Source organism: Dermacentor silvarum, chromosome 11 (genome assembly GCF_013339745.2).
Source record: "Dermacentor silvarum isolate Dsil-2018 chromosome 11, BIME_Dsil_1.4, whole genome shotgun sequence".
Taxonomy (NCBI): domain Eukaryota; kingdom Metazoa; phylum Arthropoda; class Arachnida; order Ixodida; family Ixodidae; genus Dermacentor; species Dermacentor silvarum.
In genome coordinates, this window is record NC_051164.1 from 24193287 (window position 1) to 24336744 (window position 143458).

A 143458-nucleotide genomic window follows, 5' to 3' on the forward strand; every position below is an offset into this window, starting at 1 on the left:
AACTCTTCTTTTGGCATCACAAACACAGATGGAGAATCTATAGTCGGAGAATGAGCGACATGCATGCGCATTTATAATGTTGTTTGGTATGATTTTTGCCTGCTGTAGTTCAATGTTAAGGAGATACTAAACATAAAAATGATTTAAGTTTGTTTAAATTACACGTGGTTTACACAATATACCAATAATACCACTCTTACCGCGAGACAACGCTGGGGTGTTTCAAGCGTCGCGGCCCATTGTTGCATTGATTGCTGATATTGTGCGGCAATAAATTTAGTAGTCGCTAGGAGCACCACAATGGCCGCAGCCTCAAGCTGAAGCTAAGAGCGACGCAGTCGTCGCATGGCGTCAAGTCCCGCCTTCGCGCCCACGCCAGGGCCTCGTAACACTGCAGTTCTGTCGCCACCACCAGCCCGTCCACCTGTCATCCCCCGCAATACCTCGAGGAAGACAGACGTGTAGCGCGCTTCAGACCACCACCCGCTCTTCTATGTGGGGTCTTAGGGTCTCACAGCAGTACCGACCACCGCGGGTTCGAGCTTAGCGAGCCACAGAGCCGCGTCAGCCGTCGCCTCCAGCACCGCTCCGCGCGAGCTTAGGCCGCAAGGGGCTACCGACCGACGCACGCAAGAACACAATGTTGCCCTGAGTTAACTGAAACATTTTATTGTCTCCGGCGGCACCAGCACTGCACAAACGCCCGGGCGGCGGAGAACCAATGGGGTCCCGCACCAACGGCGAAAATAAAGACACGGGCGCCTATAGCACGTCGCAGCGAGAGCACAGGCTCAAGCTGGGACACGCCGCTACGAAAACTCCCCGCGGCTATGCTACTTGCTCTGGCGATCACCAATGGGCCAACTCGCCAGAGCTTGGGCAACCTCCTTCGGCTTGGGCCTTCGCCAAGTGCGGCTCGGCGTGGTACGACCTCGCCTTAGCACTAGGCACCGCTCTTCGGCTTAGCGTCAGGAAAGGATCAGCACAAAGTACGCACTCACCGCAAGGGCAAAGTCACTGCCCACGAGCTCAAGTCCTAGTTACAAAGATGTCCGGCGGACGAGAGAAAAGCGTGTACGTACCTTGCGCTGTACCGGAGATAAGAGAGTTACGCTCTGCCGTCAGCAGCCGAACGCGGCCGCATCATGACGTCAGCGCCCCGGCCCCACCGCAAACTGTCGCGAGTGGAGCGCCACCGCTGAAACCGGCTGCGAGTAGGACCGGGGGGGCAGAAAGAAGTATTGATAGCTTTCACGCGACGTCACGCACCCACCTTATCACTGTGTCGGGGCACCAACATGGCGACTACGAGCACTTCAGTCCAATCCATCTTATTGGAAGCTTTCACGTGACGTTACGGACCCAGCTTATCACCGTGTCGGTGCACCAACATGGCAGCTACAATGACTTCAGTGCAAGCCATCTATATGGGACGACCTAACAGGTGAAGCCCGCGCAATGGCGCCGCTGCATACATCAATCACCAAAGCTATCACTGTGGAGATGCTGGCCATGTCTACCGCCAATTCCCATACCGCGACTTGGAGCTACGAGGGTTTGCCGTGAACGCGCCGCGCCCGAAGCAAGGTGAACAACAGCCTCATGATATCGCCGACTACATCGCGGCCACTCAGTGGAGCCCTCAACGACCATCCCACTCGCCGTCTCCAGGTCGCTACCTCTTGCCGCAAAACCGACAGTACACTGGCCCAATCCGAGGCCGGTCAGTTAGCCCCCCTCCGGAAAATAAAAAAATTTAAAAAATGTCACAGTTTCGCCCTAAGGGCGAAGCAATCAATGCGATAGCAACACAGCAATGTCATACGAAGTAAGGTGAGTGGCTTTGGTAGCAATATGAATTGTAGTAAACATGAGCTGATTAAGTAAGCAGGTGTCCTGCGGCGTAAGTAGACCGACATGAAGAGAGACTCGATGACCACGAGAAGGCGCTTGTGAAACGGTGGTGTTGATGAGAAGCGCTTCCCGAGGGCAGCGCGCGTGCGAAGGGACACACCTGTCGCTGCACTGCCGATCCGGGCAGCATTACATGTGTAGCGTGCGTTGGAAAATGTGGCCCGACTATTACTAACTGAGTGAACAAGCGTGGTGTGAGCGCGCACAAACAAACATAAATCGATCACACTGAATGACTGCAGATAACGACTGTCAAAATGCTGGCAGCAAGCCCATACGCTGCAGCGGGCGAAGGTACGTGCGGTCTATCGCTTCAACAGAAACTGAGCGGCGAATGCACAGTGCATAAAGGTCAGAGCCGTGTGGAGATAAAGAGACGGTGCGACGAGCGACGAGCGCGGTTGTTGGCAGAGGAGAAGTGCACCCCCCCCCCCCCCCCGCTCCCTCCGGCGCTGGCTTCCCGCTGCCTTGCTTGCGCGTGGGAGAGATAAGAGACGCTGCGGCGAGCGACGAGCGCGGTTGTTGGCAAAGAAGTGCGCCCCCCCTCCCCCCCCCCCCCCGCTCCCTCCGGCGCTGGCTTCCCGCTTCGTTGCTTGCGCGTGGGAGATTGAGTGCGTTCGCTCTCCGTGATAGCGCGCGTCCCCGCACGCTTCCGCTCGGGCATACGGCGCGCGGTGAAGATTTTATCTATACGGAACCTCACGGCGACGGCGACGGCGACGCCGACGGCAGAAATCCGGTTGAAGTGTCCATATATAGTTGCTATCGCAATAAAAAAACAATGAGTGCAGCTTGCAATAGTGGCGCAAGGCTGGAGCAAACAGCGGAGCTTGTGATCGACCTAGCTTATTCAGGCGTTAGTCAGGTGTTGTCAGGCGTTAGACGCGCACATTCTCGCTTGACCGCACGACGCGTTTCAATATGAGCGGCTTCTTCTTCGGGTGTCCGGTTCTTCTTTGGTCGTCCCATTGTCAAGGCTACATGTACTCGGCACAGAGCCGACGAGAGTTCTGCCGCCGTCACGGCGGCTCCGAGCTTTATCTCCCCGGTGACGTGACGACTAAGCTCTGCCTCCACACGATCGTCCAAGTGTCAACGCGGCTGGGCAAAGCATGTAACTAGGCGGTAGCAAAGTTTGGCGGAGTGACGACGCCGCCTGGCGAAGCGTTGACATGTCTAGGTGAAGCGAGGCACATGCGGTTGCTAGGCGACGCGAATGACGTCATGGCTAAACGGAGCAGGTACGCGGTCGTAGCAGCTCGGCGCGGCGATGCCGAGCGGCAGGGAAGCGAGGCGCAGCTGGGCCAAGTGGTTGCTATAGCAAAGCGCGGTGACGTCATCGCCAAGCGCAGTTTCTGATCTACGCTATAGACTAGAATTCAGAGCCGTTCTCATGACGGTGGCGCCGCGGTGCGAGCATCGGCTGTGTACTGCGGGCACCGCGAATCGCTGCACTGGCGGAAGCAGGAGCGTTGGCAATGAATTGTTCTTCAAGGGGACCGCTGACGCTTAAAACTGCTAAGTGCATGCTCATTTCACTTCTGCTTTATGTACGCAAGACGAACGCAGCAGAACACGCGTCGGATCGAGGGCACGCTTGACTTTTCTAAAGTTTCGCGGTATCATGGTCGCAATGAGGGCGACGTATTCTCGTTTGCGTAAAACGTATGCATTGGTTTCCGCGCTTCGTAAAGCGAGATATTCTCTTAGATTAAGTATTCTGGCCAAGTGCCAGCCATGGTGCAAGATAATTAGTACCAATAAGCATGCTACAGCTGCATGTAACGTCGCTGTGCGCTGTCATAGAGCCTTTGCAGTGACTTGACAGTGTGTTGTGGCGAAGCTTTAGTTGTTGACGAAAGTAAAACTCACAAGGTATAAAACTAGGTTTCAATTCGTACCTCGACATACTTATCCAAACAGGGTAGCGGTTTTCGAAATGCGTTTTACACCTCGTGTAAAGTTACTGAGTGAAAGATGCGATGACAGTAACAATATTGCCGCGAAGCACTGTTTGTTTTCTTTTGAACCACCTCTGAAAGCCTCTCTAATAGCCTCGTTGGCTACGCGATACGTGCCCAAAGCGCGCTTGCTTAAACACTCTCAGAAAAAAAAAAGAAAAAAATAGCGTAGCTTGCATGGATGCGCAATGCTAAAGAGACAGCGGAGCTGATGGGCACCTAGCTAGTCTTGGCTTTTGGGCTAGACTAAGCACTACCAAGTCATCCCCAGAATTGCCAGAATTTATTGATTATTGACCGATTATCGATTAGCTATTGATTGGCTAATCAATTGGCTATCGTAAGGTATGGGCCACGTATTTGGGCTAGACTAAGTACTATCAAGTCATCTTCAGCATTCCCAGAATTTATTGGTTATTTGTCGATTATCGATTAGCTATTGATTGCTATAGATTGGCTATCGTTGGATGACTAAGCTTAAGTAGTCCCAACCATGCTTAGCTAGACTTAGCCAGGTTCGCTAGTTCACAGGGGTATTTGCCATTGCGCTTGGACCATTTCTGCCCTACCGCTAGGATCGGCCCACATTTTCTGTTCGCACGTTACGGACTAATGCTCGGCTTAAAAAGGTCCTCTGTCAAAAAAAAAACGGATACCTGGGGAGCCCGTCTGTCATGCAACAATAATCATAATCTGATTTCCTAGCGTTTCATTTCTTGAAAACTCATCGCTCGGCGCCGCCGCGTTGGTGCAGTGCATGGTTACGGACGCGACCGACGCGAACTCGATCCCGGCCGCGGCAGTCGCATTTCAATGGAGGCGAAATGCTAGATTCCCGTGCACTGTGCGATGTCAGTGCAAGGAACCACAGGTGGTCGAAATTTCCGGAACCGTCCACTACAGCGTGCATCATAATCACGTCGTGGTTTTGGCACGTAAAACCCCAGTAGTTATTAAGACGAAACATTTATGTGTCTCATGCGGAGGTGTCCTTTAAATAGTTGGCAGTGGCCTTGTCGAAAAACCGGCGTCGCCACGGATGGCAATAAAACGTCATGTGGCCTTATGGAAATGCATATACCCGATCACGTGTGGCGCATACCTCGCTCTATACCCAAGTCCATTATATGCGGATATGCGCCACACGGGGTTTTACATGTAGCGAAAGCCTATCACTCGGTAATGTGTAACCTAATGTGTAGCTTAATGTATAACTCAATGCATGTCTAAATTTGCACCAGGCTTTCGCCTTCAAGTGTTACGAAGAGTGTAACGCCGAGCAGAACTTTTAAATATTGGCGCTCGCCACATTCCTATCAAGAATGCCGACGACGGCACAATGCCGCCCTGACGAGTAGCTTTTGTACAGTACATCGTTGCTACTCACTCAAACCGTGAGTAGCAACGACACAAACAAGCGCCACGCACAAATAAACACACGCTAGTCCGCCGATTCCCGCAGCCCACGCCGAGAGATGGCGCCTGGTGTCGAGAGTATTGGAGCACGCCCGCAGCCTGCGTGCGAGGGTAAAATAATCTGGTCTATACGGACCAACCTCCGGCCTAAAAAGCTCCGCTGTTAAAACAGCAACCGGTGAAGGTGCGGTTGCTGTTCGTCGAAATCCCGAAGGACCTCCGCCGCCGATGACGACGCTTCAACACCCTGCTCGACGACGTAGCAATGACACGCCGCCATCAAGACTAAGCATCGAAGCCGAGGCTATGCCACCTCGCGATGATATGTAACAAGTGACAATGCGACGTAGCCATGATCCAACACCGCGACCTTACCGTAACGCAAGACAAAGAACCACTGACCTCGTTGTGCTGCACGGCGGCCACGCAGTCATAGTTTAGTGGCCACAGTAGCCGAGTACTGCGTCATGAGTGGATCCTTCGCCTCCAAGTTAAAGAAAGTCAAGACTGCATGGAAAGGATCTCAAATCCGGACAGAAAGGGGACACCTATTAACGCCGACTGGAATCTGCACGGCAAAAGTTACCGTTCATGACTGCACCTACCCTGCAGCCTTCGTTATCATCCAACAGTGCTCATGAGACGTAATTCTCAGCATGGACTTCCTAAGCCAACACGACGCAATCGTGGACTTATGATCGAAGTCGCTAACGCCGTCCACGAACCCAGTTATACCATACCACCTAATATGAGCCTGAGTTGCCGTGTCGTGAACGTGCTCGAACAGGAAGTCACTATTCCGCCTCGCACTAGCATGGGGATTTCCATCGGTACAGAAGACATGGGAGACATGGAAGGCATCCTTGATGGTGACGAACAGCTGCTCGACCGTTAAATGGGCGTCGCAAGGGGAATCGTAGAATGGCGCGGAGGAAAAGCGCGCGTAATAGTGACAAACTTCAGTCATGTATTGAAGCACCTGAACAAGAGCACGAATGTTGCATACAGTGAGCGATACGTTGGTCTTCTAGGATTCAGGCGAACCAACCACGATGGAACATGTTATTTAACTAGCCTTTGATAATAATCCGTTTCTTAAAAGGAATAAGCAAGCACAACTAAAGGTCTCCTACAGCAATAAAAAGACTGCTTCTCGTCATTATTTTACCATTACTGCTTCGAAATATCGAACAACTCATATCTAACCGTTGTCAGTACGTTTCAACAAGTGACACTGCTGCCTTTGAAGCAACAGAACGCTCAGGCGTGCGGCAAGGTTCACTCTCAGCTCCCCTATTGCTCATTTCCCTAAATGATTCACCCATTGTTATTTCGAGTTCTGGCAAATTTTTTTTGTCGATTATTGCGTTATTTACTGCAAAATTACTAATATTTCTGATACCAGAACTCTTCAAGTACAGCTTCATACTACGTGTTATTTTTGTTACTTATTACTGCAACCTTTGCTGTTTTATGATGTACTAAAGTGTCGTATTTTATACAGATACCATCGCTACTGTTCTATTGCCTTTTTACCATGTAAGTTATTCATAATACTATGTTAGCCCAACCCCTCTATAATGCTTCCTGTAAGCCTTGAGTGGTAATAATTTGTTTAATGCGTAAGCATTTCTATGAACGAGAAGTAGGGGAACAGAGGGGCCCGATTTTCAATAATCGTATCATAAGCAGCCAACAAACAACGACACCAAGGACAACATAGGGTAAATTACTTGTACTTACTAAGTGAATTAAAGAAATGATAAATTAATGGAAATGAAAATGGATGAAAGAACAACTGGCCGCAGGTGGGGAACAAACCCACGTATTCGCATTACGCGTGCGATGCTCTTACGAATGAAAGTACCGAGCTACCGCGGCGCCGTTTTCCCATGCACTTTCTTGCGTATTTATGTTTTACTACTAGAACTAACCGTGGAAGTGTTAGCCAGCGACACCACGCTACGGTTACGCAATGATAAAACTGCCCGAGCGTCCGTCCGTCCTCCGCTTACGACGATCGCTTTCAAGTTCCCCAGCTGTGGAAGACGACGACGACTAACGCGCGAGCAGTGGCACGAGCGCGTCTCTCTGACCACGTGACGTGTGCAATCAGGCACGCACTAGGCACACCTTTAGTAAGGCAGAACAGTGGAGCAGCCGTGGCTTCGGGTCGGAACGTCATCAGCGCACCTGGCGACACCACCTGCAGTAGTTTGCCTCATCAGTTCACGTTGCGCCGCCTTCCGCAGCAGCTCGTGTCACGGCAGCGCTGTCGCATTTACCGTAATGGCGCCAAGACGACCGCAGCCCCTGATCAGTATAAGATTACCAACTGTGTTGAGTGTGAGCACTGAACACCACGTCCTTACTACGAAATGCTTACGCATCATTCAGATAACTCCCTGAGGAGATTCTACGTAATTTTATTGCGATAGCAATTATATGGACACTCAACGCGGATTTCTACCGTTGGCGTCACCGTCGCCGTGAGGTTTCGTATAACGTCAACGGCGATGAAATCGTCGCCGCGCGCCGTGTGCTGTATGTGCGAGTGAGAGCGCGCGACGGACGCGCGCTTTCACGGGCAGCAAACGCACGGCGGAGAACAAACACGCGTTCTGCGCCGTGCTCCCTGAAGGGCTGCAGAATTAAGCGTCTCTTTACTCCTTTACAATCACCATATATATATATATATATATATATATATATATATATATATATATAGAGAGAGAGAGAGAGAGAGAGAGAGAGAGAGAGAGCTAGCACGACTTCTTCCGTCACGTGAAAGGCCGTGGGGAGACGGGAGAAAGGGAGAGGTGGCGACGTTTAGCTGCGGCACAAAATGCATAATTATACAAAAAGTTGCGAGGCGAGAAGGTGGTAAAGACTTCCTACGCTGCTCGACGAGTGTCCCGTTCTGATCTCGTCGAAAACCTCCGAGCCGCCCCCAGAGGCACCGGCAACAGTCACCAACGCCGCGCACGTTCGGTGCGAACGCGGGCAAAACATCGACGGCGTCGACAACAATTCTGCGCGTTGCTGGTGCTGCTGCATGTCCAAGCTTATACAGCTAATAAAACTACTATCCTTACTCCGTATAGCTCTCTACTAATTTGCTATTGCAATTGATGCTTCACCTTTCGGGTGAAACTGCGACATTTTCTTTTAAAAGGTGCGGCAAGTGCTAACACACCATAAGAATTTTAGTTTATACATGCATTTAAATTATGACCGGTAGGCTGCACTGCGTATACAAGGTCGATCCACATAGGTCGAGAAGCTTCGGGCGAAAAGCCGTTCAGAACGAATTGTCACCGACATCAGCAAGGGTGGTTATGGGAGCAGCGATTGAAGCACGACTATGTTTGGAGGGAACAAGCATTGGGAAAGAAAAAAGCGTTTTTTTTTAATTAAAGCGAGACACAGTTACATTCAGTCAACAAAAATAAAATTCCTAGTCAATTTTATATACGCATGGCGAGAACAGAACAACTCCATTTTACTTGATCATTATCAATAAATACCTTGTTTCGGCGCCCACCGTAAGAGCGCCTACCGATAGCAGCGGGCGTTGACGCCGCTATCACTTGCAATGCAATGTAACTGTTGAAGTGGGCAGAAAGGCGCGCTCGTAATGTTCACTGTTACAATACGCCCCCACCCTCGTGTTGCTTTGATTGTCGACGTTTTTCTGAATTTGGTGACGCCAACAGTTTCATTGTTTCTTAACCTGTTGGGTCAAAAGTAGTGAGTTGCGACCGCCAGATAATTGTTTACTTTAGTTGTTTTCGTGGGACAGCGCTGGCCGACGGGCTTGGCGTCCGACGAAAGGACGAACACTCTACGCTCAAAGCGTCCATCGGCCTCCAAGGAAAGTATCTTCTGTGCAGCGATGCGATTTCGACACCCGTACGGCTGATCTTTTCCTGCATCGCTTTCCGCGCTGAAATCTCGAAACGCCCATCAAGCCGAATGGCGGGGCATTTGAATATACAGCTACAATGGCAGACCTCCGAAACAGCTACAATGGCAGACCTCCGAAAACAAATTTCGCGCCTTTGAGAACAAAATGACGTCGCTTCTGTTTTTAACGGATATGACGTCAAATTAATTTTTCTTCCGCGGGAAGTGTTCCCTCCTCACACAGATGGCACTAAGCCCCATGAACCACCGATGAACAGCCATGTTTTGAACGTGTGGGCTTCTATGGAAGCTTCGCTACCAGGTATATTTACCTTGGCACATACTCCAAATGACAATGGTTTAAGCTATGATAATTGTAAGCCAATTCAATCAGGCAAGTCAAGCGTTTGGGAGAACTATTATGCGCTACCTTTGATGACCGTAGACTGCAACGAAGGAGTGCATTGTGTAAAGCCTTCGACTAACTTTCCATTCTAATCTTCTATATTTTGTGCTGCGCGAAGAACTATTTATTTAACACAGTGCTACAGAATCCACGTTAGGCCATTCACCGGCTTCCATGGTTGGAATGCCTCTCTCTCGCAACACCGACACCCGAGCTACACGGTTGCGCCGTTTCGCTTAGGGAGCCCACATGCAACGCCTTCACTTGTAATGTGGCGCCATCTCGCTGGAGCGCTAGTAATAAAACAGAACTAGGGAGCCTACATAGAAATCGCGGCGCATTCGTGCTATTTTCACGTACTGATGCACCCATGTTGGCACGCGATCTACTAATATCTTTAATTTAGTTTGGCACCAATGCGCACACCAAACCTGCATACATGTTTAATATTGTTACGCCAACAAAAGACGTTTATTAATAAGCCAGGTAGAGTGAGTCGCGACGGCCTGGATCAGCTGAGTGTTGTTGTTGCTGTTGTTGTTGCCTCAAAACATGGCTCGTATCTGCCGATTGAGATTGAGCTAGCTAGCCGCACGTCGTCTTCTTTCTTCACCCCTCTTGGATGCCCCAAATCCTTTTGAGGTGTAAACCCAGAACGCACGTAAGAGTGTCACATTGCCCTCCGCGCAGACGAAGCCCACCGGGCAGATCAAACAGGTTGTCTAGAGATAAAGGGCTTTAAACGGGCGACATGCGAAAGTTCAGTCTTTGCTAACCGACGGCCATTTGATGTGAGGCGTGCTATGCGGTAGGTCGATTCATTGATACGATCAGTAATAACATAGGGTCCAACATAGTGGGCCAGCAGTTTTTCACATAAACCACGTTTTCTTGTTGGTTTCCACAGCCACACTAAGTCACCGGGGTCACGTGTCAGCGTCGGCGGTCGTAGCGTTCCTTCGAGGGTTCTTGGGAAACAAGAGTGCGTAAAGAAGCAAGTCGTCGGGCCTCTTCAGCAAGAGAGACGGTCTCGGATACACAAAGATTATCGTGGCTTGAAAATGGCAAGATAGTGTCTAGCGTGTAACGAGGCGGACGAGCATATAGAAGAAAGAAGGGACTGTAGCCCGTAGTTTCATGCTGTGAGGTATTAAATGCGTAAGTAATGAAAGGGAGCATGCTGCCCCAGTTCTTATGATCTGACTCAACATACATGGACAGCATGTTAGTAAGCGTTGTGTTGGTGCGTTCCGTCAGGCCATTTGTTTGGGGATGATACGGCGTGGAATGTCGAAAATCTGAAGCACATAGACGAAGCATCTCTTCGACCACGTCTGCAGTGAACTGCCGTCCACGATCGCTAATGATGACTCTGGGAGGTCCGTGTCGGATAATGACGAAACGCAGCAGAAAAATACACACTTCGGTTGCAGTAGCCGATGGTATAGCAGTTGTCTCACAGTAGCGCGTCAAGTGATCGGTACACAGGACAATCCAGCGATTCCCATCAGATGACCGCGGGAAAGGACCGAGAAGGTCGATGCCGACTTGCTCGAACGGAGTGCTTGGGGGTGGCACTGGATGTAGTCGGCCAGGAGGAGCGCTCGTCGGACGCTTGTGACGTTGACACTCGTTGCAGCTGGATGCGTCAGGCGACTGGTCGGTCGTCTGACGCATTTTAGGCCAGTAGAACCTTTCTTGGACTCGGTAGAGCGTTCGCGCAGATCCCAAATGACCAGACGTAGGGTCGTCATGCATAGCGCGCAAGATGGATACGAGGAGGCTTTCCGGGACCACCAGGAGATATCGTGGGCCTGTAGTAGAATAGTTCTTTTTGTACAGAACCCCATCCCGAAAGCAGAAACGAGAGGATGGTGCTGATTTCCTTGCGGTAATGAGCAGTGGCTCTAAAGTTCTGTCCTTTCGCTGCTCGATCTTGAAGGTATTAATATCAGGAAATCCTGGCTCCAACGATGCGATATAACGATCGAAGTTGTCCGCGTCACAGTCCGTTGTCGGAAGCGGCAGACGCGAGAGGCAGTCAGCGTCGGCGTGCCGTAGGCCGCTTTTATAAGAAACGGTAAAATCATACTCCTGTAAGCGAAGTGTCCAACGCGCAAGCCGGCCTGATGGATCACGGAGGTTAACTAGCCAGCATAGAGAATGATGGTCTGTCACCACCGTGAAGGGGCGCCCGTACAGGTAAGACCGGAAGCGTTGTACCGCGAAAATCACTGCAAGATATTCTTGCTCTGTGACTGTGTAGTTGTGCTCAGACTTGCTTAAGGAGCGACTCGCATAGGCGACGACGTGTTCTTTGGTGTCGACGCGTTGAACAAGGACTGCGCCGATGCCAATACCGCTAGCGTCCGTATGAACTTCCGTGGGAGCCGCATGATCGAAGTGTCGGAGAATGGAATGGGACGTCAGAAGAAACTTCAGCTCACGAAAACGGGCTTCACATTCAGGGGTCCATTCGAAGGGAATGCCCTTCTGGAGGAGTCACGTCAGTGGATACGCGATGTTGGCAAACCCACGAAAAAACCGGCGGAAGTAGGAGCAAAGGCCCAGGAAGCTGCGTAGCTTTTTTACAGAGCGAGGTTGCTTGAAGGCTTCAACAGCAGCAGTCTTTGCTGGATTGGGTCGTATGCCGTCCTTGTCCACTAGAGTGCCCAGAACCAGCGTTTGGCGCTCTCCAAAATGGCATTTCTTCAAATTGAGCACCAAGCCTGCTTTTTCCAAGCAGTCTAACACAAGGTCGAGACGTGCGTTGTGCTCACTGAACGTGCGCCCGAAAATCACTACATCGTCTAGATAGCACATGCACACTTCCCACTTCAGACCACGCAGGATGTTGTCCATGAAGCGCTCGAAAGTCGCAGGCGCATTACACAGCCCGAACGGCATCACATTAAATTCAAAAAGTCCGTCTGGTGTCACAAATGACGTTTTCTCCTTGTCTGCCTTGTGCATATAGAATCTGCCAGTACCCCGACCTCAAGTCGACAGACGAAAAGTAAGATGCTTATGAAAGGCAGTCGATGGCATCATCAATACATGGAAGTGGATATACGTCCTTTTTGGTGATGGTGTTTAGGCGACGGTAGTCAACACAAAATCACCATGTACCATCTTTCTTTTTAACCAGGATAACTGGCGCTGCCCACGGACAACAGGATTCTTGGATAACATTCTTATTTAGCATTTCGCGGACTTGATCGTTGATCACCTTGCGTTCCGATGGTGAGACTCTGTAAGGTTTCTGGCGCAATGGTTGGGCAGATCCCGTATCTATGCGATGGTGTATTCGAGAAGGGGGAAACGATGGTGGCCCCTGTTGCTGTGAAAAGTCAAACAGACCGGCGTGTTTTACCAAAATATTCGCCACTTCCTGACGCTGGTTAGTGCTGAGTGACTTGTTCACCATAGTTAGAATGGAGAAGTCCGCTGGAGGGCATGCATTACTGAAATGGCGTTCATCCGAAGAATCAGGGGCTTCTGTAAGAATGGCTAGTGACTGCACTTGATCTTCATGGTAGGCGGCAAGTTTCAGACCCTGTGGTACTATTGTAGGTTCACTGGAACAGTTTGCGGTCCATAAGCCTATGCGTCCGTGAACAACTAACAGCATGCAATACGGTATCAGCACATTCCTCTTGATGCAGCTCAGATGAATGGGCTCCACGGTAGCGTCAAACGTTACGTCGGTGGTAGGGAAACAGGTGACTGAAACACACGCAGCACACAACGGAGGCACTACTGTATCACTGGATACACAAAGCACACTTTCGTGATTTGGTGGGCCTTCCGTAAACACGGCCGAAAATCTCGTATCTACACTAATTTCTCCTGTTCTGCAGTCGACAGTGGCACCACACAGTTTCAAAAAATCAAGGCCCAGAATTATGTCATGCGTAGAATGAGACAGAACTGCGAACTCCGCGTTAAATATTTGACCGCCCAAGATAACGTCCACATTGCAAACCCCGACAGGATGTAACAACTCCCCAGTCACTCCACGAAACGTATCAGCCCGGTCCCAGCGAAACGTCACTTTTCGTTCTAGGAGGCTTTTAAATGCAAGACTCATCACTGAAACTGTTGCTCCCGTGTCCACTAAGGCCATTGTTGAAACTCAGTCAATCAGTACAGGCACCTTATTCTTAAGCATACAAATCGGTGGAGGTATCTCTGTCGACATCGAAGATTGTCCAGCGACCTCACCTCCAACGGCCGCGCTGACTAGTTTTCCGGAGGTGGTGACGGGTAGCGACGCCGCGGAGACGGCGACCGGCTTACGCGAGGAGCGGGTGGTGGTGTCAGGCTGCGATCGGATGCTGGAGAACGGTTCCGCAGCGTCTCCGGGTGCTGGCGAGGGTTGCTTCCTGGATCTGTGTACGAGGGTGAGTACGTTTCATCAAGTGGATCGCGGTACCGCCTTGACATCGTAGATCGGTCGAACCTCGGTGGTTGGCGGCGATTGCAGTACCTGGCAATGTGGCCCAAGTCGCCGCAGCTGTAGCACACAGGTAAACGACGATCGATGAACGGCTCCTCGAAGCGCTCAGCCGTGGGGGGTCGTGTGACCGAGTGAAGTGGCTGAACCTGCTGAACAGGAGGAACAGTCGGTCTGCGTGGAAACCTGCCGGGGCGAGGGTGTTCTCGTCGTTGTTCGGGCGTAAATGTGCCTTCACGAGGCCATGGAGCTCCTCTGTGGGTGATGTCCGTGACACATACCGACGGTTGCCACGGAGCGCACGATGCTGCAGGCGCCGTGTGTTGCGGGGAATAGGACAGCAGGTTGTTGCATGACGCTGCACGCAAGTACCTCGTGTCGCCGCAGTTCTTCACGCACGATCTGCCGTATAGTGGATGAAAGATCGGCGGACGGGCTCTCATCGACGCTGGCAACGGTTGTCACATTCACCAGTCTTCCAAATTTTGGCGCAATGCGACGAGTCTTCAATGTCTCAAACGTACGGCAGTGACGTACGACATCTGAGACGGAATCAACGTGTTCCCTGCCTATAAGGAAATTGTAGACATCTTCAGCAATTCCTTTAAGATGTCCGACTCCGTCTTCCTCCGACATCTGTGAATTCACTATTTTGCACAGCTTGAGGATCTCTTCGATGTACGTAGTGCACGTTTCTCCAGGAGTCTGAGCTCTTTGAGCTAGGGTTCGCTCCGCGCGTTTCTGTTTGGCGTAGGAGTCTCCAAAACACTTCTTAATTTCTTCAACGAAGCGCTCCCACGTTGTCAGGGAGTCTTCGTGATTTTCAAACCACATCAGCGCTGTTTCACTCAGAAACAGTACGACATACTCAAGCTGAGTGACAGAGTCCCAACGGTTGTAGCGGCTCACCCGTGCGTAGTGTGTCAGCCACTCGTCGACATCTTCGCCCGCTTTTCCCGCGAACGAGCGTGGTTCCATGTAGTGCTGCAACGGTCGAACTGGCGTTGACCTTTGAGCTGGTACACCTGGCGCTGGCGTTTGTCCACTTCCGTCCTGAGACATGATGAACGTCGTTGGCGAGAGACCGGCAAGACGGCGGCTCCGGCGAAGTTCGAGATGTTGCGGCTCCGTGGTACGTAGTGTCGTACCCAGCACACTCCACCACTCTGTTACGCCAACAAAAGGCGTTTATTAATAAGCCAAGTAGAGTGAGTCGCGACGGCCTGCATCAGCTGAGTGCCGATTGAGATTCAGCTAGCTAGCCGCACGTCGTCTTCTTTCTCCACCCTTCTTGGATGCCCCAAATCCTTTTGAGGTGTAAACCCAGAACGCACGTAAGAGTGTCACAATATACTAATGCCTTTTCCTTTTGTTTTAACACATCACACTTTTTTTCTACTGCATGTCGTGCGACACGTGTAAAGCAACAAGTTACAACGCATGATGGAGTGCTCGTGGTAGTGTTATCTCATGCCAAGATTGTAAACTGCATTAAAGGGCAGCTGAAGCACTTTAAAAAACTAAAGGTGAGCTTTCAGCGAATTTGTATATTTTTTCACGCCCTGAATACGAAAATTATAGTTTAAGATGCCGGAAGTCACCGCTTTAATTTAGCAGAAAAAAGCCGCACCGTATGCGGGAGGAGCCGCGGGTCGTTTAACGGGCTCTGATGGCAAAGACGATCGTGACGTCATCCTTGGTATCGGCGAGGAGCGTGTCATGCTATTCAATAGCACAGACTGCACATCTATTTCCTATCACATCTATTTCATCTATTTCCTATCACATCTATTTCATCTATTTCCTGGCACATCTATTTCATCTATATTACCAAAGGCTCCGATTTAATAATCAAGAGGCAGAACATCTCATTTTTTTAATACGGAAGTGAATTGCATTTGCATTATTATATAACCTAATGTTTCTAATGATGTTTATATAACCTAACCTAATGATGTATTATATAACCTAACGAACGATGTTTCAGGAGAGTCACCGAGAGTTCTGAGAACTCCAACTTGGACTTCTTGCAGTAGTCGACAGACAGACGCTCCACGAGTAGCGAGGTGAAGCCTGAGCCAGTGCATCTTCCGAAGCTGTGGAAAACTAGGAAGCCTTGCAGCCCAGAGCACTGATCAGCCAACTTCGGTAAAAAACAAGGTCTAGAATGTCCTTTCCGATGGTGTAGTTACCCCGGGCGTAGTTGGTTACAACATCCTCCTTCCCAGAGATGTGCTGCTCTGGGTGGTAAAGTCGGCGTTGCGTGTCAGTGCGCACTTCAGCAAGCACGGTCGGCTCCAGGTCCACAAAGACAGCACGGGGAACATGCTTTCCGGCACGAGTTTCAGCGAAAAATGTGTCGAAAGAGTCGTCAATTTTCCCAGACGCTTTGTCGCTGGGTATCTTGCCATCTGGTTGGATACCATCTTCCAGACAGTAAAGCTCCCAACAAGCATTCCCCATCTGGACGCCCGCCTGGCCTTTGTGAATACTGAGGCACTCCCTCATTTCTGAATGGATTCGCGATGCAGCTCAACGAGGCCTTTGCGAGCAAAGTCTGCATCCGCCTCTTTCCTGCATCATTATCATGTTGGTATTAGTGTCTTTTAAGTGCTATACTTTTACCACGGGCTGATGACGTCGCTGATGGCATCTCATGGTCTACAAACTCCAACATACGTTGATGAGTGCAGGAACAGTGAAGGCTTTATGTTGTAAATAACGACAGCTTATATATAAGATACATAACGAGCATTAGGGTTCGGTACAGGCGCAATAGGAAATACACAAAATAACAAAATCACGTTCGATGCGGTAGCTCATCGGGAGCGCGCTCTAACGACGACAAACGCCGGGCAGCGCTTAGAGAAGCGCCGATGGGTGCCGGGCCGCGCGCGACCGCGTGCGCGCAGCACTGAAGATCCTTGATGATTTGTGTCCGACGCACTGAATGCCAGGCCTCACTGGTGCCCCGATGTCGCAGGCGCCTGTGCCTCCAGCCGGTGCCGCAGAGCTGGTGGCGGCGACTGGACCTTCCAGATGAGATACGCCTTGCGATACAACCTGCGGGCGAGTGGCCGAGCTGTTGGCAGACCACATAACAGAGCAGAGGAAGCGAGAGCTGGGCCAGTTGGTAGTGTTATGTGGAAGACTAGAAGCGACTCGCAACGGACGAAGGACAGTGCAAACACAACTGGGGCGCTGACTCGCAACTGAATTTTTATAGCGGTAAGCATCAAGTATATATACATTATATGCATCAACAATACGCATGCGCCAGGCAATATACTATTTTCCAATAAATATTCGGTTGCGAGTCAGCACTCCTGCTGTGTCTTCACTGTCATTCGTTCTTTGTGCACTGTTTCTAGTATTCCACATAAAAGAGGGTGGATTGACTGATTTATGGAGTTTAACCGAAATATAGCTTATTCATAGAAAAGGTACATCAGTCTTAGCAGCCGCGCGGTGGGTAGAGACTATATTCACTTGAGAAATGGGGATATAGTCAGATAAATGAAAGCGAAAATTGGCATCCACCCGAACGTAATATGAAGCTACAAAGGAAAACAATACGGGTTTCTGAGAAAGGGTTGAGAAAGAATTCGTCGTGGTTCGAAATTTGAACCCGGGACCAACGCCTTCCCGCGGTGGTCATCCTACCAACTCAGTTAACCAGGAGGCTAGCAGATCGCAGCGCGAGGGCGCATTTATTGACAACTCGAAGCACAGGGTCACTGAATATGGCAAATCAATTCTGCATAATCCCAAAATTAACGTGAAGGAAGTGTCATGAAAGGGAAAAATTGGCATCAAGGCGTCCGTTCCGCGTTGAAATCCCGGACCAGGACAAAGTTTTCCTGAACGGCGAGGCTTTCTTTCTGAGAAACCCGTATGGGTTTACTTCGTAGCTTCGATTTACATTTGAGTGGATCACAATTTTTCCTTTCAGGACAATTCCTCCAACCTTTCGGGGTTCCGCATAACTGATTTTCCATTGTCGGATAAAGTGGGTGAAGTAGAACTCACACAGTGTGTTTCACACACAATATGTCAGTGGAAAAACTTACCTAATACTGTTGTTACACGTCTAGTAAGTCGTTTGACGCCTTACTGAAGCGACATTTGCTTGAAACATGGTCATGATGCAGAGGTGTTAACGTACGCCCACTCCACCTCTTGTGTATCTTTAGATTGACTGGCGCGTGTCGTGTGGCTATTACAGACACTGGTCTTCCATTTTTGTTTATAGCGTTCATTGTATATTTTTTTCATTCATCTTGTAATGCACTCCCGATACAATATTGCACTCTGGGTGCATATACTGATTTTAATAAATAAATAAGAGCAAAATTAGTTATAAATGTCTATGATACGGAAGCAATGATGATATGAAGAAGAATAAGCGGCATTATGATGAATTATAATGGTAAGGATACGTGAACGAACGGCCATCTATGGAAAGTAAGGTCACTGCTGAGGGTAACATGTGAATGCCAAGCCCATGTGGGTCTCTCCCTCTCTCGGGTGTGCAATTTATTCGGCAAGCTATGCTGCAGATCGCTTCGTATTTCTGGCCTCGGCGTGTTTCTACACATCTTTGCAGGGAACTTACACAATGTCGACGCTACTTGCAGCTGGAGTGCTAATGGAGAGAGATGTGGCCGTTAATTTCATTTACTAGTGGACCGCACTATAAAGAACACAGCGATCCTACTAAATCCACATGTTTAGTCCCACGGTAGGTAGGAATTCCTAGACGGCTCTGGTTGTCTGCCTCGCTGTTATAATGTTAAACCAGTTGCCAGGCACAGTGACCTCCGACAGTTGTTGCCTACAGGCGATGAACCATGCAGTGTCCGTCGTTCCGGAACACATGCTAGCCGATCATGAAATAAGTGCTCTGACGCTTTCAGGCGGCTGGCAGTGGTACAGTATGGTCAGAGTTGTTCGCCCGACCGATAAGATAAAATCAGCGACTGATCAAAGCAGCGCCCAAAGGAATGTTTTCTTTTTAAACCACTAATACAGGAATACACAAGCTTCTCAACCCAATTGATTCAGGAACGTTGCGTACCGTGATTACATAAACTTTTCAAACCATGTATCCATAAACTTGTCAACCCACCTACACAAAAACTTTTCAAACTGTTGACTCTAAATACTTTCCATGCCATGAATCCATATAAACTTATCAATCCATGAATCGATGAACTTTTCAAGCTAGCTATGCATAAACTTTTCGATGCATAAACTGGATCATCCCATCGTTGTTTTACGTGCGCATTGCCTGATCGTTCGGTGGGTAAGACGGAGACCATTTTAACACGAAAGTGTTTTATGCCGGGGTCCACCAAGACTTCACTGACGTATTTCCGTCACGGAAATACGTCAGCTTACAATGTACACGAACATAATACAAAGAAAGAAACCAGAAGAAAAAGTTCCACAAACATGCAAAATTTGGAAATCGAACCCACGACCTCTCGGTCCGCGACGATAGATCGCCGAGCGTTTAACCCATTGCGCCACAAACGCACTTGCAGAGAGCTACACAGACGCGCCTTATATATCTAACACTCCTCCGTGTACCCGCGCTCTTGCTCGGGGCGGTGCCGCCGCCTACGAGCAGAAAAGAGAAGTACTGCATTATGACACTAACGCGCACCGACAGTGAACGCTTCGGTGGTCTCAGCACTACGACGCCTCGATGCCAGCATTCGAAGGGACGCTGGCATCAAGAAGCACTACCAACGCCACATAGGTGGCGTTCACCGTACTCAGCACAGCGGAGCGTGGCCTCCGCAATTAGCTCTGAAAATGTTTCTGAAGTTGATCGCGGAGGCTGCAATTACGACGCGCTGTACGCGCTGATTTGACTCGGTGACGATTCAGTTACGTGCTTTGTCTTGCGCGTTGTATTAGTGTGTCAGTTACGTGCTTCGTCTTTCGCGTTGTGCTAGCGTGTGCAGCGTAGTGCAGCTTCCATATGCACGACGGTTGCTCATGGTCATCGACGTTGGTAGTCGTGATGGAGGAGACGTGCCACCAGGCGTCAGCGTGGGTGCATCAACGCCTAAGGGCGCTTTAGCCACAAAACACCAATAGACATTATATATCAATGTGCAATAAACATTACACTACTTCTGTGAAGACACGTTTCACTTTCGTGTTCTATACCGATTCCTATATAAGAGGGATCAACCACATTTTTTGTGTTACTCCTCGTCCCGACCTTGCGACCTTCTTGCTTACTTTTTGAGACTTTGACACCGCCCTTTGATTTACTCCTGTGAACCAGGAAGTTTTAGAAAAACCTCTATGGTTCTCCCCCGTCCTGCTGCGAGCGGCTGCGAACCGAAGCATGCATGGCCGGCGAGATCGACCGATCTGGGAGGCCCTCCGAAGTGTCAGTTACTCCCCACCCTTGACTGCAGATGGCGCTAGCTGTCTGTAGTAGTTGTCGGCGGTAGCTGTCTGCTGGTTGACCAACGAAAACGGCGAGACCACATACAAAATACTGGCTTGACTCGGAGAAGAGTGCTTCAAATTAAAGGAGCCACACCAACTTAGTCCTGCACCTAATGCATTGATTACGCAAGTCGGCGCTCCTATCTCTATCTCGGTCTCTCAAGGCGCACTCACCATAGGCTGTAGAAAGCGAAGCCCATCCACGTGAAGCTCTGCAGCAGCAGCAGAAGGGCGAGCGGCATGGCCAGCAACCAGGAGAGACGCGCCAGCGTGTGCGTCGCCTGGAGCCAGGCGAACGTCAGCACCAGCACCAGGCTGAGCGTGAAGAGCACGCTGAGCGCGAACAGCACGTGGTCGGCCAGGTTGTCGCTGTCCAGCAGCCAGTCGACGAAGCTCTGCGCGCCCACACAACACGAACAGTTGCGCTTGGCTCGCAGAACTTGCCGGCTCTATCGATCTTCCCCCATACTCACAGAAAACGTTCTTTTGCAAGACTGTTCGTTACGACAGATTCCAGTCAGTTGTGATCAGAGTCGAGTTCTAAGTAAAAGCGCTTAGCTTCCTTTGCGAACCCTCCCGAATTTTCTTGACTGTGGCTGCTGGTCAAGCACAGCAGTCTGATGCTTTAACAATTAGGTCACAATCGCAGGTCCACTTCTCTCATTGCCAAGGCCATCTAGCTGTTTGCGAAGATCACCGCATGTGTGACATTGCGTAGCCCGACTGTGTGACAGTGCATGCGCGCTTGTCAGTTTCCATTTCGCCAAAGATGCCCGAATGAACTGGGCATATTTATCGCATTTGATCAGCCACTCCACGAAAAACTTCGCTTCACATTAATTCCAAGATCTGCGTTGAATCTGCATAATTGCTTTAATGTCCTAGTAGAAAACAACGTATAAAAGATTACAGAGGAGACTCAGGAGCAAGGCGGTGCAGGGGGGCCCAACTTTAGAATGTCACACAGCAATTTACTAAAACAGCAAGAGAACGGCAGTGTAGGCTTTGATTTGTGAAAACGAGAAAATTAACACACGAATAGACAAATATAAGAAATACATTAACAGGTGACATCATTGTAAAGACACAAATGTGATACTCAATTCAAGAAATAGGAAAAAGAGGGCATCTTTCACAAAAACGACTTACGCTAGGAGTTTTCTAGGAGCAAATTCCAGCTAATCCTGGTGTTCGGCTTAAATATTAGCGAAGGTGACTAGCCAGTGGCGAAGAGCAGTTACGAATGAAAATCTCTGTGAATTTGGTTCCAGTTCTCAGAAGATACGAAGTGATGAGCGGTGTCTATAACAAAATTAGCACAGTAAAATAATTTAGACCCTTAAAAGGGAATAATGGCGGATATCGCTCTACAACACACCGTTTTTGGGTGCAACTTTTTGCGTGCAACTGTGTGAGGTATAGACCAATTCAAACATTTATTCACTTTTAAGGGCATAAATTAATTTAGCCTAATAGAGCGTTCCAAATTTAGATAAAACCGTAAAATATCCTATATGTCCAGCAAACTTATTCGTGAATAAATGGAATAAAAACTCTCTGTTCGACGAAAATATAGCAGGATTAGTATTCCCAAGAACACTGCAAAAGGCACTTGATGGTATAAGATGATTAACTGACATGACAGGGAAAGTGGCAAGACGATATTTCAGCAACCGTATGTCGGACGTATTAGAAAACGCTCCCGACAAACAGCACTTCCGAAGAAAATGCTGTGTGGATTTCTCCTAAGAATCCAATGCAGGGCAAGGTGCATCGTTTGAACCAAAGCATGTACAGGAAACACTATAACTGACGCAGCTGGGCCCCGTCTCGACGTATACCTTCTGATTGTCCCAGCGGATGTTGAAGTCATAATGGCAGATGTGGCAGGCGTACACTCGATTCTGGTATATCTGGATTGCAACGCAGTTGGCGTGGGCGTGGCTGAAGTTGCCTGCGTCACGAGAACGAGCGGGAGTCCTTCGTAAGAAGGAAAAAACGTTGCTCGCGGAACACTTGGCAGAGGCATAATCCAACTCACATGCAGTAACATTTGGCCATACATTCTCATTCAGTTTTCAGGGACGCACCAAATCGCTTTGGTTTTGGAGTCATCGTCTACTTCTACACCTCTAGGTAAGTTCTTGTCTCGAGATAAACTTTCAGATATGGTAAAGCTACCAACCGCTACCCATAACCCCGATCGTGTCCTCGTTGGAAAAAAAAAATATTGCTGAAAATATGGAGTACAATGTAAAAGCAGGCACCGACAGCAGTGGATTCTGCGTCAATACTTACGTGATTTTTTTATGCACCCGGACTGTAGTGCAATGCTTTAATACATTTCTCAGACACAACTGTGCATATAAGTTCAAAACAGAAAGCCATAAATTATTCGTACCGGCAGAATGCCGGTAGTAGCTTGACGGGGGCTGTCACCCCGTCAAGCTACTCATTGCAGTAGCTTTTTGTGACTGCTCCTTTCTTTCTTGGAAAGACAAATAAAGAAAATCAAATCAAAATCAAATCAAGTACACCTATTATACACGGTAGAATGCACCTAATGATATTTAAGGTAAAAAATTGAATCAGTCAGGTACATGTTTTCTGCAATGTTTTTTTTTTCAGAGTTTTAGAATATGCACATAAAATAACGTTGAACATCATTCTATATGGGTATTATTCAGTCATGGTACCGGAGGGTGTGAGAGGTGGTCTGTTAGAGTTACAGACTGCGTGCCAAGAGAAGGGAAAACTTTGGGGAGGTGATGAAATTGAGAAATTCGCAGGTACAACTTGGAATCAGCCAGCGCAAGACAGGGATAATTGGAGATCGCTAGGAGGTGCCTTCTGCTTTCAGTGGACATAAACTACTGGTGATATATACAGGGTGTTTCAGCGAACACTTTCAAAATTTATTTAAGATTACCTGTGGCACACAGCCCAATTCTAGTTAATTAGCTGGTCTTCTCGAAGAGGCGGACATTATTTGCACAAAAAATTGAAATGCATAATCAAGTAACCAACAAAAATGCACTAATTAAGTTTTTACCTAATTACAGGATGGCCCATATTGCAATTTACAAATGGTAGCCGTGGAGTTCGCAAGGCGGATCCACTCGGAATTATTCCTCAGGATGACACCAGTTTCGACATATTAATTCCCGAACTTCGCGGAGAAATGCATCGGCGTTCCAGTTAATTTTGTGCTTCAATGCATCAAGCGACGTTTTGTTAAGAAACTAACTGGAACGCCAATGCATTTCCCTGAAAGGTTCGGGAATTAATATCTCGAAACTGGTGTCATCCCGAGAATTCGTTCCAAGTGGATCCGCCTCGCGAACTCCACGGCTACAATTGTCTACAATACACGCAGGATTGCCGCGCGACTGGCCGCTCGAGGCACTTTGCGTGTATTCGCGGGCTTCTTTCACAGTCGGAAAAACACTTCTATGTAGCACCTATTGAACAACAGAAAGCTGTATCGGGAGTTTAAATGCGAAGAATTTCTCGGCGAACATTTGCTACTTTGACAGTATCTATCTATCTATCTATCTATCTATCTATCTATCTATCTATCTATCTATCTATCTATCTATCTATCTATCTATCTAGCCGCTTACGACTTTGTAATCTCATGGTCGTTTCGTTAACTTGGTATGTACCAAAATTGGCATACTATGACAAGAGTATATGACGAACATAAATAATATGTCATCACATGAATATCATGACATGCATGTCATGTAGGTCATGAAACAGCCGCCTACGTCTTGGTGCTCTCATGGTCGTTTCGTTAACTTGGTAGGTACCAAAATTGCTTTAGTATGACAGGAGTGCATGACGAACATAAGTTATAGGTGATGACAATGACCCAGCGAAAAAGATTAACACCCAAAAATCATTGAAATGGGTTCGGATATGGGTACTAAGTGAAGGAAACACAACAGGATGCTGGTAGAAGTCATAGTCATGAGCATGATTCAGCAAAAATGACAATGACTCAGCGAAAAAAGATTAACACTGATAAGCCACTGAAATGGGTTGTGTCGTGGGTACTAAGTGAAGGAAACACTAAAGAATGCTGGTCGAAGTCATAGTCAGAGCATGGCTCATCAAAATGACAATGACTCAGCGAAAAAAAGATTAACACTCAAAAACCACTGGAATGGGTTCGGACGGGGGCACTAAGTGAAGGAAACACTAAAGGATGATGGTAGAAATCATAGTCATTAGCATGACTTAGCAAATGTGCCAATGACTCAGCGAAAAAATATTAACACTGAAGCACCACTGTAATGGGTTCGGATGGGGTACTAGGTGAAGGAAAAGGCTAAAGTTGTTGGTCGAAGTCATAGTCATGACCATGATTGAGCAAAAAAGATAATGACGCAGCGAAAAGACATTAACACTCAAAAACCACTGAAATGGGTTCGGACGTCGGTACTAAGTGAAGGAAACACTAAAGGATGGTGGTAGAAGTAATAGTCATGACCATGACTGAGCAAAAATGATAATGACTCAGCGAAAAGACATTAACACTCAAAAACCACTGAAATGGGTTCGGACGTCGGTACTAAATGAAGGAAACACTAAAGGATGGTGGTAGAAGTAATAGTCATGACCATGACTGAGCAAAAATGATAATGACTCAGCGAAAAAACATTAACACTCAAAAACACTGAAATGGGTTCGGACGTGGGTACTAAGTGAAGGAAACACTAAAGTATGGTGGTAGAAGTCATACTCACGAGTATGACTAAGGTTTTTGCCCTAAGGTCTCTTAGGTGTAGCTAAAGGGACTCCTGAGGGCTCATGACATGATTGTCATTACATGCGTGTCATGTAGGTCATGAAAGATCGGCCTACGTCTTGGTGCTCTCGTGGTCATTTCGTTAACTTGGTAGGCTCCCCGCACACTGCTTCGCATAACATCGATTCCCACAGGGCGCGGGATCTGCCGGCTTTTTATTGCGATAGCAATTATATGGACACTCCAAAGCATATTTCTGCCGTCGGCGTCGCCGTCGTCGTCGCCGTCGCCGTGAGGTTCCGTATGACGTCAATGGAGATGAAATCGTCGCCGCGCGCCGCCGAACGCTGTATGTGCGAGTGCAAGGGCGCGAGGGACGCGCGATTTCATGGGGAGTGAACCCACGGCGGAGAACAAACGCGCGTTCGGCGCCGTGCTCCCTTAAGGGCTGCAGAAGTAGGCGTCTCTTTCCTCCTCTACAATCACCATATATGTGGAGCAAACGCGCCTTCTTCCGACGCGCGAAAGGCACGGGAGGGAAGGGAGGCGACGTTTAGCTGCGCCACCAAGTGCCTATTTATATCAGAGGCTCCGGCAACAGTTCACCAACGCTGCACTCATTTTGTGCGAGCGCGGGCAAAACGCTGACGGCGTCGACAAGTTTTGCGTGTGGCCGGTGCTGCTGCAAGTCCAAGTTTATACAGCTGATAAAGCTACTATCATTACTCCGTATAGCTCTCTACAAATTTGCTATCGCAAGTGATGCTTCGCCTTTCAGGTGAAACTGCGACATTTTTCATGTTGCTCTACAATTTTCACATTAACACTTTGATAATTAGGACAGTACTTCTCGAGTAAGATAATTAATTACAATTACCTAATTAAATCTCAGTAACGAAAAAGTACTGGCGGCTACTCTACCGTTACTGGCACTGTACCGGAAACAATACGCACTAGGTTTGCTTCGCCGTAACACCATTCCTTTTTTTTTAATTGTGCAGCGTGATAACTGGGACACCCTGTCTATAGGATACAAACGTCGCATGCAAGGGCTGTAACCGTTCGTTGCAGAGCCACCTATGATTCATAACAACCGTTTTCTACCTAAACAAGCATCCTTCGCATTACGTAAATGTCATCTGCTTAATTTTATTTTTCAGCGCGTACACGGCAACCTTGCCATCACTTGGGCGCCATCACATGTTGCATCACTTTACGAACTCTTCCTGAGACGGCGGGTAGAAGCGGATATATAGCAAGAACAGTGTTTAGATTAGCGTTTTCTAAGAGAGTAATATAATTGTTGGCATAAAGGCTTAAGCTGTTGACATTTTCGATACAACACTTCTGCTCGCTGTTCGCGCGTGCATTTAAGCCCGATGAATATTAGACAAGAATATGAGGCGATGCCAGAGAGCTTACGGAGGTCGTGAGATATAACGGGAACGCATTTTGTTAATGATTTGCGTTTACTTTAGAACTGCAGATGGGTTTTGGTTCTCTATAATTAGTACAAAACAAAGTTGGAATTTGCGTGAGAAGGGCGAAGCATTGTAAGTGACTGGAAGGTATAGCGTTACGTTGAAGCTACTCACACGGCGTTCTAAGAAAACACAGGGGGGACATTCTAGTGTGACAAAGCACGCGGGGAAACTTCTGCTGCGCGGAAGAAACAGCACCCTGGAAGCTAATAGGGGAAGGTGGGGCAAAATGAGACACGGCGCACAACGCGACATTTTGACTTTGCTGCCATGTATGCCTAAGACAAACGGTCTTTGAGGAGGTTATTTATTTCATCAATAGGTGGGGTAGTTGTCCATTCCTTTTATTGGTGAAAAAGTTCGCGATTGTTCGAAGAGTTCGTGAGGGAACAAATGCACAGTTCTTGTCAGCGAGCTTGTGACGTACCCGCCATAAAGGGGTGAAATTCTGTGCTCGCTGGAATTTTAGGAGCCGTGCATGAAGTGCACGTCAGTTCAGCAACGTAAGTATTTATATTGTTGCTTTTTAACACTAGCTACATGCTGCCAGAAGCTTATTTCTGTAAGTTCGTTGGTTAAAGGGAATAATTTTTTTTTAATTCGAGCATTTCAAGGGGGCAAACCCGACAAAAAGGCATTGAATCGGCATAAATGATTTCTTACTCGGCGAATCATTTATTCACGCACATTATATATAGTATTTTCTTGTTTAGCATGGTGTGGACGTACAAGAGAATATCATCTGGATTTCGAAAGTGTAGTGTGTGGCCATGTTTCCGCACTGTTCTAGATGACCCCGAGTTTGACGAGCCGCCGCCCACCAGCGTAACAGGAGAGAATGTGGAAAAATATGAAGATACAAACGCTGACTCAGCCTCGTCGAGTAACACCCTGAACAACGACAAAATTATTCTGACAGGCGTCACTTTGCATGAGATTTCTCCAGTGCCGAAATTACGAAAGACCAAGGCAAGGAACCATGAAGCTAGCACAGTTCTACCATCAACGCCTCACAAAGCCAAGCTGGGCATGATGAACGTCCGTAAAAGGCCTGTGCAGCTCGGAATCATGAGGAGAAGAAGAGCCGAAGAACACTTGTGAGGACAGATCTCGCTTTCATTCGTTGAATGAGCCAGTAAAGCGCAAACGTCCAAGAAAGTGCAATGACACAAAGAAAGCACGGCGGTGCTTCATCTGCAAGCACTTGTGTAGCACCACAGCGCCAGCCTCTGTTTGCTTCAGAGGTTGTAGTGTACAGGGTGGGTTCATGGATACTGCATGGGCGCTCACTGAGGGAATTTCAAGTGCTTCTCCTGCAAGAACTCAACTACCTAAATTTTTTGAGATGGTCTTGTTTTGCCTCACGCCGCGTCTCATTTTTCGCCGCAGGTTGGGGCAAAATAAGACATTTGTGACATTTATTTTTTCTTAAACTTTTGAAGAGAAGGAACATAGCCATGTTTTTGCACCACATACCTTGTACCCAAAAGAATGTTGATGTTTTGTTGTTTTATGGTATTGAATCAATTTTTTTATATACACTATTTGCACATTTCTGTCGCATTTTGCCCCGCCTTACCCTACTCGTTTCATAACGCTCGCATGATGAGGCGCGCAGCCCCAACCGTTGCACGCGTCGGACCTCAGTAGTGCACGAGATGAAACCGAAGGGAGACCGTGAGCTTTTGTAGCCTGAAGTTTACTCTCCGTACCACTGTATGGCACCGTGGCTTGGAACAATACACACACAACTGTACAACCCGAACGCTGGTATTTGCATGCGCAACGCAAGGCTCATGGGCCAGAAGTTCGCGTAAAAATTTAAGTATTCTTTCTTTCTCTCTCACGCCAGCAGCAGGAGGCAGAACGCTGCAGAACCAATTGAATGGGGCGTATACCGGTTAGTTTACTTGGCACTGTCGTCCTTGCAGGCAAACAGTGCGGGTCTATCGCGTCCCCTGGTAATCTAACCAAGACCTCTTGCCACCTAACCCTCCTGCACGTGGGCCGCGCTTGCACTATCGATACCGGCACAGTTAGGCAGCGGCACACAGGGCAAAAAGTAACACTTTCGCTTGAAGGCCAAAGCATACATCAATGTCTAGCGTTGTTAGTGAATTCCTCAGGCGGTGTTCTAACCAACCTCCTTGATTGTAACTATACGCGCGTGCGACATGTTGGCACGACGCAGATGGAACAGCACCCTTGTAGCTAACAGGCATCTCACACCGCTGACCTAAGGTCCGTAGATAAAACAAGTATGAAAACTTGTTTCATCTAGGGACCTTACGCTGACCTGCTTAGTAGCGCAGCCAACACCCCGATGGTGCTCGAGATGGTACTGTCGAGGAACCGTCGGCGTTAGTCACCCCACCAATGAAATATTAGATAACGCTGACTTTACGTTTGCTATTCGGTAAACTTCTAGGGCAGTGCATTTTCTCATAAGATCAACATGAACGCTAGTGTCGTTATGGTCTGCGTGCGTACAGTGTTCATGCCAGCAGTAGAAGGCAGAACCCTGTCCCCTGCTCCACCACCAAGCGAACTTCGCTTCTTTCATTTTGCAGCCAGACGCACTCCACGTGTCTGCACACAACCCTCAGCTCGCGGGAGCTGAGGGTTGTCGATACCAGGATACATTGTCGCTACGCTACGGATACATTGTCGATACGCTGTCGATACCAGGATACAGTCACGTGGCGGCGTGAAAGTTCCTGAAGCGTACCTATAATTGTTATTGAAACAACAGGTGGGGCCGACATATGGACGCTACGTATACCACGCGAGGCAACTGCTGCTACGCGCAAGAAACAGCCTTGGCAGCTATACCAGGCGTCTCGCAACGTTGGCGTGATGAGAAACACCGCCAGCAGCGTTGCAGCTGTCGCACGTCGATTATGCACGGGACGAGACAGAAGGAGAGCCGTCGGCGGTACTAGCTGGAAGTTCCCTGCACAGTTCCACTCAGACCACTTAATGCACCACGAAACGGTGTACACAAGGCTACTGTGCAATAACGCTAGAAGGATGTAGGAACGAAGGACAACAATGAAAAAAAGTTTGCGGACAAATTCAAGACCACGGTGGAATGGTTCCTAGAACTTCTGGAATTCTAATAAAATCAATACTCATAGCTAGGAAGGTGAACCTTTTATTCAAAAAATTGGAAGTATGCATTTGGTCAAAGGTAACGCCCGTTCTTAGCGATATTTCTTTTGGGCCAAGTAGACCTGTCCATTCAGCAAGAGACTCGTGGTGTTGTGAGGCTCATTTTCTGCTAAGTTGACAATTGTTTAGCATTAAATGATACTGTACAGATAGCTAGAAGTATGATTTACATGCCACAAATCTTCAGAGAAAGGGGCATTGGCCTGAAATGTACTTACATGTGAATTGCGGTAGTCCGATCTAAAAGCTAAAGCTGCTAGGCAATCAAGTCTGTTGGATGAACAGTCGCAAGTCTATCTTACATTGTTGAAATTCTCCCTAGGGTCATTCAAAAGTGGTGGCAAATGTCATGCGTTAATATTCAAATCGTGTTGTCATAATATGAACGAAAGCTTAGGGAACCAAATTTCAAGATTAAACGAAGCGGGGTATCCTAAGGACGTAGTTTTGTTTGCTCGCAACAAGGACGAGAAAAAAGCAAAATAATTTAAGGAAGTTGTACCGAGAAGAAAAAAAAATTGAGAGAATACGTATGCTGTGCTGCCATACGTGCATCGTGAGTTCCTTGGTTTGAAGACTGTAGGCAGAAAGCTTGGTGTTGACATAGCATTTCCTGCTCCTCAAAACATAGCATATACATGTGTCCTTTGCTGAGCAGACGGATGAAAAATCCAGAAAGGAGTAGCAGGCCTGGAAGCGCAAACAAGCACAAGGACCCATTTGCGTAAAGTGCAGAGGGAGTGGTGTATCAGTTTCCCATCACTTGCGCAAGACACTACACGGGACAAACGGAACGCCGAGCCAAAATGCAGATTGAATGAAGACAAGAGGTACGTGCCCAAAAACCTGCCTAATCGTTTCATGGCAATGCACTGCGGACAATGTCATTGGAACCCTTTGTTCGAAAAAACAAATATTCTCTATCGACACAAAGTTAATAGAGCAGGCCTTGTCATGGAGATATATCACATAAAGAATGGCCCCGACTGTCTTACTGAATGTTTAATTGCCTTCCGTCAAAATTAAGTTATCTTTCATGATTGGCGATAGCGTGATTCCCGCCTTGTATGTCGTGTTCCCTTTTCATTGGTATTTTCGCTTGGATGTGCTTTTTTTTTTTTCTTTGCTCATCGCACGAATACGTGATTTGCAGTGTTCTGCAACCACTCTTCTTACAAAATAAACCTTAGTTGCGAGTCATGGCTTGTCTACTTCCTCCATCCCTTGTCTTTCGCGCTGTTGCCTTTCATGTAAAAGTGTAACAAGTTGCCCAACTATAGCTCATGTACTGCAGAAGCGCTAGCTTTTGTTTGCAAAAAGCTAGCGATCTGCCTACTGCCTTTCGCGGTAAGCAGATCGCACTGCCGCGGCTTCTCTGCAGAGCGGATTCAGCGGAGCGTGACGGTGCGTTCGCGTTCGCTTGACTTTACCGCCTTTGCAGCCAAGCGCGCTGCGTGTCTCCGCGTTTATGAACGCTTCCAACGCCCTGCGTACGGGCTGCGCATGCGTCGGATACCGTAAAAGTACGACGGCGGTGGCTACAAAGGCACTAACTCGCCTCCATTGTCCCTACAAATGCCATCACAACCAAAGAGTTTTCGCAGATGAACAGCCGGCCAAATCTTTAGCTAGCTTATGTAAATGCTGGTTTTTTTTTTCTGCTTTACAGCGCGTTGCAATAGAACGAACTTGCGAAACGGTCAAGGTTAACTCATGGTCACAAAGCTCGTGAATATCGTATCGTCATTTGTTAGGTCGTTCCTAATGTAAGGTGCTGGCGCACAGCAAATTGGTACTAGTGCGAATTGGTTATAGATTTGGCCGGCCATACGCCAGTCTGAGCTTATTCCTACATCAACAACAGCAGAGCCGTACAAGGGTTTTCTGACACCCTCCCGAAGTTGTTGGGGTATATTTTGCTGTTGGCCAAAAATCTACCAAAGACTTTGTGAACACTTCATTGAAATTGGTGTCATTCTGGAAATTCATCCCAAGTGGATACGCCTGACAAGATCACCGGCTACAATTCGTGAATTGCAATATGTGTCGTAAGGTAATTAACTGAGACGTTCATTACTTAATTTTCTTTAATTAGTTGAATATGTGTTTCGATTTCTCGTGCTTCTAATATCCGCCTCTTCGAATAACCCAACTCAACGATAAAACTATGCTACCTGCCACAGGCGATTTTTGAAAATTCCGTAAAGCTAAATTTTAAACACCCTGTATGTCTAGCCACTATAGTCAAAGTTCCGTGTGGTAACTTTTTGTAGGGAACTCTTTGGCTCGACGTACCCTTGCAGTTGCAGGGCGTCACCATGCTCAGTTGGTTGTCGGTGCCCAAGCAGAACCGGCATGAGTACACGGGTTGCTGCTGCTGCTGCTGTTGATGCTGCCGCTGGCTCGACCTCGGTTCGCCCCCTGTGTCCGCCGCCGGGGGCAGTTCTAGACGCTGGCGACTCATCTGTTACGGAACGCATTGAGGGATTTCGCTTCCGTTTCAAGCGAACGCATGCTGTGTCACTTGACATCGGTATAAATACACCTCAAACGGCGTATGCTCGTACGTTCACCAGTTCTTTTTGGATGGATCGGGGCGGTCGGTTGGTGAACACGTCAGAGATGTGAGCTTTTCCCAGTGGCAAATAGTGGCTAATTTACCCTCATTTTTTCGTACGTGCAGGCACAATAATCACACGATCATTTCTTTCCGGCTGCTTCACAACAGAACAAAAACAGTGTTTGACAAGGCCTATGGACACTCACAGCACACTTTAGCCTGCAAATTGGAAATTTCTTGACATTTGTCTCCTATGCCACGGTTGACACGGAGTGTCGATGGTACAGGAACTCGTAATCTGCGTATCTGTAGTACTTACAAAACATTGAATCAGCGTCATGCACAATATCTCGTGTCGGATAATTATCCGGTCCTGACGACGACCTCTAAGCAGTCATGGTGTACTTTCATCACGCAAATGTATTAACGTAAAACGTTGTTATGGGACCAACCACATTTAAGCAGTGTAAACGGATACGCTGATTCCATTTAATGCGCATAACGAAGCGTGCGCCTATATATTATTCATAAAGAGATCATAAGCACGGCAAAAATTCAATTGTCACCAGCACGTGTTTTGCATTGAAAGCAAAGTTTGGTTGCCCACAACGGTTGCGTAGAAATGAAAAAAAAAACTATGACATGGATAATAGCAAATGCTCTATTGGTGTGATCCTTGCATTCCTGTCTGACAGCAGTTTTGTCAAAAGAAGCATGGCCGGAAAGAAACGCGGTAACGTACCGGTACGTCAGTGAAGCTGAAAGGGCTATGAACGGCGTTCTTACTGGGTGCTTCCGGTATGTCCAATGAAATGCTAAAAAGAAACGTTCATAAGCGATTTTCTGGTAATAGGCATCAGAAGTAGTCATCGCTACTGAGCCACAGCAGCATCGGTTCAATTTGTCGGCCACCATTTGGTGGGTCATTAAGACGACGAAACAAATACAAAGCTCCCAGGTTTGCTGGGCGCTTAGGTTTGCTGGGCATGACCACTGGCATTCAACTCTAGTTCTCGCCAAACACAAATGCTCAAAGCTTCGTCGCATGACACAGCTTGCCTCGTCAATAAAGTATGTGGTTCTATGTAATTCTGGGGAAAATAATTGAATCGCTGTGAGCGTTAACAAATCAAAAAGTGGTTGATCTCTCTTTGATGGGAATCAGTCATAACACGAACGTGAATCAACATTCCCAGGAGAAACTGCACCAAAGCAATGCGCAAGTCCGCCAGGAACCGCAGGCATTCGCGAACTGTTATATACGAGGGGCACCGTTCGTATTGCGTGCCCGGTACGCGCGCATGCGTTGTTCTTCCTGCTCGCGTGTCTCTCGAAGGTCCAACGCGGTCAGTTTCATGACATTCGCCCGTCGACGTCGCTGCCTTTCTGCTGCGCTTAACGAAGCGGCATTGTTATTTGGCGCCATCGTAAGCGAAGCAGTAGGCGGAAACCAGGCGTCATAGGCTAATCGGACGCGGAAGCGATACCATGTGACGAAACTGCGTCGTTACCAGAAGCCGTCAGAGCACAAAGCTCAGAAAATGGCAAAGTGGCGCCATCTCGCGGGATGCTCGAAAGCAAGCCTGCTCTTTCGTGGCGTCCTTTCCGTGATGTTCGTACACGCGAGAATTCTTGGCGGAGCTCGGCATAAGGAACTTTCGTGTTCAAAAAATAATCAACCTATCACAAAACAACCAAAAATGTCATTGAGTGAAAGTAAATAATTACATGCCATTACTCTACCGAGACGAAGACTGAAGTATGGAACATACAGCAGATCAGGACATGCAGGACATGCAACACATGTCCTGTCGTCTTCATCTTAGTGGCGCTACCACTATACAATAAAGTGATACAATAATTGACGTTTCGCAACAAATTCGGGTTGCTTGTTCACAATTATGGAGTCACTTGAATCATTCACTATAACTGAATCGATTGTGAATAAGGAACCCGGGTGTGTTCTGAGATCATAAATAAAGTTCTTCAGTTACCATAAACCGCGGTGTTGTTTATACGCGTAACATGCCACCTGAACAGACGAGTCTTTATCGAACTCTTCACTACAGCACGGAGTCATGAAAGGGAATTCGTAAGGTTGACTTTATTGAACTTCCTTTCATTTGCCCAAAAAAAGAAGGACCTTCTTGCAGAAGGTGTTGCCACTGAAGACGAGTGCTGTTTTAGAAAAAAATGTCACAGTTTCGCCCTAAGGGCGAAGCAATGAATGCGATAGCAACACAGCAATGTCATACGAAGTAAGGTGAGCGGCTTTGGTAGCAATATGAATTGTAGTAAACATGAGCTGATTAAGTAAGCAGGTGTGCTGTGGCGTAAGTATACCGATATGAAGAGAGACTCGATGACCACGAGAAGGCGCGTGTGAAACCGTGATGTTGATGAGAAGCGATTCCCGTGGGCAGCGCGTGCGAAGGGACACACCTGTAGTGCTGCACTGCCGATCTGGGCAGCATTGCATGTGTAGCGTGCGTTGGAAAATGTGGCCCGACTATTACTAACTGAATGAACAAGCGTGGTGTGAGCGCGCACAAACAAACAGGAATAGATCACACTGAACGACTGCAGACAACGACTGTCAAAACGCTGGCAGCGAGCGTATATACGCCGCAGCGGGCGAAGGTACGTGCGGTCTATCGCTTCAACGGAAACTGAGCGGCGAATGCACGCACGGCGCATAAAGGTCAGAGCCGTGTGGAGATAAGAGACGGTGCGGACGAGCGACGAGCGCGGTTGTTGGCAGCGTAAAAGTGCGCCCCCCCCCCCCCCCCCCCCCCCCCCCCCGCGCTCCCTCCGGCGCTGGCTTCCCGCTTCCTTGCTTGCGCGTGGGTGATTGAGTGCGTTCGCTCTCCGTGAAGCGCGCGTCCCCGCACGCTTCCGCTCGGGCATACGGCGCGCGGCGAAGATTTTATCTATAGGGAACCTCACGGCGACGGCGAGGACGACGGCAGAAATCCGGTAGAAGTGCCCATATAATTGCTATCGCAATAAAATATTCAGCAAATACAAATACTTTTATGAAGTGCTTAATTTCTCGACACTTCATCCTTGTGCCTCCTAAATGCATTCACTATACAGTATAACAATGTAACTGCAAGGAACACTTGCCTTTCTTTTGTTATATTATATTCCCTAAAACGGCTGAAACAACCAACCAATCAATCAATCAATAAAAAATACATATTGAGCAAAATACGTGCTAAGGTGACGCTGTCTTGTCGAAAACTGTGTACCAGAACTTCTGCGGGCATCAAAATGAAGCGCTCCTTGTGGGGCAGTTCTGCCATAATGCGAATTACTTAGGCCTACCACCTAATTGCACGGAAGTTGTGACGCAGCTAAGTATCGTCAGGGGGCGGTACTTGTCTGCTGGAAACGATGGACATATACTGATTTATCCCTTACCATTACTGCTGACGCTATTCCACCGGCATCATTGCCACTGATAGTGCCAACAAACGCATTTCATCCCGTCTTTACCAATGGTGTTTCTAGAATAACTTACAATAGAGAGTTTTTCCAAGTGGCATTGCCGATCCAAAAACTCAAGCCCCTTTGTACGCCTTTAGCGCTCCCTTGTACAGTCTTCCGACTATTCTCTACGCCTGGCCTATGGCCTCCACTAAACCTGGGCCACATGTTTCTAAAGCTCTCTAATCTGAGCATTGTTGATAGGCTTGACTGCATGGTTCATGATTAGATGAAAACAGCACTATACAAGGAGGGACGAAAGATAAAAGAAAAGGTTGTTGTGCGTCATTACTTATACAATCTGTCGCACAATCTCACGAGGATTCGTGAACAAGCAGGTTTTAAGGTAGTATTTCTGATACCCCGAAAGCTAGTTAGTCCTTGCACAAAAAAAATCTGACGCGCGGACACGGCAAGGGAGCACGGCTAAGCACAAGAACTAGTATGTTGCGTGTGCGCAGTGCATTATTTACTCGATAGCCTTGACTTGTGAAAACAATACATTGGTTACCCAGGCAGATCTATCAACAACAGACTAAGAAGGCATAACAATAATGTAGCCAAGCTCACCGTCTCGGGAAATCCTGCGCACATTGTCGGCGGGGCGCATGAAACCATCAATTTTCGAGTGTAAAACGCTGTTTAATCAACCAGATTCTTAAGATTGCGAGAGGAATATTAGGCCTGTTTAAGATGGAATGCTTCTAATATGCATGGAAATATAGCTGGGTCAGCAATCCTTTCCATCAGTCTCACATAAGCAAAAATGAAAACCTTGTGATGGTTGTGTAACCACTCAGATGTGTGCTTGATTAAAATGCCTCAGCCGCCTTTCATTTCCAGTGGCCGTCTTACGATGTTAGCCAGATTCTTAAGATCCGTTATTTATATGCGTATTTAAAATAAAAGGTCTGTCATTGAGAGCGTACATTTGTTATCTAGCGCCGTGTCAGTGTGCTTCTTCTAGGTTCGTCCATCTGATAGCTCTGTTTTTATCTAATCTCTAATCCGACCTCACATTCAGTGCCTTGCCGACATTACGATGATCAAAAATAACACTGCTGAAGCAAATGTACTGGTGCCCACAAAATAACTCGGAACGCGGGACCGGTGGCCTTTCGCCGGCGGAGCGCGCCGGTGAAAAAGTAGTGCCAGAGTCTGCGCATGCGCCGTCTCCATAGCAAGCTCGCCTCGCTCCCTAGTGCAACTAAATAGGTGTTGCTTTGCTCCACAAGAATAGCGTTGGGTGCCTTTTAGCGTTGTCACAGGGGGGAAGGGAGGGGGGGTAACTTTTATTACTGCACGCGGTCATCGTTTTTAAAGGAGCCATCGTGTTACAGTCAAAGTTCTGATCTTATTCCCAAGTAGTAAATGCGGCTCGGAATATAATTGCACAATGACGAAAATACATCGCGCTACATGATAATCCGGTTGTAAAGTGCGCTACAGTGCTATTATAGGCGAGCCGTGGCGCTCGCCCTCATGAAGGATAAGCTATAAATTCATAGTTTCTTTAGGCGAAATAATTAACTCGGATATACAAGACATTAGGTACAATTAAAAGTAGAGCATGGTGAACTCACTGGTCACCACTCAGTTATAAACGCTCATGGACTTGACCCATGCAAGCTATCCAGAAAGCATGACTATCTCTTAGAATGAATACAGATTTCGACGAGAACACGCCACAAGAATCACGCGTGCGTTTAGAGATTACTCTGCATAGCGCGCGAGCACGCTGTCGTCTACAGGCCCCGATCCCCCCCTCTCCCCAGATCTGTTGTCGCGGCGCTAAGAGGGACAAACCGCAAGTTTTTTGACGCAAGGCAACTCTTATCTAGATGCGCTAGGGAGCGAGGTTTGCTTGCCAGGGATGCCGCGCACGCGCAGACCAAGGCTGTATTTTTCCGCGGGTGGGCTCTGCCGATGAGCGGCCACCGGTCTGGCGTTCCGAGTTATTTTGAGGGCACCTGTAATACCCGTTTCTACTGTGTTTTCGGGTGTAAGCGTAGCACCTCACTCTTGTAGAACTAATTACTGTAGTATTGCTCAAAGAGCCAATAAGCAGTCGCACAATAGAATAAAAATTCAACGCACCTCTTTTGCCGCGTCACCCTTCCTTGCAAATCAACTTCTTCTTCCTTCAAACAATATGTAATTTCCATTGCGATCCAAAACCATCCCCCCTCGTGGGTACGTGCCATAAGTTGAAGGAAGAAGAATTGCCCGCGTGATCATGAGAGCTTCATAAAAAAAACAGAATTCTGCATCCACTTGTGCTACAATACACGCATACAAGTGTTCGCCACAGACGGGTGCAAAGCCAGTGGCACATACTCAATGCACAAACCACACAAAATCAAGTACATTTAAGAAACCATTGAATGCGATGCACTACTGCGTACTTTTGAGATGCCTTTAAGGCGACATTACATTGTCTTAATTTATTGTTTTATTTGATGAAATAAAGGGGACGCATCCGTCCTCCTCAATTTCACGATTTATTTATTTCGTGTCAACAAATCTTTATCCAATGAAAAACAACCGTAGAAACGTCGTCTTCGACTAGATTTGACTATGCTTAATTTGCAATCTTTGGGTACATCGACTCTCGTGCACAGTGAATGAAATGTTTGTTCTGCCATCCAGGACTTTCGTTGAGGTTCAGTGCGAGTTAATTACTAAATTGGAAGTTTTGTTATTTCTTTCTTCTCAATTTTGGTAAATTTATTTTATTTTTTCCTTCATTTGCATTAAGTATGCTATTCAATATCTATATATTTGGATTCTAGCGTGCATATTCTGAAATTTCTTTTATTTCTCTTTTCCATTCCTTTTTTTTCTCATTTTATCTTGAGCTAACTGCTTCTTCGCTAAACTTTAAGAGTGCATGGATGAGCCCCTGTGACCACAAGGATATATCTCAACATGCATACCTGCACTGTGTCTCTGCATTCCACCAGTATTAACTTATTTGGAGCTGTGTACATTCCGTGTGACTTCCTTAGTAATTAGGGGTGTAGCGCGCAACAAGACAAAAGGACAAGCAAATGCTAGGACAATCAATTAGTGCCAGCTGGAATGTTGATTAAAAAAGGGAATTATATACTGACAGAAGTGACGGAAATGTGACATCAGCAGAAAAAAATAAACAACAACGCCATAAACGCTTGTTCTCCTATTTAGTCACCCTCCTGTATCCTTTCGCCCTATATCACTAATTACTGTGTAAAGACAACTAGCCGAATTCATAGTGTTTTTCTAAATTTCGTTACAACTTTCTATACCGCTCATGCGTGCACGCTCCGTTCAAGCGCTGCAGAATAGAAATGTTAGGTTCTACGCGGCATCAATTTACAGCGAAGCTGGCAAAAGGACTACTCACAGGACATTTTCAACTTTTTTTTCATTTGTTTGTGTTAAAAGAACGTTCTGGATTACTTAGTGCGTGGTGCGGTGTAGCAGTATAACAGACCACCGAACTAGCCGGAGCAAGTGCCAAAACATCGCATGGTCTGCTTTCACGTGACGGCCTTCTGTGCCATGACTTCAAGACACATATTAACGTCATGGCAAACGAAACGAAAACTGGTTCAAAGAAGTTTGTTATAGTAAATTAAGGCATTACCGGGCTTTCCAGTATATTAGGGACTTCGGTTAAGCTTCCGGATCTTAACCTTATGCAGAAAATGAAAAGCCGAGAACGTCATGTCAGGAGTTTATTCAACATAAGATCCACAATGGTTTCCATTCGGCAGGAGAACATTGTGGAAGCATGACACTCAAATGCCGTTCTTGGTGAGCATAGAATGTGCTGACTTGGAATTGAGAAGTGATTTGGCACTTGTTGGCAGGTAGGCCCAACAAAGAGGGCTTCTTGAAAATCGCATGTTCAAATCCAGGAACAGAATATGTTATAATTCTCTTCGGTTAGGACAGTATACGTGGTTCTTGAGCAGTTAAGACAGCGGAAACACGTCACATGGTTTACGGCCTCCTAGAGAGCTGTCATAGACGACATTCGTGACATGTAGCGCTACGTAGGTCCATAATACAGTCGGCTGTCTAAATGCGTGCATATGGCTACACAGGAATTACTTGAAGGGAATCCCTACTTCCAATTTGGTCGCTATTCTGGCACCCTATGACGTAAAAGTATTCCAATCTGTTCTTATTCTAGTCTCCTGATGTCAAAGTGATGTAACCGCCGACACTAGCATCGGGCGGCGACCTGCAGCGTTGTTTGCAGAGTCAAATCAAACTCTTTCCTTGTTTATAGGAGGCCACTTTTGTTTGTTTTCAAAGCGAATAGCATTGTCTACCTTGACTGATTTTCTTTTTATCTAATTGGCTGCTAGAGGCGAGGGGTACGCAGGAGTGGAGAGGATGGTGCATAGAGTGGAGAGGGTTTCGGTGGGGTCGAGCTAGAGCACTAGAAGTACATAACCGTATCAGGATGGCGGTGCCGGCATCTGCGATTTGTCCGCTTCCCGTTGCTTAGCTAGATGTGGCTGGTCGAAAATGGTGGTGGCATGCTACTGAAGGTTAAATATGCCGCTAAAACAGATCCTCAGCGAATAAGAGCTGGCAGAGCGATATTATATACTTGTCGAAATGGCTATACAACGTTACATGGACGCCCATTTTTTTTTTTTTTTTCATTTTACAAAAGTCTATTTTCCATATCAGCTCCGAGTAGCCAGTGCCAGAGCGTTGGGTGGGCAGCCATCTTGTATTCCTTTCGGAACGGGGCAGTTTCCAGCTATATGCGATAGTGTAGCTGGCAACTGTGCGGCGGCGGTAGTCGATCACCAGGCCAAATGCACCAATTGCGCAAACTTGAAGTCGCTGAACAAGTTGCCATTGCATTGGCACTAACAGACGATAGATACACAGAAATATACAGTGACTCGAAAACGGCTATCAGAGCTTTCAGCAGTGGCACGATTGCTCCACAGGCTGCGAGGATAATTAACACAACACAAGCAAATGATACACATTTATTGGTTCCTGGCGCTCCTTGGTTTAATTGGTGACCTTCTCCTCAATCCAAATGAATGGGCCAACGGCGGCGCCCGCGAACTTAATGACCGGGCCGCTTTTACATACGGCTGTGGTTCTGCTGGATTGGAGAACCTACAGAGAGATACGCTCATGACATACATACAATGAAATTACAAAACATTACTACATGGGAAGGAGGGAATTTGCACGCCCTCACATTAGCTTAAATAGAACACAAGCTGTTACACTTGGGCAATTACAAACACAGTCATATTATTCACCAGCACAAATGAAGGCATAGTATAGAATTAAAGACATGAATATTGTATGCAAAGCATGCAAAAAGAAGATATGCACACTTGAACATATGCTCTGGGAGTGCAGGTCGCTCGGCCCTGGCATTTCCCGGGATCAGTTTTCAGGAATGATTAAATCCCACAATCATATCCCTCAAGTCCTGGCTGTCCAGTACGCCCGTGATAGGGCTAGGAGGCATGACCTATCGGTCCCAACATGGGACTAGCCAGGCAGGCTGGCAACACCCTGTACAGGACCTGAATAAAGTTTTTTTTCCTTCCAACCATCTTGAAAGGGCTGACCACACGCAAGGCGTGGTAACGCCATTATATCTTTGGGGCGTGCTCTTCGAGCTCGTAGTTTCGGTGTTGAAGTGCCTGAAAGGGATTACTTGTCAAAGAAATCTTAACAACCGATGGCGTTTTTAAAGCCGCACAAATTGTATTCGAGCCCTGCCGCATCCTCTTCCTCCGATACCTACATTTCAACGTTGCTGTTGAAATCAATGAGTAAGAATTTGATTAACGAATACTTGTTAATTAGCGAACGGACTGCGACGGTAAGTCGCTCATCACGTACAAGTGAATAGTAAACAGAGCATAAACGTATCTTTAAAATCTGATTTTTGAAATCTATTTCCACTAAAATGGACTCGGTATACGTAAGTCTCTCATAAAATATTTTCATTAGAGAATAAGCGCTCATGTTATACCAATCGTTTGTCTTTGCTCCTTCGCCCACTTTTCTGAACGAACCTTAACTTTTCTTAACTCACCCAGTTATTAATTTTGCTGAAATAAATCTTTTTCTGGATATATACAGGGTGTCATCTTAAAGTATCTGATCCTGAACATGAATCTCTCCTTTAAATGAATCTCCCCTTTAAAAGAACCCTGCCTATATATACTTTGCCGAGAGAGCATATGTCGCCTTAAAGAAGACAAGTCCACTTGTCGAAACGTTGGCTGCTGCTCTCACCTTGTTCTTGTGTTGCTCATCGTCTTGAATTTCCATCTCCCGCATTCCCCATGTGTTCCCTGATCATGAACATAAAATTTAAAATGTCCTGTGATAGTTAACACACTATTACTGCTTGAGCTGGATTACCGGGAAAATGTGGACATTACTCTCGCAAGAAAAGGATCATGATGACGACCATCCCCTTGAATACTGGGTTGTGCACTTGCCACGAAGCTCACTCTTTAACACTGGACGCTGCATATAAATCATTCAATATTGCTAAACTATAGAACTCATAAAATGTGAACGGAACCTGCCCAACACTTATCGTAGATTTGTACCATGTCTATTAAAAAAAACAATACCAACACCAACACAACCGGAACTACCACAGAGGAAGGAAAAAACTGGGAAGGAGCGTAACGCGATGAAATTAAAGCCCAAAGAGCTCGGCGCAACACATGGCTACATCAAGGTAAGCTTTAGCGTTTGTCAGGGTCACGTGTTAGACCGACTTTTCGAAGACTTGCGAAGGTTCACTTCATGACGTTTACTCCCTCCATGGCAACAAAAATCAGCAAAGTCCAGTTGAGGGCGAGAAGCCAGGGGTCCAGCGCTGCTTTCGAAGAAAATTAATTCATTTCTTGCTTTATTCTGTTTTAGAGATTCACAGATGGATTGCTGAAAATGATGCGAAAGGTGCGGCGCTCACGTTCCTCGTTATGCTACTGAGCGAATTCTATCGGCCGTAGCCGTTTTTCACAGCCCTATCCAGAAATCGGCACGCCCCCACACCTGCCGTAACCTTGCGCCGTATTGATCTGGTCGTTTCCTTCCTCGCGGTAGCGCCGAAAGTGATTAATAGCTTCATTGTTTTCAGCAACGGTTTCGTGACCAGATGCTCGCCTAATTTTAAAGAAGTATTGGCACGATAGTTTCGCGCCTGCTTCTTTTACGTTTAGCTCGCTGCTGACTCCACAACTGCGGTGCAAAATGTCAGTTGCTCGAGAAGGCAAATAAATAAATTATAACAGCACGTTTCATGCGATCCATTCAAAACACGCGCGAAGTAGAACGTGGATCTGCGCCTGAGAAAGGAGAATATTCAAGTCACCGAAAATAGAGTTGGCCGTCACGTGGTAGCACAATCTACTCAAGTGCACGCCAATCAGCACGGTGCGGTAGTTTGAGATCAATAAGCAATTGCGTCGCAGATATCTGCCAAATTTGGCCTCTCCAATTGAGCGCTGCTATTGGAAACGCAGAGTAACCCATTCTCCTTTCTTCTCCCGCCGAATGCAGAGTGGACTCGGCTTTTTTCAGTATGACCATAGTTTGTGTATACGCGTTAATGAGGTCTGGCAGCACGAGATCACCACATAAGGTTTTTGTGACGTCCGAAGCCGCTCTACACTTGGCAAGAGTTTTGAACAGGTCGCATTTGAAGGTAACGTACTCTCCAGGAAAATTCCATGGCGTAGTTACTCGGTCGACAGCTGTCTAGTCAAGAAATAAAACCAAGACAGGAATGTTCTGTCTGTTCTGAAACTTCTCGATGTTCGGTCGTGTGGGATGTATGGGTGCCGGCTTTCCATAACCGAGCTGGATTATAGCACCTCCGCGTAAGCTAATCCTTGTGAGTGTGCGTCAGACGCACAGATCTTATTTTCCCTTCATTTCCGCCACCATTCAGCATAGTTTTTTTTTTTGGGAAGTCGAGGCAACGTCAAGACTGTTCACTATTCATCGGGTATGATAGACGCGAATATGATCAACTTCCATAATTGGCAACGCTCTGCAACACTTTGAAATAGCTGTCCTGTATAGAAGCGATTGTTGAAGACAACAACGGCAGCACCCGCCACCAGCTGCAGCAACATCCACGGTCAAAAAGTCCGGAAACATTCAACTAAACTAGAAAGCTTCAATTGAAAAAAAAATAAGACAAAAAATGTCCGAAGAATTTCGATATAAAACATCCACAGCGCTCCTGGAAGGGTTGGCAGTAGAATCGTCTCAAGGCTATGTTTTACATATTTTCCCATGAACTTTACATTTTTAAAGCGTGTATATTTGATTTTTCGTGAATTTCTACTTAAGCAGGTGCACATTGCACTTCACTTTCTTCGCGCGTCGCGGGCAACGAAAGTTCGCCTTCCGGCTCCGTGCTGAACGTCGTGCATCATCAGCTCTGCCGTTTTGTGCATAAAACACTTCGGCCATTCTCCTGTCGGAACGTCTTCCGTTACGCAGGCTCGTAGCTGGATCAAGCGCTTGGTCAGACCGTCGTAAACAACGCTCGATGTAAGAAAGGCTGTCGGTCTTGGCCGCTTTCATGGCGCCCCCTTCCCCTTGCTGGTTAGTAAAATCTGCAGCATTATCGTTATCGCGCAGCTGCTGGCGCAGCCCTCCCCGGGTGACGTACAAATCGTGAGCGCTCTATACCGTGAATGTTCCTTCGAGCCCACGCTACCGTGTGGCCACCCCTGAAAGCGTATTTTTAGCCGTAGAACAGTATAGCACGCGTTTATTCAACCGATACTCGGCGATCTTCATGGCGAGCCAACTTAAGCGCCGAATCCCAACTAATGATGGATACGATTACGCCGCCTGTTCCAGCAGTGGCAGCGGCAGCGGCTGTCATAGCGCCCCGAATCAAAGCGAAGAATGGGCCTACCATCAGAGCGTGCCAGGCGAGCACTATTCATTTTTGGGATATCACAATTACGCCAAGCGACTGTGCCACACCGGAACGCAGGAGGCGGCTGTCGTCGAGGAAACGAGGGCCAGCTCTTTCAATAGCGCACCAACTGGCGCCCCCGAGAGAACCACCGGTGTCGAAAGCGTACCGGGAACCACTGTGGATGACTTCCGACCGGACGCCAACGTCGCCTGTTTTTCCGCGGACGACTCAGCAGGCAGCGAACCCAGGACGTGGATCCCAGCGGGCGAACTCGGGAACCCCGCAAGCCAAGACGCGGTGGCACCCAGCCGCACCCTCAGAAGTGTCTCGCAACCTTGGATTCCTCTGCTGATCAGTTTGGAAGACGAGACCATCACGGCCTGGGACTTGGATCCCAAGGCTGTCGAAGAGGCCGTCCGCAGCGTCGGTGGTAACGAGGGCGTCATCACGGTCAAGATCACGGCCACCGGCTGCTTCGTCGTGCACGTGCGCGACAGCGCGACGACCCTCAAGCTGCAACGCATGAAGACCCTGCTCGGCGCCGCCGTCGACGTGCGGCTGTCCACTTGGTACACGCGCAACATGGCCAAGATCCGGACCGTACCGCTTTACGTGACCGACGGCGAGATGCTGGAGGAGCTGGAACCGGCGGGCGTGATGTCGGCGCGGCGTGCCGTCTCGTACACGCGTCTCGACAACGGCACCTGCCTCGAGTCCCCCAAGAGCACCGTCATCCTGGTCTTCGCGCCGGAGGTCACCGAGCTACCTACCACCGTCACCATCGACGGAGACCGCTACAAGGTGGAGGCCTGCCAGCGGACGGCGATGCAGTGCATGAACTGCTTCGGATTCGGCCACCAGGCGCGACGCTGCCAGTCCGCGGTGCGGTGCAAGCTGTGCGCGGGATTCCACCACCACCACCATTGTCGCTACCTCGAGGGATACGTGTGCGTCAACTGCGGTGGCGGCCACGCGGCCACCTACTCGTTCTGTCCCGCAAAGGAGCGGGCTGTTGCCGAACGCAACGGCTTTTACTGCTGTAAATAAATGACCGTCACTTTTCACCTTAGCGATGTCAGTGATTCCTTATATATGTGTGTGAGCATTCGGCTTTAAACTTTGACGCTTAAATTCAGTGACGTTTAGTGACATCTTAATAAAAGTACCACCGGTCTTTCCTTCTTTATTGAACCTGAGCCGTAGGGGCTATACAGGTTCAAAAAAATCCCGTGCAACTATTCTCTGCGGCCGCTACGGTCAGTGCGGATCGAGCGCCTAACGAAAGCATGCCGCGGTGTCTCAAGAGCTATTTCATTAGCTTACGGGGCACAAAGTCACGGGTTACGTATTCACTACTCAGCCGTCGCACCTATATTCCAGAGGATACGAAACCAAGAGTGTTTACTGTGCTTTGCGTGCATCTTAAAAAAAGAAAAAAAAAGAAAACAGGTGCATCAGAACCTCAATCTATAAATTGACTCTCAGACTCACTGTGATGCTTGAGGAGGTCAAATCCCAGGTGGTGTGAAAGAAAGTCAAGCTGGCAACCTTTTCGTTGGCATTATTTTCGTGTCGCGCAGATAGCGGTGACAGAATCGACATCGATCCATCTTGTAATACTTGTCCCCAATTCAAGGAATAACGCTAAACGCGGCGTCACAAAAGTGTGCAGGTATTGCCTGTGTAGGCCTCTAAGGCGAATCATACCTGATACTTAAACTTCACCGCCACTACTACAAATCCGTATTAATGCATGCTGCTGTGTGTGTGTTTTTTTGTTTGTACCATTACATTGAAGAACGATCCTAATGATGACTTCTAATAAAACCCATTTTGTGAAGGAACGGCGGCAAATAGTGACCTTGTCTGCTCAGTTAATCAGTTTTCACTACACATACTGCAGTCTGGTACCATGGGTATCTCAACGTTAAATTATTTCTCCTCATTAAAAACTCTAACTCTATATTGTATCCTTATATATATGCCGGTAAGCACCTGGGTTCCATATCTTCCTTTCTTCTTTTCCAACCAATCTCTACCGTCTCTTGTTTATCTTGACTGCTGACCAGTTAGTGCTTCCATCAACTATAAATACCAGCGTTTCCGGAAAACAGAATGTGCCTACGGTTCTTGCCTGGTGAATGTCTTGGCATTGCATAGTGATGTGCTTACTCGTCTCCGGACATTTACTGTAGCAGACCAACGCTCACCATCTTGTCCTCTTCTTCTTTCTGGGGTTTTACGTGCCAAAAGCAGTTCTGATTATGAGGCATGCCGTAGTGGAGGCCTCCGGATTAATTTTTGACCACCTGGGGTTCTTTAACGTGCACTACAACGCAAGCACACGGGCGTTTTTGCATTTCGCCTCCATCGAAATGCGGCTGCGATTCGATTCCGCGACCTCGTGCTTAGCAGCGCAATGCCTTAGCTGACTGAGCCACCGCGGTGGGTCGTTCTTGTCCTCAGTCAGCAAGATCGTCCCTCCAGTAGCAAAGCACTGCCCCTGCTTATTGGACCGGTTTTAATGTGAATCATTCGTTGTCTACTTTAGGCAATTTAAATCTATCTATCTATCTATCTATCTATCTATCTATCTATCTATCTATGCTCTCCCGTTGTGATGCCGTCGTGGTCATTTCTCTACCTGGATATTTCTCAGAATATGCATGGCATGAGTTACATGACACGCTAGTCATCCCACAAATGACATGATGCCATCGTGGTCGTTCCTATAGATCGACAAATACCAGGATATGGACGACATGAATGCGTGATACCACATAAAGGACGTGATATGCATGTCCCGGCAAGAATGGCATGAATGACGTAAACGACCCTATAGGCATGCCGTCACATGACATGCGTATCGTGACAAGTAATGTGTTTCATTTTACCGCATCAATGACATGCATGGCATAACATCTATCCATCCATCCAATCGTTCGTTCGGCCGTCCGACAATCTGTGTGTCCAATAGATGACCATGTACTAAGCAGGAATGTTGGTATAGCCAGCTGTTTGAAATGGAATGCTCATGAAGTACACCCATTCATCCATGCAATCCACACACACAGTCATTTAATCCCTTCATCTAGCCACGATTCCTGCGTTTTGAAACAAATTTAGCTTATACGACACGAGAGACTGTACGTCTCTCCCGCCTACTGGCTCTGCTTTGTATTACTGGCGCTCTGCGAATTGTACTATCTCACGCAACCAAAACTCGCGAAGAAAAACTGAATACAGAGAAGCAAAACTGAAACATAGCGTACTGATATGAACGACACATGACTGTTCTGAAATATACCATCGATGTAAGACCCACCTTTCTAACAAGGAGGATGGGTGTACTTACATGAAATTCATTGGAAAAAGCTCTTCAGTAGTTTTATGCTGGTGTATGAACATTCATCGCGTACCACTTTGCAAGAAGAAGAAGTTAATTTTCTTTTGAAATATAAATCAGTAACAAGAATATACAGGAGGAGTTGCCCTAGTCAACGACAGTATTGGGACCTGCTGTCAAAACTAACTCAAATAAAGCGATAAAGTGTTGCAGTTGCACAGCATAAAAACATACACATAATAATCGAAAAGAACACATTCCTGCATATTCCCGCCCCGGCTGACGGCGACGGAGATTTCGAGATATCCGAGTTTATACTGTCATCGTCTTCGTCACGTGGCTGTCATCAGACGCCACGACGACCAGCGTGTGGTGTTTTAACTGACTTTTTTCGAATCGTGATTCAGAATCGTGATTCAGGATGGCTCCGTTCTGAGCAGGCTCTCCAGCTGACAGCCGCTACTGCTCTCTGAACGAGAGTAATTTTCGGAAGCATGGCCATTCTATCAAACTGTTTCATTGAAGCCAGCATTTCTTCGGCGGCACTGTTTTTCATAAAACGTCGGTACATAATTCTCTGGGGGCATTTAGTGCAGGATTGATATCATGGAATGAAAAATGGGGCTTACTTAGTATAAATCATACCTGCGGCTTCCTCGTGTTTTGTATCATTTATTTTAAATTCATTCGGCAATAGTTAGAAACCTATTTTTGTTTTTGTTTTAAGAAACTGATATAGGCGGGCACTTCGAACACTGAATTGCGCAGAAAACATAGCAAGAGCGTATAACTTGAGTGTTAACGCGACGTGGGCGGACAATGCAGTAATTTATCAAAATTGCCTAATCGAATCGAATGGAGATATTCGAGGGAAAAAAGGTGTGTCAAGATGAAAATTTTCTAATAGAACAACACACAATTACTTCTCTTCAAAATTTTATTAAGATGGCCGAAACGAACATCTCATGAAGCAACGCGAAACGAGGAACTTCAGCTTCTGGAGGCAAAGCTGCAATGTCGACCTTGCCCTCAAATCTTCTGCTTACTTCACCGATGAACCAGAACCTTCTTGAAGTTAACGTTGAAGGCGCTGCTGTCACTGCGCTGATCGACACAGATGCGCACCTCGCCATTATGAACGCTGCCTTCCAACGACGAATTAAAAAGCACCTTAAGGCTCATTCACACCGGCGACTGACAGTGGTCGCGCGACCAAGTTGGTCGCAAAGCGACCAGTCGCAAATGGTCGCAAATGGTCGCTTTTCTCGAAAAGCGACCATTTTGGGTCAGTCGCTCACTGCGCGATTTTTCAGTCGCGCGACAGTGGTCGCAAAGCTGCTCAACCAATCAGCGTCGCGCCGAAAGTGATGTGTCGTCGTCCACGCCAAATGCAATGTCCGCGTCACGATATGCAGGCTACAGGCCGGTAATTGGTGTCTTGTCTTGTTATTCTGGGACGCAGCAGTTGCAGCAACGTGTCGAATGTACGCGGTCGCATTCGCTGGAAGCTAAACAGCAGGAAAAGAAAGCACAACACAAACCCTTTTTCCAGCTGCCGTTCGTTGGATGAGCACGCCACCCAAAGGTGAACAGCGGGTGAACAGCTTTGCTTTATTATGCACCGAATAACACGCAATGCGAACTAGAAATTACAACTTGCTCTCGATAATACTCGTTGTCATGCGCACAAAGTTCGGGCAGGAGGCGGCTTGCGTGGCCGGTCATTTCACGCGAGCGGAAGCACGGGCGCACCCACGAGCGTCGCGTTTTCTTCGGAGGCTTCCGCGCTGCCACAGCTGACACCCCGGCGGAGCACATCAGCACAGGGACGACGTCTTCCTGTTCGCTCGAATCAAAATCCAGCCATCGCTCGAATCAAAATCCATGGCTGTTGCCGGAACGCGAAACCAATTTACACAGTGCCAGCGAAATGCGCGCTAACTGCGTAGATCCCTAGAATTCTCGCTGAAGAACGAGAATGTCCGGGATTGCGACTTGCAGGTCGCGCTCAGCCGGGCTTGCCGGTGTGAACATCAGTCGCCTTCGGTCGCTTTTTGTTCGCGAGTCGCAAATGGTCGCGCGACCTCCTCAAGTCGCCGGTGTGAATGAGCCTTCACTCCTGCAACCACACGCGTCGTCCGCTTTGCGGACGACGGTACAGTTCCTGTCATTGGTATGTCTACAGCACGTGTAAGTATCGCCGGCCTCCACACTGCTGTCCCTTTTTACCATGATTGCCCATTGTCCTCAGGACCTCATTCTCGGCCTCGATTTTCTCTCAGTGCATTCAGTTCTTATTGGCTGCTCCGCCAGCACCCTCCGCTTTGAACTGCCTATTTTTTTCTGATACTTGTGATGCAAACCATATCCGCTTAAATCCAACCAGCTACGTTCGACTGCCACCCGAACCATTATCATATATGGACGTGTAGTCTTCCCCGCCCGTTTCTGATGGAGAGTATATCGAAACTACGCTGCCCCTCATTCCACTGCAGTATAATGTCACCGTACCCCAAACTGTTCTATCACGGCCTACCGGGCACACATTCCTGTCGTAAAAATCGGTCGAAACAAACAAATTGTAACTCAAGAAATTTGGCTCGCCCAACTTGAGCCTTTGTACTCCGTTTCGTACATCAGCTGCAGCGCTCTGGAAGTTACGCGAGAAGTTCGGTCGCCAAAATGTATCACTCCGCGCGTCCCTTCTATACTTCGCTGCGTGCCAGCGGCGTATGCTCCCGCGAGCATGCATGTGCGGCTGCTTATCGGCTGCAATTAGTAAGCACGAAAAGAAAAACAAGGAAAAGCAAACTGATCTTAAGAAACCGTGTTTTTCCGCCGTATAAGTTTGTTTGTTTCCAATAATTGAGTTTTTTTCATTCAGAACTGAGTCTATATATAGAGCAGTTTCACAAAAATCGGTCAGAAAACCCCGAACTATTTCTAAGCGCGAACGTAGCCATCGCAAAAAGTATCTCTAGCCTCCACGGCGTTGCACCTGATGTATGAAACGGAGTATATATAGATGACCATCCCGTGGCGGCTTTCAAGTTTTCAAAGTCTGCTTCTTGTGCTGATCGCAAGATTCACAAAATGATCGCGACGGACTTCTTACCTGCACAAGCCGAAGACCGCTACCGTGTTTTGACTTCCTACAGGGATGTTCTCGAATTTGACAATCTCCCCTTAGGCCAGACGCTTGCTGTCAAGCATGGTATTAATAATGGCGATGCTGCTCCTATACCAGGTTATTCAAACTGGTAGGCAAGAAGGTAGGGGAGACGACGGACGCTCGTTTAACCACATCTTCCAGGATCCTGACGAAGCCGTGCAGTGTGGCTTCGTCATCTCATACGAAGCCGAGCTCATACGCTAGTTTGTGACGATGGGGCGGACTTGGCGCAGCAAACGCACTATATGGCCATCGCACCGAGCGAAAACAAGACGCCGGTGTTCATGCTCTTTGACGAACATGCCGAATACGCTCAATATAGTTAATGATGATAATGTATAAATTCACTATAGGAATATTCAGTATAGCAGACCCACCATAGTCAAAGCATCGCTGGCTTCTATCTTCACAGTAGTGGAAGGGCTCTGAATTTTTTTATGTTGCTGTGGAATTACGGCGTCCTGCAGGTATTCTGAAATAATGTAATCGTCGTCACCAATATTACTGGTGTGAAGTTTTAACAATGCAGAATAACGCGTTGAATAATTTGCAAAAATAAATGGAGGGTTTTGGCGACTCGAATATCCAAGCGTTGCCTCTGTTTCTTTTGATTTCGTGACTCCTTTAACACCTTGAGTGCAACAACATGCATGAAATAATGGCTGCATCATATTTTACTGCGTCATCACCGCATTTCCTACTACGTGATTCTTTGTATCGCACGGATGTTCTCAGTTAGCTTAGGTCAATTACTGCACTGACATAAACTTCATCTCACTGTAGATGTACTTAGTACAATCTTATCACACATCCGCGCCATGCTCTGTGGTCTGTGTTCAATGTATGTTAATTAGGCAGTAGGGAAGAAGGTGAAAGCGATGCTCAACGTTTAGCGAAGAAAGAACATATTTATTCAAAATGATCATCCGTACTACCGCAAGGGACGTCGCTGGACCCAACGTTTCTACAAAGCAACGTGTCTTCGCCCTGACGAAGACCCCGTGTCGAAGCGTTGGTTACAGCAACATCCCTTGCTCGACTTTTCTTGGTCACTTCAACTGTCCGTCTTCCAATGAAACTGTTTTCTTTGGATATGTTTTAGAATATACTTGAAAAATTTCGAAATTCGGGTTCCTCCGCTTTGATCAAGTATTAGCGGCGAATGTAGCCTATTTTATGTTAAGTACCGTTCGGGCGGGTAGCTGAGGTAGCAGATGAGGGAGATATCAGCTAAATGGCAGCGAAGCATACGAAATGAGGCATAGCGCGCTATGTAAGCTGCCGCAGAAACATGCGCTCAAAGTCCTATTGCTGTAAACGAGCTTTTGTTTTTTAGTGCTTTCACACCCTAGTTTTGAGCAAAAATGCTTAACCTTGACCCCTAGTCGCCATCTGCCGGCACGGCCATCCAAGGGGTGGTGGTTTCGATAACGGGGCATCCAACTAAATATGACAAGCGAGCTAGCACCGTCTGCTAGCACACTAGAAGGACAGGATGAGCGCTGTTGTGACAATTCGTTGCGCGAGTTCCCACTATCCCCGATAAATAATGCCTGCCACTTACCTCAAAGCGCTACAAATTCTGTTCTGTAGGCACTATTGAATTATCTTGCGAAGTCGGTGAATAGCCGTGGTACAGATTTACAGCGCTGACCCGCTTCAGTTCCACAGCAGAGTTCAGTAGCGCACTTTACAAGCGACGCGATACGGATAGTGTGGCTTATTCGGCCCCATCGCTGGCATGGTTCGGAAATTTGGAGACTATCATGTGTAAGTCGACTGACGCAAGAAAGCTGTAATTGCCCGCTTTCGACTGCATGTTAATTTCACACTGAAATTATTCGTAACGGTTGCGTCAAATCCCACGGGGTTATCGCTGATGTAGAAATTAATCCCGATGCGTGCCACACGTTCACAATTTCTGCACAATTTCGGCCCGTTATGCGCCGCGAGCATCCGCCAGCGCGGCTGTATCTGGAAAGCCATATGCGGCGGGGGCAGATTCCGCCCTCCCTGTGTCTTCGCGGCTAAGATGGCGTTGATGCGATCGTCTATACGAAGCCCAATTCGCTCGCTGGGGCCGCGCTGACTCACTCCAGCGTTTTGACAGCGAGTTTCCGCGGTCATATAGTGAGATGCGTTCGTGTTTGCTTGTGCGTGCGTGACACCATCATTGGTAATTTAGCTTGTGTGGCTATGTGTACAAGTTTATACAGCCGATAAAACTACTACCCTTACTTTGTGCAGCTGTCCACTAATTTGCTATCGCAATCGATGCTTCGCCTTTCGGGCGAAACTGACACTTTTTTGACAAAACGCTCGTTTATGCATTGTAGCGCAAAAGTAACTGGAACGTGACTGCCTTTCGTTCCACACTTTGGGAAATGATATCGCGAAACTGGTGTCATTCTGGAAATTCAATTCAAGTGGATTCTTTTTGCAAGCTTAGCGGTTACAATTCGTAAATTGCAATACTTGCCGTAATTATCTACCAAGTTAATTAGTCACTTTTCCCCAATTCATTGAATATTTGTTTCGATTTCTGGCATTAATGTCCGCCTCTTCGAGTAATCCAGCTCAAGGACAACAATTATGCTATCTGCCAAAGGCGATTTTTTTAAATTCCGTAAAACTTAAAAGTGTCAGCCACAAGTACGCCAAATCACGAATGCTCCTGTCGGAAAAGCGCTTCAGTCCCACTACAGCTATATTTCTCTTTTACAACGAAGCCACAGCGACTCGGTGCCTGCGCGCGTTCCTCGTCGCCAGCTGCTGTTTTGCCTTAACCACAAAGATTACAGGTTGACAGTGCACAGTATTACAAGGAACGACACTGTGCGCTTCCTGATCATCGACCACCTGATATATTCTAGTCTAAACGGAAATTATGCCAATTGCACAAATCTGATAGCACTGTCTGATCGCGCGTCTGATAAGCAGACCACATGTACTGCGCATGTAAGTACTCAAAATGTCGCGGTCGGCGCTCTGTCGGCCTCGGGATCGAGCAGAGTCGCTGCCTGGTGGGCGCTGACTGAACCATAGATTGTGTGAGTTGCGTTGCGCTTCGTCTGCTAGGTCTACGGCGTGCATACCTTTATATACGGACCATTTTTTTCGTGGTCGTATCACAGCTGTAAATGCTGGGCTACATCTTTTGGCGATGTACAGAAGACAGAAGCATTTAGCCTTGCGCTGTCGTCTTTGCTCCCTAGTAAGATCGCTCACTTCCATGTCGAACGCCCGATGTGTAACCATAGCGCCTCCCGTTCTCCACAATCATACCAATTTTATTGTCACTTTTTTTACAGAGAAGCTGTTGAGGACTCAGTCTTCGATGGTCGTGTCCGGATGCAGAAAAAAACTCTCATTGGCCGTATGCTGTATGTGCGAGTGAAAGCGCGCGAGGGACGCGCGCTTTCACGGCGAGCGAATGCACGGCGGAAAGCAAACGCCACTTCTTCCGTCGCGCGAAAGGTCGTGGAGTTACGGGAGGGAGGGGAGGCGATGTTTAGCTGCGGCACCAAATGCGTATCTTGCGACCGGACGCAAAGGGAACTGGCGACTCAATCTCCCACGCGAAAGAAGGACAGCGGGAAGGCAGCGCGGGAGGGAGGGGTTGCGGCTTCTGCTTTGCGAGCAACTTGTACTTTACCGTATCTTGTACCAGTTTGTACCGTATCTTGAAAGCGATCTGCAACACGGCTCTTACCTTAGTATGCGCTGTGCTTTCGCCACTCAGTTTCTGTTGAAGTTGCCACTCAGTTTCTGTTTCTGTTGTTTCACTCAGTTTCTGTTGAAGCGATAGACCGCATGAACCTTCGATCGCTGCTTCTGGCGCGCTTACTCACGCCAGCGTTTTGACAGCGGTCGTGTGCAGTCACACAAACTAGCGCGCACAACTGTTGTCGACGGCGGGGGCGTTTTGCCCGCGTTCGCACCGAACGCACGCGGCGTTGGTGACGTGTTTATGAAGAACGTGCCAACCGTTGCCGTACACCCTATGGCAGTGTACCGCAGCGACCATAAGGCCATGGTCCCTATGGTAATTAAATAAATGAAAACCACCGGATCATATATATTTCTCATTCTTTATTAGTTCGAATAACCGATTACACCATCACATCTTAACAGTCATAATTGAGTGAGTGACATAACTTTATTTGAAATCCGGCGATTGGGAGGCCGGGCCTGGGGCCGCCTAGATGACCACTGGGAGCTGTTGCTCCCGCACGGCATCCATGGCTAGCTGGACGGCCCAAAGTTGGTCTAGGAGTTCTGAGCTGAGTAGCGTGGCCGACCACCGCGCCCGCAGATTTTCCGGGGAGACTGCCATTTTTTCTTGATATATTTTACATCCCCACAACATGTGTTGAAAGGCGGCTCTAGCAGACTTGCATAGCTTGCATATATCGCTGGCGTATATCTCGGGGTAGAGTCTTTAACTGCACGGGACTCACATAGGTTTCTGTTTGTAATCGCCTCCAAGCAACGGAGTTTCTAATGGCCGCCTGAGAATCGCTAATTATGTATTGAACATTTGTGGAGACCAATGTCAGTGCAATGGCTACCTCCTCTGCTGTCTCGGAATGTTTGGTATTAACTGACACGCTTGTAAGGGGCTTTTGGGTGTGATCTACGACTACTGCCACGTAGCTATTTCTGTGTGGGTATTTAGCCGAGTCTACGAAGGCTGCTCTGTCGTCTGAGCCATAGCTTCGGATCATTTTTTCTCCTCTACTGGTGCGTCTGCCCTTGTAAACTGGATGCATGTTCTTGGGTATATTTGTTACAAGGAGTTTGTCGCGAATTTCTCTCGTTATCGTCCTCTTTTCCCCGTATTGATTGTAGTAATTCATTCCTAGCTTGCGTAGTATATGCCGTCCTGTTTTGGTTTTGGACAGTCATAATTGGAAATACATAATTCCCACCCTAGCACAGCTTCGCTGGTCTTCCACCTCCATTCCAGTGGAAGGGCTGACAGTTTTTTTTTTTTTTTTTTTTTTTTTTTTTTTTTGTCGACGCCACGGGAGAAAGCATTCTACCCCGGTTTATCGAAATTAAGTGGTTGCAACAATACCTGAATGCCACACTTTAGCGAGTGGTCGCAAAGTGTTGGTGACTCCACAATTTCTGTGATACCAGGCAACATAAATGAGGTGGCGTGAATATTAGTTCAAAAAACAATCACGATCACTCACACCTAATGGTTAAGTGGCGGCCCGAGGTTTTCCTTTAATATTCGGTTCTGATGCCACGAGAGGTGAAATTATTTTGCCTAGCAAGAAAATCGTGGGCTTTTAAGTTTTGAATTGCTGCTTCAAAAGGAACGCTAAAACAGGGTGTTAGTGACGATCATGTGTGACAGCTGCCTCTAGACGCAGGATGTCATAGTACTGAATTGAAACGCGGTTACTATAATTTCCTTTCCATCTTCAGTGTGGAGTTGTTAGCTTGACAGAAAGCAGCGGCCATTAGTACATGAAATAAAATCTAATGATTTCAGTCTCTCAAACAGATACAACTTCGTGCGTAACCGTCCAAGGGCGCCTTTGTGCTTAAATGACGCGTTTTTAGAGTGTTCCTGCGATACATAATTCACAGAACGCCAGCGAAACATGCTGAAAAATCCCGAAGAAGTGCTGAAACACAGGTATTTTTGTCCGAGTTCCAGTTACCCGTTGAATGACAGTTCGCGCTGCTTTCAAGTAAAAAGCAACTTTCAGTCCATTTCGTGCTAAAATGTGGCATTATAGGACCAAATGTGACAATTGCGCAGCAGTCAGCCGCTTTATTACCATAAAACAGTGCCAAATTGTCCACATCGAAACGTCACCATGTACATTTCAATCCGTTCCGTCGACCGCCCATCCACACTAACGCAGCGACGGTGTTGCCACCTCTACCTCGATCTCGTGGCGAATAGTGCTGATTACTGATTGGACCTTGCGTCAGTTTGTGCCGGGCAATAAACGCTGTTATCCGGCGGAAATTTGCGTGCACCGTACACGGCCTACAGACTACACTTTCCCTCGGTAAAATGGTCGCCAACAAGGTTAAAGTTTTGGTTTATCCCATACGATATCTTCAAAAATATATTGTTGTTGATAGTAAGAAAATATACTTTTAGCCTATGTAAGATTATCATTAAAATACACTATGCTCGCCTGAGGACAGGACCATCGTAGAAAAGAGGAATAAGGAATATAACGTTTAAGATAACTCGAATGTTTATCGCAGTGCTGTACGTCTATTATTCGAAAATGTAATTAGAAAAGAAAACTGAGCTACAAAGCGAATCGAGCACACACGTTAACGTTCCTGCTGAGGTGCTGTGGACATACCAAACCCGGGTGTATGCACTGGTGGGGAAATGTCAAGCTAAATCTATTTAATTCTTTCACTGGACGCTGAGAAACGCCAACGATTTTCTGTCTTGCTCGCCTTCGATGAGTGACGACAGAGGCGGCCTCTGGCGGCACTCCTCGTTACGCCCACGTTTTGAGACGCCTGGCCACTGCCTGGGGGCTGTTTCTTCTGCGGCCTGGCCGTCGCCCCGTGCGCTGCGTCACGCTAGGTACGCGTATTGGGATGACGTCATGACAGCAGCTCGAGCGGAACATTCAACCTTAGTACTACATTCAATGCTTCGCTTCCGGGCGAAATTCCCGTACTTTTGTGTTTAATGGTTGTTTAATAATTCTAGAATAAGCTGCTACGCAACCTTGTGTTGCACAATGAGCTACCAGTGTCGGCTATTGGTCCAACCTTTTCGTTTGCACAGTTGAGCTGAATTTAAAAATAACAACGATATTGAATATCACCGCTGAGGTTAGGAATAGCAGATTTTTTTTTTCATTAAAGGTCGTGCCTCTGCAATTGTACAATAAAATATATAACGCGAGTCGATGCATTCTCCGCTTATAAAGTTATAGGTTTCTATAACAAGCGATTTTTCTTTTGTTTTCCAGACACGGACTTTGAAACTCGCCGCGATGGCTTAGTCAGCTAAGGCGTTGCGCTGCTAAGCATGCAGGAGATCGCGGGATCGAATCCCGGCCGCGGCGAACGCATTTCGATAGAGGCGAAATGCAAAAACGCCCGTGTGCTTGCGTTGTAGGGCACGTAAAGAACCCCAGGTGGTCGAAATTATTCCGGAGCCCTCCACTACGGCGTGCCTCATAATCAGAACTGGTTTTGGCACGTAAAACCCCATGGGAAGAACGCGGACTTTGAAGGGCTTTCAACGGTTGCCCCTACCGCTTCCAGTGATACTACAACTATATTGCCACTAACACCACTGATAGTGACACTGGTATGCCAGTAAGATTGCCGCTGACATGACTGGTATTGTAAAATGGTACTGTCACTGGCACAAATATATGGCACAAGTATATCGCAGGCAAACAATGGGTGGTCTCCGTCAAATGTTCGATCAAAGGTCTTTCAATAAAATTCTAGTGGCAGCGACCTATAGGCGTTGCATGATTCCCGGCGTGGTAGCCATCACAGTTTTGTGGAAGTACTAGTGGCCGTCGAATATTCCACCACACAGTGACATTCTTCATCTTAGTTGTCCAGTATCATTTACCGAAAACGGAATATAATCGCTGATACACTTACATTTTAGAATGTTTCATGTACCAAACAGTTTCGGACGGTGGACCGGCCTTTTTCATCGGTCCACCTACCGAAATTGTTGGGCAAATAAACCTAAGATAACCGCAAAGTTGTGCTTCTCATCTTTCTAAATACGCTTGGCCCATTGAAAAAGCCAGTAGATGATAGTGTGATCCCTCCAGCTGGTGGAAATGCGCGTAAACGCACAGGAAAACACTGGTGCTCACATCTCTCCCTGCTCAACCATCCCACTGTGATCATGCACCAACTGGCCCAGAAAACAACCCTACTGAATTACTTAATCTGTAAATCTCATGTCTTCCGAAAACGCTGAGTCTGGTCAAAACGTCAACATAATGAACTGTTGTTTTATTGCGATAGCAATTATATGGACTCTCCAAGCGCGTTTCTACCATCGCCGTGGTCGTCACTGTGAGCTTCCGTATAAAGTCAAAACACGGTAACATCGTCGCCACGCGCCGTACGCTGTATGTGCGAGTAAAAGCTTGCGAGGGTCAGCCGACCATTACGGCTCAATCACGCGCGCGCGAGGGATAAATGCGGTACGGAAGCGTGCTTTTTCTGTCGCACGCGAGGCACGGGGAGGAGGCGAGAAAGGGGGGGGGGGGGAACTATTCCGGCGGCGCCCGCGCGGGCGCCGTATCTCGAAAAAATTTGAGACGTGGAAAAAATGCGCGCCCGCGTGGGCCGCATCTTCAAGGCGATCTGCGATGTGGACAGAGGGCAACTAGTTCCGGTAGTTTCGTATGCGCTGTGCTTTCGACGTTTAGTTCGCGTTGAAGCGAGAGACAGCACGAAGGTCAATTCACCCGCTGCTGCTGCCGCGCCTCCTCACTACAGCGTTCTGATAGCGAGTCTCCGCGGTCATCGAGCGAGATGTGTTCATGTTTACCTGTGCACGCGTTACACCGTGCTTGTTATTTAGTTAGTAAGCGAATGTTTACAAGTATACACGGCCGATAAGACTACTCTCCTTAGTTCATATAGTTGTCTACTAATTTGCTAAAAACTCTAACAGTAAAGTTAGAGTTTTAATGAAGAGAAATAACTTAAATTTGAGATAACAATGGTACCAGACTGCAGCATACGTAGTAAAGACTGAAACCTAAGCAGCCAAGGCGACTATTTGCCGTCATCCCTTTGCGGAGGGGGTTTTATTAGAAGCCATCATTAGGATCGTTCTTCCATGTAATGGTACAAATCAGTCTTGGTGATTGGCATACAATGGGGCGGTGGGAAGGCAACTAATAAGAATTATCACACGACAAATGTTCACAGGAAGGGCTGTGTTTCTGGTGAAAACTAAGCCCACCGGATTGATAACGCCTGCTGACTAACGGAAAATTTTTGCACTATTGGTTCCCTCTACTTCATGAAAAAAGTGCTAGCCCCACCGGCGGTTGTACATCAGGGAACTTAGGTGAACGGACTCTCATTCAGAGCCGCGAATCCAAACCAAGCAGAGGAGGTTGCTGTCGCCTTGGCGGCTGCACACCCTCAATCCAAATGAATACTCACAGACTCTCGAAGGGCTTGTGAAAACTACTTGGCAGGGGAAATCTCTCCACTAGCCAACAAAGTTCCGAGACTCTGCATCAGGGATGGGGATCCCGCTCCAAAACGAACAATCTGGACTTCAGGCCATCAGGGACTTCGAGGTAATGAAGCTGCAGACGCGGCAGCCCGCGCACTTATTCCCCGGGAACCTCCCGGTTTCCCTAAACAGTCTGAATGTCCTACTCCCCTACTACGGTTCAGTGGAATTTGACATTACTTCTGCGAGCAGCGCCGGGTGTATCCCCCTCCGGCGAAAGGCCTATCCAAAACTGAAGAACGCGTCCTACGGCGCCTCCAAACTAATACGTTGCTCTGCCCAGCTATAGTAAGGCATTTCGATCCCAAAATCAATGGGCAATGCCAGCACTGTGGTAATTTGGCAGATCTGTACCACATGGTCTGGGCCTGCCAACAGAATCCCAAACGGTCTGTCCCCTATTCCCCAACCAGCTCGAGAGGACTGGGAGGCAACCGTGCTCAACAGCTCCGGACTAGAGGAACAACGAGCTCTGGTCCAATGGGCTCGAGTGGCGGCTTCGACCAATGACGTCCCGGACTAAGGACGACACCTAGTTTCATGGAGCTCACGGGCTTCACCCTCTCTCTTTGTTCAATAAAAGTTTTCACCACCACCACCACCCCTCCCACCACATTCTCCGCGATATCAGATCAGATAAGTGGCACGATACGACGCAACTCCTACACGGCGTGCCACCTGGTGCAATATTATGCAACTGCAATACAAAGTGTGCACGTATCGACGCTACGCGGCACGCATCTCACATCGCGTGACCCCTTGCGTGCTAGGACGCCTGCATAGGGCATATGTTTCCGCGGCAGCTAGCAAGCGCTGGTGTGGCGCAGTGGTATAGAGTAGCTGACTCCCGCGCAGAGGGCCAGAGTTCGATCCCGGTGGGAACTAGGTATTTTTCTCGCATTCCTTGGAATAGCTACGACGGTCACCGGTGGCGGCGGTAGACAACAACGGCGATTGGATTGAGCCCGTAACAGCTCAAATTGTAAAAATTTGGCGCTCACAATTGTAGTTGACATTTACGTAGTGCGAAGCATTCATTACAAGCATCTCAGCGCGGTGTCTCGCACGCCGTAAATTATTCAGGATTTCTATTCCGCCTGTGAAGGCGGAATATAAATCGAATGGGCCCACCGCAAGTTGTAGAACAACCGTCTTGGCTGCGGGAGATGGTGGGTTCGATTCCCACCGACGCAGGGCACCCACTGGTTCAAATGGGCACAAGTGTACCCGGCGGGCCTGGCGTGCGGCTTCCTTCAGGGGTTGTACACTTGGGAAAGGAGCCTGCGCCCTAAATTCCCGTCGAAACCCTCGTGAGCACAAAAAATCACCGCCCAAGCCCTCCGTACAGATGTTTAACCAGCGAAGCTGAAGAGTGCGGCCCCGGTGTTTATCACTGGGTTAATCCCTGCGGATCATTAAAGTATTTCTCAATTATCACGTTACACACACGTTCGGCTGCGACGGAGAGAACGACGTCACTGACGGCATGCCCGCTGTCCGTCGTTGTCGCTTGAGTTCGATGTCCCGCGTTCGTCGTCTGCTTCCACAGCTGGCTGCGTTGCCACTAATCATTCCAGTGCATAATTTCGCTTCTCTTCCGTCGTCGTAATGGGGAGGCCGCGTTTAAGGGGGTATGAGCCATTCATTGTCTTACGCAACGGACAGATTTAATTTTGAAGCAATTTAATTTTGAAGAACCGCAAGCGGCAATGGCGAGCGAATGCTGCTAACCACACCGCCTAGCAAACTCGAGACATCGAACGCAAGCGACAACGGAAGACTGCGGGCATACAGTCAGTGACGTCGTTCTCTCCGTCGCAGCCATCGCATCATGCATGGTTAGTTTAGGTCACCCAGGACAAGCTTTGCCTACCCCCACTTTCCGGTAGGGGAAGGATTGGTTATTTTAACAGCGGAGCTATTTAAGCTCTTGGTTGCGCAGCGTAGTGCGAAAAACTGCTCCTGGCGATGACGTGAGCCGCGCGTTGCCTTGCAACCACCTCGCGGAGCGGCATGTGCTTCACCTCCTCTCCGTGCCGTGCACATGTTGCCTTGACACGAGACGTTAAGGAGAGGGAAAGAGAGTATGCGCGCGACGCGCGCTGTGTGCGGGAGAGAGAAAGAGAAAATGAGAGCGAGAGAAAGAGAGAGTAAGAAATTGTAGCAGCCCCAACGAGGCAACGCGCAGAGCTGCTGCCGACGCCGTCCGCGTTTCCCCGCGTTCGCGCCGAACACTCGCGATGTCCGTGACTGCAGCAGGCGCCTCTGGCGGCGGCTCGGCAGGTTTCGACCAGTCACGCCCCGGAAAATGTGGAGGCGCAGCTTGGCCGTGACGTCACCGGGGAGATAAAGCTCTGAGCCGCCGGGACGGCGGGAGAACTTTCGTTGACTCTGTGGTGAGTTCATGTAACTTTGACATGGGACGACCAAAGAAGATCCGGACACCCGAAAAAGAAGTCGCTCATCTTGAAGCGCGTCGCGCGGCCAAGCGAGAATCTGCGCGTCGGCGGTGAGCCGATTCGGAATACCGTACCTAGCAGCCACTTCATATTTCCTAGCAAAACTTAGCCAAGCCTAGTAAAACCTGGAAGAAGCTAGGTCGATAACCAGCTCCGCTCTTTACTCCAACCTTGCACCACTAGTGCAAGCTGCCCACATTGGCTTTCTTTGCCAATTTAAAATTATATTTTCCCCTTAAATCGCTAACAGCGTGCTGGATTATATCACTATAAATCATGATCATTTTATTTTCATCGGTGTCTCACAAACATTCTGGCCAGCTGTCAGTTAAGTTTGCAGATTAAGTAGCAAAAAAATCGCTGTTCTGCCCAACGGGAAAGCAATGATAGTGATAGCAAAATATTAGACAACTACACGAAGTGTTCGGAGTTCATCAACCATATAAATTGCGGTAAACATTCGTTTACTAATTAAATTAACAAGCATGGTGTCACGCGCTTGCAGGCAAACCAGAATACATCTACCTCGATGATCGCTAACACTCGCTGTCATAACGCTCAAGTGATGTAGAGCCCAAACAGAGGGGGGCACGAACGTTTCGTGCCACGTGTCGCTTCAACGAGTCTCCGAAACTTGAGACTACGCGAAATCCATTCACTAAGCGCCCATGAAACCACCAGCCATCTCTACTCGCTAAATATGTGCACCCGCCGGAGCATACCTCCAAGGCGCGCAAAACACATATGCGCTCAGCTGCACGAAAATTAAGCCATGCTCAGCCACGGCTGGGCTAGATGAAGAGATGTGCTCACCTACTCCTGGCCCCTCCCCTCGTCCTGCGCATGCTTGATCACGTGACCTCCAACATCGGACGTGCAGGAAGATCGCATATGCATCAAGCCCCCATCCTTCTCGGCTCACCCTCGCACGCTTTCCCCGCATCCGCAGCACATTACAGACTCTTACCGCACTTGACTTCATACGGAACACCATGGTGACGGCAAAAGGAATATCCTTAAATTACTATCGCAATGAAAGAAAAAATCGCAGTTTAGGGTACATAATGCGAAGCGATGCGACAGCTGCCACAATATACGGTGCATTATGTCTCGCACTGTTTGGTGTGGTGCCGGTTAAAGTAAATATTCGCAGAAGCACGCAACAATCTCTTTTCGAAAGGAAAACTTCAATCGAGACGTCTTTTTTCGCAACTGGGGCGACGGCGAGCTAGAAGACTGAGTAGGTGCCGATGGCAGCGTCATCCAGTAGAGAAGCCGGGCAGGCGTAAGGAAGCCAATTAATCAGCAGCTAGCAGTGCGAGCGTGCTCACTAGGCACAGTAATCTCTACTGCTCCATCGGCAGAGTAACTAAAAGGCAAAATCTTCCAAGTGGCAATTTCTTTTTTTCTTCGTCCCATATATTTTTGCAAAGCACATCGAGATTCTTACGACAGTCACCGGCAGACATCACAAAGGGTAGGGAAGGGAGCGAGCATTTAGCAGCTACAACTGGGGAATAAATGTTGTGTTAGGTGGAGGGTGAGCTACAGAGTGAACCGGTCAATGCAAAATCTGCTTCACATTGCAACGTCCCCTTCACTTCCTGGCCGAGTCACACTTTCGTCCTCTCGAAGTTTATTTTAAGAATGAAATGCTTTTAGCTCCCGTTGTCGGCGACCTTCAAATGACCTTGAGCGAAAATCCAGAGCGGCTATCCGGGAACTCAAGACGAGAATGGGCGCAAGAACGAAACGAGAACCTGGAAGAACATCCCGGCATCGTTGCGAGAACAAAACGAGATCATCCGGGCAACCAGCCAAAACTTAAGAAAATGTGGTCTCTGGCCCCTAACCCATTGTACGGACCGCATTACATGCGCTGCTTACTGCCCAAGCAAGATACAAAAAAATCGGGGTAGCTTGCACTAAAGCCAGAGGCTTTAGCTTGCACTAGTGGCGTAAGGCTAAAGACACAGCGGAGCTGATCGGTTCCTAGTTGGTCATGGCTATACGAAGTGTATAAGCATTTCCTCGGGGTCCATGGCATCGGGGAACGCCTCGCGAAGCACTTGCAGTCCGAGCACACGTAGGGGAAGTGCAGCGAAAGCTATGCAGAGGGTACGGGCGGCGCGCAGCAGACGAAACGCAAAGCTGATGTCACGGCGCATGCGCAGTAGCGCACAGCTGGTGGGAGCTTGGCCGAGCCGCCGCCAGAGGTGCCTGCTGCAGTCTCGGACACCGCGAGCGTTCGAGGCTAATACGGGGAAACAGAGAAGCGCGGTTAGCGTCGGCAGCACCTCTGCGCGTTGCCTCATTGGTACTGCCACAATTTGTTTCTCTTTCTCTCTCGCGAGCATAGCGCGCAATACGCGCACTCTCTCTCGCCCTCACTTTCTCTCTCCGCGAGGTGGTGGTTAGGCAAGGCAGTAGCAGTATAGTGCCTAGAATATACTTATAAGTATATATACTTATAAGTATATTCTAGGCACTATAGTAGCAGGCTGCTACGGCGCAGCTGGCTCTTCGTAAAACGCGCACGTTTAACGGCTGGCTTGAACAGCTTCGCTGTTAAAAAATATTGCTTCCGATTTCTCCCAATGTGTGTTCACAATATCACTCAAGCTGTTACCTCTAGTAGTACGCTGAAGGCTTATTTGTCATTTCCTAATAGCGGCGTTCAAAAGGCAGATACAGTGCACCATACACTTGAGTGTCATCTTTTGGCGCCGAGACAGGGTTGCCTGTGCTCTTTTCAACGACAGCAGTCCGTGAGTGCCGCGCCGCGGGTATTATGCCGTCTCGATCCTTAGAGATGGCGCCACACTGTATGACCAAGCTGGCAGCGTCCGGCGCGCCGTGGATGGTTGTTTGGCCGATACGAGACTTGCAACGAGGTTCAGTTAAAACAGGTTCCATTTCGGCTCATTAAGCTTTCAGGCCTGCGTCACGGTATCACTCTGCTTTGCCGGTAGCCCCATTTCATGCTTACGTCTACTCTCAATAATGGGAGAGCCAGCATTTTTAGATGCGAAGCAGCTTATGCCCGCGGCTTTGTCCGTCCCTCCGTCCCACACCCACACACCGCATGCGCGTCCCCTCCCCCTCTCTCTCCTACGCCCCCCCCCCTTTCTCTCCTCTAGAAATCCGGAGCGGCGCGCACAACAGGTGGTGCAACAGCTGCATACTCCGCTGTGGGCGCCACAGTAGTTTCGCGGTATGAAAATGATGGAGCGTGCGCGCCTCATTTTCTCTCCTGTGCAGCGCCGCGATGAGCGCTCGGGCCGCTGCCGTGAAACCATCTCCCGCTCAAGCTAACCATCTCCCCGCTGCTTCGCATCCACACATAGTTCCCTTTAGCGGGAGATGGAGTAATTTTTTTTATTCTTACTTAATGATGCAAGCGCTCTAAAACAAACACAATGCTTTCCCACCACGTTGCTGCTATTACTGGCATCCCCACATTGGTTGCAAATGTTCCCTCAGTGTCGGCAAATAATTTATCTGTTATTTTCTTAATAGGTCTTCTGACATGTGCATTTACTTTTTGTAATCATATTCTTGAAAGTGTACATTGTTTTGTTTTATTAACCTGTTTTATGTTCAGTGTTGACTATTTGTACACGCATTCATTTACGTAACGCTACTGGTAGGGGCCTCTACAGAAATAAACTCGTCTAAACTTTTCTTGCATTGGTTTGCCATGCAGCTTGTGCATCTTTTCCTTGTACTTTGCAGTTTTACACACATTTCGCCACCTCATATACTAAAGGTTAACCAGTCACAGTAATGCATATCTTGCCACCTCAGATACTAACGGTCACCACTGCATGTTGCTTACTACACAGTCGGCAAAGAATACGTCATTTTCCCAGGGCAGATTAAAATACCCCACATGCTCATGTCAACTTCATCATGCAGCTGAGGCATTGCCAAGACCCACATTTGTTAAACTAACAGCGAATAAGATGCTGAATCTGCATCACAGAGCCCCTTTTAAAAAGAAATTAGGTACCAGAAGCAGTTTCTCGCACATCTGAAACACTGCAAATGATGCCAAAATGTTTCAGCCCATCCTATACTTTTACCTTCCATTTTCACATCTTTGTGCACGCCATCCTCTGTTTTAATTGTTACTTCATGTCAGTGCTTGGTGCACTGACACGGTCGCTCCAGCCAATCCGAGCATTCTTCTTTCTGGGGTTTTACGTGCCAAAACCAGTTCGATTATGAGACGCACCGTAGTGGAGGGCTCCGGATAAATGTTGACCACCTGGGGTTCTTTAACGTGCACTACAACGCAAGCACATGGGCGTTTTTGCATTTCGCCTCCATCGAAATGCGGCCGCTGCGGCCGGGATTCGATCCCGCGATCTCGTGCTCAGCAGCGCAACGCCTTAGCTGACTGAGCCACCGCGGCGGGTAGTCAATTCGAGCAGACTGTGCAGTTTGGATACATCCCGACAAAAATGTTGTGATCTTTGCATTGTGCAACAGCTAGTGAATGTGAGCAACTTGATGGTGTAACTACTTGTGAATGTGAGGCTACATAAAACTGCGCCCCAGCCACTTGCACAAAGTGCAGTGAACTTGCAGCTTACAGCAACGTTAGCATTTGCATTTGCTTCTAATGTGCAGAGTGGGCACTTTAAATGAAACCACAGAGAGGACACCACACTGGTAAAACTGCAGAATCGTGCCGAAACGAACTTTTAAACAACTCACACCCATGCATATTCTTCAGCAATGACTTTAATGCTGACAATGACAGCATCGAGTACAGTACAACAAGCTGGCGGGCGAACAAAGCACACAACATCTTAAGCCAGCTCTGGCCCAGTGCTGTCATTTAAAAATGATTCAATAGAGAAGCAATTCTGTACAGACACTGCAAAGCAATCAAATGACACCATCCAGATTTGTAATCACTTTGAGCATGGTCGAAACATGGCAATTCCAACTCAGCTAATTTAATGTCCCAGTTAATTAAACAAATCTGAAGACTCGCTTCCCATTATGCCTTCAATGCATTTTCAAGCTCCCAAATTCAGACAAGACTTTCAGAAAATTCAAGCTTTTTTACTGCTATGATGTGTTAACAGGAATGAAACCTATGACTCCTGTGTGTATTTGCTGCTTTCACGACTGCACAGGCACACTTTTCCCAGTTCTCTATGGAACCTGACAATGACTACACAGTACAGAAATAAAAAGGTTTTGTGCCTATTCATAGAGTGGAACCCCAATGATACGCTCCTCGCTGTTTTTTCCTGGCTGCTACATCGCATTTTCACAATCCCAACATAAAGCCCAATGACTCCCATGTATTATGTTATCATTTCATGCATCGCTATTGTATAATGTTCCCGCATTTTACGTTGCATTTGAATGTGTCAGTCAGGCAAATTCAGTAACGCAGAGGCAAATTTGGTCTTGCACGTTGATACAAAGACGATAAATGTATACTCGCGGTTAAGACTGCCCCGAAATGCAGAAAGTATGCGATCGTCAGTCCTGATAAGTCTCAGCACTGCAGTTATCGTTTTCGCAGGTTTCCTAGAGTCAGCTTCGCCGCGTACAGCAGTGCGAAGCGGTGAAGCATATTGGGAGTGAAAAGGGGCCACTGTCATTGAACATAGTACGTGACCTACGTGTGCAAGCACCATCTCTGGTCCCAGTACGAGTGCCGAGGCATTTAATCACTGTACTGGCAGCCATTCAGGACTGTTTCTGACATTGCTGTGGCGATTTGGGCTTTTCTCACTGTTATGTTTTCCTGGCTGTTACGTTTATTTCCTGCGGTCCCTTCAAAAACGTATCAATAGGGTTGAGTAACCATACCTTATTAAAATTCAACCAATTCAATGTTCAGGCATAGTCTAAACTAAAATCTTGACTGCCTGGGAGTTTGAATAAACGCAAGTCACCTGTGAGAATTGACAGATTTGAGAAGTACACTTCTTAGGATCGTCAGGCTATGATTAATGATGGACTGCAAGACATCATTTCTAATGCACAGTGTAGGTGAACATAATGGTAAAAGTAAGCAAGCACAACTATAAAAACAATGTGTAATATTTATATAAAGAAATACACTATATAACAATGTAAAGGCCAAGCTACAGAAACGTCGTTTGCATTTAACTACGTCTGTCATCTCTAGTACTTCGCATGGACACAAATTATATACTGATCAGCAAAAATATGCCTAAAATCATAACAAACAACAAAGCAAAAAAAATTGCACAGTCATCTACCTACCATTACACACATTCCTCCTTACCTTTCGTGCAAAGTTATAAAAACCTTAACTTCTCAAGTCTGTATTGAAACTGCATCCCCAAGCAACCAGCATAGCCAAGAATAAAAACAAAGAATTCAAGAATCACATAAAAATTTGAAATTTTCACATGACACATGATCCACACTATGAAATAAGCAATAAAAGTGTTTGCATCTGCAAAACAATCTTTCTTAAATGGACAAAAAAGATAAAATATATTAAATTACACTGCAATGAAAGATGAAAAGTAAATCTGGCAAGTTTCGTGCACTTCTTCTGTGCATATATAATTGTCATGTCTGCATGGACAAAATATGCGATAACATACAGAAATCGATGACACCAGATCATCTTTGCGATGAGGTGGGCACCAAATGCAATGGGGAAAGTTGAGCTTTTGCTTTCTTTAGTAATAAGCAATATTTCCCCACCAAAATGATGTTGAGACAATATTGGAAGAGTAATCTACAACCAAGACGGAATCAGTGCATCCTTTTGGTGTCCCTTTAATTGGGAAACATGCTCTGTCATTGCAATGAATTTCATTGTTGCCAGTAGTAAAAGGCCTCAAGCTGTAAAAGAGCTCAGTTCATAATGCACACTGTCGGAAAAGTGATGAGTGATATAAAAGTGATATACTATAAAAGTGATAAAAACTGCACCCTAAGTGCATGGTAAGTGACTAATGTTAAACCTGTCTAGGCGTAAAGTTTTGCAAGTGTACCATTAACGGTAATCAGGTAGCCCCATTTCCATAGAGACAACTGACTAAATTTGTCTAACAGCAGTGCTTTCAGTGCTAAAAGCAAGCATTCCCTTTAAAACCAAAGAGAAATTTGCTACAGGGGATCTTACCTGACTGCAAGAAATGTGCATTCTAGGTTGACATTAGAGTGAAGACAGCCAGATACACAGAAGAAAACACAGAGCATCATGTCACAACAGAGCCACAGTTAATGCACTTATTTTTCCACAGAGACTAAAGTCTGCTAGATAACCAGCAGCAGCTGACGATAACAAAAGAAATTACTCAAAAACCTCGTTTAGGCATGCAGTCAACGATTTTGAAAATAAGACTTGAGGCTTTAGGAGAAACCCCCCCTCCAACCTTTTTTTTTTCTTTACTCTTTCCGTTTATTGCATGACCCCAACGAAAGAGCTCTGGTTTTTTGTAAGTGCGCAGCTTCGACCTTGCCTCATTTGTGAACAGTATGCTATTTCTCTTTCTTGACTCTGTAATGACTAGCCTGATAAAACTCCCTTTGCCAACAAACAAAAGTTTGACACGAAATTGTGCAAGCATCACGTTAGCCTACTTATTACATGACACCCAGCAACATAGTATTCTTCCTTTACCAAAGATAGAACAGTGATGGAAACATCCAATTGCATCACCTTGCTTTACCTAATTACCACATGAAAACTGCATTATTGAAACTGAGCCACAAGCCTTCGCTGTGCCAATTTTCATTAATTAAGTCATAATGGCAATGCTCAGTTCCTTCAGTGCTAAATAAGCTTGCACTGCGTGCATAAAAGCTGTGCACCACATTTTTCTAACAACTACAGTGAATGTTGAGAATGTCTGCAACGCACTGAACCAGCTTATGCAGGCGTCACGACGGCAACATTGAGCACTTTAGGTGCTGAATGGGTTTGCAGAGTCAACACGAAAGTTGTGCACCACGTTTTTGCCATGACTACACCGCATGCAGTGATCAACGCATGCACGGTGCGCAAACTCGCTTCAAGCGAATCACCTGAACCAAACAAAGCAGGTCATGATGACAGCACGGAGCACTGTACATGTTTGCAGCGCCTGCACAAAAGCTGTACACCACTTTTTTGTTATGATTATGAGCAAATGTTATGAATGATGTCTTTTCAATGCATGCACTAAATTGAAGTGAACACTGTGAGTGAAACTAAAGAGGTGTCATGATTGAAACACTGAGTACTTTAAGTGCTGAATAAGTTTTCAGTGTGTACACAAAAGCTGTACACCATATTTTTTCCGTGGCTACACACAACATTGTGAATGACATACTATGAACAATGTGTGCAGTCGCACACCCTGACCCAAACAAATGAGTCATGATGGCAACACTAAGCACTAACAGTGCTAATTGAGTTCGCACTTCCAGCTCAATAGCTGTGAGCCATGTTTTTCTGGTGACTACAGCGAATGTTGTGAACAATGTCTAGGTAATGCCTGCACATGTTTGAAGTGAACGGTGCAGTACAACTACTGTGTGCAAAAAAGGGCAATAAACACTCCACAAAAGTCCATGGAGAACAAGTTTACGAAGTGCAGGTGAAAGATTAAAATTTGATGCTAGTATTGCATACGATTTTTTTTTTCAGAGCTTACAAGAAAGGAGAAAATGCACCAACCTCCCACAAAACAAGCAGCATTCATTACACACATCTGCTGAAGTTAGCGCATGCAACTCAACCCATCACACATTTTAGCATTTCACCTCTATTATTCCAATGTAATTGAATTTGCAAAGCAATGTCCTTACAAGTGACTTTAGTATGTGACAAAGCAACAGCAATAACATCACAATGCACCACTTGCTCAAAAAAAATCTGTGGTTTTTGACATCCACGCTCACGAAATCCAAACAAATGTGCGCTTTGAAGGCAGGTGCAAAACCACTTTTTCAGAAATGGCTGGCAGTGTGGCAACACCTATGGTGATTCCCATGGAGCGGCAGCACTGAAAAATGGTACAAGGAAACGATGCAGACGACATGAGTGCTCATGTCGGCTGCATCTTTTACTCGTCCTATCTTTCGGCACTACTGTCCCACGAAATTTAAAAACAACTAGGCCTAATTGGCACCTTCATCTATGGTGCTCTTGACTGTTCTCACAAACTAGCCCATCTAGCTGTTAATAGCTTTGAGATGCGCACTTGGCAGCAAGTGTCAGGACGAGGTGGTTTCAGCTAATCTAACAGGTGGGTTGCGCAATAAAGGACGCCGATGACCACACGGGCCTTTTTGAAGCAGTCAGCAGCCAGCCGCGTGCCGCCCATTGGCGCTCGAGGTAAGCAGAGAGGGACTCAGGGGGTCGGCAAAACTCGGTCCTGCCGTTTCGCACCCTCGTCCAGCGCTTGCCCTCCATGTCGTAGCCTGCGACCATCGCATGTGAGGCATGTTAGTTGAAAACATTTAACAGTGACAGCTGTTACAGGATCTTCCATGGTTTACATTGATATAAAACATTGAGCATCATCCTTACGAGGTGCGAGCCTGAATAGAGAAAGCTACAAAACCCCTTCATTTCTGAATGCAAACAAGATGTCGTGGCAATAGAAACCCCTTTTTTCTGGCGCATGAATTTAAACGAGCATTAGCAATGCACTTGTCATTTACTATCTGTTGACACCAAGCTACCATCTGTAGAAACAGCTCATCCACTTACATTCACTCTGATGAATGTTCCAGGTTTATTATTCATCACGTGAGAAATATTGCAGTACATACAAAGAAATTAGCCTTTTCAATCACACATAGTGCTTTCAGCAGACTATAGTTTTTAGTGAAGTGCATGCAAAATGGTGCGCCTTGTCGCAGTCGCCTTTTCACTGCTTTTCAATGCATGTGCAAAGGAATATGTTCAATTGCCTAGTCACATGTGCATCCAGCTGCCAAATCATACTCTCACTATTCATCACTTCACTAGAAGTGCCCAGGTATAGTGATTAATACACCGGGCTTACAGCTGAGATGTTATGAGATTGAATCCCCCACAGAGACAAAATTTGATAATTTCAGATGGCATTTTTGATTAAAGACAAACGAACATGCCACATTGCCTGAAGATCCATCCGAGATCCATAGGATAGGCAGCCCCACTAAAAAGCACGGCACACCACAGCATATGCCCTAAATCTGCTCCGTGCCATCTGAACACACTAAACTCTAGGCCTTACCACCAAGGTCATATAACCCATATTACTAATACTAGGGCATTGCATGCAACATAATGAAATTAGCAGCAGTGCCTTGTAAAAGTTATTGGTTATTGCAACACTGTCACTAAGAACACCACTTTCACAAATGAGAAAAATGTTTCGACATTAGGAAGAAGTGGCACCACAACATTGGAAACGCACAACCAGATTATGAAAGTCACACTAACTGAGAGTCGGTAAAAATCAGTAATTGATAATATACAGCAAAATTTGCTTCATTTGAACATATTGTGACAAGTGGATAGGGAAATTTGATATCATTTGCCTACGAAGAACTCACAGATGCCATCTCTTCACATCGCTCCGTTCACTTCACTTGCAGCAAATGTGGCACCCTCTACTGGCAGACTGCTACTCCCCGCACAGATGACAGGGACTCCATGCGGGCTGGTTAGAACATACATAATTTTCTAGCATTGCAAGAATATGAACATACTAAGTGCTAATTTTATTTCATGATGCCACAATTAATATATGGCCACGAAGGAAGGCAAACAGAAGTATGTGAATTACGTGTTGCAGTTTAGTGCCTTTTCGTGTTCTTTATTAGGTCTAGCTTCTTTTCATGTATAGTATTGTTTCCCCTTCTGTCATGGGCTTATGTTAAACGTGACATGATCAAATAAAATCAGCTGCTAGAAGCACTTTTGTCTGTCCCTGTCCTTTTTGTTTGCATAGTTCTCAAGTACTACATGATTAATTGATTGATTGATTGATTGATTGATAGGGTTTAACCCAAAGCAATACCATGGCTATGAGAGAAGCCATAGTGGAGGGCTTCGGATGAAATTCGTCCACCTGAGGTTTTTTAATTTGCACTTAAATCTAAGTACGTTAGCCTTATTGCATTTTACCTCCATCAAAATGCAGCTTTCATGGCCAGGAATGGAACATGTGACCAGCAGGACACCATGGCCACTCAGCCACAGGAGCAGGTTAAGTTCCATGCCACAGTGCAAGAAAATCGTTCAAATACTGATGCAGTGCTTCCCCTCCAACATTTTTTTCGTATAGGCATCCAGAATTGCCTTCACGAAGCTCGGAGCACCTGCAGGTGGCTCCCCGTGCAAGAGCTCTGAGGACGCACGGTCAAGTAACCAAAGAAGGACTCACTGTGTGCGAGCAGGCTCATGTACTGGCAGAGCGCATGTAGCAGAAGGCGATCGAAGCTGCTGGCCAGCTGGTAGCGCTGCTCCCCAAGGGGCTCGCGCTCAAAGCTCAGGCACAGCTCAGACTCCAGCAGGCACAGTGTGCCCTGCGCACGCAGACAGGGTCGGCCGCTCAACACCAGTGGCCCCGGCAAGGTGTCTACCGCACACAATCTTGAAAAACTGTACACTCTTCGCGGTGCAATTCTGCCACACGAGGATAACGGTCATCAAATTGCATATTAAGGAGTAACCGGACAGGTTTTAGTGCTGCAGTGGTTCGACTTGGGAGAGGGGTATTGTGGAGACGATTCTGGGGAGGAGTATTCAAGAGGCGCAGGTGTGAGAAGACCGTGCTGCCAATAGACTGGTTACGCTGGTGATGGCATCGTCTGCAGCACTGCAGATGTGCCACTGCAGTCAGTGAAGGAGGGCCGTGTCTCAGTTTAGTGCGATACCATGGTGCTCTGAATCGGTGCATTGTGTAATTACTATAGAGATGGCTTCAAATGGAGTGGCCGATCAATCAGTGAAGAGTGATGCAGCATGTAAGCTGAAGGTGGTTGCGCGCAGGGAAACACGAGGACAAAAGAAAGACACATTAGACGGCTTTTGGTGTCGTGTTTCAATGTGCACAACCCCCTTTACTCAAGATGTACCAAGAAGCCAACATCGCCACCCTTGTCAGCATGTAAAGTTGCTTAAGCCAAAAGACACGAAGCACAGTGGTGGCCAAGACAGTCAAACGACAAGAAGCTTCACTTATATCAACAATCATCTTCGATGGTTTCTGTACAATTTTTTTTTCTTGAATGCTCTCCGTGTCTTGTATACTTTACTGTCAGGAACACTAGAAAAAACTAAGTGTGGAGATTCAGGAGAACGGAGGGACTTGATTTTTAGTATGAACCGTACAAAGCCAACAAACAATGAGTACTCATCCGCACTGAACTTGAATATGCCGCGCCCATTTGGGATCCATATCAAACGAAGTTGATACAGTCTTTAGAAATGGTAGAAAATAGCTTGGTTCGTTTGATACCGTCGAACTACAATCAAACTGCAAGCATCACATTATTGAAAGCTAACCTTAAACTACCTTTCCTTGCTTCACCCCGCATGATGCTCCGCCTAAGCCTCTTTCACAAACTCAACATCCTTGCCTATGCAATCTTTTTGTCCTTTATCCCCATTATATTTCACGTCGTGCAGATCATGCTCGTAAGGCAGGCATTCCAGTATACAAGAGCAATTAATTTCTGCACTCTTACATGCCATGAACATCTAATGACTGGAACTGTCTACCCGCAAGCATTAGTAACAATACTAAGCCATCACAAATTTGTGAATGTGTTAACCAAGATTTTGTAGCATTGCTTTGTCGTGCTGCAGTTTCGTTTATAACTGATACTGTATTGGTAGTAAATATTTTGTACGTTTTCTGTTGCACTCTTGTTCTAGCTGATATAGTATAATTAGGAACACTCTTTTGCTTTTTTAATTTCATTATACTGTTCTGTATCATTATTAACCACTACCCTCTGCAATGTCTGTTGACCCTGAAGGTAAAATAAATAAATGAAGCCAAGGAAAGCGTATAAGAACAGCTTTTTTAATTGAAGTGTAGACTCAGAACCTCTGCATGACAAAGGCATTAGCATATCTACAACTTGAGCTAGAGCGGTAGCCATCCTTTCATCCGTTTCTTGGGTATTTGTGAACCCAAAGATATGGCTTGTTGCAGGAGGTTGTGGGCTTGGCTACCACCAAACGCGAGATTATTTTCTTCTGCAATCATTTAGCTTTTTCATTTATTAAGAATATGAAGCTTATCACAAATTCACCCCTTATTTGTAATAATAATTCTACATTTCAATCAAAGAAACTGGTAATTTTCTCTATGTGCTTTCCTTGGATTCATAGTCTGTTGTTTTTCTATGGTAGTGAGACGCCAGGTGAACATGGTAAAGAAGGGGAATAAAAAAAATGTCGACACATATTATTATGTGGCAAAACTGCACTCTAAAGGGTGTACAAAGTCCTTACAAACGTAGTGTTTTAACTGAGCGCTTTTAATGGCATGCTCTTTTCAACACCCAAGTGATAATGCCAATGTACATTTGCAAAATCAACTGGGAGCAACCCACAAAACTGAAATTTCCACTCCACTCCACAGATACCTAAGCAGAACTCTGAGCTACATGCTAAGAGCCTCTTCACATTTCGGGTTGGGCAAATTACATTTGAAACTTGAATCCTGCACAGTGTTGAACGGAGAGAAGCGTGTCAATGGCCAAGAGAGCAAGCTGATTGCTTGGCTGGGGCAGTTTAATGTTACAGAGCGACACATGGGGCTTCGAATGAGTGGAGTGGCATAACGGAGTGGAAACCTGCGGTTAATGTGAATGCAGAATGGAGTAGGCTCTAAGAGCACCCAGTTAAAACACTTTCATTTTTATGCAGCTGTGTGAGAAAGGTTGGGATGGGACAACCACAAAGTGATCAGTACCCGCAGGAAGGGGTAAGAGCTGACAAGAAACACCCATACAGACACATGATAGTAACGGCAGCTTGAATCCAGCTGAGGCAGAAGGGCTGGAATGCTGATTTCTAATGAATGTCTGACACACCCCTCAGAGGAGGTGCAGTTCCTTCATCATTGCAGTGATTTTTCATCGTCTCTCGGATCATTGTTACTGCACTGGCAGCACAGTTGATGCAGTGGCCCTGTACACCTTGCACAATGCCCACAGTAGTCAGGCGGTCACCCATCACCAGGCTGCACCTTTTCTTTCCCTCTTTGCTGACATGCTCGTGACATGGCGTCTTCTGCTTTCACGAAATGAAGCAGCTGGTCACCTGGTGACATTCCATCTTCTGTGATGCAACTGAAGAAACTGAACGAGGAAGGGGAGTGAAAGAAATGTACAGGAAAGAGATGACGAGAGTGCTTGGGGTCCCCTGTAACCAAGAACTGCAGTAACAGGAGTCTCATCACAGTTAGCTTAAGGAGCGGTGTAATAATGGACACAACTGATTGATGATTGATTATTTGACTGATTGACTGAGTGATTCGTTTGGCATAGCATACACTGCAAAAAGGCATCGAATCTCCTCGCCTTGACTTAACTTCAGAATGACTTGAGTGACTCACTTGAGATTGACCTCTGCTACCATAACACCAAGCTTCATTTGAAGGGAACCAGACAACTAATACAGGCAATGTTTTCATTTCTGCCCCCATGTGACGAGCTCAGGGCAACCTATTTGGATACATGAATGCTATATTCGCTGTGCACATACGCTGAGGGGCAAGTGTACAGAACTGTTTCAGCTGTTCTTTCAGTTGAAAGCTGGTGAGATCGCCGAAAATGAAAACATTTGAGAACTGCAACACAAATTGCCAATAGGCAGCAACTTCGCTGTCTTGTGCCTGTTACACTCAATGCTGCTGTAAGCACTCACTAGGGGGACACGCTGCTTCCGCAACAGGCTCCGCAGTGCTGCGTCTAGCCTCTGGAAGCAGCCGCCAGATGTGGGAAGGCTGCTGGTTTCTTCGTCGGCAATTTCGTCGGGCTCTTGTTCCTCAACCAGAGGCGGCGCCTGTCCTTTGCAGTTGAGCACTTCATCCCAGACCTGCATGACATAAGTGTGATTCTATCAATACCTTGAACAACGAAAAAAAAGCAAGGGTGAATAGCGCTGAAGAAATACAGGAGAACCTCTTTGATACATTACATTCATATCTGCAACACTTTCCCGGATTTTACGTTCTGAACCACCAATACTATACTGTTCCCATAGGGCCATGTGTATTAGCTCCCCATTTCTTACAATTCTCTCCCTGGTTGTTATGTCCAAAAGCTGCCACAGCACACCACTAAAGCTGCATCATCCGGCAGCGGCACCTACCACCGCATCTCATCGTTGAAAACGGTCACTTCACAGAACCTGCCATGTAGCAGAGAAAGAGCACAAAACCCATGTTCAGATCATCACATCGGTAATCTAACCACGGCTCACGAAGTTGAAAGCCAAGAGAAGGTGGCTGAAGGCACAAAGGGTCGCCCCACATCCATGTTTGCAGAAGCTGTCTCGTGACAATCACTACCATGTGCAGTTACTTCGATATGCAAAGCTGTTCCAGTAAAACACGTTGTGGGGCTAGTTGGTGCATAGCTTTCAAAAGATGAAGCGCCAACAGTGACAGCACATTAGAAAGGAACAAAGACAGGACAGGCGCTTCCTGTGCCTGTCCTGTCTTTGTTCCTTCCTAATGTGCTGTCACTGTTGGCGCTTCATCTTTTGAATGCAAAGCTGCATTGAAACTGAAAAGGGGATGCCAGTGCTCAAAAAAGGCTGATGTTATCTCAAACACTCGACCTAAGCCCCAGATGAAAATTGCAAGCTTCATTTAGTGTGATTCACGGTTATGAGTGCTCCAAAAAATATTTAACTGGCAGGCAATGATAAAAATCATTACTAAGCAGGGTTTAAATAGCTTCGTTTTTTGGCTTCCTAATCAACTTTAAAAAATGTTTTGTATGAGAGTACCTTTTTGTGTTGACAATAGAGCTGCCGCAAGTGTCAATGGGTATTGTGTTTTCCCATATCTAAACTTCATATGAAGTGGCAGTTTCTCTTTGCAGGAGTGCATGCCTGCACAATAGCATCTTTCAGCATATACCAGCTACTAGCACAGACACACAGTACTGCAATAACAGAAAATGTAGTAAAAATGTATGCCTTCAATGCACTAATGCCTCTGCAGAATTAAGGTATTGAATGCTAGCACATAAAAAGCATTAATGCATCAAGCACAGCTGCGATGAATGCATTAATACATTCTTGCTTTTAAACTTGCACAGACATGGTCACGAGAACATAGATGTAGCCGAACAACAACTAGACAAATTGGAAATGTTGAATTACATTAAGTCAAAAAAATATCACCTACAATTTTTTTTTCTCGCTCACTTCACTTGGCATAATGCAGAATCCAGCTTCATGAATACATCTGGGCCACCTGTACCATACCTAGCCAAAGCTGAAAACAAGTTTCTTTAAAGTACATTAAAAAAAAATACTTTCTGCTATAATAGTGAATTATCATTCTACAATACCAGAACAGTCACTCCTACTGTGAGAAGAAGCCCAGTAAGCCAGATAAGACGTAAGAACAAGAGACAGGTGTCAATACTACTTTGAAGTTTACGCAGCAGCTCACCACGAGTTAAATTTTTATCGGTAAAGATGGTCTACATTGTATTCTAAAAGAGCCAAAGACTAAGCTTAACTTTTACTAAGCTCCAGCAGCCTGAATATGAAAAAGTACCTTGGAATCAGCAACATCACACCAACATACCAGCGCAGGTGTTATGCCGCAAAATTCAAACAATACAACTTTGAACCTCACTTTCTATTCAAATCTTTCTAATAATTGTTCCTTGAAGTTGCGAGTCTCCTTTACAAGTGATAATGCATTGTGTGAAAATTGTAATTTATTACTACTGTTCGTTTGATTTTTCTTTCTCTACTTTTTCTACAAACGGCAGCATGTGGCTTGTCACCCAACGCATTTTCACTGCTCGCCCATGCGATGGCCCAGGTATCTCTGGGCTTTCCTCAGTGCTTCCAAGTGCATCATATTCACTGGCCTACTCTGCAAGCATTGCACTCGACCTTAGTTAGCGCATTGCGTCTTCCTAATGCTTATTATATAGGACAGCTTGCGGTACTTGAACACAGAGGGACTAATTCTAGGCATCAAATCTACCAAAATATGCCTATCCTGTTGCTACATTTCAAATTCAGTGAAACACACGAACCAGCTAACCTAAACAAGGATTCTCATCTTACCCCTTGAAACTTGAACAGAGTGCTTTTTCTTAGTTTGAAAGCTTGCCCTGTGGCATAAGACGTGTCAGGCACGTTATGTGCATATGCATAACTGGTATTGTACGATGAAGTTCAGCAGCAATATATGGTGTGGACCATAGATCCTTAAATGGCAGTCAGATGGGTGGTTTGGGTGTAGCCCCACTTTTGACATGAAGTCTATGCCTTGATGAGTACAGTTCGGGACAACTCCACAAGAGGATCGCGCCTTTCATGATGTCGCTGCACTGCAATAATGTGCAAGATTGAGAATTCCCACATCCACTCGCGACAGACCCACACTGTGAGCAGCCTGCCCATATTGCGGCAGAAATGTGGATGAGACAAACTAATAAAATTCTGGGGGTTAACAGCCCGAAGTCAGACAGCAAAAAAAAAAAAGAGACGACTTACCAGAGGGTTCCAGAATAATTTTGACCAAATGAGGTTCTTAATCGTGTACCTAAAGTATGCTGCATGAGCATTTTTGCATTCTGCCCCCAAAAAACGTGGTCGCTGCAGTCGGGAATTGAACCCATGACTTCAAGCTCAGCATCAACAGACTGCAGCTACAGAGCGACCACGGCAGGTAATGCGTACAAAACGCCACAAGCATTTGAACCAAATCACCGTGATCCCATTCACTCGCTAGATTAATGGCTTTTGCAGAGTGCCAGGTTCGGAGGCTCAGAATCTAGTTCATCCTAGATTCTGAATCTAGTCATCAGAAGCTAGGATGAATGCTAGTTATGAGCAAACAGGATAAAGTACTGGCCAAACAATTAGTATGCTGGACGACACACTTGTGTCACAATCAGTATCAAACACACGTAGCACAGGAACTGGGCACATGAGTACCAATTGGTTTTCCCACTGCAAATATATTCCTAACAATGCAGTAAGTGCTCTGCACATATCGACTTGCGTGCCAAATCACTGCCTTCTGCCCAAACACTGTTTGCAGCTGCGGAACAATGCAGGCAAATGAGAAGAGCTGCAGTGACAGGTGACTGCACGCACCTCATGGTTGTCCAGGTCAGCGAGCAACCGGGAGAAGGCGGAGACCGACTGGTGCACGAAGTCATCGATGCTCAACTGTCCCGCGGCATCCTCATCTTCTTCGGCAAGGGTGTGCAGGAAGCGCTCTGCATTCACACGAGCGCTCATTTCATCTCATCACGACGAGCCCCTGCAACTGCCTTTGACACAAATTTAAGCATTCAGTGCCTAGCAGAAACGCTTTCAAACATCTACTGGTGCAAGGTGTTGTTCCAGTCACAGTGACCCAACTAAAGGAACACAGAAATTATGAAGGCCTTCGCACAGGCATAGATGGAGAGATCAAAAGTAAAAAATTGTCTGTTCGTGGATGGGGACAGTACAAGAAAAGGTGACAAGCAAGGCACACGACAAACACAGAACAAATTTGTTTGTCATGTTGTGTTTGTCATAATGTGCCATGTTCGTTACCTCACTTTGTGTTCATTTCCATGATGCCGCACGACAAACACGACACACAGACAAACAAGTTTGTGCTGTGTTTGTTGTATTGCCTTTCTATCTGTTTTTTGCATAGCCATCAACCGTGAATTTAAAAAACTTGCCAAATTTCCTGCTCTTCTCAGGAATCTTTTGCCCCTCTATGAACCGCGACCACATTCTGGACTGACCACTTTTGGAGGTTTCACTTTCAGGGGACAGCGACTGGATAAATGACTGGGCAGCATGCCCATGACTCCAGAGAGCCATAGCTCCAGAGGCAGTTTCTCGTAAGAAATGAAAGTATACCAAAACTATTACAGTCGAGCTTTGCTATAATAAAGGTGCATCCAACACAAAAATACCTTCGTTACATCCAATATTCAATTAATCATTATTCATTATATTCTGATAATTACAAGAAGCAGTTTAGATTTGCTTCATTCTATGCGACAGTACGCTATATCAAGTTTTAACTGTACTATTAGTATTTGGTTTGATAACATATTACAAAAAATACATTTCTTAATCCCACATTTACTCTTAATTTTAGGCATAGTCAGTCAGAATGATGATATATACTCTGTTTCATTAGTTCCGCGCATAACTGTGGAAGCTACAGACTTCTACGATGAATCAGGGGGCGAACACATCTTAAAGGTGACCTTCCGTGCACTGTTGTCTGCCAGCGGCGAGCGCTGAAGCGCAGGGGGCGGCAGCGACCACCAAGACTACAACTGTGCAGCGAGATCAGCTTTTGTGGTAGCAGTGCTAAAGAATTTGTTCCGTATTTTCCCCGACACCAGAAAGGCCTGCGTTTTCATGATATCTTGAGATAGAGAGGAGAAGGAGGGTTGCACAGGTGGTGGAAGAGGAGGGTTCAGAAGGAGAACTCAGCCAGCGTGTCGCACGGGACGATTGTACGATCTCTTGATTCCTCTTGTAACATCCACTTTTACACAGTGCGCTCGCTGACATTCTAAGTGCAGCCGTTTTCTTAATTAGAATTCTTGCACGTTACCGCACTCCTTCCACACTGTTCCAAGCATTTCCAATGCCAACTTATTCGCTCCTTTCGTGTAAGAGAGCAGCTTAGAATGATGCCACACAAGCAAGTCTGCAGATGCCATTTTTGCGAACGACGAAGCACTACACAGGAGACAGCCCTCCATGGTTTTGTGGGTGTGCCCTACATATACGAATTAAGCCAATGTCAAATCAATTAATTGTTTGTACTTTCTAAATGCAAATTATTGTCTGTATGGCAGCGTTGCATCAATTTTTTTGTTCTCTGCCCATTTTAATTCAAACAAGTGAAGAACTCTATTTTCAGTATCACAGAGCCTCAATAAATATTTTATTAAAGAACGAAACAAAATCGCGCAATAAACTTGCCTGGTGACCTGCAGAGAGGCTTCCAAGTTAACACCTGCCAACAAAACCACTCGTGAAGGCTATTTAGTCGTCCCCAACGGGTTTTAAACTGTAGCACTACATCTCGCTGAGCAAGGATCTGCGCTCGCGGGTCGCGCAGCCTTGGCTCTGCTGCACGGAACTACTTAAACAGGGTACAGTTTGTGTAGGGTAGAAGGTGATTTGACCCATAGAGATTGCTACAAAAATTACTAGAGGGCACTCTGGTGCTGCAATCGTTCAGCTAGCATGGAAATGATGGCCCTTACTTGGATTTGTCTAATTCTTCCCTGTGGCTTCAAACGTTCTTGCGACATTATTTATTATGCTATACTTTTCCCAAGTTTCCAAGCACTCACATTTTCAAACGCAGTGTCTCCGCCCACATGCCCAATCATTGCGAATTGTAGCGTTTATAATGCAATATTTTGTTAAACATGATCAACTTGCAAGATCACAAAGCTGTTTGAAGCCAAAAGGTCAAAGTTTAGGCAAATCCATCTAGTGCTGCCCATCATTCCCAAGCTGGCTGAAGCACCATGTTTGAAGCTTCCATAGCACACTATATAGCCAGAGTTCCCCCTAGTATTTTTTGCACAAAACTGCACGATTTGACAAGACAGCTTTGACAATGGTTACACAGCAGCACTGCAAACCACTTTCTGAATTGAGCATACCGTTGTCGAGGCGCCGTACTTTTCTTGTAGAACGGTGCTTCCCGCGAGAGCTCAGCCCTAAGACGTCGCCACAGGCGGGCATTGACCGGCGCGCGGCGCGCCGTCGCGGCTCCAGAAGTGATGAGTGGTGAACGTGGACAACCAGTTGCACGGGCTCCTCGCCTTCATCATGGCTATTAAACCTGCAGGAAGGTTTTTCAACACAATTGTCATTGGCAACAGCCATCACACCCGGTCATGGCGGAAGGAAGGTTCACAAGAGGCACAACATGGTAATCTCGAAGGTTGACTGACTGGTTGTTTTTTTAAAGGCACATGACATAAAAGACGAATATTGGGTTTTATAGTAAATTATGGTCCTGTAAAAGCGAAGCAGCTATCCTTACGATAAGAAGAAGCTCAGTAATCCAGAAAAGATGGAAAAGCTAAAGCCATATGCTAACACCAGTCTGACGCTTCTGCAATCTGCTTGCTGTGACGTCCTAGATTTCAACAGTGTCTACTTGGGGTCTCGGTAAAGGACTAAATTGCATTGTAAAAGAACCAATGACTCAACTTGGAAAACTTCAAGAACTATGACAAAACGCACAGAAATATGAGAAGATGCTTTGAACTCAGTGACGTCACACTAACGTACTAAAGGTCGAACGGCAGAATTTGAATCAGTCTTAAATTACTTCCCTTTAAACACTCTGCGACATTTGTTTTATGCAAGGAGATCACCACTTGCGGAGTAAATAGCAAGTGAAAAAGACAGACAATTCTAGAACAATTCGAATTCTCTGCAAGAAACAGGGTCGCCCTATGTAGAGGCCCCAACAATCTCAGAGGTCATACACTGAAGGGCACCACTGTGTGAAGCGAGTTGCAGGCCTGCGTATAGAGGGCTCCACACACACACAGAAAGTGCTTACAGAGCAGCGAGAAATAACAGCAGCGGTGAGTTCTGCGACATTGTAGGATAATTGAACCAAACAAACAGGAGAAAGCTGAAGTGGACTCAGACTAACAGCAAGAGTTTATTGGCATAGGCAGGCTTACATACACCGGTATGCAAGCGCCATCTATGCACATTATGTCGATAGACAATGCCTAGAATGAAACAGAATGAGTAGAAACTAAAACTGCCAGTACAACAAAGTTCTTATGTGGGAAAGTATAAAGAAAGGAGCTAAACTTTATTTTCTTTCCCATTAAAATATGACCTAATAAGCACTGTTCTTTTTTGTTACTATTCTCTGCTTACAAAATGTTTGTTCTCAGTAAGTAACACTCTGTAAATCTTAGAGCTAATCTGTCACTTTGGCTTTACTTAATATTTCCTTCAATACCCTAAAGCTACAAGTTCACAACAAAGAACTCCGTCCTTGAGTGCTGCAGCTGAATTCGACCACTAGGGGTTGTTTGACATGCATCGAAAGACAATACAGCCAATACATACAATACAGTCGTTTTTGCTTTCTGCCCTTATCAAAATGATGGCCGCATGCTAAGCAGCTTGCTACAGCCAGTGAGTAATGTGGCGACTTCTCAACTTTAGTTATGAAAGGACTGAGAAATAACTTTTACAAAAAAAACTCAAAAGGTGAAGACAGCCATCTGAAGCAAAAAAACCTTAATTGAGAAACAGAAATGCCAGTTAAAAAAAAAGAAAAAAAAGATTCATGCACAAATCGAATGCTGACATTGATTGTAACAAGATAAATCATTTTTGCAATGTGCAAGGTGAAGGCAGTTATCTGAAACAAACAGCTCCGCCCCGACATGGCAGTCAAACAGCCACATGATCCATCAACTCATCAGCTCAGAAACAGAAATGCAAAGCTGACAAGAAATTACTTTAATACAGGACTCGAATGCAGAATTTATGCAGAGACACAGAAAAAGTCACAGCCAGTTCTCCTATGGTCGTTCTTCATGAGAGCAAATATTGCTACAGCATTTGTTGAAAAAAGAAACAAAGAAAAAGTTGTTTATGTTTCGAGCTAAAACTTGCGTGATACAAGCGTTCCTATCAGTTCGCAAGTACTGGGTGGGCGGAGGCCAACATGATATGTAAACAAGGAAACAGAAACCTCAGAGTTGCATTGCTTTATCTGGATGCTGACTGCTAAGAGCTTCAAGCACACAGCAGCAGTGGACGGTATCCCCCTGCCAACTCCACTCTTCAGCTAATGATAAGAATGTGGTCCCCACTTGAGTCTTACTTTCGCACACATCAGCGCTGTCCATTCAGTGTAACACGTGCTTCGAACATCAGGCAGCAAACAGACAAGTGGGATGACCCTTTGTTGCATGTGCGCTACCTGCTTACCTTAAGGTGGCGGTCCCACTCTGGCGGCACCGAGCCCCCCCCCCCCGTTTTCAGTACTTTTGGAGCAACTGTGGTGGCTCTTCTACTTAGGATATAAGGTTGTCGTATATAACATAAAAAAGCTTATTTCTTGTAGATTCCAACTATATATAATATAAAGAAATGGATTATTGTTACTTAGAAATAAATGTTCAAGGACAAGGATGAGATACCACATGGTTTATGCAAACTGTGTCTCAGCTGTGACCATATTTAGAAGAAACTACCGCATTTACTGCATTGCTGCTTGCTCTGTAGCTTTAGGACATATTTATCTATTTCCTAGACGCAGCAAAATAATGTTGAATTTTCACTTTTTGGATAATTTGCTTTTGAAGATTGCCAAATATCGCAACTTCTGTTGTAAACAGCCCAGCAACTACACGCTCAAGGAAGCTAAATTTTTGATAAATTAGAGTTCAAAGAATTTCCATTTAGGACGCAAAATTTCATTCATGTACCTTTATTAGTTTTAAACCGCAGCTTCGTAGCTTTCGTACCTTCCCGCAAAAATGGGGAAAAGTAGGACCAGAACTCTAAATATTGCTTAATTTCGGTCGCATTATTAGGGAAACTAATAATGCAACTGCATCTGTTCATCAACAGATGCAGTTTATAAAACTGCAATATCTGTCTTCAGTGAATGGCTACAAAATTCATGCTCCACTTTTTTTTTTAACTGCCCATTTTTGTAAAAGCTATATGGGCCGAAATCAAAATTCTGCTTCGAACAACTGTTGGAGTTGAGACGTGCTCACACATGATATTCAGATTGCTGTGCACGTTGACAAGCATTACCCACACAGCTGTTCATTCGCAGAATGATGGTGAATCGGGTAAGTTAGAAATGATCCACTGTAAGCAGCGCACAAATATTGTGCTTAAGGTCACACAAACAATATAATCATGAGTATCAACAATAGCATTTTTTTTTTCTTGTTAGAGCAATACCAATGCCTGGCAGATGCCTTCTAGTTTGACAATTGGAATGGCTTCAGCTATTTCATGCATGCGCTGATCGTGATGCCTAACAATCGCAGTTTTGCTGACAAAGGACAGCATGCAACCACACTGGCGACAATGACGTGAAAAACGAGAACCTGGTACATTTTTTAGAGAATTAGCATGTTCTCTTAAACAAACGTTAACATAGCGATTAAGTATTGTTATTGGTTGGTATTGCTATTGTGGGAATAGCTTTTATTATTGGCATCATGATTTTGTTGTTCATGAGACTTTTAAGTATTATATATCAAGGCTATCACATTTTAACATGTTTTTCTGAATAAACCTTCAGTTTATAGACAGCATTCGTCCTGTGTTGCTTCTTTAGTCCTTGCACGCTGCTTACAATGTTCATTCATGGCTCAGGATGTGCATGTGAAGAGACACTTCCACATTATATTGTACACACTGTGTGCACACATTGTCACCTGTATAGAGTTGTTCACATGAAGTCTCACAATGCTACTTTGGCCCCCGGTTTATTCAGCATAGGATAATTCACACTTTGCATATCTCAAATGAAGATCTCAGATATCCTAAAGTTCGAGTTAATGCAAGCTGACAATACTCGGGGTTCGTACAGAATATTGAATGCAAACTTCCAAGGACAATCCAAGGATATCCAGGTTGCTGGAGGCCAAAAATTCAAGGAGGTTGAAACAAACTTTGGTCATACACATAAACTAAAAACATTCAAATCTCCTTCTTCCTAGCCGCAATTCTTTACAGCTAAGCGGCCACAACTAGACACATGCTTCAAACTCTTCACCTGGATTTTCAAGGTCGACTTTCCCATTTCAACGATGTCACTCGCATTGTGGAACATCACACACTTCACTCGATGAAGATTAGTAGTGTTCGTGGCTTCATGCAAGGATACTCGTCACATTAAGGCCAAATGGCTGGAACTTACTTTCGTCCATGCATTTCTAGAGCGCAGAGGCAGAATTCACAGGCAATCACTTTAAGATTGATACTTTCACTTTTGCGAGACTAGCGCCGAAGCGCCGGCGTCTACAGGTGACTGTGTTCCTGGCACTGTACTGCGGCATCGCATGGCCAAGTCTGGAGCGTGCATCTGGTATTTAAATACCAGACACACACTCTAGACCGGTCATGACTTGTCATTGAGCCAAGAATGCTGCTGCCTATAGATGCTGACACGTCCAGCAATAGTGTTGCAAAATCTCTGGAAAGTGAAAGTATCGTCGAAAGTGAGTGCCTGCGAACATCCCTGGCCTCAAAGATGGAGCCATAATGGCTGCAGTGTAAACAAACAAAAATGGTAGTATGGCTGTATGGCTGGGTCACTGATCTCGGCTTTTCTAGCACCACGATGGCAACTGCGATTTAAACAAGCCTGTAATCAGTGGCTGTGGAGGAGCCAGACAGCAATCGCGTAGCAAAACTCTCAAAATAGAAAATATAAGATTCTTTCCGGATAGACAGTCTCCATGGCATAGCACCAATGCCGAGTTTGTTACTCTGAACATTCAGAAGCCATAGCTTTCAAAGAAATTTACTTTCAAGGAGTTTTAAGGGACCTTGAATCTCTTTTCTCAACTTCATAGGATTCATGGGTTTTCAAGGACTTCAAGGAGGTGTACGAACCCCGAGTACCGTGTTTTATTGGCTGAGCCTTGTACCACATAGGCTTTCTCAGCTGAAAATATTTCAGCTGCACCGAATTGTGTCTGTATGTGTGGCTAGAACATCCAACATCACTTTTACAAAACTGGCTACTACAGGGTGAAATTTGTGAGCTTGTTATGAGAAACTGGCTTCTGGCACAAAACAGTGCCTTTACGTCGTCCCCCATCTTTATATCATCATCTCACACCCTACCAAATATTGTAAAATGGCTGATAATGTAAGCATAATAGCAGTGGCGCACCGACGGGGGGGGGGGGGGGGGGGTTCGGGGGTTGTAACCCCCCCCTGAGGCCGACTTAACCCCCCTCTTTTGTTTAACCCCTTTTCTTTCCTTGCGCATTTGAGTACTGCAACTAAAATATAAGACGCGCAATCGTCTGCACACTCACAAAAAGCGCATTTTTTGTCAATTTCCCGTGAAGAAATTGAAATTAGTGCTATTTAGATGGTATTGGCAAACTATCAAACCCCCCCCCCCCCCCCCTGGCAGAGATCCTGGGTACGCTACTGCATAATAGTTGTAATTAGTGGACCTGGCTGAATGAACTGATGCAAACAAGTGCTAAATCTAGTTGGGAATGTGCACGGACGGCCTTCATTTTCCGAGTTGATAGTGATGTTAGGAAACTGAAAGAAACACCAGTATTTAGATACCTCTTGCTTAAGCTTTTAGTTACAATTTACAAATTCAAATTTTATACATAGCGAAACCATAACGACCAGCTATAGATGAGAATACAAATACAAAGACTGGGAAATACTTATAATTTCACACTAAAGTTGGTCTCGAAATGCTGCACCTGGAGTGATTGACCTTACCGTAACGTCATAACAAGGAGCAAACTTTCCCGACTCATGTAGCAATAAGGCTAGGCATGATTTTGTTGTTCAAAGAAAATAAAAATGCACTGCATGGATTTCCTACAGCTGTGCTTGTGCGCGGAAACCGCAGCCATTAAAAAGCAAAGCCAGCAACTGCACACCGACGTCATGACATAACCATCTCCTCGATGTCAATTGCGGAGACAAGTATAATAAATTATGAAAGGTATTCCTTGCCAGTATTCTTTATAGGGTTTAGTTTGTTTGTATGTTCATTCTATGCATAAAAGAAAAACAAAAGATAAGTTGAACATATTATGACAATCAGAAGCAGCCAAATCTCGGAAACCCTTTGGAAGGGAGTGACAGATGTATGTACATTTAAAGTGCCCCCCCCCCCCCCCCTCCCAAAGCCTGTACGCAACATGCTTTTACTTATTGAATCAATAATTGTGATGCAATTGCCAGGACTGCGACGCAGCTGTTGCAATAAGGCTCCTGCTTATGGGGACATGCTCGAGTCACCTTGTTTAAAAGATGCGACACAAATACAAGACAGTGAAGGACAGCATACATAAACAGCAGCTATGAGTTCCCAACCAAGAGCTATATGTTACAAAGAGTAGCCATTCTACAAACTTAGCAACCCAATCAGTGAATAGTGATTCTAGAGTAGTGCAGTCTCTGCTTTAGCTGTGCTTACTAATTAGCACAATCAATGGCGCGAGCCAGTTCCCCCCCCCCCCCCCCCCCCCCCCGATATTCTTTTTTTTTTTTTTTTTTTTCCAGAAGAACCCAGTCATCTCCATTAGACGCTCCCTCGGCAACAGTGATAATTAACTTTGCAATACTGAGCAGCAACCAGGGCCGAAAAATTGGTATTCTTGTGAGCCAATCTGATGGAAACTTTTATTCCAATAATAACCCTGTCGTTACCAGGGGGACGTATTCTCGGACGGTCACTTTCGGATATCAGTTGCAGCGCGCGCTGATTGGCTGGTTGAGCAAAACCGGTTGGGCTGATTGAGCAAAACCGCTTGAATCATACGACGCGCCGTGTACTATGTCCAGCAAAAGTGATAATATCGCCGAATATGATCGTTCGAGAATACGTCCCCAGTACATGTTCCCTAGACAACACATCATAAAACCAGCAGTGCAGCGGAAAATATATCACACGAACGTACAGCAACTCAGATGCAGTACCTTCACAGCTTCACTGCACTGCAGAGTCCTTCTGACTTTAATAAACATTCGATGTTAGTAGATTAACGCTTCTTCAGTGTGCGCCAATTGCATTCTGCACAGTCAGGCTCCCCTGACCTTTACCTTCTTAGCAGGTAAACGATCGGCTGAAAACGAGCGCATGTGTCGCAAGCGGTAGGAAGGTGCCTCAGGACGTAATCACTTTCCAGTCGCGCACCCTGCGAGCCCTTAGTAACAGCTGTAGCAAAGCGATCGCCGCGGGACAAGAGGTATCCGCGCGGTCAGCGACGCTACTCACCCGTCAAGGACATCGTAACTGGCCGCCGTCCCGTTGAAGGGGTCCTTCCCGTTGGCTCCGTTTCGAATAACTCCCATGATGTTTCAAAGGCGCGCGTACGGTGCTTACTAGTCGCGGATATATAACCGAGCGCGGCGTCTACACCCCCAAGCGCAGCGCAAACTGACCACCGAACAGCAACAAAATTTTGTCAGACAAGCCCCCTCTCACCGCGACGTCGCGCCGTGTAAACAGTGGGTGTGTTCTTTTCACGGGCGGTGTGGCAAATTACGTCAGGAGTTTACAAAAATTGTAGTTGGCCAACTTGCTGTAAAAAGCTCTTAAAATAGTGTAGATATTTAGAGTTTGTGTTTGGTAACAAGCGATCGTTGCGCCATCTTTACCTTTTTTATTAAACAAATTTTTATTTTGGACAATAATATACATTTTAGAAGGTAATTTAAATTTGTAACATAAGTAGAATCGTAACTACAGCAAACCTTTATTTACTTAACTAATAATTAGTAATGGTTAATTCGGCAAATAGTTTTGCGAGCGCTCGGTAGACAGTCCCGGTAGAATGTACTAGAGCCCCGGTAATTGGCGCTACGGTCGCGTTCTTTCTTTCTTAAACCATGCACCTTTAGTTATAATTAGCATTAAACAGCGTAACTTGACACAAAGACAGAGAAGACACGCACACTGCGTTGACAAAAAAATTGATTTATTTAGAAAAGTGATTCAAAGAAACATAAGTTTTAAAAGTTCACAGAAGCGAAAGTGATGGCTGCAGCCATGACAAATTCCTAAATTCAGTCCTTTTCCTGCAGGTTTTTTCCGGCATTTATTGGCAAATCCGACAGTAAAAGATATCAGTAAAAGATATTGTATTACCGCAGCATTCATAAATATAAGCTCAAAATACGCGCAGCTGTAGTCGACGGCTGGAAGTTCTTGGCGGCGCTCATCATACCACTTCGATTGCAGCGCCGCCACAGCATTTTTCGATGTGCGCCACATCCGAAAGCGTGCTCCGCGCTTGTCGTTCGACCCACTAGACTAAAATTTACACTTTAGTGTTCGCGGGCAGCTGCGGGGAAAAGCGCTGGCGAATGCTCGCGCCCGTTGTGCCGACGACCAACTACACCACCCGCCGTTGACTCGTCGCTTCTCCTCGTTTTGTGGCTTGGGGTGCGCACGCTGTGACAACGTGGCGGAGTGAGCGGGTGATTCTGCAACGTGGATCACTGGTGTATGTGTGTCTTTCGTTGTGATCGTGACCGTGCTCAGCGAGCGCGTAGCGTCGCCCATGGCGACTCGGCATCTCTCGTCGTCTGTGCCGCCGGGTTCGACCGCCGTGTTGCCAGGCAGTGCCGTGGCACGTCCCCCCTACGATGAGCCCCGTCGCCGACCGCCGGTCGCCTGTTGAAGTACGCTACGCGTCTTCCCGCTGCACCACGGCACACGTCGACACCCGCCTGCGGCTCTTTCGTTCCGCCAAGCTGCTGCTGTGATCCGTTGGCCCAGCGAAGGCGTGCTGAACACGGAACTTGGTGGCGAAACGTGAGGTTTGGCCGGTAGGTACTCCGCGGTTTGGCTGGCAACGAGTCTCGCACTTGCAGAGAACCACTGAACGAAACCGTCTTCGCGATTCGACTTCGTTGCGATCATCGACATTCGAAGAGTCGTTGAACGCAGTGGGCATAATGTAGACTTTCTCACATACAGTTGTTGCGAACAGTCCTTTTAAAAAACACCATTCGGCGTACGGGCATATCGTAAAGTTGGCATGCTTTCAGGACGCGGCTTTCAAGTTATCGCAGCCTTTTGCGCCTAGCCGCAGCTTAGTGTAATCAGACCTGTGTTTTCTTTACCTTAGCATAATTCGACTGATCGTAGTTTGCTGAAACATTGTTCATTCCTAATGACGTGTAAAGCGGTAACATCATTGCACGTTGCAAGGTTGCCCTACGGGACGGTGTGGTCAGCTTTATGTTTTTCGCGATATTAGAGCTTGCACTGATAAGTCGAAGTGGTAATTAACCGACCTCAACGACCTGAACTGGCGATCACCATGTAGCATATCACATGATACTGATACTTTAGCATGGCGTAAAGTCTGGAAATGAAGGAAAGAGCATCCATGAAAGTTATGCAGTGACGAGCTAATCCATGAGGAGCGGATTGTCGAAATTTTCAGCTGACATGACAGTAGTTAGGTGCAGTACTAGTGGCATTTTCAGCTACAAGGCAAAGTTATACTCTAACCTTGTTATAAAGAAGAACGAATATATCTTCGTTATATTTAATATTTGCTATAAGCATATATTCGTTACATGTTGATATGGCACTCATGGCTTCGTTATTGCTTAGTGGAATCGACTCATCAAGCTGGCAGTCATAACACAATATCTCAGTTTTACATAGGTCCCGAAATGTTAATGCTGATCGTTAATTTTTTTTTACCTAGAATTTGCTTATCTGAAAAGCAATGGGTTGCCATGGGTGCTTAGACACTTGGGGCCTATGAAGATTGTAGAGTTTACTAAGCTATTGGACCTAGTGAAGCTTTTGTTTAAAGGGGCCCTGAACCACTTTTTATCGAAGTCGAGGTATGCATATGAAGTTAAATTAGACCATTTCAGAAATACCTTGCCGCAGCAACTTCTTCAATGCATTCAGCAGAAGCAGAGTTATTGGCAATCAAGCATACCATTCACTGTGGTGCTCTTTCTTCAATGATTTGCTCTGCAAAGGCTACGGCAGAGCTGGGTAGGCCCACAACTCTCCGCCTACTGAACGTCACCATGGCGCACAGTTCAAATTTGATTTTGGACACCACTATTTCCGATTTTGGCGCCTACGAACCGCCAAACATGCCAAATGTGGTTGTCCTCAGCGAGCCACAATGCGCTCAGCCAGTGGATTCGTTTCAGTGGCCGCGTTATCCATACTACGTAGCAGGCCGCAAGCTACATGCAACTGCAGTGTTTGTTTTGAGCACAACAGGGCTAAAGGGCACGCTTGCGCTCATATGCTCCTGTCTGGCAGTGCTACATGGTGCATAGCACTGTGTGTGGCTTTGTCCTGCACCAGTTTGACTGAGAGATAGTAGCCAAATTCAACTTGCACATTTTGAAGCACTATCCATAGCTCGATCATTACAAAGCGAAGTCTGGCAAGGCATCTAACCCTGACCGGCCAGGAGTGACTACGTGCTGGTAAGCGTGCTTGGTGGTCCGACCTTAAGTTTCGCTTGGTTTGAGGTTAGTTGAGTGTTCAAAACTAGTTGAAATTAGAGAGACCCGACGGCTACGACGTTGATAAGCAGGGTGGTCAAAGTTTATTCTCACGTGAGCGACCGCGCCCGAGCGGGAGCAGACTATGGTCGGCTTCTTCCGGAAGTACGTAATTATTATGAAAATTTGAAAGCAGTCCAGAAAAGAGTGAGGAGCAGGCTTCTGTTGAAAAGAGGGCATTTGAGAGAAAGGTAGCTTCGCACTCCGCTTGCGAGATCTACGCGTCACGCACAACTGCAAAATTTGGCTGAGATATTCACAGCAGCGTATGCTCTCCGTGGACTGGGTCTTCTCACCAAGCCTGAGGGGTGGTTCAGGTCCCCTTTAATGACTTAGTTACAAGGACAGAGTTACATGTTGTCAGCACATGATTTTATTTCATGCAAATGATGGTGCTTTCAAATTTGCTAAGTCGAGTGTGCTGTTGTGGCAGGAGTATGTGCTAGAACAACTAACTGATGCGAGCGTTCCTAGATTGTTCCTTTGTGTGTTTAAGTATATGACGCAGTAATGAATAGCCACAACTCGTGTAATCGTCGTCCGAAACTTGTAGCAGCGCTTCTTCTTTTACCGGCGCACATACACGTCTCAATGCATTCATGCTTTATGATAGTGATGTAGCAGCAAAACATGATAGCTTGTTTAAATATTGTGATGGGACATGATTTCAACATTCATTGTGTTTTGTACTGTACTGCCACTGTCAAAGGTATCCAAGTTGGCTATTATTCATTCACAGCTTAGAGCCACTGGCACAGTCCATTCAGAAAGTTCTGATTCATGAAGATGGAGTAGTGTTCTTGCTATAGTGGCTCCTGCCATATATTTTTGCTCCTGCCAGCAGCATTTCGTAGCCGTAAGAACCAGCCACTGACTATGTGACGGACATTTCAAGTTGAAGGAAAGGTGCTATGTGATCCTCCAAGCTAAATTGCACATCTTTTTATGCTTGTACAATTGGCCACAGAAGTTTACAGGACATAGAATTTACTATAAAGCAGTTCTCGCAAAGCCTGAACACATGGCCTTGCATCTGAAGTTACAATCTGTAATAGTTTTCGAAATTTACACAGTTGTGTGTTAGATTAGAAGCAGTATGCCTTGACAGAGCAAACAAAAATTCACATTTGTGTTGGAACAAGTTTCTCATAATCTTTTGTGGCCTTCTGTACAGGAAAGGCATTTGGCTCATGTTCTGATAGGAAAATTGTCTAGTGAATAGGCAAGCTTGCTATCGATGTTCACAAAATGCTGTGGGCCCTTGAAGGCCAACTACAACAAAATTTTAGACCACGTAAAAAGCCTAGTTTCAGGTAGCATAAATATAGAACAGCCTTCATGCAATACCTTGCTTTTGAAATATAAGTGGATACATCACAAAAAGAGCTTCTTAAAATAACATTTTCCTACCAATGCTGCAAAAAAAAAAAAAAAAAATGCCATCATTAATGCTTGCCAGAAAGGGCACACTACCCAGATTCTTGAGAATTGACACAGCTCCTTAACACAACCTCTGAGATTAGGTGGCATCCACAGCACACTGAGAAACTGAGATAGTGTGCTGGAATTTACTTCATTACCTCCAAGTGTGTGCATTGTCTGCTTATGTCCTATTTCAAGGCTGTTAACAAGAAAACAAATACTAGCCCTGCAGCCTTGCGGGCATTACTTCAAAATATACATACTACGCATTTATAAACAATTTAAGGCCAAAGTGGCATTTTAAGAAGAAGAATTTTATTTATTCACTCACGAAAATAAAAGCACAGTAACAAGTTATACAGAAGGAGGTCCCAAAGCTCAAGGCTGTAAAGGGACCTCCTGTTCTAATTAATAAGAACAAAACAAATTAGGTTAGCGAAAATGCAGCAAAGTTGTAAAGTTGTCTAGAAATAATTACACACGACAGCAAAATTGAAACATTATATAATAGTATACAGAATTACGTTTTGAACAAATAAAAAGTAACAAAACAATTCAGGTTAATGCAAATGCAACAAAGAGGTAGAATTGTTAACATGTATTAATGCAAGAAAACAAGTAAACTGAAAACATGGCATAACGCTGTACAGAGTTACATCTTGTACTGAATTAAAAACAAAAATCAGGGGAAGTGAAATGTAGCCAAAAGGCAGAGTTTTAACAAATACTGACACAAGGCAACAAGTGGACTGAGATATGGTAAAATGTTAAACAGATATGATGGTTTACACATAAATGAAGCAAACAGAACATGTTAAATTACATCACAGCATTCACAAGTTAAGTAAATATGAGAATAAATGCTTTTTAAAGCTGCCCTATACTAGGAGACAGCTTTATGTCCTGTTGGAATACAGTTCCAGAAAGGCATCCCTGTGAACGCAGAAGTGAATTTATGATAATTAGTTCTGGGGGGGGATTTTAGGTAATAAGAAGTTCTTAGCTTATGCAAATCGAGTTTTATTATGATTAGCAGAAGTGAATTTATGATAATTAGTTCTGGGGGGGGGATTTTAGGTAATAAGAAGTTGTTAGCTTATGCAAATCGAGTTTTATTATGATTAGCAAGTTGTTCAGTATTAAAAATTATTTTGGGAATGTTTGTGTGAAGGGAATTGTAGACAAGGATTGCCATGTTTGATTGAAATAGTTTATGAATTGTGGCCACATGCATTTCATTGCATTTGGCCTTTAAGCTCAATCTGGTCATGAAACTGCTAAAACAAGACACTTACTGAGAAAACACTTCCACTATCTCTCCAGGAGTATTGCAGGTGCCCACTGACCTAGAGAAAGAGCCAAGATGGCGGTGCACGCAGTATCAGCCGCGGCAGCCGCCGGGGGTGCCAAGCGCAAAGAGATCTACAAGTACGAGGCCCCCTGGACGGTGTACAGCATGAACTGGAGCGTGCGGCCTGACCGGCGCTTCCGGCTTGCCCTCGGGAGTTTCATCGAGGAGTACAACAACAAGGCAAGCTGGCACCATACTCGCTTTTTCAGCTGTCTTCTTTACAGCTGTTGCAAACAAAGTGGTGAACTAAAAAATAACCAACCCTTCCCCTACCGGAAAATGGGGGTAAGCAAAGCTTGTCGTGTGTTTCTTCGGGGTTCCTCGGAACAAATTGCACTGACGAGTACCACATTGTACTCTAACCACAACCGGTCACACGCACTGCAGCTGGCTTCAAAGTTCTGGTCGAAAAACTCGCGTTGAAACATGGCCGTTGCACAGCGGAAGTTGGCGCTAGCGTTGCCAAGGCGTGCACCACCATTGTCGGGTTCCTGGAGGGCAAGACAATGCTGACGTTTGGCCTCAACGTCACGCTTCCGCAACTCGGGGTCCGTGGCTCTTCGTTGACGTTTCGCCTGGGCTTCGGAGGCCCTAACGCTAGAATCGGAACGTCGCCATAAGCCCTTTCCTGAGCGAGTTCGTGGCGTCGTTGCTCAAACGCAGCCTGCTCCTCAGTGAAACGTACCACGCACGGCCTTCCCAACCAGTTGTCGAGACTGATCTGAGGCAAGGGAAGCCCAGTGGAGCGCATGCCAACCCCCTTTCCTTCTCTTTGCCTCCTCGCAACACACCAAAGATCCCGATTGGCCGCGCGCGTCACGTGATCCGGTGCCGGCACAGCTGGAACAGCAGCTCTACTCTGGGAGCAGGTGTTTTTTTTTTTTCCATGACCACGACAACGCCACCGAAACTTGTGAGCCAATACAAGCTTCACTTGAAAAACACATGATGTCTGAAAAATTTGAGAGAGTGAGTTGGTTGGTTGAACATACAAAAGCGTGTGTGGTGTCCTGTGTTTGTCTTTGCTCCAGTCTGGTCCTTTTGGTGTTTTTGCCCAAACTTTAGTATGACATCTGCTTTATGACCTGCCACGATGGCGCAATGGCCATGCGTTTGATTTTGGCTGCGGTGGCCACATGGGGGCAGAAAACAAGAATGCTCAGGTACTTAAGGCCAAACTACACCTACCTGAGCCGGCGGGCCTCACGCACATGCAGATGGTTCACGACAGGTCGTATGTGTTGAAGCATGGCACGAGCATAGCTGTCTTCTCCAGACAAATATCAGTGCTCTGGCTGCCTCACAAAAATATGAAACAATGTCTACGAAGGCAAAAATAGTGAGCCGAGACGCGTGTCTTGTAGGTCCAGACCGACATTCTTTGCGAAGTGCGGCAAATGCAAGGTGCACGCGAGCAAGTTTTTGCACGTCGGCAAACAATGTGTAATTTGGCTAACTTAAGTGCACGTTAAAGAATCCCAGGTGGTCAAAGTTAATCTGGAGCTCTCTACTACAGCATTTCTCATAGCCCTTTAACTTATCAGGCGGAAACATTAGTCAACATATGACAGATAGCTAGGTTCTATATGAAAGTCGGCAATAATTTGGCCTTTAGGCTTGAGTGCATCTTAAAGAATCCCAGGTAGTCAAAGTTAATCTGGAGCTCTCTACTACGGCATCTCTCATAGCCCTTCAACTTATCAGATGGAAACATTAGTCAACATATGACAGATAGCTAGGTTTCTATATGAAAGTCGGCAATAATAAAATGCTTTCTTGTATTTCAGGAGTCTTTTGTTACCTTCTTATGCCAGTTAAGAAAATAATTTCTGAACTGTTAGATATGGAGTTACAGCATTAGTCCAGCTGGAAGCATATTCTTCCAGAAGACTTGCAACTTGCACCATCTTCTGCGCTTTGTGTCTTGGTTGCTGAAGAAGCTACCACGGCACTGGAGGCAGAGCTTGAGCAGGAGGAAAGGCAACAATAACAGGTTTATTTGCATTTTGTATGATGTGCTAGACAGGAGAGAGAGAGAGCTAACAGAGAAAGTGACGCATGCAGTGGGAGGCTGCAACCACTGGCAGGAGTCGCAAGGGTAGTACAAGCACAAAGTTTACCCCTGGACAGCATACATCATCAACTGGAGTGCGCTGTTGTCTTAATTCATATTGTCTTGTCCTTGCTGAACAAGTTTCATTATGAATATCACCAACCAGCCCAGCATGATGTGATATTCATCACCTTTGGGCAGTGGGATTCTCACGATAGAGGGCAGGTCTGGCAGTTGGACCATGTTGAACTGGCTACTTTCAGGATGTGGTACAACTAGGCTGTATGAAAACCAAAGTATTGTAACCTTGTTCCAGAATTGTGCCAATTCAGTTCTACAGTTTAATTTTAAATTCTAACCTAATGATTAATTGGGGCGCCAAAGAAAGGCCCAATTTGTGTATCACTGTGTCTATTACGCCAAGCTGGGATTGGTCATTAAACTTCTTCAAAGAAGTAGCAAGTGCTAGATCTCTTCTATTGTGTGTCGATTATTATTGGCCCCCTTGGCCTCCATCAAGCTGTATGCTTACAGCTTTTTTGCCAGGGGAGCCTTCAACACAACTTTGTATGTGTGTTGTGAATAAAATTGAATTGAGAACAGCGGCTTGGTAAGTGAGGCGATTACCAGAGGTTAACTATTCCAACAATGACTTTTTTTTTTCAGGTCGTTGAGGAACTCTTCAGGAAAATAGTAGTATAGCAAGGACTGCATGGTGCGTTGACTGACTGTGTTTTACCTGTTTGTAGGTGCAACTGGTGTCCTTGGACGAAGACACTTCCGAGTTCCTGGCCAAGAGCACCTTCGATCATCCATACCCGACAACAAAAATAATGTGGATTCCTGACACTAAGGTAAGCTGGGTCTGGCTGACAGACTTGAGCTACTTTATCTAACTTAACTTCATTGCTTTTCATTTTTGAATGTTGCTACTTCAAGAAAAAGGAAATAATGCTAACCTGATGTGGCACTTTTTGAGGCACATCACTGAATGCTCTTTCGCGAGTACTTCTCAGAATATTAGCCGCACTCACCGAATGGGAGTGCAAGGAAAAGCTTATGTTTGCAGAAGTACTTTTCACTTTTGCATAGCCCTTAAAGGGATACGGACACAAAATCTGAAAATTTTACAAAAATGCTGAAAATGAATCGTCAGTGTATGATTACACCGAAAAGAAGTAGGCACTTAGCTCATTTTTGAGCCGATGGCTTTATTTTTGGCGTTTCTGTGAGTGCGCGCCTCGCCACCCGACCCGCGGGAGTTGGAAGGCGTGGCGTCACGACACCCTCGTCGGATAGCCAGCCGGCCGGCCGTTGTCATTCGAAGCGCGCCGCCGCCGCCATCGCGAGCATGGATTCGAGTTCTGGTGCCTCTACCAGCGATGAGTACACGTCTGAAGACGAGGACCATTCCAACTTGGCAAGAAATATTACTGCTTACGGTTACGAGCCTTCCGCATCAAGCGACAGAGCAGGCGACCGTGGAAGTGCCGGTCAGGTTTTCACGAACCGTAGCGCAAGATTTCGCTCTGCACCAGACACTTGTGCAAGAATTATTTCTCGTTTCATCTGTAATCTTGCTTTTTCAAGAGCGCACGCAGGCGAGGCAACTGCGGGGTACTTCAGCACTGCATGGATGACTGAATAGTAGTTTATGCCATTGGCGTGAGCAACTGCTGTGAGGTATCTGTACCTTCGAGACTGTCACGTCCACTTCACCAGCCGCCCGACAGATGGCAGCACCTGTCTGGCGTTCTCCCCAGTTTTTCCTGCTTTTAACCTGCGGAGAAGCAGAGCTGTGTGTGTGTCTGCCCCGCTGCCATGTAGGACTCATCTCGTGAGTTGCGCTCGCGCGCAATAGCCTTGTATTGTTTTACTATGCTTTGCCAACATTTTTTAAGGACATTACTGCCTTCGTGCCCAGCCTCGGGCATCTGACCCCAGCCTCGCCCTCACACTGCTAAAGAAGGCTGCAAATAAACGAAAACAGTACCGGCATCTTTTCGCCTCCTCTTTTCAAACGCGCCGCTGATCATTTCTCTCTTGCGTTTTCGTGAGAAGACCGATGGCACAGCGTCAGGCTTTAGGCGTTGCCTTTTGAGCGGCATGCCGAGGCTTTTCAGCACAGCCGGGCTGGTCACATGATCATCGTCGACGAAGTTGTCCGCGCAGATGAAGTAATCTTTTAGAGGTCTCCAGGCTGCGTGTAATGGCTGACAGGCATGTATCCAAAGTTTACGTACCTTCTCGTCTCTGGGAAACGTGTGCAACAGGCGTGTCACGACCGACGATGCTGTTATAACAGCAATGTCTGGGCATTTCTTTCCGCCGCGACGAACGTGTCAATACCAAGCGACGACCGCGGGAAGGCTCATGTAAGACGTACCACCTGCGTGGAGCACCGACGGGGATAATGTTTCAGACGGACCGCGTGCGAAGATCGCCGAAAGGGGTTAAACAAACACTGTAAAGGACCAACACCCCCAGAAACACTGCGACAGCTGTGGCCGACCTTGGCCGCACGCGCGCGCCGATGGGTGTTATGACGTCAAATTTCAGCTTCTGCCGGCGGCCGCTTGGAGGCAAGGTGCAACAGAAAATCGCAAAAAAAAAAAGATGTTTCTCGTTATTTTTTCAAAGAAGCTTGTTGTATTCGTCATTTTCAACAATTCAACTTTTGTTTCGACGCAAAAAACCACCCGCCAACTTTTGTGTCCGTATCCCTTTAAGACAGTACAATATAATCTCAGTTATACACTCGCAATTCATACTGTGGAAATGGGCTTACACATGGCGAACCCAGCTTATGACAATTGTACCTAGTAGAGGATGCAACTCTGACATGATTGAATGTTTTTACTTTGATTTAAAGACCAGACAACTCTTTGAACTTTTCCTTCCTTGTCTTCTCTGATTCGTCCAGGGTGTGTTTCCCGACTTGCTGGCAACGAGTGGAGACTACCTGCGGGTGTGGCGTGCGGGTGAGGAGACGCGTCTGGAGTGCCTGCTGAACAACAACAAGAACTCTGACTTCTGCGCACCTCTGACCTCCTTCGACTGGAACGAGGTGGACCCCAACCTGCTCGGCACGTCCAGCATAGACACCACCTGCACCATCTGGGGCCTTGAGGTAATGCCACCGTCAGCATTGTAGTTTGGTCCATGGATAGTTTCGCAACTTCACCAAGGCCTTGGCAGAGTATGTGCTTGGGTGTCTTTTTGACACCGTCATTCATGAGAAAGAGTTCAATGAAGCCTAAGATTGTCAACCCAGCTATATGCAGGGCTTGCTTCTTGAGATGAGATGTAACTGAATAAGAAATAAAAAAGAAGGAAAGAACTATAAATAAACAAACAATTAGGATGACTGACAAAAAAATGTCTGTCAGTCTTTACTGGCATAAGTATAACAGCAGGGCCTTCGAGACTTCAATTGCATCCCCACTTCCTGTTCCATTGCCCTAGAAAATTACTACAGTTAAACCTGGATATAACGAAATTGACAAATTCCCGAAAAACTTCATTATAAAAAGGATTTCGTTATATGCAGGTTCGGCACGAAAATTGGAAAAGGAAACGCTTACCGTATGTGCTGTCGCTCAAGATTTACCCCCAATACACTAAAGTTGTGATGAACAAAAAAGTCCCAGTTTTGCCCAAAGGCGAAGGTCTTTGCGATTGCGACAGCAAATTAGCAGACAGCTATACGAAGTAAGGATAGTACAGTCAAATCTCGTTAATACGTAGTCGCGAAGATTCCCCCACCCAGCCCCAATTGAACCCCATGTATTGGCTGACTGCTTAAGCCGTAGTCGCTCATTGCCCACCAAACGGTTAGTGCGTACTATTTTTCTTGGTCTACACGCACACGCACAAAATCGGCAAAATCTCGTGCGCAGACGTTCGATTCTCGAGTTGGGACGCCCGAACGACAGTCGCCAGCCATAGTGAACTTACAACATGGCCACCACGCCGTATTTTCTGCCGATTGCCGCGCACAAAAGCATGGCCTTCGAGTTAAGTTCCCGGTAATGTGGAGAAGCTGCTGGTAGGGGGTGCGAATTCGCTGTCGCCATCGGAGTAGTAACCGCGCAGAAGCACATTTTATTGCAAAGCGCATTTGTGCCGTCCCCGTGGACGTCGCTTTGAGGTTCCATGTAAAGTCCAAACACGGCAACCAAACACGGCAACATCGTCGGCACGCGCTGTACGCTGTGTGTGCGAGTGAAAGCTTGCGGAGGTCAGCTGACTCAATCTCGTGCACGCAAGGGAGAAAGGGGGGAGGGGGTCGAAAGCGCGCTTTCGCGCTAGGCACGGCGGGGGAGGCGAGAAAGGGAAGCGTTTACTTCAGCGGCGGCCATCGTATCTTGAAAGCGATCTGCGATGTGGAAAAAGTGTGCGCCCGCACGGGCTTATCTTCAAAGCGAACTGCAGACAAGGTCAATACAGGGTGTCTACCAACCGGGAAAACCGGGAAAACAGGGAATTCTCAGGGATTTTGAATATTCTGGAAAAACTCAGGGAAAACTCAGAGAATTTGTGCCTCTATCAGGGAAAATTACTGTAGGGATGGGCGAATATAGGGTATTGACGAATATTTCATTGAATAATTCTATGTTCGTTATTCGCTTCGATTAGAATTCATGGATTCAATATTTTCGAATTATTCAGCGGTCCCGAGTAGGCAGCCAAAAGTCACGGACGGTCGGTGCACATCTCGGAGGCTATGCTTCACGTCATGGCTGCCATACATCAACCATAAATCTCGAAGGCTATATGTTTTTGCATTAAAGAGCCTGAAATGTGCGACGCCGAAGAGCAGAAACGGCGCTAGCGCACAACCGAAACGAAGCGGCGGAGTCCGCACAGCTATAGTCAGCAGCGGAAATCGTACGTGAATGACAGCAACGACGGAACGCTTCGTGCCTATTTGTGCCTTTATTGCGTTTACCGTTGCGCATAACAACGCGTTGGCCGCGGGATTTCATAGTCGCCACCCATCATCGCGTCGATAGCTGCCGCGGTTTCTTTCGCAGCGGTTTCGTTTAGTTTCGTTTTGACTCAATACGCACGTCGGCCGCGTGCCTAAAGAGCTGCGTAGTGGCCATCCATGATCGCACAGATAGCGACCGCGATTTCGTCTGAAGTTGTTGCAGTGAACGGTAGTTTCGTTTCGTCTGAAGTTGTTGCAGTGAACGGTAGTTTCGTTCTGACTCGGTGCGTGCGTCCGCCGGGTACGGCCACACTAGCGGCAAGGTGCCGCGCGTCAGCGCCTTGCCGCGAAGTCCACCGTGGCAATCGCGTCTCGCCGCGCGGCAGCGCGATATGATCTCGCGCGCTCTCGGAACGCGGAATCACCGTGAGCGAAAAGGGTACGATGGGACAGCGTCCAGAAATCCCTCTATAGAACCGCGAGAGACGACAATCGTCGATTGATAACCCGGCGCGGAGCGGCGGAGGTCCGGTTGCCATTGGCTCCGTGACGTCACCCTCGTCGCTCTCGGCACCCTCGGCAAGCCTTTTGTAAAACCCCCGATTCCTGCCGCTTTTCCCGCGCTCGTCATGATGCGTTGCCGCTCGCGGCATGACGCGGGCGTTTTTGCCTCTATCGTGGCCATACCCTTAAGTAAGCACCGCAAAGTCGCCGTTCGTAATCGTGTCGATAGCGGCCGCGGTTGCGACAAGCAGTTGTTTCGGTTTGACTCGGGTCAAAGCTGTCGAGGATGAAGCGCACCGGCTACATCACGATGGACGTGCGATCCGTTGGCGTTGAGCTTACTGGCGAAAAAATTATCGGGATGTGCCCGCGGTAGTGCAAAGCGTGTCGCAAATGATGGCGCGCGCCGCAGCCGTGCTGCGAAGGAAGTCGCGAGGCCTCGATCGCCGCTGCGAGAGCCAATCAGTCACGAGATGACGAGAATTGCAGCTTCCGCACTGCTTTTGTGCTAAATAGCGAAAGGATTTGCTAATACATTATACTAATAAAATCGTGCGGACGTAGTAAGCATTTGCTTATTGTTTTCTGCATACCCTGATAATTCGGACATTTTTTTTTCAATCCCATGAAATTCGAATTAACTAGGTTTTGCTGTAATATGTGATTTATACTGTTCAAACTATTCGATTCGAAACTATTTGACCAAATCACTATTCGCTTCGAACCTCAAATCCACTATTCACCCGTCCCTAAATTAGCTGTAATTTCATTGAAAGGGAACGAAAGTTGCGGCAATGGAGGGAGGGAGGGGAGGCGACGTTTAGCTGCGCCACCAAATGTGTATTTATATAAAAATGTGGTGAGGCGAGAAGGTGTTAAAGACTTCGGACGCTGCTCGACGAGTGTCCCGTTCTGATCTCGTCGAAAACTTCCGAGCCGCCCCCAGAGGCACAGGCAACAGTCACCAGCGCCGTGCGCGTTCGGTACGAACGCGGGCAAAACGCCGACGGCGTCGACAACAGTTCGACGCATTGCTGGTGCTGCTGCATGTCTAAGTTTATACAGCTGATAAAACTACTATCCTTACTCCGTATAGCTCTCTACTAATTTGCTATCGCAATTGATGCTTAGCATTTTTTATTGCGATAGCAATTATATGGACACTCAAAAGCAGATTTCTGCCGTCGCCGTAGCCGTCGCCGTGAGGTTCCGTATGACGTCAATGGAGATGAAATCGTCGCCGTGCGCCGAACGCTGTATGTGCAAGTGAAAGGGCGCGAGGGACGCGCGCTTTCACGGGGAGTGAACGCACGGCGGAGAACAAACGCGCGTTCTGCGCCGTGCTCGCTTAAGGGCTGCAGAAGTAAGCGTCTCTTTCCTCCTTTACAATCACCATATATGTAGAGCAAACGCGCCTTCTTCCGACGCGCGAGAGGCCGAGGGGGAGGGGCAGGGGGGGGAGGGGGAGGGAAGGGAGGCGACGTTTAGCTGCGGCACCAAGTGCCTATTTATATCAGAGGCTCCGGCAACAGTCACCAACGCCGCACGCATTTTGAGCGAACGCGGGCAAAGCGCCGAAGGCGTCGACAATAGTTCTGCGTGTTGCCGGTGCTGCTGCATGTCCAAGTTTATACAGCTGATAAAGCTAATATCATTACTCCGTATAGCTCTCTACAAATTTGCTATCGCAATTGATGCTTCGCCTTTCAGGTGAAACTGCGACAACTTTTTTTAACATACTTACTAAAGAGTGACAGCATCAGGCAACATGGTGTCAGCCCATCTTGATGTAAAAGAAAGTTCCGTTTCACTCAGGGAATTTAGCAAAATCACTCAGGGAAAACCTGGAAAACTCAGGGAATCTGAAAATGTCAACTTGGTAGACACCCTGCAATATCTCGCGTTTCTTCGTCGAAGCACTCATCCTTCGAATGTCACACCAGGTACTGGACGCGTGGACGCGTGTCGTTTCGCACAAGCGCGAGGCGTCTGAAACGTAGAGCGAGCGACACAATGGTGTCGTAGCATCGTATAGTGTCACCTAGTGTCAAGTTAGTGAAGAGAAGTGTAGAGACTTGCGCAGTAACCAGAGAGTGACGCAGCCAGCGCGTTGAAAAAAAATATTTTTTTTTTTTTTTCCTTCGGCAACATCAACAGGAAAAGGAGAGTGCCGACTTGGCGGGCTGGGCCAGCTGCAGCAAGCGGCAGGGTCAGGTTTGAATGAAGAGAGGGGGAAAGGTCACGCCTGCGGCGGCAAGATCGCCGTGTCGAGGGATGCAGGCCCGCCTCGCACACGTACGCACACGTGGGCTCGCTCTCGCACCGTGAATTCGAGCGTGCCAAGCGCGACGCCGCCGCTTCGCATTCCGTCGCGGCGTAGAAGGTGCTTCCGGTTGCTGCTCACGCAAAAGTGACAAAATTTGGGGCGAAATATCTAGGTTGTGGGCAGGGAAAATTCGTTATATCGATGGGGTCTCCCGCTGCCACTTCGTTACATAGAGGTTTCAAATACATGTGCTTCTATGGAGTCACGGCGGGGAATACAAAAACTTCATTATATCCAGGAATTCGTTATATGGAGGTTCGTTATAAGCAGGTTTAACTGTAGTCTGTATTCGTTCTTGAATATCAAGTGAAGCCTTCGCTGCTGACCATGTGCCAGTCTGTGTTGCCAACATTTTTTCAAGCTTGTCGCTGAACTGAGACAAAGTTGTTAAATTTTTGCTAAATCTTGCTCCAAAGTCACTAAAATTGTGGATAATACTACTGAAGAATGAATTTTACATAATGGAAGTGTTTTTGGAACACTGCAATACAGTCGAATTCTGATAGTTCGACCTTGACGGGACCGACGTATTTATCGAATTATTTGGCATGTCGAATTAAACAAAGCGCAGAAGAAACATAGAAGAAACATTTGCCTGTGTTTGCCCGATTCTAACATGCCCCCGAATCAAATGGGCGGCCACTTTCTATTTGTGTGAAGTAGAAAGCTAACGTAGACATTACAATAATATACCTAAACGAACTAGATATATATAGCGTACCCGATTTTATAGCAAGAAAAATTGCCTGCAATATTCTGTTCACTTTTCACCTGAAAGCTTGAGAATTTTTCATTTCACAACTTAAGCTGTTTCATGACATCTGAGCCAGTGTCCAAGGGCTGCTTGATCTTGTAACAGTAGTGAAGCAGATTCCAGTTGCTCCAGCTCTGCGGTTACTTGCCAGTGATGATGAATGGGGTAGCAAACGAAGCTAAAATAAAGGCTTCCCAGGATCATCATACACAGTGACAAGCATGCCGGTTTTTCAAAGCATATGCAGTGGAACCTCGTTGATACGATTCTGCGTAACACGTTTTTCGGGATGATACATTTTTTTTTTTTTCATTTCCCGGCCAATGTTCCATAGGAGCAGTGTATTTTCATGCGGTTGATATAATTGCGTTTTCACCTGAAATTGGATGATACGACTTCAAACTAGTATTTTTGAAACTCGTAGCTTTATATTCAACTGTACTAAATTAAATTACATTCCAACGACCGACGAACAACGTGTTAAAGGCTGGCGACACTATCGGAAAAACGTGCACTGAGCGCCGGTGGCGGAAAAACGCGCGCCACAAAAGCTGCCGCGAAGAAGGTTTTTCGTGCCGTGGGAGGGATCGGTCCTGGACCGATTTTAATTGCCACATGCCAAGGCGGCAAATGAGCCGCGAGCGAAGCAATGTCCCCTTCAGTGATGTACGCACGAGCACTGGCCGGCCTGGAGGTGCGCGCTCGCTCTTTAAAGAAAGAAGAGAGCGCGCGCCTCCAGAGTAGCCGTAGCCCGGGAAGCTCATGTGGACCCACCTGACCGCTATTTTCGCGCCCGTAGTATCGTCTGCTCACGTCGGCTTTTGTCCACGCTTGTTTTGGTTGCCTTTTCAGGCGACATCTTCATGCGGTCACGTGGCTGAATGAAGCGCCTGCCCTCGTCCGCCAGTCGTATCGCTCGTTGTGTCACGCTGCTCCTTTGTTTCGGAATTGTTGGCCTAGTGGTGCCGTGCCCTCCGTAGCCTATGTCAAGGATCTTGTTATCTTTCGTAACAACTTGTTTACGGACTTTTAAAAAAAGAAAGTTCAGCAAAAACTGACGAGCTGTTTTAATGTTGCTCAATAAAAGTGTGTTTGCTGCGGTTCGGTTTGTGTGGTGTCGTGATGGGGGGGGGGGCTGCTCCGCATGACACGCGTGTTATGAGCAGCGGTATCACTCGACGCCACGGGGAGCTTTGCTAGCGAGTTTGTCACCAAGTCAGCCTGTTTTCTTACTGTTTGGGGCTTGCTTTGGATGATATGATTTTTGTATGATAAGTTTTATTTTCTGGTTCCTGCGAAGATAGTATCAACGCGGTTCCACTGTAGTACAAATTTACTTGCTTTTTGGCTTGTGTATTGGCCATACACGCGAAATTCGGCCCCAAATGTGTAAAAAAAAGTGCAGCCCTTACAAGAGAACATGCAGTAAATGGGTTGATTGGTTGCAGTATGTTTAGATTTGCGTAGAGCTCGTGCCTACATCTTACTTTGTTGTGCTAAGTGGCATCTTATGTTTAGATTTGGTGTCTCTAGGTGGCAAGGCACTCAGCAGACCTCCACACTGTTTGCCAATCACTGTGTCTGGGTTTTCAAACGTAGTGTCTGCAGGAAGTTGTGCAACTGATAACATTGAAGCGCTCTGATTGTTGTTTACTTCTTTTGTTTCTGTAGACGGGCCAGGTGGTGGGCCGTGCGATGGCAGGTGGGGGTGCTGTGTCAGGACACGTCAAGACACAACTGATTGCCCATGACAAGGAGGTGTACGACATCGCATTCTCTCGAGCGGGCGGCGGTCGCGACATGTTTGCCAGCGTGGGCGCGGACGGGTCGGTGCGAATGTTCGACCTGCGCCACTTGGAGCATTCTACTATCATCTACGAAGACCCACAACACCAGCCCCTACTGCGTTTGGCCTGGAACAAGCAGGATCCCAACTACCTGGCCACTTTTGCCATGGATGCTTGCGAGGTGAATTGGTTGACTTACTTTTAGCACCACACTTGCATTACAAGAAATGCTATAATGGGACGTTGCAGAAAAGCCTGAACTGCTGGAGGCTTTTTATTGTTCGTGGAACTCTCAGTTAATGGAGGCTTTTGTATTGATTGCATACCTGTTGGAATGTAGTCGCCCATGTAAGTTCTTGCATTCTGAGTCTTAGACCTCTTTTACGGGGTTGATTGATTTGTTTGTGTGGTTTATTATCCCGAAGCAACATCGGTACTATAGAAGAATCTTAGTGAGGGACCCTGGATTGATCGTGACTATCTAGGGTTCATTGACGCGCACCTGAGTCTGAATATGCATCTGTTTTTGTATCCCATCCCCTATGGAATGCAGCCGCCATAGGTGGTTATCAAACCCACAACTTGGTGCTCGAAACCTGAGCACCATAACCCCTTTGGACCATGTCGCTGGTCTTGCTATGAGATCCTTGAGCTCAGTGCACCGAATGTTAAAGCACATTCTCAATCTGAAATCAGTCTGAAAAGTCTCACTTGAAGGAAGTTTATGGGTATTAAAATTATTTGTACAGCAGAATGTCAATATAGTGAGTGTGGATATAACGAATACAGTCGAGCCCATTTATAAAGAACTCGATAGTTCCACGAAAAATGGTCATTGTATCACTAGTTCGTTATAGGTGAACTCGCCCTTCAAACCGCGCAAGAATTGACGACACTGAAGTTGGTGTTGCAGTTATGATTTGGCACCACTTTGGTCCAACAGTCGGGTTTTCAGTAGCTTCATTTTTGTTGCCGCCACATTCCTGCACTTTGCTCCAAGTCCCCAATAAAAATGTACTCCAGCTCTTTCAAAATGGCGCCCGGCTGATTCTGATCACCTGCCATTTCAAAACTGTCAGTGCAGGTGCCACAATTTTTTCTTCGAGAGCTTGGGATATATTTTACTATCATCAGAACCCAAGTGAATTTTGCATACGACGGCGAAGCATTCTAGTTGGCTTGAAATGGAAAGTACGACAACATCCCGTCATTTTGTAAAGGTCTTGCTGTTACAACTGCAGCATCCGTCACAGAGCTGCAAAGTAAAGTTTTCATTGTCATTTCAGCTAAAAAAGTGTGCAGTTCGAAATATACAACACCTTGGAGCACTGATCTAACTCTAGCTGGGCCCAATATTTTCGCAAAGTGTCCCATCTGACACTGACTTTTTAGTTCTGACTTAAAGGGATAACTTAGTTCACAAAGTTAGGATATGTTTTTAAAGATTTTTGAAATTTTTTTCGTGAGAAAGATTGTCACAGTTTTACGTTGCACATTTCTTTATATGTAATCCAGCCTACTACCGTACAATTAGGCAACTGTTGTTCACCGTCGCATTTAATTCAGCTTCACAGACTGGTGCGTGTTGCAACTGTTGCACTTTCCTACCCAGGTGATAATCCTCGACGTGCGAGTACCGTGCACACCCGTGGCACGGCTCAACAATCACCGGGCATGCGTCAACGGCATTGCCTGGGCTCCCCACTCGTCTTGCCACATCTGTACAGCCGGTGAGTAGTACAAGCATGTCTTGTGCGAAGCGTGCGGCGCCCTTGTGTACTGTTGTGGCAAAATAAAACACAATCGAGTTAGCGCTAACCAACGGGTATGCTTCTCGCTGGTACACTAGCACATCGCTTTCTGGAGCGCTCCCCCACTCAACACTGATACTTGACTCGAGAAAGTGAATTGGTCGCAAGTAAGGGGTGGCCTCGCTGCTACATCAGATAAAGACGGGATCTGTCTAGAGATAAAGTACGTTTTCGTTAATTCGACTTAGGTTAATTCAATCTTGTCCAAGGGTCCACGACCGGCACCTATAGATTTCTGTGGTACCAAACATTGGTTATTTTGTTCCTGAAATTCTTCGCCGGATAATTTGAGCTTGGCCGGTCATCGCGCACTTGTCCTACCCCATTGGTGGCCGCAAGTACTAATGGGTCTCGGCAGCGCTTAGGGTATGGTGAATATGTTGAACACGCCTCATACTCCTGTTGAAATCACCTGTTTTTGGCTTGCTCCAGGAAGATTTGAAAGCGACAGTAGTAGCTCACAATGGACCGTCCTATTAGAGTATTTTCCGATTCTAATGCGCACCTTTCTTTTTTTTTTTTTCAAATTTGTCTCACAATTGCTTAGGTGGTGCAATCGGGTACAAAACCAAAACGAAAATTTCGTTCCCAAGCATAGCCAGCGTCTTCACAATTATGATTGTAAGATGGCTACTATGGTTGGCAACAGAGCAACTTCTCGCATGGCATAACAACGACAACATGCCACTTTCATTCCAGTTACAAAAGGACATTCAAACAATAAGATATTTTACATGCTCGTGGCAAAAAATTGCGTCACATGTTCTTGTTGTTTTGTAGAATTGCATGTGTCGCAGGACGAACTAGCGCAATTGTTAGTCTAGGTGTGGGCTACTGAAACTTACTTGCGACCAATTCACTTTCTCGAGTCAAGTTTCAGTGCCCGTTTGTGATTGCTGTAGGGTCATTGGATAAATACAAATTATAAAACGTGCAACGAATTTGACAGAGGAGGACCTGTGCTCTTCATAGACAGCGATAAAGTGCTTTCTGAGAGTGATAACGATGGACATTGAGTAAATAAATTTTCATTCTGTGAAGGTAAAGTTTGCTGGTTTTGTCTTGTCCTTATTGGCAGATCGGAGGCAGGCTACGTTTTTATTGCTAAATAAATTGGGTGTGCATTAATTTCTGCTTTGTTTAGGAGCTCTAATGTCATTCTTACGTTAGTTTTCTATTTTGAACCCATAAAAAGTGAGTGCGCATTCAAAAATAACACATGCGAATGTGCATTCGAATGCGTTAAAGTCGGGGCAAACAAAACAGCGGTATGTTATGGTACCTTCACTGGCCTCTTGTTTAATTCAACCACTTTTGTTTTGCATGTTAGGGTCGAATTAACGGAAGTCAATTGTAGTGTTCAAAACATGGTGGTCATGATGTGTTTCCGGCTCCTGCAATATCTTCTGGCACTTGCAGTACAGAAAAGCATAGCCTCCGAGATTGGCTTTGGTTACTCGGAGACAGCCTATAGGGACCCAGTGCAGGCCATGAGACACTACGGCTGTTTTAGTGTGCAACTGAAATATGTCGATGCCGTCAAGTCTTTTCTTACAGCGCCCAAAAGGTATTGTTAGCCTGCTAACGATGGTTTCAAACGCCGTTGCCAAGACCGTCGATGCTGCTCACGGACACACTGCACCTTCTCACATATAGTCGTTTCTTATGGAGCTTCTTTTCTTTTTCCCCACTTTCCGGCAATTTTTTTTAATGGGCTCCAAAGACGCAGGCACGTTTTGGGAGCTGCGCATCTTCAACATAAAAAAGCAAAGCATTCTACGCGTTCTCAACTGCGAGCACCGCTGCTATGGTGCCGCGGCCACGGTGCTGTGGAAGTAGTGAGCAATGGAACAGACAAATTTTACTCTGTGCCTCCTTGTACTTACTCGGTTTGCCCAGAGCCACCTAGACTAAGCTGCACTACTTCCTCTGTGCTTGCGTGCGCATGTTTAGGCTGTTCAGGCGGTGAACGTGTGGTTTGTGGATTGCTGAAATATGTTGTTTTTGTGGTCTTCAGTTGGAAACGGCACCACCAGTCCCCGCGCGAAAGTGTCTGAGCTTAGAACAAAAAGTTCTTTCGATACACGAGGTAGAAAAGGGCGACTGGCAAAAATGTGAAATCTCAAAGCAATTCGACGTACCACCTTCAACACTGTCAACTGTACTGAAGAATAAGAAAGCGGTGTTGGACGGCTTGGAGAAGAGCTTCTCAGTGAAGTGAAAGTGCAACTGTGATTGCAAGTATCCCGAAGTGGAGAGTGCATTCGTGAGTGACTGAATAACGCCAGAAGTGCAAACCTCCTCTTGAATGGACCTGCACTGACCACAAAAGACGAAGCTCTGGCCCTCCAAATGGGCAAGCAAGATTTTAAATGCAGCTTGGCTTGAATGCTTCGAGTGATGGCATGGTGAGTCCTCCAAATCGATGGTTAGCAAAAGCGCAGCAGAGGACCATGACACCGTGAAGGGATGGCACAAGCATCAGCTGATCTCCCTACTTCAGCAATATGAAGAGAAAGACATTTACAGTAGAACCTCGCTGATACGTTCCCGCTTATTACGATTTCCTGGCTCCTTAGTTTGCAATCGCGAAAAATAAACATAACCCCCTAGAGGAATGTGTTAATACGTTCCCGGAAAATACGATTATTCGGCAGCAACGTTCAGCATCGCGGCCAACTGCGGTCGTATGATACGTTCTGCAGCGAAAAGTTATCATTCAGGTGTGCAAAAAGACCACTCTCGTGTGCTTGTGAAGCGCTAAGCGGCAAACAGCGGCCGCGCGGCTTCTCTGCATTGCTCGTTCGCCCGAAGTGACGAAGCGCGGCAGCAGTGGCGAGCGAATTGACCTTTGCGCTGCCTCGCTTCAACACGAACAACTAAGCGGCGAAACCAGGCGGACGCCGCACGCGCGCGGCGCTACGACTTGCCGAGATCGTAGCGGAGGTGGTGGCGGACGAGGCGCCTGAAGACGGCGGCGAGAACGACGGCTTGCGCCCACCAGCTACCTTCGCCGAAGCCCTTGCTGGCCTGGAAGCCTTACAAAGCTTCTTTCGCACGAAAGACAACGAAAATGCGGACAAGGGTCTGCAATGCACGCAAAAGGAGTTGTTCCTGTCCAACGGTGTGACGTACCAGCAGAAAATACAGTCGAATCTCGAAGGGGCCCGAAAATTTGTTCGAATTAAAAGAAAGACTTATTTTTGACGTATTTGTGCACCATAGCGCTACGTACGAACGGTGCGAGTCGTGAAATATCGCGGCACGCAAGCACATAGCGAGCGAGGGCCACGAAACTGCCCACGCTGGCCAACGCTCGCATCCCGATAGCGCCTCTTCCTCTTCACAGCCACAATCTCTCTCTCTCTCTCTCTCTCTCTCTCGCATCCCGATAACGGCAGTGAACGAAACTTCAGGGAGCGGGCTGCGCTGGCACGGCGACGTGTGCGCGCGCGGAGACCGTCGAAGGTGAGGGAGGAGGGCGGCAGGGAAGCGCATTTGGCCTCGGCAACCCCGTCGCTTCGGTGGCTCCCCTCACCTTCGACTAAGGTTCCTTACCTTCGACTGTCTCCGTGCGCACCCGCCGGCCCGCCCGGCGCCAGCAGCCCGCTCCCTGAAGTTTCGTTTTCTGCCATTGAAGCGAGCGTTGGCCGGACTGGGCCTCCGTGTTGCGTCCCTCTGCGCCGCAGCCGCAGCATTAGCTGAGACGTCGGCAGGTACACGCGTGTTCCGGCGCCACACTGAAACGGTGACCTTACCATTTGAGAGTGGAAATTTTCGCCGCGGTATTTTTGTCTTTTTTATTTCTCCACGCGGCGTTGAGGGGTCTCTCCTAAGCTTTTGCTTTATGGCGGTGTTGGAGCATTGCCAGTGGGAGGCGCCGCCACGTGATTTGGCATGCTGCTGAGAGCATGTCGGTTCGCGGTTATGTTCGAATTAACCGTCGCAAATGCTTTCGCGTTCGAATTACCGAGCGTTCTCGCCCATTGGAATACACAACTTTGATGGGACCGCAGCGTCAGTTCGAATTAATGAGATTCGACTGTAACTATGTTTTGCAAGAAATGTTTTCTGCCCTTGCACCTCAATATGGGCTTGTCAGCTTCAATTTTTACCGGATTCGGATTGTACGTTTATTTTTCGCGTATTTTTTGAAAACGTATGAACGAGGTTCTACTGTACAACATAGATGAGGCTGCATTCCTGTACAAGTTGTTGCTGAAGTGCACATACACTACACCAGGTGGATCCTCATCAGGAGGCGAACATAGCAAGGAGTGTTTTACTGTACTGTTCGGTGCAAATGCGACCGGTGAGGACAAGCTTCCTTTGTTGATACCGGGGAAGGTGGAGAAGCTTCGATGCTTCCGCAACACGATGGCTTAAGACTGCATATGTGAAAACAATAAATGTGCGTGGATGACTGCAGCTATTTTTTAAAGCGTATGTATGCCTCCTAATCACGTATATCGAATTTTTTCGCTGTCTCATTCACTTCGTTATGATGAGGGTTTGCTATATGTTTTGGAGCTCGGAAGCATGGAGGACAGGTTCAGTGTCGTTTTGTGGCCAAAGATCGTACCTAAAGCTTATGTTGTGGCCGAGTTACATACTCCGTTTTATTCTTAGAGGCAAAGCTGTGCTCAAGCAGCGTGTTTGTCAAAGTCTCACTACACTCGTTTAGCAATGCTTCAGTGTTCAATCTGCTATGCCTTCTACAGAATAAAAAATTCATGCATTGCAACTACTATGTATTGATGTAAGGTTACACCAAGTCACATATTATTTTTGTGCCCTTGTGCTTTTAATATGTGACGCACTATTATGTTTTGGGCACAAGCATAAGGGCTGCACTGTAGTCATTGGTAGCAGAAATGTGTCACTCTGCTTGTTTGCTGGTATAAATATAGGCTCAGATTGGTTATGTCTTCTATGTAATAATTACATCACATATTGCAACTTAGATGTAATATACTTAATGTTACGTGAGACCATAATTAAAACTTAGTGTTAATTACTTCACTTTCCCATGTTTTCATATGACACACTATAGTTTGACTGCCAGTGCAAGCAGGGAGGCAAGTCTCTCTAGCCTTCACAACTTAGCCTGTTATGTGTGAAATAGTGTATCCATGACCATGATGGCGATTATGATGACTGCCTAACGATTGTGCCTCTCGGTGTACTGCAGCGGACGACCACCAGGCCCTGATCTGGGACATCCAGCAGATGCCGCGGGCCATCGAGGACCCGATCCTGGCGTACACAGCCGAGGGTGAAATCAACCAAATCCAGTGGGCGTCCACCCAGCCCGACTGGATCGCCATCTGCTACAACAGTTGCCTGGAGATTCTGCGCGTCTGAAACTGCGGCCAGGCTTTTGCCCAGTGACTGATCTGATCTCTCAGCATCTCAGTGCACAAGTGCTGGCCAATGTGACGAATCCAAGTAGCTCAAACACTGAATACGGACTGGCGACCGTGCCTTTTGGGTCAAATTACCAATCGGTGTTTGGCTCAATTGTCACCCGGTAGCGCTCACTGACCTGCAAGCACGACACTTGGAAAATCAAGATTTCATTGGCTTTTTATCGTGGTCTAGTGTGCACAATTACACCGGAAGTGCATGCACCGAAGAAAACACACTCTTTGAAGCTGATGGTGATGATATTTTTGTGTGTTTACTTCAACATCAAGAAAGAGATGGTGATCCACTAGAAGGCACGTGCCATCACCTTTCGTCGGTAGCAACAAACCAGTTGACTTCTGCAAGGAAGAAGGCATCCATGCCAGTAATTTCGCTGAAGCCTTCAGCTGATCGGGAGGTGAAGTGGTTAGCTGTGCCAAACTCACCGTTCTTGCAGGCCTCTCCTGCAGGCCACCTATGGTAACTTGTGTGCCGAGCTTGTGATCTGTTGTACCATCATCATCGTCATGTGCCACACAGAGGAAGCCGCATGTTGGCATGATCGAACGCATAATGTCTTCTGTGTTTTACCAATCGCTGAAGCTGCCTTCTGTAGCAGCGTGTTGTCTGGAAAAGACCATAGGGTCATTTTTTTACATTTTATTTAGCTTTTAGACTTTTACACATTGGAATTTTTTTAAACTGCACGATAAGCTCTCAGATATTGCGATTGCAGCAGACAAATGTGCTTGAGCACAAGAAATGTGAGTGGTAAAAAAATGCACGTGTACTTGTTGCATTCAAACAGTCTGTGCACGTCTTGCAAATGTGTGTAAAGAATATTTGCTGTGGCGCCTGGTCGCCACTGCCGAGAAAAATAGCCTACCGCTAGGTAGCAGCGTTATGCAATGTGAAACTATGTAAGTACAGTCTGTTTCCTAGCACCACCTGTTGGTTTGTTTTAATGGTGTGTTCATTTAATGCAAGGGTTGATTAGACAAAATATCGAACAGTACAACAGTATACTTGGTCGTTTTATGTAGCACATGGCCACTGTCCGATGTAGTTTGTGTTTTATTCTATGTATTGGAGCCGGTGTCCGGCTGCCATTGTGTATGAGTGACCATGTTTTAAAACTGGTGCGTGGCCAGCAGGAACTTTGATAATTAGAAGGCCAAGCGGACTGGTAAATTTTTGATTTTCTTTTTCTTTTTGACATTGCATTCGCGGCAAAGCGTGCGAGCCTTTCCCTAAGACACGTGGCTCGTCGGTTGACACTGTGTCGGCTGAGGGCGTCCACGCTGGTCCACTTGGTTCCAGTTTCATCGAAGTATGCAAGCATTGGTAAAGTACTGCAGTTGTGAAAAGCCTCTACTTTGCAAATCAAGCATTACGTAGACAGATGAGCTAATCATTTTTTTTTACATGAACTCTCTGGTGTTAGTGTGTCTGTGAAGGCTTTCTTGCATTATTGCTTGCTGACAGATGAGTGCAGTGACAGCACTTATCCACAGATTTTTTTTTTTTTTTTTGTGTACAGCCCTCCATGTTACGGTATCGCTGTGGACCCTTCCTCTGGCAACTTCTCAACACGTTTAAGTCGTCTCATTCATGACTTGAGGTCGATGCAAGAGCAAATCTCCGTCATGTCTCCGTGCAGGGTAACAGTCATTATGAAGTAGTCTGGTCAAGCTAGAACCTTGCTGATCATTAAAACCTGTACACCAAAGAAAATTACCGCAACATTCTGTTCTCACGGAGATGTGGCTGAGCACATTGAAATCTCCACAGAAGTCGACTTTCTCGATGAACATTCTTTATACCGTGGAGGCAGTGCCCAAAACACTAGTGCTGGACCACGTGGTGGATTCCAGTGACTCGAACACTGAGTTTGCTGGCGTCTTGGATAAATGACCATTCAAAGATGCATTGGACAATTGTTGTGTGATTTGCATAGAAGTGCTGAATAACTGTGGACGTTGGTTTTTGTGTGGTGGTGGTGAAATGGGTGTGAAGAGTTCATTGTTGGTGTACTATAAGGGCACGTGGGATGTTGAACTCTGTTCTTTGTGCCATTGTTGGACACAGTGCTGTGCAGGTGTATGTGACAATAACGCTGTGTCTTGCGAAGCGCGCTGCAATGTATCGGATGACCCGGTCACTGGTGGACCGTGATGGACTGCATTGAGAGTTTGACATCAACACCAGTCAAGTACAGTGTGGTGGATATATTGGTACCCATCAACATGTTTTTATGATGCTTTATGCTATACAGTGTCATTTACAGACTGTGTGATGCCGTTTATTGGCATTTGTCCTTATTGACAAGATTTTATGGAATTGCAGTATGCCGAAGCTCGAGGGCAGCAACGATTGAAGGTATCTGAGCATCTGCCTTTGTGTGTTTTGTTTATACAGTAGGCTTCCGTAACTCAAGACTGTGGTTAATTCGATCCTAACAAAGTCCCAGTTGGCACACATACATATCTGTTTTGTTATTTTGACCCTGAAGCTGACCCTCGCTGGATAATTTTCATTTGTCTGGCCAATAAGCACACATCTGAATGCATTAGCGAGACTTCAATTATTACCCCAGTGGGTGCATCGTCTGTTTTGTTAGTGCTAGGGGACAGTTAAGGCATTGAAGACAAGTTATCTTCTGGTGAAATCGCTGACTTTTGGCCTACCTTTGGCAGATTTTGACTTGTAAACTGCAACTCACTGTGAATGATTATCGTATTTACCCCATTCTAATGCGTGCCTTTTTTCCATTTGGTCTGGAAATTGCCTGCACGCTACAATCGCATACAAAACTGGGTTTTGGTCTCAGCAACTTGTCATCAGAAGATGGCGACAGAAGGAGTTTTTGCATAGAATGGTGATAACGACTTGTCGCTTGCAGGCTTTCTATCCGGAAACTGATTCAGAAGTTAACTTTTTTATGTTCTAAGTTTGTGTCGACAGTCATGTCCGGTTTTTAGCACTCCAGACACTTCCATGTGTCACTGGGCAAACTGGCAATATTAGTCAAGGCGTGGGCCATCTACCATCCCATTTGCAATTGTAGTGGAGTCTTTAAAAAGTACAAAATATCAAATGGAATGTTCCAGAAAGGGCAGCTTGTTGTGGCCCGTAGACAGTGATAAAATTATGCGAGATTGACAACAATGGTCATTAAGTGTAAATAAATTTTCGGCCTGTGAAGGTAAACTATACAAGTTTCAACCTAATTCTAGTTGCCAGATTTGGTGGCATGCTTTGTTTGTGTGTGTTGGTATATCGGGTGCTTGTCAGATTGGGAAGCCCGATAGAGTTAGGCAAATACTACCAAATGAAGCAGTGGTGCGATTGAACGCTCCTGCTTTTAACTTGAGCCACTGGATAATGAAATCACTTTCGTTGATCCCGTCAATGTCAAATTACGGAAGTTGCCTGTATTTTTAGCATCAGTGGTATGCAGCACCATAGATTCAATGTGCATAATGGGTAGATGACCCACTATACACATGGTATCACACCATTGAAAGCCATTCATAACATAGAAACATAAAACATCTTGCACTGTGTGAACTTGGCCACTGCAAACCATTAAGAAATGGCTACCTTTTTGTCTGCTGTTTATTTTTGTGACATCACTTTTGAAATGGTACTCATCACCGTAGATGACCCATTGTGCACACGTGGTATCACCTCAGTGGAAGTGCATTCATAGTGTCAAAAAATAAAACATCCTGCATTGTGAAACTCGGGACTCCTTTAGTTTATTACTTCATCAGTTTATGGTGTTTTTTAGCTCACTTTATGAAGGACGGCAGTTTGGCATGGCAATAATCAAATACAAAAGTGGAAGACGCAGTGTCAACATTCTTAAAGGAGTACTGCCATTTTTTACTTATTAATGAAGTGGAAAATTAGGCGGCGTCCCCAGATATGGTACAAAAAGTCACGTGGTCACAGCCAATCAACGGGAGGCGTGAGCCATGTGGCAGTCGAGGCGGACGGACGTGTTTCTCCGGGGCTCCGTGGTGGCTACAAAAACATAAGTTTTTGTGCATGATTTGAGCTTACTTCTGTTGTTAGACTTAATGTGTTTTTTTTTTTGTCTTTAAATAGTAGGTTGGAAGTAGCAGGGCTATCAGCTATTGGGCTTTTTTCTTTTCTTTCCTTTTTTGTGTGTGTATCGGGTGTATTTGGTTTTGTGAGACACATGGTCTTGTCTGGACACATGTTTCAAAACGTGAGACTGCTTGGGACGTTAAGGCTTTTTAGTCTTGAAATATTAGGTTGAAATTGTCAAGGATATTAGTCATTAGTGTTTTTAGCATGTGTGTATCTGTATCGAGAATATTGCTTTTGTAGGACAGTCAGAGCATGGCCACGTGTTCGAACACGTGCGAACGTGTGTCATGACTTGAATTGCAGATACTTTGTGACAAATTGCGCATAAATAAACTGTGGCACTTTAAGGTTTTAGGTTCTGCGCGTATCGGCCATTTGTAGGGTCGTGCTTCGGAAGGTTCAGTGATAGCGTCTAAGAAAGCCAAGTGCAACATATGGCGGTGCAGCGTGCGGGGAGTCCCTCAAGGTAAACGAGGGGACCGATGAGAATAGCGTGGAAACTGAGCCAATCGACAGACACTGGGATGTCAATGATAGACTAAAGAAAACGGAGGATGTCCAGTATGAGCTTGTGAGACGGATTGCAGAGCTGAGAAATGAACTCAATATGGAGCCTGATGCACGGGAGACAGTAGAAGAAAGACTTGAGCAGCCGAGGAAAAACTGAACAGGGCCGTCGTTACGAATGAAAATGGTAGTGACGATGAAACGCCGGCTCCCGGCAGGACAGGACAGGAAGGGCACACAAAGCGCATAGTATGCGTGGAACATGCAGGGTGGGCAACCGGAGGGAGGGTTACCTACCTTGAAGCTGCCGAGAAGGGAAAGCAGGAACGCAGGGGTCAATGCCCTGTGTCAAATCCGAATCACGCGGACAAGGAGGACAAAGGGAAGCAGGGTGAGACCTCGTCAGGAGGGGAGAGTGAAAAGGTCATAATCACGGGTGGATTCAAATCTGTCTAGATGCTCAGAGGCAATTGTGGAGTGGGTGAAAGGCTACAAGAGAGTGGCGGTAGGGACGTTTCCAGGGTGGACATGGGGTGATGTCATGGAGCGAGCTAGAGAAAAGCTCGCAGAGAATGCATTGGCACGCAACCTTGTAATAGTAGCGGCTGGCCGATGTGACTGGCTGAGCAAGAAAGGGGCGTGACTTGCCCAGCGTTTGGCGATGGGTGTGGACGACTTACGCAAGGTGTCCCCTCAGGTTCAGATTGTGGTATGCACTGTGCCGGAGATACCTGTACATGAGAGAGAGAGAGAATAAACTTAATGCAAAAGAGCACGTGAGCACAGGTAGCTCCTCTGCACTGCAGTGGGTGGTCCCCTCAGTCCAGGAGTCCAGCAGCCTTAGCTACTCTTCTTGCTTGGTTGAGCTTGTCCGTCGAGTCGGAGCCGGACAGCGCTGCCTCCCATTGCCGTGTGGTGGGGTGTGTTATGGGTGTGATCCGTGGTGTGTTTGCGCAAGCCCATACCATGTGGTAAAGCGTTGCACATTGATCACAGTGTGGGAATACAGTGCATTGTGTATGGCGTGGTAAAGACTCAAGTGTGGATATGTGTTTGTTTGCAGTTTTCGCCATATTACGGCTTCCTCTCGCGTCAGAGCATTGTGAGGCGGCGGTAGTGTTCTTCGTTAAAGGTGATAGTGTTTAGGATGTGCGTGTAAGTTAATGGTATGGGCTCGGGATGGAACTGCTCGGCGAGGCCCTCTCGTGGCTCCTGGTGTGCGTGCGCTCGGGCGTAGGCCTGTGCCTTCTGATTGCTGCGTAAGGACTCGTGCCCTGGAGGCCACACGATTTGTATGTATGGTGGGAGCTGGTTCACTCCATTCAGAATGCGATGTGCGGCCCTGGAAATTTTGGCCCTTGAAAAATTTCTGCATGCCGTCTGAGAGTCCGTCAGAACTATGGCGGCACTCCCAGTGCGGTCTCGTCGTGATGGCTAACGCTATCGCTAGTTCCTCTACGTCCGCAGCGCTCACTCTGGAAACCGACGACGCATTTATTTCAGTCCCGTGATTGTCGAGTACGCTGGTGACGAATGCGGTGCTGGCCGCGTCTGCGTACAAGACATTGGCGATTTGGAAAGTGAGATGAGAGAAAGGTTTCGAGGTTGTGGAAGTCAACAGGGAAGTTGACTTCCACAACCAGCACCGGTAACTAGCAGCATCGGTAATAACAGAAAAACGAGAAAGAAAAGAGCTCGCTGTGCAATGGGTAACCAATACTGTAGTTTGATGATGATGATGATGATGATTTATTGGCATCCCCTTTGAAACGGGGCGGCGACAAATAGTCACCTAGCCTGCTTGATTTAATCAAGTATACTATACATGTTCTTTATCTAGCATTTTTGTATACCTCTCATTATTTTTCTTTTTCAAAAATTTACCTTGTACCGCTGCCTATGATTTTAAGAGATCAGGTCGTATCCATCTTTTCCGTGCTTTTTTTCCACCAGTACTCTAATCGTCTCTTGCTGATCTCTACGGCTGATCTGTTTGAATTCTAACTCTCTCATTTTTCGATTAGTGATTTAATCCCAAATAATCGGTTGATGTGGCATGAGCAAAAACAGGAAAGCAGGTATGCCCGAAGCACTGCACATGACGGTCACCACCCTTGTTCGACGAAGATTCTCGGCACAGCACACCATCATGAGCCATCTGTCTGAGCGTGAAGCTACCTGCTCATGAATTTGTGAAGGTTTCTACGTGCTTCTATCTTTTACCTGTTTCACTGCCGGATCCTGTGATTCAACGCTTCATATATATATATATATATATATATATATATATATATAAAAACATAAGAGGGTGTGTTAGTGAGTGCACGCTATAGTGGTCGCCACACTATGAGCCACCCCCCCCCCCCCCCCCTCCACTGAAGGGATACTTTAAGCCCTGGCTTGAATGAACTCGAAGCCGGTTCTGCGTTGGCATTTCCAAACGAAGAAATGCTCATTAAGGGCATCTTCGTGACTAAAAATCCAAACAAAGTCCGGCTCGATCCGTTGGTAAAATGTCCAGCACGAATGACCTAAGGACGTTCGCAGGAGGAGAAGAAGAGGGTGTTAAAATTGGCCCGATAATGATATTCACTGGATGTCCCCTGGACGACTGCTCTTGGACTTGGACGTCGGGATCTTATCCGGACGTCCGAGGGATTTTCAATGCCCATTGGACAGCTTCTGGTGCATGCATGGCTCTTATGCAGTTTTCTGCACAAGACATTTCTAGGGCGTTTTTCACAAGGAAATTTGTCCTCGATGATAGTCCTCTTCACTGTTTTTAATATTCACGCTGAGAGAAACGACAAAGAAAAAGAGGCCAAACTCGCTAAGGTTACAGTTTCGTAAAACGTAAAGACAACGAGTTCCCTGTGTCCCCACGTTCGTTTGGGAGACTGAAAGTGGCGGCGCTTACTCACCTACGGCGCTGAGGGCCGTTTTAGAGCGCCTCCTGGGCAGTGCTGGTTTCCCATGGGCTACGTATACATGCAGGGTGGGAGAAGAAAAGAAAAGTGGTTAGGGGGGGGGGGGGTGATTCAGTAGCAGTTAATTAGAGAACAAATAGGTGTGTACGCAGTTACAGAAACGCACCTTAGAGGCTTAGAAAAGCCAGGAATGATTGGTAATTGTGTTTGGGAAGGGTGGGGGGGGGGGGGGGGGGGGCAACTGAACCAAATAGCAACGGAAGAGAGGGGGAGTCGGAATGCTCATACATCAGGGGGCCAAATGGAAAGCGTAAGTTCGAAGTGTCAAGAGCATCTTTGGCTATCAGACACAGTCAGTGAAAAGAAAACTTGGCTGGGCGTGACGTATTTATGGACAGGGAAAAATTGCAAAGAATCAAGAGTTAGTAGAATGCCTAAGTGAGGATATTAAGAGTTTTGGGAATGAGAGCGAAATTATCCTGTTAGGTGACATGAATTCCCACATACAGGATCTAGGCGGTTATACCAACAACAACGGGAGGTTAATGCTAGATCTCTGTGAGCAACGTACCCTAAATCGTACCCCAACGTACTCAATACGGGGCCTAAATGTGATGGCCGGATCACACGAGAAGGGGGAAATAAACAATCGGCCATCGATTACTGTTTGAAGACAGAAGGAATTTATGATATGTTGAAAGAAATGGTCATTGCCCAGGAAACCTCCCAGTTTCTGCCCCATATGTTAGCACCGGTAGAATGCAATGATTGTAAACTTTTCTTTTCAACAATAGTGGTAGGCTCCCAGTCAGGATTCGGCAATGCCTTCCGTATGCACTCCAACCCAATTTTATTCGTGTGTAAATTTCTTTCTCGTGATCAGGGTGCCCTGTGAGTAATTAAACTAGATAAATGTACTCCTTTACAGACTCTAAAGGCTGACTGGCGATCCTGCATTTTGTTTCCTTGCTGGGCTATTGGACATTATGTTTGTCTTCTGCATAATAATCTTCAACCCCACTGTTACACTTCACGGATTCTGCGCGACAACTTCAATCACTTGTTCGCCACATCCCACTTCTACGATGGAATTCACCGGATTTCACCAACTCACGCTTCTTGCACTTTCTCGCACCTAACTTGCAAAGTTAGGCGCCTTTTCGCTGCTACAGACGCCACAGGCTTTTTCGCTCAACGGGCTGTTTGACGCTCTTGCATAAAAAAATTGTCGCAGTTTCACCCGCTTTTTTTTTAAAGGCGAAGCATCAATTGCGATAGCAAATTAGTAGAGAGCTATACAGAGTAAGGATAGTAGTTTTATCAGCTGTATAAACTTGGACATGCAGCAGCACCAGCAACACGCAGAACTGTTATCGACGCCGTCGGTGTTTTGCCCGCGTTCGCGCCGAACGCGCGTGGCGTTGGTGACTGTTGCCGGTGCCTCTGGGGGCGGCTCGGAGGTTTTCGACAAGATCAGAACGAGACACTCGTCGAGCAGCGTCGGAAGTCTTTACCACCTTCTCGCCTCGCAACGTTTTTATATAAATACGCATTTGGTGCCGCAGCTAAACGTCGCCCCCCCCTCTCTTCCCTCCCGTCCCCCCACAACACCACCTAGATTCTCTCTTCTACTCCCTAAAGGGCTGCAGAAAATAGCGCCTCTTCCCCTTCACAACCACAATCTCTCTCTCTTCTAGGTGGTGTTGCCCCCCACGGCCCTTGGCGTGACGGAAGAAGTCGCGTTTGCTCTCCGCCGTGCGTTCGCTCCCCGTGAAAGCGCGCATCCCTCGCGCAGATACAGCATACGGTGCACGGCGATCCAGGAAATCATAGAGGCACAGAGAAGTAATCAACTCCTGCACCTCTCCCGAACACCTACGGGGCGAAATCTACTCCGAACTCTGGGGTGCGAGCCAAGCGGCATGATCCCGAATGAAGAGCCGAGGTGCTCCATTCCTGTAAGGCTCGCGGCTTACATGCACCTCAGACCGTTGCCACGAAACATGAACGTTTAACGTTACTCGGGCCGACGCAAGGCGCGGGCTGATTACACAACATGAATGTTTAACGTTACCCGGGCCGACGCGAGGCGCGGGCTGATTACTACGCCCGGCGTTATCAAAATCGCGAAGACGTTCTCTACGTCGACGCCGCGGTCGGTCCGCTCGAAGGAACGGCCACGGCTGCTGCCATGATGGAGGACGGACGCATTAACATCTCTGCTTTGGTTAAAACAGCGCGCACCGACGTGGCTGAGGGGGTCGATTACCTCTAGCAGTGGTGCATGCGGCCGCGGATTCTATCATTACAGAAATATGCACCGATTCCCAAAATGCATATCGTTACTTCCTTTAAGGCATAGCGCCTAAGACAGTCACACACCTTTTAGAAAACATCCTTCCGCTTTCCCATCCGGTGACCATCACCTGGGTGCCTGGGCATGAGTGTGTCCCCGGGAACGAGCGCGTTAATGCGCAAGTCCGAGGTCTTTCCTTCCGGACTCTCCTGGACGACCACTCACTCAACACTCAACCCCACGGAAAAACCAGGAGAAGGGATCTACACCTACCACCAGATTGACCCGTAGTACAGGAAAGGTAGATGGGAAGTATCTTAGTATTCCTGTAAGATGGTAGAAGGTTGTATTTTCTTTTTTGTACAGAACTGCCTTTTTATTTTTTGCGTAATTTGTGTAAATGTTTGTATAATATCTGAAATGGTGTACACTGATTGCGTTTATATCAGTGCTGTGAATGCCAATGCGGGGGCCTGCGACTTTGTCAAGCTGTCGAAATGACAGCTTTTCCCGCACGCTCCTTCGTGGCATTACACTGTACTCATGTGAAAATGAACATCATTGTCAAAGTACGTTAGATTGGTTCTTTCTATAAGTTTGGATGCCTCTATACTACTAGTTACATTGCCTATAAGATGTCGTCCACCCTTCGCCTGCGCTGCGAATGCGAGCAGAGTAGCGCAGTAGATTCTGCGGAGGTTGTGGCAGCATGCACTTCTATCTTGTTCGGTAATGTGGAAAGTTGGGCGAATTGGTGACTAATCATCCTATACCGTGCGGGTGAGGCAGCGCACTGACCAGGACAAAGCGAAGAGACACTAGGATACAGCGAGTGTCGTGTATTCTCGCGTCTCTCCGCTTTCTCCTGGTCAGTGCGCTGCTTCGCCCACACGGTATGATGATTTCTATCTTGGCTGGTCCGTGTAAGACACAGCGTGATATCCTTCATTGAAAGAACCGCACACGGTGTAACAGAGCGTAATTTTTCAAGAGACTTACATTCCTTGTTTAGTGTGATATTCATTTAACACGCAGATGCATTTGCTCAGCGTGACTATCCCACACCACAAGTTGCTCATGTACCCGTGGGTCTCTTCCATTCTTGAGCCTTGTGGTATATAGCAGTGATGTCACTATTAGCGTCAGCTTCATCAGCTGCAGAAGCTATATGGAGATGTGCCACTCCTGAAAGCTCATTCTTTCGGTGGCGTTCATAAGCCCGTCCACACAAGCGCATAAATAAATGACTACATATGTAAAAGCTTAGTGGTCTATTTGTCATTACTGCAGGTGCCGCACATCTGTTCGCTATGATGTGCAGAAGGTGTAGGAAAGCAAACAGGGCCTACCCGAAAATGTTTTTTTTTTTTTTTTGTACCTTATTATGCCTTTCTGAGTGCACAGAACTACAGCGACTGTGCGGAGTCTCTCACCCAGCATGCAGCAACCAGTGCACTCATAGACAATGCATTATCACAGCTGTCCGAATAATGAAAGCTTTATTACGACCGACCAGAGAGACTTCCTCATAGCTGAGTGGCGATGGCATAGGGTATGATGAAAATGGCCGCAGGAGGGAGCTTAGACCACTCTCAATGAAGCCTGCGACAAAATTGCGGTAACCATTTTGCGGTAAATTGTTTTTGCGGTCAACCACAACTTCATTTCCGCTAGATAAAAGTGACCCCGATGCATGCGATGAAGAAATCATGAGCAGTTAGCATTGTCGACAGCGCTAGATATGAGCTTTCAGTTCCTGGCTTGCGCAAGTTATGTATACACGAGGACGCTTCTCTACAGTAACATACTTTTTTTTTCGTTTTGCTGTGATGAAAGGAAATGAATTAAAGGGAAAATGAGACATCCACCCAATCGTAGCAATTGCTACAAAGGAAACCCATGCGGGTTACTCGAAAGAACTCAGGTTAAGAACTCAGAAGGTTACTCAGATTCCTATTACGTCAAAGGAAATGAATATTCGCCACTAAAACTTCAGGAGTGGTACATCTCCAAATAGCTTCTGCAGCTGATGGCGCTGACGCTAATAGTGATATCATAGCTACCTCAAGACTCAAGAATGGAAGAGGCCCATGGGTGAGTAAGTTATGGAATAGTCACGCTGAAAAAAATGCATGTGTGTGTTAAATGAATATCATACGTGTTTAAATGAATATCATACTATACGGACGCCGGGTGCTTCTGTAAATGAATATTATATGATATGATATGAATATCATATCATCAGGTATGTAAGTGTGTTGAAAAAACTTGGAGTACGCTTAAGCTTTGCTCTTAAGAGTGGAACGCGTTAGCGTTATTGGACGCCGTTGACGCCGACACCGACACCGTAATTTCTGCGACATGGGGACCGATCAAAATTTAGAAAAGCTCCATTTTCAACATTCCCCTCAATGTTGCCTGGAAACAAAGTACAGCGAAACACCATCAGAATTGGAGGACGCTAAAGCTTCGTCTTCTTCTTTCTGGGGTTTTACGTGCCAAAACCAGTTCTGATTATGAGGCACGCCGTAGTGGAGGGCTCCGGATTAATTTTGACCACCAGGGGTTCTTTAACGTGCACTACAACGCAAGCACACGGGCGTTTTTGCATTTCGCCTCCATCGAAATGCGGCCGCCGCGGCCGGGATTCGATCCCGCGATCTCGTGCTCAGCAGCGCAACGCCTTAGCTGACTAAGCCACCGCGGCGGGTAAAGCTTCGTCTTTAAGAGCGGAACGCGATAGCATTCAAAGATCCCTGGCTGCATATAGGCTTTTTTCTCGTATGTTCAAATTAGAATCCCGCGCTGTCACGTATGTAGGTTGTGGTTAAGTCGTACTTTACGATTTTTCTGATGGATTTTACTTTAAGAAATTCAATTTTTGTTCACTAACGCCTTGCGCCAAGCGAAGGTCGCGCCCGGTCGGGGTGGTTCGGGATGATGTGGTTCGGCATGATTATTTCCGCCAGACGCCGACACCGACGCCGACGCCGGATTTGTTGCGACACAGGGCCCTTAACGCTGTCGCGTTAAAATTGCTCCTATATTACATCGTGTGTGGTTCTTTCAATGAAAGAATTCACGTTGCATCTTACACGGAGCAGCCAAGATAGAAGTGCAGGTTCTGCGCTAATGTGCTAATTCAACTCTGTTCGCATTCGTAGCACAGGCGAATGGTGGACGACATCTATCGGCAATGTAAGTAGTAATATAGATATATCGAAACTCACAGAAAGAACTAAGCTAACATACATTAAAATTCTAATCTGAGCAAGTTGACACGCATTCATGTTTCTGTTCGTGCAGAGCTCACGAAGGCGGGGACAAAAAGAAGAAATGCACTGGACATGCACTGGCTCACAACTGTCTGTTTTTGATGCGAAAGCGTAAAATGGCCCATCGAGTGAGAAAGCCGGCGGCGTCTGCGGCAGCGGAATGGCACCTAACTTCCCATTGGCTGCGACGCCACGTCACGAGCTCACCTCGCTGGCTCGCGCTTCAGGCCTCGATGGAACAGAGCGGGCGAGAGGGAGCACCTGCTGTCGCGCTATATCGTGAGGGGAGATGGCATCGCCGCGTCGTGACGTCATCCTCGCTTTCACTCTCGGAAGCCTGTAAGCCTGTGTTTTCCACGCGTTCCTTGGCCACGCAATCTCTCGCCCGCGCTCTAACTGCGCCTAGGTAAGGCCACACCAAAACTCACCATGAGTCTCAACGCGCTCACTTGCCCGCGAGGAGTTCATAACTCGAAGGATCGCTCAACGTCCTTCAGTTGGACATTAATGATTTCGCATTCACAATTAATAAAAGGTGCTTAGATGTCCTCGAATTTTTATTAAAGACATTCGTGTATATATGCATACATCAACATTAGCAGAAGAACAGGAAGATACTACGCCAAAAGCGTACATGAATTGCAGTCATGAATTCATGTACGCTTTCGGTGTAGTATCTTTCTATTCTTCTGCTAATGTTGATGTATGCATAATTGATGTAGCATAATTGATAACGCCACATATAGCAGCTTGCGAGGGAAGTAATGGAGGCTTTTCATATAAGACGGGAAGGAGATGGATGTGTTAGTCTGCCATCCATCGCCCATGAGTGACGTTGAGTTTAGGTACCTGACTAGCATGTGTAAATGTAATAACCGCGATAAGGCAGTCATGCATTCACGTAAAATGCTTTGGGTGCGGTATCTTCCTGTTCTTTTGCTAATGTTGTATGCATGTATATATATATATATATATATATATATATATATATATATATATATATACGAGTGTTTTCTAATAAAAAAAGATAGTTGTGTGTCAGCGCATGTCCGATGCATTTTTGTCTCTTTGTCCACGTGTCCGTGAGCACTTCACGAACCGAAACATGTACCCAATCTATAGTACAGCAACGTGGAATACATGCATTGTCACAGACACGCGACATTCTATGTCTCACCGTCGGTGAGCTGAAAGTGTGGTGTGCCACGCGATCATTAAGCCCTCTGAAGGAGCACGCCATGCAAAAAGGATGATTTTGAAACAGCGGAAAAGAGACGAAAGCACGGAAAGAAGCACATTGGACAGGCACTGTTCTGTGTCCTTGTCTGTATACTGGATAGTTGCTTCTTCCCGTCTGTTTTGTCCTATCGCACTGATTAAAAAGGAACTTTTAACAACTCGCCCAATGGTCCATTTTGCCACAAAGAATACTAAGCACCAGCCAGTGACGTCAGGAGCAGCCACACTCCAGTGGTCGTTCTGGCCCCCTAGCTTGTGTGAGTTGCCACGTCAGGGCATACAAAAGGAGCAAATCGTTTTTATTAAATATAAGACGCTGATGAAATTGTGGCGCCTTTAATTGTAGTCAGCTAACCCTACCTAAGAAGACGCATATACTCAAAAGCGCGCACTTACACGTTGCGCAGGAACAGTACACTGTGCAGCTCTCATCATGAACTTCAGTATATCACCCTCCTTCCTGTTCACATCCTATCTCTGTAGCCCCCCAGACCCCTTCTCTAGCACGGAGTAGCAGGACAGAGGAACTTCACTCCGGCCGACTTCTCCACCTTTCTCCCATTAAAATTCCTCTCTCTCTCTCTCTCTCTCTTTCTTAAGTCAACGCATATAAACAGGTCAAACACGTTTGAAACATCTTGTTTTCACTTAAAGACACAGCCAGGACTCATTAAAAAATCCGAAGGACTTTTCAAAACCTTGTAGTCTCCACATGCCATACATTTGCTGGGAGTGTCGAACACATACTACTTCGAGTGCAAAACCTCGGTACAGTCACGAGAAAATAGAGAACATGCAGTGGTTACCGACGCTGAGTTCGGAGTTATGGCCTTCAACCCTCCGAAAGAAGCGATAAACAACCCCGTCAATACTTTTTATGTGCGGTCCTACAATTTAGCGTATTTTTATGAGTTTTCTGCGCAATGTATACAGAACTCGCAGGTATTCCACCTTAAGCTCGCATCATTTCCGCAGAACCATATGCAAATCATGCAGAATGACGTGCGACTCCAGATAGAAGGTTTCAGTAGGACACATTTACGCGGCACGTGTTCTCATCGAACGCATAATGAAGCCTTCGCCCGATACAGCCGTTTCCCTCTGCAGTGAATCAGTTATTCAAACGTGGCATGCAGCGATCCATTCGTAACGGGCGTTGACACACACAAGAAGCTACGCGTGCCGGTTCAAGAAACATGCGTTGGCCAACCCTGGCCACACGACCGCACGTACATGCCTCGACATGTTTCATTCGCCTGCGCAGATTGCACCCATTCAACATTAATGTGATGACTGCGACACGCGATGGAGCTACGACGCTCGCTTGAAGTACGACACTGAGCCAGCAGTTTCGAGCATGAAAGGAGCGAACTCGGCTGTCAGGGGGAAATGAACTGTAGACAGTGAAAAGCTTCGAGGCTGTGGCGAAAGCGAGAGACCATTTGAGGTTACCAGCTGCACGAACTAGGGTAAGCTGTAAGATTATTTTAGAGACAGCATAAATTAGTCATTCAGCAACAGGGTTGTTGTATCAAAGTAAAGGAACAATAACAATGAAAACGGTGAATTTCAAATAGCTTGCGTGTTGCACGAAAACGGCCAGTCTTTCGGGGGGTAGGGCTTTGATGGAGTACTACTGATCGATTCTTTTCCACAGACTTCCGGTTGGGAACGTTCCACGTCGAACGAAGTTTGAAGCATCTTTTGCTTTAATTTTCTGAACTGAAAAAAGCAGCGTTCGACGAAGAGGAGATTAAGTGCTTTCGGAAACCCTTGGCAGAAGTGTGCTTCAGAGCCTTGCACGAGCTCCCCGTTCATTACTTTCACACATAATGGATTGGCACTCGTTTGTTCCATTGAAATTTTACACAGTGTTGTCTACCCTTCTTTGCCCTGTCGCACAAGCAGATTAACTCGCCTGTCGTCGACCTTTTTAAATGTTTGGTATTTTGTTGTGATTCATCTGCAGCGGTGTAGCGACATCACATGTTTTCTCGAAGCTGGCGCCATTGGCGAGACCTGAAAGGAAGCACGATGTTGGCTAAAAACTTGCAGTTTTTCCGAAGCGTATCGAAACCAAGAAGCAGTCGCCAAGTGAGGAGGCCACGCAGTTGTAAGTAAATCTTACTTTCCTTGTTTCGTAGTGAACGGCTGCATTTTGATGCGAGTCTCAGACCGAAAAGCGCAATCTAGGTAATACAATTTTCAACTTGAACACACTAAACTCTTGTGCCGATGACTCATAGCACACGTAAACACGCTTTACATGCACAGTGTATACGCGAAGTAACCTCTCGTGTCTCTAGATTCCTGTCATAGTGCCCAGACAGCTAATAAAAATATTATAATTAACTATCTCATTATGAAGTGATGTTTGTTCAGCAGAAATCTTAAGACTTGTTAGATGTGGCCTTGTGCAGAGTTCGTGAAGACCAATGATTCAGACTTCTTTGTTGACATGTCTGAATATGATGTTGGCACCAAGTGAATGGCGCCTTATACTGCTTTTTGCTTGAGAAACGGAAACTTATTATATGACGCAACCTCGCGAAAGCAAAATGCATCATAAAATTATATTTAAAAAATACAAGACTAAGAGCACAAAATTTAACAGCAAAGAAAGAAACACAGCACTTAGTCTCACAAGCACTGCACTCGAAGCACAGAATGTCATGTTATATAAATATTTACACTAACCACTGCTTAGCAATGGAAATGAAACTCAGAAATTATGCCGGCATATTTATTCTTGCCCATGAAAAAGTGTCCATCTGTGTAGTGTCACCGCGTCATTTGCTATAAGTATCGTTTATATTAACAGGCAATAGAGTTTGACATGAACAGTTGCCATAACTAGCCGTCCGTTAATGAAAACGCCTCAATGATGATAGAAACTACGCATAATTGTTTCTTTCATTTGCAAAAACACTTCTTGCTCTTCTTATTTCCTATCGGCGCTTTCTGGACAACCTTCAGAGCAATTACTTAGCGGGAGAAGCACGCCATCTTTATATGTACTAATGTTATTATTGGGGGATCTCCTCAAAGTTACATAGTTTTATGTAATTTCATGTCTGCGTTTAAGCAATCGCTTTTTTGTACATTTCGATTATTATCCAGTACATGCCGATTAACCTCAATGTTATTTTATCAATCCCGACTCTATATGCACTTAGTGCACTTATCGGTTGTTTATTACTTTATGTGTAAATTTACAGTTACTGCGTCTAGAATTTAATGTAGAACGAGAAAAACCGCGATTTGTGAAACTTAAAAAGTCACAGATTTTCTTGCTGAATGTGTTTTGTCAAATGTCGCAGGGGCAAGTGGAACAACATTGGAAGGCATCTCTCACGGGCTTAAACTTGAGAAACTAGAAGATCCGAGCAAACTCGATGCGGGATGCTTTATGGTGCGGCAATTCTGCCCCTTGGCGCGGCTTTGTAGATTGATAGGTTGCTTCCACATCCGAGAACTCAACGACAAAGCTATGTCCAGGGCGTCGGTCGAATGGAAAACTCCTTACGTCCTTTATTCGGCAGCTAGGCTATTCTTCGTCCTTTTCCTTCAAGGGTTAGTGCTGGGTAACAAAATTAGCATCTTGACTTTGAGAGCGACGTTCACGAAGGCTCTCGTAGTTACGGTTCGTCTGTTTGCTCTTGCTAACGCTCTGGTGAACATCTATTGCATCACGATTCGTGCAAACGGGCTTCTCGAGTTCCTTAGAAAAGCGGCCCTTTTCGAAACCCTCAGTGGCTTTACTCCTCCGAGTCACCGAGCTGTCGCATCCAGGCGTCGTTGGTTTTTCATGTTTCAAAAAGTGGCGAAGTTAGCAGTCACACTGGCCGCTTTTGCTGTTCTTCTAACGGCACTGTTCGGTCCTTCCTCTCTGGCGAGCGTCAGGTATCGGTGGAACGTCGTGATCAAGATTCTGAGTGCGTTCGCCGATGTAGTGTTCATTTTCTACGAGTCGGTCATGTACCTCGTCTTGAGCTGCACTACCGAAGTTCTCGTGCACTACATGAAGGCCCAACTGCGAGCTTTCGAAAACTGCCAGCAGTGCTTCAGAGCAGCGCCCTGCAAGGCTGACTTGGCTGTGGAAGTCGAAGCTATACGCGACAACCTGTCTAGCATCAGAGAAATGAGGGCGTGCCTCAACGACATGTGGAACCCGGCCATACTGACGTCATCCATGTGCCTCTTGTGGTCACAGTGCATCAGCCTCTATTGCCTCTTCGTCGACAGAGCAGCTCGTCTGGACGTGTGGTTGGGGTTCTTCTACAGCTGGTACTGCTCTCTCAGGTTTCTAGAATTAGCAGTCATCAGCCACGACTTACGAATGGAGGTGAGTTGCAGATCCTCCAATGGAGCTTGATGAAGTGGCGTCGTTTACGCTTTGAAACAGCTGATGCTTTGCGTCCTATTTGGCTTTTTCCACAGTAAGCTTCCTTTTTAGAGGTTAACTCATTTGGTACACGGATGAAAGTTGAATCTGAGTTGTGTAACGTGTCCGTTAATGCTCACCCAAACCCCTGGAGTCCTGCAATGCGACGAAGGATGCCTTCATTATTCTTCCTAGCCCAGGGGCTCTAGGTACGCAATGAAAAACGCACTACGCGGCTAAGATGAGGCTTTTCCCACACGGCGAATAGTCTGTAACCTTTTGACAGAGAACATTCACACCAGAGCATTGGCTCCTGAAATGAACACGTGTCATTGTTAGATTTACTTTAAGGCTTGTTTGGTCTTACTGCTCATTGCGTTGTTGTGATGTGTACAAGTGCGAAACATTTAAAGTATTCGCTTCTAAAGGAGAGCCTTTGTTGCTAATCTAGCAGTTGTAGTGTCTGTTGTTTTTCCGCCGTCTTGCCAAATTGCACTATTCATCACCATAGATTCGTTCGAACTCATTGAACTATGTCATCCAATCACGAATGTCAAACTGAACAGCAAGTTTTTGGTAGCTCGTTAAGAAGTTTTCTCGCGACGCTGCATTTGTGAATTTCAGGCCCAGAATATTAAGGACGCAACCAAGAACGTGACCATGGCGGGCGCGACATCCACCTTCTTACGGCAAGTGAGTACCGCAGGCATGGTTTGACAATTTAGGCGTTTAACCAAGGTCATTGCATACTTTTCGTCGGCTCATGAAACTACCGCGTAACGTATTGGGAGCGTTTCCTATAGCGCCTTCCATGGACGCACCATGGCGCTGGCGCGGATAGGAGGTCGTAGGAGCAGACGCCGAACGGACGCCATAGACGTTCTGTGCATACGCCGACTACTGCGTAAAGGTCGACTGCCATTAGCGGCGTGCGAAGATTGTTGGAAAAACGCGCAATTTGCCTTTTCGTTTCTGTACAGTGCTGGAAAATAAAAACGCGCACAATTTTGAAATTATACTCCAATGCATTGCTTTGTTTCCAGTTTCACCTGTATTTGTAACAGAGGCTTAATTCCGGCTCCAACACGTACACTTACGCCATACTTGGAAACCGGCTAAAGAGCGGTTACATGTCGCACTTCCATGTGATTACGCGTAAAAGCATTCATTCCTCTTTGGTGCTGTCCGTGTGTAAATTTTTCAACAGTGTACATATATTCCCGTGTGGTGATAGATATGCTTCGTTACAACAAAGCATAATATTTTTTACGTGCCTGCGTGTTGGTCCAGTTGCAATGCCGACAACCAAAATGTATAATCTGTTGGAAATCGTGCTCGCGCGGCGCGTCGAGGAGGACGACGTGTAGATAGGCTCGCGACCGGCGGACTGCTGATGCTAGGCTTGGAACTAGAGTGTACTAGACAATGGTCTAGTACACTCTACTTGGAACGTTGCGTGCGCCATGTTTGGACGGCTTAGCGCTCTGCGCCAATAAACCCTGCAGAAATGGATTTTCCCGCGACGTATTTTTGGTGCCGAAACCCGGGAAGCCAGCCAGCGCCTTTGCAACTTGTGGCTTCGTCTGGGAGTGACATCTGCAGCCAGACCACCATGAAACAGATGAAGAACAAGTGTACTTTTCGCCGAGTGCAAAGCACGACGATCACTAAAGAGATGAACGAGCTAATGCAATCCGGACAGTGCTACCTTTCTGCGCTTCGCGTCCTTCATAGCCTGTTAAAGGCGACGAAGTCGCAGTTGTCCGGGCTCAACGGGGAGTTGGAAACATTCATGACCGACGAGCAAGCAGCAGGATATTACGATTACGTCACGGAATATGAAGACGCTAATACCCACGATTTGTCCTTCCTCAAGCCAAGTATTCTCATGCTCAAAGTTACATCCTCTCCTCCGTCAACTCAGCCACCGACCGCAGCCGACGGGAGCCGACCAGCTGCTTCCTCGACAGACACGACACGTTCACAACGTGAGTTTGGCGCCAGGTTACCTAAGTTAGAACTTGTGCGCTTCGACGGGACCATCACCTGATGGCAGCCGTTCGGGGATATGTTCCTGCATTCTGCCCGCGAGAACCAGAGGTTGTCTGACACGGATTTTTTCCATTACTTGGTTTCTCTGCTTGACGGCGCTGCTGCTGAAGCAGTCGCCGGAATCCAAGTGAAGGAATAAAGCTACAACGCACTTGTAATATTGGAACAACACTACGGCAAACGGCCAGTCGATCGAGCACAAGCGGAAAACCTGCGAATGCTCAGATCGGTGACGTTTTTGAACAACCTTACAGCCTCGCGGTAATTGTTCGACGAGATTAAACTCAACCGTAGAGGACTCATAAACCTAGGGGATAGCCCTTCATCGCGCGCTTCAATGCTGTGTGAAATACTTATGAAAGTCACACCTCACGATATGTTTTTAGACTGTTTCGTGGGACGTGAGCGTGGTTGGAAACCAGCAGACAGAAGCGAGTAGTGCGTCCCTGAAGAACAAGCAACAACTAACTTTTATTTTCCAAATCCTACAGCCTCTACGGCTCGGTTGTGCACCCTCGCACCACTTCCCTTTCCCGCACACAGCGCGATAAGATTTTACCGAGTCAAAGATGGGAGAGGGTGTCTGGCTGCTGCTGTGGTACCGTGAGGCCGCTACAAGACTATTACAAGCGCGAGAGCCTCAAGTCCACTACACCATCGGCAGGCACACGTGACAGGTGAGCACTCATCTAAACAGGAAAGAGCGCCTGCTGAAATGTTTTCAAGTAGAAGTCGAATGTAGGGAGAAGGGCGCTCAGTCTATGACACCAAAGATGAACAAGACACGCCCTCAACACAGTTAGAGCTTCAATATATGTCATCGACTCCTACTGCAAGGGCACTTCCCAACGAGGCAAAAGCTGTCAGCAGAACCATGTTTCTTTTGTTCTGCCAAAGAATACAAGGTGGAGCAGTGTACCAGTGAGATTAGCCTGACGGAAAAACGCAGGATGCTCAGCACAGATTGTCGATGTTTCAAGCGCGCTTTCTAGTGCGACCCCAAATTAATCGCGGGAAGACGTACTACATTTCCCAATTTTTTTATGTACTCATAATTTTTTTCGATTCTGGTTCTGAAAATATATTGCTTGTTCATTGATACTGCATTACTTCTTTTTTTTCCGGACTTCTACCGCCCTTAATTGCTGAAACTTGAAGGCAATTACTGGCCGTAACCCCTCTTTGGCGGTTGGAGCAACACAATAGCGGGCGGTACGAGTGTGACTCGTCATTGGTGACATTGGTACAGCCTCCAATGACAAGGGCAGCTTGGGATTGGGGATTAAAGGGCTGGAGTGGTCTCTCATAGCCCTATTTGGGAACGTTAAGCACCTTCAATGAACTAATGCACAAAATTATTTCTTCCGACTGAAACGAAGAATTTTAATATGTGTGAGCCACGAACATGCTACTTGGAACAAACACGTGCACTTTATGGGCTGCTGCGACTTGTGCGGAATACTTGGCTTCCGCCTCTATGGGAGGTCGCTGACACGCTGTAATAAATGGGCAGTTAGGAAGATGGATGAGAAGGATGCGAAGGATGTGAAGGATGCGAAGATGGATGCGATGGATGCGAATCGTGCGGCAAGGCTGACCTGAAGTTTTTTATGCGAGCAATGTGACTTGGGCGGCCGGATTCTCGACATTACGCTGTAGTGTGTAATTTTGACGCAAATGGATCGCATGCTAAATGGACCTTTGATGATGATGATGATGATGATTTATTGGCATCCCCTTTGAAACGGGGTGGCGACAAATAGTCACCTAGCCTGCTTGATTTAATCAGGTATACTACACATGTTCGTTATCTAGCATTTTTGTATACCTTTTTCAAAAATTTAGCTTGTACCGCTGCCTATGATTTTAAGAGATCAGGTCGTATCCATCTTTTCCCTGCTTTTTTTCCACCAGTACTCTAATCGTCTCTTGCTGATCTCTAAGGCTGATCTGTTTATGTTTCCTTCCACTTTAAACCCAAGCGCTTCTGGGAGTTGCACGTTACCTACGGTTCTCGCTGGGTGGATCCCGTCGCATTCCATTAGGATGTGCTGAGTGGTCTCTGGATCTTTACTGCAGCATACACATGTCTCATCTAGTTCCGAATATTTGTTCCGATATGTTTTCGTCCTTAGGCAACCGGCTCGAGCCTCAAATAGCATTGCAAGGCACTGCCCTTTGTGTTATCGTACAGATTTTCCCTTCTAATTTCTTTCTTCTCATTCTTGTAAATCTCCATTGTCCTTTTCGTTTCCATTCTTTGCATCCAATTCACGGTCTCTATTTCTCTCACTTTCTTTCTGATGACCCCTGGTTGTCTATTTACAGTTTCGATCATCCTGTACTTGGTTGCCAACTTCCTTGACCTCTTCCTCCATTCTGTGTCCACGCTTTTCATGTAGAGATACTTGTGCACTTTAGCCGCCCATTTATTTTCATCCATGTTCCTGAGCCTTTCTTCAAAACTAATCTTGCTTTGTGCTTCTCTGACTTCAAAGAGGCCCAACCCATGTCTCCATGCACTGCCTCATTTGTCGTATTACCGTGTGCTCCCAAAGCCAACCGGCCTACTGATCTTTGGTTAACTTCCAAACCCGCCAATATATCCGATTTTAAGCATATAATGGCATTTGCGAATGTTAGTGCTGGCACCATTACTCCTTTCCAGATTCCACGCACCACCTCATACTTATTGTGGCCCCACAGTGCTCTGTGTTTCATTAATGCTGCATTCCGCTTCCCCTTTATTTTCAGATTATCTTGGTGGTTGCTTGAGTAATTCTTTCCTTCGTTTATGTGTACGCCGAGGTACTTATATTGCTTCACTATGGGTATTACTTGCTGTTGAATTGACACCACGAAGTTACTCGTGGTGTCAAGTTTCACGATGGAGGAGCGCCTCTAGCGGCGAGAGGCGAAAGCGCGAATGGGGGCTTGCGGAGCCCCTCACCCTCTCACGTGGTGGCTCTTTCTCTCTGACCAACATGCTGCATGTGGACCAACATGCGGCTGTGGTTCGCGTACGCTTTGTGCAGAGTATCTCACGTTTCTGCCTCTTCGACCGTTTTTGCAAGAACGCGGTAGAGCTCCTCGACTTCTTGTAAAGCAGCTCGCCTGCTCTCGCGGAGCATTTGCAGCATGTTTTCGGCGGAAGGCATGAAGAAGCTTCGCGCTTCCAGCGGCTAGTGGAGCACCGATTTGTCGTCCGTGCCACAGGTGACGAGCGACGTGATCGACAGCCATTTCGGCGAGTCACACCGCCAGCTACTAAAAGGCTGGATGTTTAAAGAAGAGCGGTACATTCGCCGCATCGAGTGTATGCGTGCGCGAAGATCGATGGTATACGTAGTCCGGGTGGGTGATGAATCGTGTTGGCGCTCCTGCGAGAATAAAACCAACTATTCAAACCCGTGATGCATTGCTTAAAGGTTTCACTGCTACTGTTGCGCTTGCGACACAAGCAACGTAGATATAACAGTGCGCGGTAAGCACTTCGATTGCCCCCTACTGCGGTAGCGTTAGAAAACGCTCCAAATTCACTTTCTGTTTATTAGGCACACCGTGGTGGATTGCTCCTGATTAATATTGATCACATCGGGTTCTTTAACGCGCACTACAACGCATGTAGATGTGTTTTTACGCTTCATTTCTACAGAAATGCAGTCGCCGCGGGCGGGATTCGATCCCGCGATCTCGCGCTCAGCAGCAAAACGCTGTAGCCGACCGAGTCACCGCGGCGTCGCCGCAGCCGCATGGCAGACATGGTATTCAATAAAGAGCAGGTGAAAACAAATCATAGTGTCTATTGAGTGCCACACACGCGGGAGTTTTCCACGGCGATCCGTCAAGGTTCACGCGACGTATGGCGTGAATCCATTTTCTTCGTCTGCCTTCCTGAAGGGATGCGGCTGTAAATGTGAAAAATCTCACGTTCGGAGGCCTGCCGCTGGAACTTGTGCAGCCTACGGCCGCACATCGTTGAGGCGTCACAATAATGTGATTGCAATCCCGTCGTTAGCAGCGTAAAAACGCAGGTGAAGATTGCCAGGCACGCGACGTGAAAAGCCTCTCCGGACGCGCCACCACGGAAAACGCCTCAGCTGCGTCGAACGGAGAGAGAGAGAGAGAGAGAGAGAGAGAGAGAGAGAGAGAGAGAGAGACCGGAAGCCACCAAAAATGCTTTGGTCGCTTGCCCGTGAGAGGCGCCGTCAAATCATTTCCGGTGCGCATGCGCACAAGACTCCCGTGAAAAAGGCCCATTATATTGCCTAAACTTCACGTAGCACGTTCAATCGGCAAGCATGTTCAATCGGCAAGCATTTCAATCTGCAAGCATGTTGAAATAAATGGGGGAAAGGCGTCTTTTCTGGTGAACAGATTCGCGTGATCGCACAGCCCAGGCCGTACCAGTGCGGCGGATTGACGCCATTCTATTTGCGCCAGCGCCTCACTGATGTCTTCTGTTCCTATATGAAACCTTCGAGGAAGTTTCCTGACCATAAGACAAGTGTTGAGGGATCCTGATTTAATTATGACCAGTTTTTTTTTTTTTTTACTCAAGAAGTACTGGACTGCACTTCGCCATACACTTATTTTCGAAAAGTCCAGGAATAAGAAATGAACTCTCGTTTGTTGTGGTCAACTGCCGTACATTTAGGCCTGCTCCGCTAGTAGTTACAACGTCTGTTTCGCGTAGCATGACCTGTGAAAAACATTAAAAAAAAAAAAAAACACTGTCAGCCCTTCCACTGAGGTGGAGATGGAAGACCAGCGAGGCTGTGCTATGGTGGGAATTATGTATTTCCAATTATGACTATTAAGATGTGATGGTGCAGTTGGTTATTTGAACTATTACAGAATGAGAAATACATATGATCCGGTGGTTTTCATTTATTTAGTGACCACAGGGACCATGGCCTTATGGTCGCTACGGTACACCGCCATAGAGTGTACGGAAAAGGTTGGCACGTTCTTCATAAACACGTCACCAACGCCGCGCGCGTTTGGTGCGAACGCGGGCAAAACGCCGCCGCCATGAACAACAGTTGTGCGCGTTGTTTGTGTGACCGCACACAACCGCTGTCAAAACACTGGCTACGTGACGGAACAGCTAAACGCCGTTGTCGATACTGTTGGGGAGAGGCGGGTGAGAGCCCAGGGAAAGTCGGCGGCACAGGCAGCAGAGGGCGGCAGAGCTGCGCGCATGCGCCGCCGTGGGAGAGCGGGCACGCACACGCACAGTCTAGGGTGCCTCGATGGCCTCCTCGCCCACCGCTCCCCTTCCACTGGGAAGTCGCATTTGCTCTCCGCCGTGCGTTCGCTCCCCGTGAAAGCGCGCGTCCCTCGCCCTCGCGCGCTTTCACTCGCACATACAGCATACGGCCAATGAGAGTTTTTCTCTATTGCCGGACGCGGCAATCGAAGAGTGAGCTCTTAGCAGCTTCGCTGTAAAAATTGTAATGCATATTTTCTAAGCTACATAAGCCTGCACGAAGAGAGAGAGAAAAAATGTGGTTGATCCCTCTTATATAGGAATCCGTATAGAACACGAAAGTGAAACGTATTTTCGAAGAAACACCCGTATCGTGTAGCGTTATAATGATAACTGTGCATACGATCGTTTGTAAGTGCAACGAAATCATATTCTTTCGATTACGCTTTGCACCTCAACCAACGCTCCGCAGAACGAAACGGGCGG

The 143458-nt window shown here is 46.7% G+C and overlaps 3 protein-coding genes and 1 pseudogene across 4 annotated transcripts; 1 reads left to right on the forward strand and 3 right to left on the reverse strand.

The window, feature by feature from the left end:
• LOC119432465 (tubulin alpha-1C chain-like) overlaps positions 1–16567 on the reverse strand; it is an 86497-nt pseudogene extending 69930 nt beyond the window's left edge.
• A 326-nt stretch (positions 16568–16893) lies between these two features.
• On the reverse strand, positions 16894–32399 carry LOC119432466 (E3 ubiquitin-protein ligase MARCHF11). Its single transcript, XM_037699629.2, has 4 exons — positions 32231–32399; positions 22372–22484; positions 20705–20925; positions 16894–17122 (listed from the first exon to the last, which is right to left on the reverse strand). Exons 1-4 carry the CDS (start codon positions 32397–32399, stop codon positions 17020–17022), a joined length of 606 nt encoding a protein of 201 aa, XP_037555557.1. The 3' UTR covers positions 16894–17019.
• A 35474-nt stretch (positions 32400–67873) lies between these two features.
• On the reverse strand, positions 67874–91615 carry LOC119433570 (R3H domain-containing protein 4). Of its 2 annotated transcripts, XR_007464512.1 has the most exons (7): positions 91337–91615; positions 84000–84181; positions 81451–81575; positions 78019–78189; positions 74519–74660; positions 71335–72560; positions 67874–70409 (listed from the first exon to the last, which is right to left on the reverse strand). XR_007464512.1 is itself a non-coding variant. In XM_037700821.2 (6 exons), exons 1-6 carry the CDS (start codon positions 91411–91413, stop codon positions 72379–72381), a joined length of 879 nt encoding a protein of 292 aa, XP_037556749.1. In that variant the 5' UTR covers positions 91414–91615; the 3' UTR covers positions 67874–72378. The 2 variants fall into 2 exon arrangements, 1 of the variants encoding a protein (XP_037556749.1); XM_037700821.2 differs by having other exon boundaries at positions 67874–72560.
• A 781-nt stretch (positions 91616–92396) lies between these two features.
• On the forward strand, positions 92397–120703 carry LOC119433556 (DDB1- and CUL4-associated factor 7). The gene is made up of 7 exons (XM_037700804.2): positions 92397–92892; positions 97360–97567; positions 100190–100294; positions 102364–102570; positions 109629–109925; positions 111357–111474; positions 116747–120703. Exons 2-7 carry the CDS (start codon positions 97400–97402, stop codon positions 116917–116919), a joined length of 1068 nt encoding a protein of 355 aa, XP_037556732.1. The 5' UTR covers positions 92397–92892; positions 97360–97399; the 3' UTR covers positions 116920–120703.
• The last annotated feature ends 22755 nt before the right edge of the window (positions 120704–143458 follow it).

Coding starts and splice junctions, on each gene's coding strand:
- LOC119432466 (XM_037699629.2), bottom strand. CDS start 32,399: ATGAGTCGCCAGCGTCTAGAACTGCCCCCGGCGGCGGACACAGGGGGC. Junction 22,485..32,230: donor GACGCCCTGCAACTGCAAGG/GTACGTCGAGCC, acceptor CTCGTGACGCAG/GCAACTTCAGCCACGCCCAC. Junction 20,926..22,371: donor TCCGCTGGGACAATCAGAAG/GTATACGTCGAG, acceptor GTGGGCGCGCAG/AGCTTCGTCGACTGGCTGCT.
- LOC119433556 (XM_037700804.2), top strand. CDS start 97,400: ATGGCGGTGCACGCAGTATCAGCCGCGGCAGCCGCCGGGGGTGCCAAG. Junction 100,295..102,363: donor TGTGGATTCCTGACACTAAG/GTAAGCTGGGTC, acceptor TGATTCGTCCAG/GGTGTGTTTCCCGACTTGCT. Junction 102,571..109,628: donor GCACCATCTGGGGCCTTGAG/GTAATGCCACCG, acceptor TTGTTTCTGTAG/ACGGGCCAGGTGGTGGGCCG.
- LOC119433570 (XM_037700821.2), bottom strand. CDS start 91,413: ATGGGAGTTATTCGAAACGGAGCCAACGGGAAGGACCCCTTCAACGGG. Junction 78,190..81,450: donor CTGACCTGGACAACCATGAG/GTGCGTGCAGTC, acceptor TATGTCATGCAG/GTCTGGGATGAAGTGCTCAA. Junction 72,561..74,518: donor CATGAGCCTGCTCGCACACA/GTGAGTCCTTCT, acceptor CGATGGTCGCAG/GCTACGACATGGAGGGCAAG.